Genomic DNA, 144179 nt, shown 5'->3' with positions numbered 1-144179 from the left:
GGGGTGCATTCTCCAGAGCCAGCTGGGGCTGACGGTGACCTTTTGAACTCTTAGACGTCCCAAAGCCAGTCTGCTTCTCCAAATCGGGAGAATCCTGCCAGAACGGATGCGTGGGACTTTCCAAAGTTGCGGACTCGACTTCCGAGCCCCCGTGGGGGCTGAGCCCTCCGGCCCGCTTGGTCGGGTGGTTCCCGTCCGTGGTTCCCACCGAGGCGCCCGAGGCTTCGATCCTCTCCGTGGGCCAGACAAAACTGTCTCTCGCACCAGAGGCCACGGAGCTCTGACTCCTGTCCACGTCGCTGGCCCGGGAGGGAGACGGATTGGCACAGTTGTCCCGTGGCGAAGCGGAGGAGGTGGCGATGCAGGAGAGGGCGGGAGGCTTCTTGCGGCCTGGGCGTCTGGGCGGGAGGACCATGGGGAAGGAGCTGATGGGGGTCTGCGGGGCGCTGTAGAAGCCGGGCCTGTCGCAGAAGGGAGTCGACGTGAAGGCGTCAAATTCCCGCAGGAGCGTGCAGTCTTCGCTGTCCCACTGCTCCCGGGAGCTGGAATCCGGCTCTAAGGAGTCTCCCTTGGGCCAACGGGCGCCGCCGGCGCTCCTTGGCTTGCCCGCGTCCCGGTAGGGGCAGTGGGGGATCGGGGAGATCTCGTTTCTTTTGCTCAGCAGCTTCGCCCGCGAAGAGGACCGAGAGAAACCGGGGGACCGTGCCCCTAAGAGGCGGCCGAAGTGGCTCGTGAAAGGGGTCGAGTGGTTGACTTTCTCGTTCTCTTTGATTTGCTCCAGGGGCTGGAACTCCATGTCTTCTTTCTGCATGCTGGGGAGGGGGGGAGCGAGAATTAGCAACGGCCAGTGGACTCGGTGGAAGTCTGTGCCCCGGTAGTGGACAGTCACCGTCTTGAAAAATCCAGGGCGGGGACCAAGTCCTTGGGACAAAGCTCTGGTGACAGAAGCGACTGGCCCGGGACTCGCTCAAAACAAGGACGGGGTGGGCTCTTGCCTCCTTCCAGAGCTGCCCAGGCTCTTTGACAGGGATTGGGACTGGAGTGGATTGCGACCCACTTTTTCCTCTGCAGGAAAAGACCCTAATGGGCAGGCACCCCAAGTCTGGGAGGAGGGCCAACTCCCCAGTCCCACGGGCTTCTTAGCTCCAGGATGTCACATAATAATAATAATAATAATAATGATAATGGTATTAAGCGCTTACTATGTGCAAAGCACCGTTCTAAGCGCTGGGGGATACAAGGTGATCGGGTTGTCCCACGTGGGGGCTCACGGTCTTCATCCCCATTTTCCAGATGAGGGAACTGAGGCCCGGAGAAGTGAAGTGACTTGCCCAAAGTCACAAAGCTGACAAGCGGCGGAGCCGGGATTTGACCCATAACCTCTGACTCCCAAGCCCGGGCTCTTTCCAATGACCCAGCTGCTTCACATCATCATCAATCGTATTTATTGAGCGCTTACTGTGTGCAGAGCACTGTGTCAACCCAGCTCTTAGGAAACCTGACCGTGGAAGTTCCCAGTGGCTGAGGGGTAATTAAAATAATAATAATAATGATGATGGCATTTATTAAGTGCTTACTATGTGCAAAGCACTGTTTTAAGCGTTGGGGAGGTTACAAGGTGATCAGGTTGTCCCATGGGGGGCTCACAGTCTTAATCCCCATTTTACAGATGAGGTAACTGAGGCACAGAGAAGTTAAGTGACTGGCCCAAAGTCACACAGCTGACAATTGGTGGAGAGGGGATTTGAACCCATGACCTCTGACTCCAAAGCCCGGGCTCTTTTCCACTGAGCCACACTGCTTCTAATCATCATAATAATTATTATGGTACTTGTTAAGCACTTACTATGTGCCAAGTACTGTTCTAAGCGCTGGGGTAGATACAAGTTAACCAGGTTGGACACAGTCCCTGTCCCACACGGGGCTCACGCTTTTCTCCCCCTTCTAGACTGTGAGCCCACTGTTGGGTAGGGACCGTCTCTATATGTTGCCAACTTGGACTTCCCAAGCGCTTAGTACAGTGCTGTGCACACAGTAAGCGCTCAATAAATACGATTGATTGATTATCCTCATTTTAAAGCTGACATAACTGTGGTCCAGAGAAGGTAAGTGACTTGCCCAAGATCACACAGCAGACAAGTGGGGGAAGCAGCGTGGCTCAGTGGAAAGAGCGAGGGCTTGGGAGTCAGAGGTCATGGGTTCGAATGCCGGCTCCACCACTTGTCAGCTGTGTGACCTTGGGCAAGCCGCTTCACTTCTCTGGGCCTCAGTTACCTCATCTGTAAAATGGGGATTAAGACCGTGAGCCCCAAGTGGGACAACCCGATCACCTTGTAACCCCCCCAGCGCTTAGAACAGTGGTTTGCACATAGTAAGCGCTTAACAAATACCACCATTATTATTATTAAGTGGCAGAACCGGAATTGGAACCCAGGTCCTCCTAGGCTCATGCTCTATTCATTCATTCATTCATTCAGTGGTATTTATTGAGCGCTTACTGTGTGCAGAGCACTGTACTAAGCGCTTGGGAAGTCCAAGTTGGCAACACATAGAGACGGTCCCTACCCAACAGCGGGCTCACAGTCTAGAAGGGGGAGGCAGAGAACAAAACCAAACATATTAACAAAATAAAATAGAATAGATATGTACAAGTAAAATAAGTAAATAGAGTAATAAATATGTACAAACATATATACATATATACATATATACAGGTTAATCAATCAAACATATTTATTGAGCGCTTACTGTGTGCAGAGCACTGGACTAAGCGCTTGGGAAGTACGAGTCGGCAGCATCTAGAGCCGGTCCCTACCCAACAGTGGGCTCACAGTCTAGAAGGGGGAGGCAGAGAACAAAACCAAACATATTAACAAAATAAAATAAATAGAATAGATATGTACAAGTAAAATAAGTAAATAAATAGAGTAATAAATATGTACAAACATATATACATATATACAGGTTAATCAATCAATCATATTTATTGAGCGCTTACTGTGTGCAGAGCACTGTACTAAGCGCTTGGGAAGGACAAGTTGGCAACGTAGAGGGACGGTCCCTACCCAACAGTGGGCTCACAGTCTAGAAGGGGGAGGCAGAGAACAAAACCAAACATATTAACAAAATAAAATAGAATAGATATGTACAAGTAAAAAAAGTAAATAAATAGAGTAATAAATATATACATATATACAGGTTAATCAATCAATCAATCATATTTATTGAGCGCTTACTATGTGCAGAGCACTGGACTAAGCGCTTGGGAAGGACAAGTTGGCAACGTAGAGGGACGGTCCCTACCCAACAGTGGGCTCACAGTCTAGAAGGGGGAGGCAGAGAACAAAACCAAACATATTAACAAAATAAAATAGAATAGATATGTACAAGTAAAATAAGTAAATAAATAGAGTAATAAATATATACATATATACAGGTTAATCAATCAATCAATCATATTTATTGAGCGCTTACTATGTGCAGAGCACTGGACTAAGCGCTTGGGAAGGACAAGTTGGCAACATCTAGAGACGGTCCCTACCCAACAGTGGGCTCACAGTCGAGAAGGGGGAGGCAGAGAACAAAACCAAGCATATTAGCAAAATAAAATAGAATAGATATGTACAAGTAAAATAAGTAGAGTAATAAATATATACATATATACAGGTTAATCAATCAATCATGTTTATTGAGCGCTTACTGTGTGCAGAGCACTGGACTAAGCGCTTGGGAAGGACAAGTTGGCAACGTAGAGGGACGGTCCCTACCCAACAGTGGGCTCACAGTCGAGAAGGGGGAGGCAGAGAACAAAACCAAACATATTAGCAAAATAAAATAAATAGAATAAATATGTACAAGTAAAATAGAGTAATAAATACGTACGTACATATATACAGGTTCCACTGAGCCACACCGCTTCTCATCATCCTCCTCATCATCAGTCGTATTTATTGAGCGCTTACTGTGTGCAGAGCACTGGACTAAGCGCTTGGGAAGGACAAATTGGCAACATCTAGAGACGGTCCCGGAGACCCTCCCCCGGCCTCTCTGGGGGCACTCAGCCTAGCCCACCTGATGTCGAACGTGGAGCCGAGGAAAGAGGCGCGCTTGGACTCGGCGGTGGCCGCGGTGTAGGGCGGCCGGGGGTCCGTCTGGTGCCAATAAATGTCCTTTTCCAGGGCAGGCAGGTCTTGGTGCATCTCGTCCACAGCCAGGAGGGACACCTGCCCGGGACAGAGAGGTCAGTGGGGCCCCAGATCAATCCATTTTTTGATTGGGATAACTGTTTGAGAGAGTCCAAACAGAGGGAACAGACTCCCTCCCTTATTTATTTATAAGGGATTAAAATAAGATTAAATAATTATCTTTATTTATTTATTTATGATGGCATTTATTAAGCGCTTACTCTGTGCAAAGCACTGTTTTAAGCACTGGGGAGGTTACAAGGTGATCAGGTTGTCCCACGGGGGGCTCCCAGTCTTCATCCTCATTTTCCAGGTGAGGTCACTGAGGCCCAGAGAAGTGAAGTGACTTGCCCAAAGTCACCCAGCTGACAGTGGGTGGAGCCGGGATTTGAACCCGTGACCTCTGACTCCAAAGCCCGGGCTCTTTCCACTGAGCCACGGGGGTAGAGACTGGGCCTGGCTGTCAGAGGTCCTGGGTTCTAATCCCGGCTCTGTCACCTGTCTGCTGTATTCATTCATTCGATCGCATTTGCTCTGCACACAGTAAGCGCTCAATAAATACGATTGATTGATTGATTTTATCTTACTTGTACATATCCTATTTATTTTATTTTGTTAGCGTGTTTGGTTCTGTTCTCTGTCTCTCCCCCTTCTAGACTGTGAGCCCACTGTTGGGTAGGGACTGTCTCTCTATGTTGCCAACTTGTACTTCCTAAGTGCTTAGTACAGTGCTCTGCATACAGTAAGCGCTTAATAAATACGATTGATTGATTGATTGAGCACTTACTGTGTGCACCGCACTGAACTAAGCGCTTGGGAAGTACAAGTTGGCAACTGGGTGAGTCACTTCACTTCGCTGGGCCTCTGATACCTCATCAACCTCCACTCAAATCCCCCTACCACCAGGCTGACCTTGGGGAACCTTCAAATAATAACAATAACAATAACTGTGGTATTTGTTAAGCACTTACTACGTGCCAGGCACTGTTCTAAGTGCTGAGGGGAAATACAAGCAAATCGGGTTGAACGCAGTGTCTGTCCCACACTGGGCCCATTTTCTAGACTGTGAGCCCGCTGTTGGGTAGGGACCGTCTCTATATGTTGCCAACTTGTACTTCCCAGGCGCTTAGTACAGTGCTCTGCACACAGTAAGCGCTCAATAAATACGATTGAATGAATTTTACAGATGAGGTAACAGGCACAGAGAAGTGAAGTGACTTGCCCGCCTGTCTACATGTTTTGTTTTCTCGTCCGTCTCCCCCTTCTAGACTGTGAGCCTGTTGTTGCGTAGGGGCCGTCTCTATATGTTGCCAACTTGGGCTTCCCAAACGTTTAGTACAGTGCTCTGCACACAGAAAGCGCTCAATAAATACGATTGAATGAATGAATGAATGGAAGGTCACACAGCAGACAAGTGGCGAAGCCGAGATTTGGACCCAAGACCTTCTGACTCCACTAGGCCATCCTCCCTTGTCCTTCCCTCCAGAGAATTATAATGATGGCATTTATTAAGCGCTTACTATGTGCAAACCACTGTTCTAAGCACTGGGGATGTTACAAGGTGATCAGGTTGTCCCGGGGGGGCTCGCAGTTTTAATCCCCATTTTACAGATGAGGTAACTGAGGCACAGAGAAGTTGTGACTTGCCCAGTCACACAGCTGACAAGTGGCAGAACTGGGATTTGAACCCATGACCTTTGACTCCAAAGCCCAGGCTCTTTCCACCGAGCCCCGCTGCTTCTCTAATCAAGGCCTGAGTGCTTAGTACAGTGTTCTGCACACAGTAGGTGCTAAATAATGATTGATTGATGGATTGATTGACAGCCCAAAGCGAATTGTCCAGATGTCAGATAAATGGAATGCCCAGTTTCAGGAACCGAGGCCTCTGGATAATCCAGGAAGAGATTTCAAAGTCCAAAAACAAATGGGGATTGAGAGAATAATAATAATAATAATGATAATGGCATTTATTAAGCGCTTACTATGTGCAAAGCACTGTTCGAAGTGCTGGGAAAAGCCAAACCGGATCTGTTTGATTATTTGAACTTCATCGTCCCCGTTAGTTTGGACATCCCCCCCACCAGCGCCGTGGCCGTTTCGCCCGCTCTGTGCCTCAGTTCCCTCATCTGTAAAATGGGGATTGAGCCTGTGAGCCCCACGTGGGACAACCTGATCACCTTGTATCCCCCTCCAGCGCTTAGAACAGTGCTTGGCACATAGTAAGCGCTTAACAAACGCCATTAAAAAAAAAAATCCCTGTGGGCATCTGGTTCCTCAGTAGGTTCAGCTCTTTGCTCTTGTGGAGGTTCCCCAGTTCCCGTTTTCGAAACCGCGTGCTTATCCCCACCCGACCCTCTTCCCGTAATTATCCTTCTTTTAATTCCCAAGAGCTGAACCACCTTGGCACAGCCAAAGACGGCAGGAAGTGGGAAAAGAGGGAGAGGATTAGCCCTTCTGTTAGGGAAGTTACAGGAGCTTGTGGGAGGGGAGGAAGGAGACACAGATACATTCAATAGTATTTTTTGTGCGCTTACTGTAGGCAGAGCACTGTACTAAGCGCTGAGTACAACACAACAATAAACAGACACATTCCCTGCCCACAACAAGCTTACAGTCTAGAGGGGGGAAGACAGACATCAATACAAATAATAATAATAACGATGGTATTAAGTAGGGACTGTATATGTTGCCAACTTGTACTTCCCAAGCGCTTAGTACAGTGCTCTGCACACAGTAAGCGCTCAATAAATACGATTGATTGATTGATTAAGCGCCTACAATGAGCCAAGCCCTGTTCTAAGCACTGGGATATTCATTCGTTCATTCAGTCGTCTTTATTGAGCGCTTACTGCGTGCAGAGCACTGGACTAAGCGCTTGGGAAGGACAAGTTGGCAACGTAGAGGGACGGTCCCTACCCAACAGTGGGCTCACAGTCTAGAAGGGGCAGACAGAGAACAAAACAAAACATATTAACAAAATAAAATAGAATAAATATGTACAAATTAAATAAATAGAGTAATAAATATGTTCTTTTGTTAATGATGTGCATCTAGCTTTAATTCTATTCGTTCTGACGACTTTGACTCCTGTCTCCATGTTTTGTTTTGTCGCCTGTCTCCCCCTTCTAGACTGTGAGCCCGTTGTTGGGTAGGGACCGTCTCTAGATGTTGCCGACTTGTACTTCCCCAGCACTTAGTCCAGTGCTCTGCACACAGTAAGCGCTCAATAAATACGATTGAATGAATGAATGCTTTGCACATAGTAAGCGCTTAATAAATGCCATTATTATTATTATTATAAGTGAGAAGGTTAGGATTAGAAGTGAGGTTAGTGTTAGAAACCAGCGGACCCGCCCTCCTCACCCCTCAACTACCTGCACACTACCACCCGTTTAGAGGAGTGTGAGGAAGAGGGTTTATGGCATGGACATCGGTAGGGCTGGGCATGGCCTTGCCTCCAGGAGTTTATTTTGGCCAAACCCATGTCTCCTCATTCCCTTCCTTCCTCCCTCCTTCTTCCTCCCTCCTAATTGACGTCATCCCCCGGGCCTGGAATGGCCTCCCTCTGCCCCTCCGCCAAGCTAGCTCTCTTCCTCCCTTCAAGGCCCTGCTGAGAGCTCACCTCCTCCAGGAGGCCTTCCCAGACTGAGCCCCTTCCCTCCTCTCCCCCTCGTCCCCCTCTCCATCCCCCCATCTTACCTCCTTCCCTTCCCCACAGCACCTGTATATATGTATATATGTTTGTACATATTTATTACTCTATTTATTTATTTATTTTACTTGTACATTTCTATCCTATTTATTTTATTTTGTTGGTATGTTTGGTTCTGTTCTCTGTCTCCCCCTTTTAGACTGTGAGCCCACTGTTGGGTAGGGACTGTCTCTATGTGTTGCCAATTTGTACTTCCCAAGCGCTTAGTACAGTGCTCTGCACATAGTAAGCGCTCAATAAATACGATTGATTGATTGATTGATTGATTGTAAATGCGCCCTGGATGTAAATCCCTTAGCAGCAGAGGGGGCCAGGCAGATGGGCCTCGTTTCATTCATTCAATCGTATTTATTGAGTGCTTACTATGTGCAGAGCACTGTACTAAGCACTTGGGAAGTACAAGTCGGCAACCTATAGAGACGGTCCCTACCCAACACAGGGCTCCCAGTCTAGAAGGGGGAGACAGACAACAAAACAAAACATGGAGACAGGTGTCAAAATCGTCAGAACAAATAGAATTATAGCTAGATGCATATCATTAACAAAATAAATGGGATGGTGAATGTGTACAGGTAAAATAAATAGAGTAAGAAATCTAAAGGAAAAAGGAAAAAAGGGGAAAAGTCCATCTCCCCTTTAAGACTGTAAGATTGTTGTGGGCAGGGAACATGTCTGTTTATTGTTCTGTTGTACTCTTCCAGGCACATAGTACAGGACTTTGCACATGGTGCTCAGTAAATATGATTCAGTGAATGAATTACAAGGTCAGGCAGAGTCCAACACTTCCTCTGCTAGGTTGTGCGTCCTCAAGTGCCTAATCAATCAATCAATCAATCAATCGTATTTATTGAGCGCTTACTGTGTGCAGAGCACTGTACTGTCATCAATCGTATTGAGCGCTTACTGTGTGCAGAGCACTGTACTAAGCGCTTGGGAAGTACAAGTTGGCAACATATAGAGACGGTCCCTACCCAACAATTGGGCTCACAGTCTAGAAGGGGGAGACAGAGAACAAAACCAAACATATTAGCAAAATAAAATAAATAGAATAGATATGTACAAGTAAAATAAATAAATAAATAGAGTAATAAATATGTACAAACATATATACATATATACAGGTGCTGTGGGAAAGGGAAGGAGGTAAGACGGGGGGATGGAGAGGGGGACGAGGGGGAGAGGAAGGAAGGGGCTCAGTGTGGGAAGGCCTCCTGGAGGAGGTGAGCTCTCAGCAGGGCCTTGAAGGGAGGAAGTAGAGCTAGCTTGGCGAATGGGCAGAGGGAGGGCATTCCGGGCCCGGGGGATGACGTGGACCGGGGGTCGATGGCGGGACAGGCGAGAACGAGGTACGGTGAGGAGATTAGCGGCGGAGGAGCGGAGGGTGCGGGCTGGGCTGGAGAAGGACAGAAGGGAGGGGAGGTAGGAGGGGGCGAGGGGATGGACAGCCTTGAAGCCGAGAGTGAGGAGTTTTTGCTTGATCTGTAGGTTGCCTGGTAGCCACTGGAGATTTTTGAGGAGGGGAGTAACATGCCCAGAGCGTTTCTGGACAAAGACAATCCGGGCAGCGGCGTGAAGTATGGATTGAAGTGGGGAGAGACACAAGGATGGGAGATCGGAGAGGAGGCTGATACAGTAGTCCAGACGGGATAGGATGAGAGCTTGAACGAGCAGGGTAGCGGTTTGGATGGAGAGGAAAGGGCAGATCTTGGCAATGTTGTGGAGCTGAGACCGGCAGGTTTTGGTGACGGCTTGGATGTGAGGGGTGAATGAGAGAGCGGAGTCGACAGCAGGCTCCATAAATTTGTTGTCTGTCTCCCCCTTCTAGACTGTGAGCCCGTTGTTGGGTAGGGACTGTTTCTATATATTGCCAACTTGTACCTCCCAAGCACTTAGTACAGTGTCCTACACACAGTAAGTGTTCAATAAGTACAATTAAATGAATGACTGACTGAATAAGTGCTGCAAATGTTCATCTAAACCAAGGCCTCCCCTTTGTCCTCCTCCACCAAACCTTTTCCCTCTCAGGGTCACACCTGGAAAGTTTCCAGTCCTCTACCAGTCTTGACTATGGGAGGGAGAGTCAGGCAGAGGCCTAGCCACTCCATTCCTAGCTTGGGCGGTGGCTAGCGAGTGGAAGGCAATCCGCTACAAGTCAAAACTCACCCACGCCGGGCAGCAGCGACACGGGAGGGAGTCGAGGGCGGAAACTCAAGTTTCCCGTGTGAAAGGAAGGAATGGCAAACCACTTCTGGATTTTTACCAAGGAAACTCTATGGATCCACTACCAGAACAATGCAGATGGAAGTGGGGCGTTCTGGGAGAGACGTGTCCATGGCGTCGCTATGGGTGGAAGACGACTCGACGGGATAAGACAAGAACGAACCCTTCCTGACGCAGGAAAAAGCAGCCAAACTGAACCCAGTTTCACTTCCCCAAGTATCTTGCCCCCAGCCAAACCAACAGCACAGATTTCAGGGAGCAGTCAGTCAGTCGCTCCCCTTCCTCCTTCCTCTCCCCCTCATCCCCCTCTCCATCTCCCCGGCCTTACCTCCTTCCCTTCCCCACAGCACCTGTATATATGTCTATATGTTGGTATGGATTTATTATTCTATTTATTTATTGATTTTACTTGTACACATTTATTCTATTTATTTTATTCTGTTAATATGTTTTGTTTTGTTGTCTGTCTCCCCCTTCTATTACTCTATTTATTTATTATTACTCTATTTATTTATTACTCTATTTATTACTCTATATATTTATTACTCTATTTATTACTCTATTTTACTTGTACATACCTATTCTATTTATTTTATTTTGTTAATATGTTTTGTTTTGTTCTCTGTCTCCCCCTTCTAGCCTGTGAGCCCACTGTTGGGTAGGGACCGTCTCTACATGTTGCCAACTTGTACTTCCCAAGCACTTAGTACAGTGCTCTGCACACAGTAAGCGCTCAATAAATACAATTGATTGATTGATTGATTGATTCTACACTGTGAGCCCACTGTTGGGTAGGGACCGTCTCTATATGTTGCCAACTTGGACTTCCCAAGCGCTTAGTCCAGTGCTCTGCACACAGTAAGCACTCAATAAATACAATTGAATGAATGAATGAATTTACTGAGCACTTACTCCATACTGAGCACTTGGGAGAGTGCAGTGCAACAATATAACAGATACATTCCCTATCTACAATGAGCTCACAGCCTAAAGAGGGGGAGACAGACATTAATTATAAATAAATAAATGACAGATGCGTACATAAGTGCTGTTGGGCTGGGAGGGGGCGTGAATAAAGGGAGCAAGTCAGGACAACTCTGAAGGAGCGTGGCTCAGTGGAAAGAGCACGGGCTTTGGAGTTAGAGGTCATGGGTTCAAATCCCTGCTCCGCTCTCAGCTGTGTGACTTTGGGCAAGTCACTTAGCTTCTCTGTGCCTCAGTTCCCTCATCTGTAAAATGGGGATGAAGACTGTGAGCCCTATGTGGGACAACCTGATCACCTTGTATCCTCCCCAGCGCTTAGAACAGTGCTTTGCGCATAGTAAGTGCTTAATAAATGTTATTATTATTATCATTATTATTAAGGAAGTTGAAGAAAAGGAAAAGAGGGAAGGCCTCTTGGAGGAGCAGCATGGTGGCTTGAGGCAATTTGGGGAGGGGAAGGAGAGGGGAAGGCCAATCTGGAAGGGAAGAGGTTTGCGTGACTGGTCCGTTGCTTCTCATTCTCAGAGAAGCAGCATGGCTAAGTGCAAAGAGCCCGGGCTTGGGAGTCAGAGGTCATGGGTTCAAATCCCGACCCATGTAAGTAACTTAGCTTCTCTGGGCCTCAGTTACCTCATCCGGAAAATGGGGATTAAGACTGTGAGCCCCACATGGGACCACCTGATCACCTTGTATCCTCCCCAGCGCTTAGAACAGTGCTTTGAACATAGTTAGTGCTTAACAAATGCCATTATTATTAGTACTATTATTATTATTGCCCCCACCTCCTGCCCCTGCTCCCCACAGCCCTGCCCTCACCCCAATACCTGCAGGTTCCTGTCAATGAGCCAGTTGGTCTCAAAGTCGTCGTCGTCCTCTCCGAAGGGGTTGATGAGCTGCTCTGCCACCTGGTAGGGGGGTGGGGGGTAGATGGGCCTTGGGCGCACTTCAACCTCCCCTTCCTTCTCCATCCTTGAGCCATCTGCCCACCCAGGCCATGCCAGCACAGAGTCTGAACATATGCCCTAGTGGCAGGGCATTCATTCATTCATTCATTCATTCATTCATTCATTCAATTCAATTGTATTTATTGAGCGCTTACTGTGTGCAGAGCACTGTATTAAGCACTTGGGAAGTCCAAGTCGGCAACATATAGAGACGGTCCCTACCCAACAATGGGCTCACAGTCTAGAAGGGGGGAGGCAGACAACAAAACAAAATGTATTAACAAAATAAATAGAATAGTAAATATGTACAAGTAAAATAGAGTAATAAATCTGTACAAACATATATACAGCTATATATGTATATATGTTTCTACGTATTTATTACTCTATTTTACTTGTACATATCTATTCTATTTATTTTATTTTGTTAATATGTTTGGTTTTGTTCTCTTCTCCCCCTTCTAGACTGTGAGCCCACTGTTGGGTAGGGACCGTCTCTAGATGGTGCCAACTTGGACTTTCTAAGCACTTAGTACAGTGCTCTGCACACAGTAAGTGCTCAATAAATACAATTGATTGATTGATTGATTGATACAGGTGCTGTGGGGAGGGGAAGGAGGTAAGGCGGGGGAGATGGAGAGGGAGAGGAGGGGGAAAGAAGCAGGGTGGGGCAAAGAAGCACCGTGATCTAGTGGAAAGGACGCCAGGCTGGGAGTGAGGAGAACTGGGTTCTCATCCCATCTCGCTCACTTGTCTGCTGGCTGAGTTTGGGCGAGTCTTCTAACTTTTCTGGGCCAGTTTCCTCATCTGTAAAATGGGGGTTCGGCACCTATTCTCTCTCCCCCTTAGACGGTGGGATAGAGACTGTCCAATCTGATAGTGATTCATCTACTCCAGCACTTAGCACAGTGTTTGGCACATAGTAAGTGCTTATCAAATATTGTTATTATTATTCATTAAAGACGACATTTGTTCATTCATTCATTCAATCGTATTTATTGAGCGCTTACTGTGTGCAGAGCACTGGACTAAGCGCTTGGGAAGCACAAGTTGGCAGCATATAGAAACGGTCCCTACCCAACAGTGGGCTCACAGTCTAGAAGAGGGAGACAGAGAACAAAACAAAACATATTACCAAAATAAAATAAATAGAATAAATATGTACAAATAAAATAGAGTAATAAATACATACAAACATATATACATGTATACAGGTGCTGTGGGGAGGGGAAGGAGGTAAGGCGGGGGGATAGAGGGGGGAGGAGGGGGAGAGGAAGGAGGGGGCTCAGTCTGGGAAGGCCTCTAATTGCTGCTCTTGTTAAGCGCTTACTATGTGCAAAGCACTGTTCTAAGCGCTGGTGAGGTTACAAGGTGATCAGGTTGTCCCACGGGAGGCTCACAGTCTTAATCCCCATTTCACGGATGAGGTAACTGAGGCCCAGAGAAGTGAAGTGACTTGCCCAAAGTCACACTGCTGACAGTTGGCGGAGCCGGGATTTGAACCCATGACCTCTGACTCCAAAGCCTGTGCTCTTTCCACTGAGCCATGCTGCTTCTCTTGCCTATGAACGCCTTACCATGGCAGAATTTCTCTCTCCTCCTTAGACTGTGGGATACAGACTGTGTCCAATCTGATATCAATTCATCAACTCCAGCACTTAGCACAGTGTTTGACACATAGTGCTTATCAAATATTGTTATTATTGTAATTACTACTCTTGTCTATGAATCAACGCCTTATCGTAGCAGAATTTCTCTCTCCTCCTTAGGCTGTGGGATAGAGACTGTGTCCAATCTGATATTAATTCATCAACTCCAGCACTTAGCACAGTGTTTGACACATAGTCAGTGCTTATCAAATATTGTTATTATTGTAAGTACTACTCTTGTCTATGAATCAACGCCTTGCCATGGCAGAATTTCTCTCTCCTCCTTAGACTGTGGGATAGACTGTGTCCAACCTGATATCAATTCATCAACTCCAGCACTTAGCACAGTGTTTGACACATAGTGCTTATCAAATATTGTTATTATTGTAATTACTACTCTTGCCTATGAATCAACGCCTTACCGTAGCAGAATTTCTCTCTCCTCCTTAGGCTGTGGGATAGAGACTGTGTCCAATCTGATATTAATTCATCAACTCCAGCACTTAGCACAGTGTTTGACACATAGTGCTTATCAAATATCGTTATTATTGTAATTACTACTCTTGTCTATGAATCAACGCCTTACCGTGGCAGAATTTCTCTCTCCTCCTTAGACTGTGAGCCCCGCCAGGGATATTAATAATAATAATGATGGCATTTATTAAGCACTTACTATGTGCAAAGCACTGTTCTAAGCGCTGGGGAGGTTACAAGGTGATCAGGTTGTCCCACGGGGGGCTCACAGTCTTCATCCCCATTTTCCAGATGAGCTAACTGAGGCACAGAGAAGTGACTTGCCCAAAGTCCCACAGCTGACAATTGGCGGAGCTGGGATTTGAACCCATGACCTCTGACTCCAAAGCCCAGGCTCTTTCCACTGAGCCACGCTGCTCCTCGAGACTGTGTCCAATAATAATAATAATAATAATTATGGCATTTATTAAGCACTTACTATGTGCAAAGCACTGATAGTAATTCATCTACTCCAGCACTTAGCGCGGTGTTTGGCACATAGCAAGTGTTTATCAAATATTGTTATTATTATTATTATTACTACCTGGGCTAAAGGAAATGGCAAGCTCAGACCCCCTCCCCACTTAACATCTATTTTATTTATTTATTTGATTTATTTATTCAGTGCTCTGCACACAGTAAGCGCTCAATAAATACGACTGATTGATTGATTGATTGATTAACATCTCACCTTCAACCAGCCTGCGTAGAAGAAGAACTGGAGGAGAGTGAAGACGGGCACAAAGAAGTCCAGCTCGTGACCAGGGTACGCCTTGGCCGGATCCAGAAACTGCCGCCCAATCAGGCAGGCCAGGAAGAAACTGTAGACGGCCACAGTGACCACCTAGTGGGTAGAGATGTGGGCTCTTATCCCACCCCTGCGGGCCGCAGGAGAAGGCCCTGTTTGAAGATGGTCTCTTACTTTCATTCATTCATTCATTCAATCGTATTTATTGAGCACTTACCGTGTGCAGAGCACTGTACTAAGCGCTTGGGAAGTACAAGTCAGTTCCTCTCCTCTAGACTGTAAGCTCACTGTGGGCAGGGAATACCTCTGTTTTATTATTTTGTACTCTCCCAAACGCTTAGTACAGTGCTCTGCACACGGTAAGCGCTCAATAAATACCACTGACCTACTGCCCTGCAGCATGGTGTAGTGGATGGAGGGTGGGCCTAAGAGTCAGGAGGTCAAGGGTTCTAATCCCTGCTCCGCCATTTGTCTGCTGTGTGACCTTGGGCAAGTCACTTAACTGTTCTGGGTCTCAGTTACCTCTTCTGTAAAAGGGGGGTTAAGACTGTGAGCCTCCCGTGGGGCAACCTGATCACCTTGTAATCTTCCCAAGCGCTTAGAACAGTGCTTTGCACATAGTAAGTGCTTAATAAATGCCATTATTATTATTATTATTTCTTTATTTCTGTTGGTGTTCTGTCTCCCCCTCACCGTGCGAGCTCACTGCGGGCAGGGAATTTGTCTGGTAATTGTTCTATTGTACTCTTCCAAATTATTATATCTGTCATTTATTTATTTCTATCGGTGTTCTGTTTCCCCCTCACTGTGCGAGCTCACTGTGGGAAGGGAAGTTGTCCGGTAATTGTTCAATTATACTTTCCCAAATGATTATATCTGTCATATTTATTTATTTCTATTGGAGTCCTGTCCCGCCTTCACTGTGCGAGCTCACTGTGGGCAGGGAAGTTGTCCAGTGATTGTTCAATTGTACTTTCCCAAATTATTATATCTGTCATTTATTTATTTCTATTGGAGTCCTGTCCCCCCTTCACTGTGCGAGCTCACTGTGGGCAGGGAATTTGTCTGCTAATTGTTCTATTGTACTCTCCCAAATTATTATATCTGATATTTATTTATTTCTATCGGTGTCCTGTCCCCACCTCACTGTGAGCTCACTGTGGGCAGGGAATGTGTCCGGTAATTGTTCCACTGAACTCTCCCAAATTATTATATCCGTCATTTATTTATTTCTATTGGTGTTCTGTCTCCCCTCATTGTGCGAGCTCACTGTGGGCAGGGAATTTGTCCATTAATTGTTCTACTGTACTCTCCCAAATTATTATATCTGTCATTTATTTATTTCTATCGGTGTTCTGTTTCCCCCTCACTGTGCGAGCTCACTGTGGGCTGGGAATTTGTCCGATAATTTTTCAATTGTACTTTCCCAAATTATGATATCTGTCATTTATTTATTTCTATTGGAGTCCTGTCCCCCTTTCACTGTGAGAGCTCACTGTGGGCGGGGAATGTGTCTGGTAATTGTTCTATTGTACTCTCCCAAATTATGATATCTGTCATTTATTTATTTCTGTTGGTGTTCTGTCTCCCCCTCGTGTGAGCTCACTGTGGGCAGGGAATTTGTCCGGTAATTGTTCTATTGTACTCTCCCAAATTATTATATCTGTCATTTATTTATTTCTATCGGTGTTCTGTTTCCCCCTCACTGTGCGAGCTCACTGTGGGCAGGGAAGTTGTCCGGTAATTGTTCAATTGTACTTTCCCAAATGATTATATCTGTCATTTATTTATTTCTATTGGAGTCCTGTCCCGCCTTCACTGTGCGAGCTCACTGTGGGCAGGGAATTTGTCCGATAATTGTTCAATTGTACTTTCCCAAATTATTATATCTGTCATTTATTTACTTCTATTGGAGTCCTGTCCCCCCTTCACTGTGCGAGCTCACTGTGGGCAGGGAATATGTCCGGTAATTGTTCTATTGTACTCTCCCAAATTATTATATCTGTCATTTATTTATTTCTACTGGTGTTCTGTCTCCCCTTCATTGTGCGAGCTCACTGTGGGCAGGGAATTTGTCTGGTAATTGTTCTTTTGTACTCTCCCAAATTATTATATCTGTCATTAATTTATTTCTATTGGTGTTCTGTCTCCCACTCAATGTGCGAGCTCACTGTGGGCAGGGAATTTGTCTGTTAATTGTTTTATTGTACTCTCCCAAATTATTATGTCTGTCATTTATTTATTTCTATGGGTGTCCTGTTCCCCCGTCACTATGCGAGCTCACTGTGGGCAGGGAATTTGTCCATTAATTGTTCTACTGTACTCTCCCAAATTATTATATCTGTCATTTATTTATTTCTATCGGTGTTCTGTTTCCCCCTCACTGTGCGAGCTCACTGTGGGCTGGGAATTTGTCCGATAATTTTTCAATTGTACTTTCCCAAATTATGATATCTGTCATTTATTTATTTCTATTGGAGTCCTGTCCCCCTTTCACTGTGAGAGCTCACTGTGGGCGGGGAATGTGTCTGGTAATTGTTCTATTGTACTCTCCCAAATTATGATATCTGTCATTTATTTATTTCTGTTGGTGTTCTGTCTCCCCCTCGTGTGAGCTCACTGTGGGCAGGGAATTTGTCCGGTAATTGTTCTATTGTACTCTCCCAAATTATTATATCTGTCATTTATTTATTTCTATCGGTGTTCTGTTTCCCCCTCACTGTGCGAGCTCACTGTGGGCAGGGAAGTTGTCCGGTAATTGTTCAATTGTACTTTCCCAAATGATTATATCTGTCATTTATTTATTTCTATTGGAATCCTGTCCCGCCTTCACTGTGCGAGCTCACTGTGGGCAGGGAATTTGTCCGATAATTGTTCAATTGTACTTTCCCAAATTATTATATCTGTCATTTATTTATTTCTATTGGAGTCCTGTCCCCCCTTCACTGTGCGAGCTCACTGTGGGCAGGGAATATGTCCGGTAATTGTTCTATTGTACTCTCCCAAATTATTATATCTGTCATTTATTTATTTCTACTGGTGTTCTGTCTCCCCTTCATTGTGCGAGCTCACTGTGGGCAGGGAATTTGTCTGGTAATTGTTCTTTTGTACTCTCCCAAATTATTATATCTGTCATTAATTTATTTCTATTGGTGTTCTGTCTCCCACTCAATGTGCGAGCTCACTGTGGGCTGGGAATTTGTCCGATAATTTTTCAATTGTACTTTCCCAAATTATGATATCTGTCATTTATTTATTTCTATTGGAGTCCTGTCCCCCCTTCACTGTGCGAGCTCACTGTGGGCAGGGAATGTGTCCGGTAATTGTTCTATTGTACTCTCCCAAATTATGATATCTGTCATTTATTTATTTCTGTTGGTGTTCTGTCTCCCCCTCGTGTGAGCTCACTGTGGGCAGGGAATTTGTCCGGTAATTGTTCTATTGTACTCTCCCAAATTATTATATCTGTCATTTATTTATTTCTATCGGTGTTCTGTTTCCCCCTCACTGTGCGAGCTCACTGTGGGCAGGGAATTTGTCCGGTAATTGTTCAATTGTACTTTCCCTAATTATTATATCTGTCATTTATTTATTTGTATTGGAGTCCTGTCCCCCCTTCACTGTGCGAGCTCACTGTGGGCAGGGAATTTGTCCGTTAATTGTTCTATTGTCTTCTCCCAAATAATTATATCTGTCATTTATTTATTTCTACTGGTGTCCTGTCGCCCCCTCACTGTGCGAGCTAACTGTGGGCAGGGAATTTGTCCATTAATTGTTTTATTGTACTCTCCCAAATTATTATATCTGTCATTTATTTATTTCTATTGGTGTTCGTCTCCCCCACACTGTGCAAGCTCACTGTGGGCAGGGAATTTGTCTGTTAATTGTTTTATTGTACTCTCCCAAATTATTATATCTGTCATTTATTTATTTCTATGGGTGTCCTGTTCCCCCGTCATTATGCAAGCTCACTGTGGGCAGGGAATTTGTCCGGCAGTTGTTCTATTGTACTCTCCCAAATTATTATATCTGTCATTTATTTATTTCTATTGGTGTCCTGTCCCCCCCTCACTGTATGAGCTCACTGTGGGCAGGGAATTTGTCTGCTAATTATTCCATTGTACTCTCCCAAATTATTATATCTGTCATTTCTTTCTTTCTATCGGTGTCCTGTCCCCCCCTCACTGTGCGAGCTCACTGTGGGCAGGGAAGTTGTCCGGTAACTGTTCTAGTGTACTCTCCCAAGCACTTAGTACAGTGCTTTGCACATAGTAAAGGCTCAATAAATCCAATCAAATGAAGGGATGAATGAAAGAATGAAGCAGGGTTCTCCCTGGCTTGCTGGTCTCACCTGTGTGTAGACCAGCGGTACACTGATCCAGTCGTAGCCATACAGCCGCCCATATTGGGAGCGTAAGTTGTTCAGCTCCTAGAGGAGAGCACAAAGCGGAAAAAACGGGAAACACACTTTCCATCCTCAGGCCTCCTGCACCCCACCCTCTCCTCTAGGGCCCCTGCTCCCCAGAATCCAGTGAGGTTTTCAGGAGAAAGGACACTTTGGGAATGCACTGCCTACTTGCTCACCTCCCTCATTCAAAGGCAAAGTCTACTTGTTTTATTCTGCTGTCTGTCCCCCCCTTCTAGACTGTGAGCCAGTTGTTGGGTAGGGACCGTCCCTATCGGTCGCCAGATTGTTCTTTCCAAGCGCTTAGTCCAGTGCTCTGCACACAGTAAGCGCTCAATAAATACAATTGAATGAATGGTCTTAATCGTATGAAGACGGACCCCAGTTTGGCAAATGGACTGGGACGTCCAATGCTGGCGTAGGGGATAGACCGCAGGTCCGGGAATTCATTCATTCATTCAATCAATCGTATTTATTGAGCGCTTACTGTGTGCAGAGCATTGGACTAGGCGCTTGGGAAGTACAAGTTGGCAATATATATATATATATATACATATATATATATACACATACATATATGGCAACACATATATTCCTACCCAACAGTGGGAATCAGAAGGTCCTGGGTTCTAATCCCAGCTCCACCACTTGTCTGCTGCGTGACCTTGGGCAAGTCACTTCACTTCTCTGGGCCTCAGTTGCTTCATCTGTAAGATGGGGATGGAGACTGTGAGCCCCAGGTGGGACAGTACAGTGCCAAGTGCTTAGTACAGTGCTCCGCGCACAGCAAGCGCTCAATAGACTGTGCTCAATAGACTGCGAGCCCACTGTGGGGTAGGGACTGTCTCTATATGTTGCCAATTTGTACTTCCCAAGCGCTTGGTCCAGTGCTCTGCACACAGTAAGCGCTCAATAAAAGAAGCAGTGTGGCTCAGTGGAGAAGAGCTCGGGCTTTGGAGTCGGAGGTCATGGGTTCAAACCTCGGCTCCGCCAATTGTCAGCTGGGTGACTTTGGGCAAGCCACTTCACTTCTCTGGGCCTCAGTTACCTCATCCGTAAAATGGGGATTGAGACTGTGAGCCCCATGTGGGACAACCTGATCACCTTGTAACCTCCCCAGCGCTTAGAACAGTGCTTTGCACATAGTAAGCGCTTAATAAATACCATAATAATAATAATTATTATTATTATTAATAAATACGATTGATGATGATGATGATGAATAAATATGATTGATTGATTGATTGATTGACAGGGACCGTGTCCACCCTGATTTGCTTATATCCACCCCCGCGCTTAGTACAGTGCCTGGCCCGTAGTAAGCGCTTAACAACTACCGTAATTATTATTATTAGTCATCATCATCAATCATCAATCGTATTCATTGAGCGCTTACTATGTGCAGAGCACTGGACTAAGCGCTTGGGAAGGACAAATTGGCAACATAGCCACCAAGAAGTGCTCGTTGTGTTGTCGACCAAAGGGATCCCTCCAGTCCGTCCCTCTGGGACTGTCCAGGCCCTCCGAAGCCCACCGCCTCCAGAACTCACGCTCAGGATGCCCTGGAGCATGACGCTGTCCCGGATCCGGCCCTCCCTTCGAGCCTTCGCTGCCAGATTGGCAAACCACACGCAGGGGACCCAGAACTTGTTGTGCGGGGAGTCGAGCCCCTCGAACCGCTTGTGCTCCTCTGGGGTCATGAGGCCTGAGGAGAGGAGAAGCAGAGGGAAGCAGCATGGCCTCGTGGCACCAATACAGGCTTGGGGGCCTAAATCCTGGTTCTCCACTTGTCAGCTGTGTGACCTTGGCCAAGTCACTTGGCTTCCCTGTGCCTCCGTTACCTCATTTATAAAATGGGGGTTAAGACTGTGAGCCCCGTGTGGGACAGGGACTGTGTCCAGGAGGCCTTCCCAGACTGAGCCCCTTCCTTCCTCTCCCCCTCGTCCCCTTCTCCATCCCCCCATCTTACCTCCTTCCCTTCCCCATAGCACCTGTATACATGTATATATGGTTGTACATATTTACTACTCTATTTATTTATTTATTTATTTTACTTGTACATTTCTATCCTATTTTATTTTGTTGGTATGTTTGGTTCTGTTCTCTGTCTCCCCCTTTTAGACTGTGAGCCCACTGTTGGGTAGGGACTGTCTCTATGTGTTGCCAATTTGTACTTCCCAAGCGCTTAGTACAGTGCTCTGCACATAGTAAGCGCTCAATAAATACGATTGATTGATTGATTGATTGATTATATATGGTATATATGCATATATGTTTGTACATATTTTTTTTTTACTCTATTTATTTTATTTGTACATATCTTCCCAGACTGAGCCCCTTCCTTCCTCTCCCCCTCGTCCCCCTCTCCATCCCCACCATCTTACCTCCTTCCCTTCCCCACAGCACCTGTATATATGTATATATGTTTGTACATATTTATTACTCTATTTATTTTACTTGTACATATCTATTCTATTTATTTTATTTTGTTAGTATATTTGGTTTTGTTCTCTGTCTCCCCCTTTTAGACTGTGAGCCCACTGTTGGGTAGGGACTGTCTCTATGTGTTGCCAATTTGTACTTCCCAAGCGCTTAGTACAGTGCTCTGCACATAGTAAGCGCTCAATAAATACGATTGATGATGATGATGATGATGATGATGAAGAGAGGACAAGGTTGGTTAAACTGAGAGCAGGAATCTCTGGATCAAAGTCCTTGCTGGAATCTCCCTCCCAAAGAGGAATTTCCCCTGAGGGGTCTTTGGCCTATTGCTAATATTAATACTACTAATTCAATTCATTCAACCGTATTTATTGAGCGCTTACTGTGTGCAGAGCACTGTACAAAGCGCTTGGGAAGTACAAGTTGGCAACATAAATACTAATAATAGTGTGGTATCTTTTAAGTACTTACTATGTGCTTACTAGATACTATGTGCTTACTATGTGCTTACTTAGAGAAGCAGCATGGCTCAGTGGAAAGAACACGGGCTTTGGAGTCAGAGGTCAGGGGTTCGAATCCCGGCTCCGCCACAAGTCTGCTGTGTGACCTTGGGCAAGTCACTTAACTTCTCTGAGCCTCAGTTACCTCCTCTGTAAAAATGGGAATTAAGACTGTGAGCCCCACGTGGGACAACTTGATCACATTGTATCCCCCCCAGTGCTTAGAACAGTGCTTTGCACATAGTAAGCGCTTAACAAATGCCATTATTATTACTATTATTACTATGAAGAAGCAGCGTGGCTCATTGGATAGAGCCCGGGCTTTGGAGTCAGAGTTCATGGGTTCAAATCCCGGCTCCACCAATTGTCAGCTGTGTGACTTTGGGCAAGCCACTTCACTTCTCTGGGCCTCAGTTCCCTCATCTGTAAAATGGGGATTAAGACTGTGAGCCCCCCGTGGGACAACCTGCTCACCTTGTAAACTCCCTGGTGCTTAGAACAGTGCTTTGCACATAGTAAGCGCTTAATAAATGCCATTATTATTATTATTGTTATTATTATTATTATTATTATTATGTGCCAGGCACTGTATTAAGTGCTGGGGTAGATATAAGCAAATCAAGTTGGACACAGTCCCTGTCCCATATGGGGCTCACAGTCTCAATCCCCATTTTAGAAATGAGGTAACTGAGGCCCAGAGAAGTGAAGTGACTTGCCCCAGATCACAAAGCAGTCACACAGCAGACGAGTGGTGGAGCCGGGACTAGAACCCATGACCTTCTGACTTATCGTTCTGGGTGCCCACCTAGCGTGGCTCAGTGGAAAGAGCCCGGGCTTTGGAGTCAGAGGTCATGGGTTCGAATCCCGGCTCCGCCACCTGTCTGCTGTGTGGCCTTGGGCAAGTCACTTAACTTCTCTGAGCCTCAGTTACCTCATCTGTAAAATGGGGATTAAGACTGTGAGCCCCACGTGGGACAACCTGATCACTTTGTATCCCCCCCAAGCACTTAGAACAGTGCTTTGCACATAATAAGCGCTTAATAAATGCCATCATTATTATTATTATTATGTGCCAGGCACTGTATTAAGCGCTGGGGTGGCTAAAAGCAAATCAAGTTGGACACAGTCCCTGTCCCATATGGGGCTCACAGTCTCAATCCCCATTTTAGAAATGAGGTAACTGAGGCCCAGAGAAGTGAAGTGACTTGCCCCAGATCACAAAGCAGTCACACAGCAGACGAGTGGTGGAGCCGGGACTAGAACCCATGACCTTCTGACTTCTCATTCTGGGTGCCCACCTAGCGTGGCTCAGTGGAAAGAGCCCGGGCTTTGGAGTCAGAGGTCATGGGTTCGAATCCCGGCTCCACCACATGTCTGCTGTGTGGCCTTGGGCAAGTCACTTAACTTCTCTGAGCTTCAGTTACCTCATCTGTAAAATGGGGATTAAGACTGTGAGCCCCACGTGGGACAACCTGATCACCTTGTATCCCCCCCCACCGCTTAAAACAGTGCTTTGCACATAGTAAGCGCTTAACAAATGCCAATATTATTATTATTATTATTATTATTATTATTATTATTATTATTATTACCCCCTGGAACCAAAACAGCAGTGGCACTTCACAGCACGAGGTGGTTCCGGGAGAAAGGACGTAGTTTGTTTGCCTTGGAAAACTGCCGGATCTCTTTGGTCAAGAGTTGTTTGCTGGAACTGTTTATGTTGGTGTTTTTTGCTGGGGGAGAAGGGCAATTTAAGTTTTCCGTCCCGGGTCTGGCAGCGGTTTCCCAGTCGCACCAGGTGGCCCCTTGTAGTCAGAAGCCAAGGCCCAACTGAAAGACATCCTCAACAACAGCGTGACTCAGTGGAAAGAGCCCGGGCTTTGGAGTCAGAGGTCATGGGTTCAAATCCTGGCTCCCCCACTTGTCAGCTGTGTGATTTGGGGCAAGTCACTTCGCTTCTCTGCGCCTCAGTTGCCTCATCTGTCAAACGGGGATGAAGACTGTGAGCCCCCCACTAGTGACAACTGGAAGTTTCAACACATTTGTAGTGGACGGAGAGAAGATTGAAATAGTTGACAATTTTTCTGTCCTGGGATCGGTAATCAATAATAAAGGAACTAACAGCCAAGTAATACGCCGAAGATTAATATTAGGAAGACTAGCTATGAAGAGCCTGGAAAAAGTCATGATACCTCCCCATCTGTGTCTTTAGGCTTTGACTCATCTTTTAAGGGCTTCCATTGTCTGTAAACTGTTGCCTAGAGTGTAGTGACAACCTGATCACCTTGTAACCTCCCCAGCGCTTAGAACAGTGCTTCGCACACAGTAAGCGCTTAATAAATGCTATCATTATTATCCTACTGAGAGCTCACTGCCTCCAGGAGGGCAGAGAACGCGTCTATTGGACTCCGTTGCATTGTACTCTCCCAAGCGTACAGTGCTCTGCACACAGTAAGCGCTCAATAAATACCATTGATTGATTCAGTACTATTAGAGAAGCAGCGCGGCTTAGTGGAAAGAGCCCGGGCTTTGGAGTCGGAGGTCATCGGTTTGAATCCCGGCTCCACCACTTGTCAGCTGTGTGACTTTGGGCAAGTCACTTGCCTTCTCTGTGCCTCAGTTACCTCATCTGTAAAATGGGGACTAAGACTGTGAGCCCCACGTGAGACAACCTGATAACCTTGTATCTATCCCAGCACTTAGAACAGTGCTTTGTACATAGTAAGTGCTTAACAAATACAGCAGCGTGGCTCAGTGGAAAGAGCCCGGGCTTTGGAGTCAGAGGTCATGGGTTCAAACCCCGGCTCCACCAATTGTCAGCTGTGTGACTCTGGGCAAGTCACTTAACTTCTCTGTGCCTCAGTTACCTCATCTGTAAAATGGGGATTAAGACTGCGAGCCCCCTGAAGGACAACCTGATCACCTGGTAAATAAATAAAAAAAAAAAAGATGGCATTTTTTAAGTGCTTACTATGTGCAAAGCACTGTACTAAGCGCTGGGGAGGTTACAAGGTGATCAGATTGTCCCATGGGGGGGCTCACAGTCTTAATCCCCATTTTACAGATGCGGTAACTGAGGCCCAGAGAAGTGAAGTGACTTGCCCAAAGTCACACAGCTGACAATTGGTGGAGCCGGGATTTGAACCCATGACCTCTGACCCCAGCGCGTAGAACAGTGCTTTGCACGTAGTAAGTGCTTAATAAATGCCATTATTATTATTATTATTAAATACCATTATTATCATTATTATTATTACTATCAGCCACATGATGGCGCCACAACACTCCCTACAGGAACTTTGAGGTTGATGATGCTTTTTGGGCAGATTTCTTGCTCTGATTTAATAATAATAATAATAACAATGGTATTTGTTAAGCGCTTACTATGTGCCGAGCACTGTTCTAAGCGCTGGGGGAAATACAGGGTGATCAGGTTGTCCCACATGGGGCTCCCAGTCTTCATCCCCATTTTCCAGATGAGGGAACTGAGGCCCAGAGAAGTGAAATGACTTGCCCAAAGCCACACAGCTGACAATTGGTGGAGCCGGGATTTGAACCCATGACCTCTGACCCCAGCGCGTAGAACAGTGCTTTGCACGTAGTAAGTGCTTAATAAATGCCATTATTATTATTATTAAATACCATTATTATCATTATTATTATTACTATCAGCCACATGATGGCGCCACAACACTCCCTACAGGAACTTTGAGGTTGATGATGCCTTTTGGGCAGATTTCTTGCTCTGATTTAATAATAATAACAATGGTACTTGTTAAGCGCTTACTATGTGCCGAGCACTGTTCTAAGCGCTGGGGGAAATACAAGGTGATCAGGTTGTCCCACATGGGGCTCCCAGTCTTCATCCCCATTTTACAGATGAGGGAACTGAGGCCCAGAGAAGTGAAATGACTTGCCCAAAGCCACACAGCTGACAATTGGTGGAGCCGGGATTTGAACCCATGACCTCTGACCCCAGCGCGTAGAACAGTGCTTTGCACGTAGTAAGTGCTTAATAAATGCCATTATTATTATTATTAAATACCATTATTATCATTATTATTATTACTATCAGCCACATGATGGCGCCACAACACTCCCTACAGGAACTTTGAGGTTGATGATGCCTTTTGGGCAGATTTCTTGCTCTGATTTAATAATAATAATAATAACAATGGTACTTGTTAAGTGCTTATTATGTGCCGAGCACTGTTCTAAGCGCTGGGGGAAATACAAGGTGATCAGGTTGTCCCACATGGGGCTCCCAGTCTTCATCCCTATTTTCCAGATGAGGGAACTGAGGCCCAGAGAAGTGAAGTGACTTGCCCAAAGTCACACAGCTGGTCAGTGGCGGAGCCGGGATTAGAACCCACAACCTCTGCCTCCCAAGCCCGGGCCCTTTCCACTAGGCCACGCTGCTTCTCTAATTCCTTCATGAAAGGAGGTCAGGGCCCATAGGAAAGTTCAAGCGCTTAGTCCAGTGCTCTGCACACAGTAAGTGCTCAATAAATACGATTGAATGAATGAATGAAAGGGCAGAGGGTTGGACCTCCCACCTCCTGTCACCCTCCCCAGACTCTGGCTTCACCCTCTCTGCTCTTCAGGCACCAGCATAGATATAATAATATTATTCTATTTATTTTATTTTGTTAATATGTTTTGTTTTGTCGTCTGTCTCCCTCTTCTAGACTGTGAGCCCGCTGTTGGGTCGGGACCGTCTCTAGATGTTGCCAACTTGTACTTCCCTAGCGCTTAGTACAGTGCTCTGCACACAGTAAGTGCTCAGTAAATACGATTGATTGAATGAATGAATGAATGAATGAATGAATGAATGAAGTAACAATAATAATTATTATTGTATGCTTAGAGAAGCAGCGTGGCTCAGTGGAAATAGCCCGGGCTTTGGAGTCAGAGGTCATGGGTTCAAATCTCAGCTCCGCCAATTGCCAGCTGTGTGACTTTGGGCAAGTCACTTAACTTCTCTGTGCCTCAGTTCCCTCATCTGGAAAATGGGGGTGAAGACTGTGAGCCCCCCGTGGGACAACCTGATCACCTTGTAACCTCCCCAGCGCTTAGAACAGTGCTATGCACATAGTAAGAGCTTAATAAATGCCATTGTTATTTTATTATTATTTATTATTTTTAATAATGATAATAACTGTGGATTCTGTTAAGCACTTGCTATGTGCCAGGCACTGCACTAAGCCCCAGCGTGGATATAAGCAAATTGGGTTGGACACAGTCTCAATCCCCATTTTACAGATGAGGCGCAGAGAAGTAAAGTGACTTGCCCAAGGTCACACAGCTGGCAAGTGGGGAAGCAGCGTGGCTCAGTGGAAAGAGCGCGGGCTTGGGAGTCAGAGGTCATGGGTTCGAATCCCGGCTCCACCACTTGTCAGCTGTGTGACCTTGGGCAAGCTACTTCACTTCTCTGTGCCTCAGTTACCTCAACTGTAAAATGGGGATGAAGACTGTGACCCCCAAGTGGGATAACCTGATCACCTTGTAACCTCCCCAGCGCTTAGAACAGTGCTTTGCACAAAGTAAGCGCTTAACAAATACCACCATTATAATTATTATTAAGTGGAAGAGCCAGGATTAGAACCCATAACTCCCAGGCCTGTGCTCTATTTACCTCGCCTTTAGGGCGGGGAGACTGGGGAAGCAGCATGGCCTAGTGGCTAGAGCACGGGCTTCGGAGTCAGCCTGGGCTCTAATCCCAGCTCTGCCACTTATCTGCTGTGCGACCTTGGGCAAGTCATTTCACTTCTCTGTGCCTCAGTTAACTCATCTGTAAAATGGGGATTAAGACTGTGAGCCCTGTGTGGGACAGGGACTGTAACTAACCCATTACCTTGTATCTACCCCAGCTCTTAGTACGGTGCCTGGCACCTAATAAGCAGCGTGGCTCAGTGGAAAAAAGCAAAGACTTTGGAGTTCAGATTCCGGCTCCGCCAGTTGTCAGCTGTGTGATTTTGGGCAAGTCACTTCAGTTCTCGGGGCCTCAGTTCCCTCATCTGAAAAATGGGGATTAAGACTGTGAGCCCCCTGTGGGACAACCTGATCACCTTGTTACCTCCCCAGCGCTTAGAAAAGTGCTTGGCACATATTAAGCGCTTAACAAATACCATTATTATTATTATTATTATTATTATTATCTGGAAAATGGGGATTAAGACTGTGAGCCCCCTGTGGGACAACCTGATCACCTTGTTACCTCCTCAGCGCTTAGAACAGTGCTTTGCACATAGTAAGCGTTTAACAAATACCGTCATTATTATTATTATTATTATTATCTGGAAAATGGAGATTAAGACTGTGAGCCCCCTGTGGGACAACCTGATCACCTTGTAACCTCCCCAGCGCTTAGAACAGTGCTTTGCACATAGTAAGCGCTTAACAAATACCATCATTATTATTATTATTATCTGGAAAATGGGGATTAAGACTGTGAGCCCCCTGTGGGACAACCTGATCACCTTGTAACCTCCCCAGCGCTTAGAACAGTGCTTTGCACATAGTAAGCGCTTAACAAATACCATCATTATTATTATTATTATCTGGAAAATGGGGATTAAGACTGTGAGCCCCCAGTGGGACAACCTGATCACCTTGTTACCTCCCCAGTGCTTAGAAAAGTGCTTTGCACATAGTAAGCGCTTAACAAATACCATTATTATTATTATTATTATTATTATTATTATCTGGAAAATGGGGATTAACACTGTGAGCCCCCGTGGGACAACCTGATCACCTTGTAACCTTCCCAATGCTTATAAGAGTGCTTTGCACATAGTAAGCGCTTAACAAATACCATCATTATTATTATTATTATTATTATCTGGAAAATGGGGATAAAGACTGTGAGCCCCCGTGGGACAACCTGATCACCTTGTTACCTCCCCAGCGCTTAGAACAGTGCTTTGCACATAGTAAGCACTTAACAGATACCATTATTATTATTATTATTATTATTATCTGGAAAATGGGGATTAAGACTGTGAGCCCCCTGTGGGACCACCTGATCACCTTGTAACCTCCCCAGCGCTTAGAACAGTGCTTTGCACATAGTAAGCGTTTAACAAATACCATCATTATTATTATTATTATTATCTGGAAAATGGGGATTAAGACTGTGAGCCCCTTGTGGGACAACCTGATCACCTTGTTACCTCCCCAGCACTTAGAACAGTGCTTTGCACATAGTAAGCGCTTAACAAATACCATCATCATTATTATTATTATTATTATTATTATTATTATTATTATTTGGAAAATGGGGATTAAGACTGCGAGCCCTCTGTGGGACAACCTGATCACTTTGTTACCTCCCCAGCACTTAGAACAGCGCTTTGCACATAGTAAGCGCTTAACAAATACCATCATTATTATTATTATTATTACCTGGAAAATGGGGATTAAGACTGTGAGCCCTCTGTGGGACAACCTGATCACCTTGTAACCTCCCCAACACTTTGGACATAGTAAGCGCTTAATAACTGCCATTATTATTATTATGATTACTTAACAAATACCAAAGTTATTATTATTGTTATTAACAACAACAACAATAATAATGATAATAAGGCTTAGTGGAGGAAGCAGGATTATGGGAGGGACAAGACTAGGAGAATCCCAAGCGACATCTATTTATTTTATTTTGTTAGTATGTTTGGTTTTGTTCTCTGTCTCCCCCTTTTAGACTGTGAGCCCAACGTTGGGTAGGGACTGTCTCTCTATGTTGCCAATTTGTCCTTCCCAAGCGCTTAGTACAGTGCTCTGCACATAGTAAGCGCTCAATAAATACGATTGATGAGGATGATGATGACATCTGTCAATCAAGCAGCTAGCTGGGGCACCAGGGGCAGGCTCGGAAGACCCAAATTATGGGAAGAAACACTGGAGCCAAGAAGGACTTCAGATTCAGGGGTTTCCCCCCTAGAATGGAAGCGCGCTGGGGGCAGGGAACATGTCCGTCGTATCGTCCTCTCCCGAGCGTAGGCCTCGGAGCAGGAGGATCAATCAATCGTATTTATTGAGCGCTTACTGTGTGCAGAGCACTGGACTAAGCGCTTGGGAAGTCCAAGTTGGCAACATCTAGAGACGGTCCCTACCCAACAGTGGGCTCATATACAGGTGCTGTGGGGAGGGGAAGGAGGTAGGGTGGGGGGATAGGGAGGAGGAGAGGAAAAAGGGGGCTCAGTGTGGGAATCAATCAATCAATCGATCGTATTTATTGAGTGCTTACTGTGTGCAGAGCACTGGACTAAGCGCTTGGGAAGTCCAAGTTGGCAACATCTAGAGACGGTCCCTACCCAACAGTGGGCTCCTATACAGGTGCTGTGGGGAGGGGAAGGAGGTAGGGTGGGGGGATAGGGAGGAGGAGAGGAAAAAGGGGGCTCAGTGTGGGAATCAATCAATCAATCAATCGTATTTATTGAGCGCTTACTGTGTGCAGAGCACTGGACTAAGCGCTTGGGAAGTACAAGTTGGCAACATATAGAGATGGTCCCTACCCAACAGCGGGCTCACAGTCTAAGAGGGGGAGACAGAGAACAAAACCAAACGTACTAACAAAATAAAATAAATAGAATAGATATGGACAAGTCAAATAAATAGAGTAATAAATCTGTACAAACATATATACAGGTGCTGTGGGGAAGGGAAGGAGGTAAGATGGGGGGGATGGAGAGGGGGACGAGGGGGAGAGGATGGGTCCCCTCCAGACGCGGCCCTCTCCCCCTGGGCTCACCCGCGCGGACCATGTGGCCGGTGGTTGGGAAGCGCTTGTAGACGGCGGTGCTGACGGAGCGCAGGATGAGCAGGCCGCCCAGGTTGGCATAGCGCATCAGGGTGCGGCGTAGCAACCGCCCGTATTCGTCCTCGCCCTCCACGCTGATGGACACCAGGTTCATCAGCCGGTCGGGCCACGGGATGCTCTGGTACTGGCCCCACCAGCGAGAGACCACCAGTGTCACGTAGAAACCTGGGGGGTGGGGGGGCAGAGGCTGTTAGCTTTTTTTTGTCTTTTTTGCGTTTGTTAAGTGCTTACTAGGTGCGAAGCACTGGGGGACATAATAATAATAATAATAATGATGACATTTATTAAGCGCTTACTATGTGCAAAGCACTGTTCTAAGCGCTGGGGAGGTTACAAGGTGATTAGGTTGTCCCATGGGGGGGCTCACAGTCTTCATCCCCATTTTACAGATGAGGTCGCTGAGGCACAGGGAAGCTAAGTGACTTGCCCAAAGTCACACAGCTGACAATTGGCGGAGCTGAGATTTGAACCCATAATAATAATAATAATAATAATAATAATAATAATAATAATAATGGCATTTATTAAGTGCTTACTATGTGCAAAGCACTGTTCTAAGTGCTGGGGAGGTTACAAGGTGATTAGGCTGTCCCATGGGGGGGCTCACAGTCTTCATCCCCATTTTACAGATGAGGTCGCCGAGGCACAGGGAAGCTAAGTGACTTGCCCAAAGTCACACAGCTGACAATTGGCGGAGCTGCTATTTGAACCCATAATAATAATAATAATAATGGCATTTATTAAACGCTTACTATGTGCAAAGCACTGTTCTAAGCGCTGGGGAGGTTACAAGGTGATCAGGTTGTCCCACTGGGGGCTCACAGTCTGAATCCCCATTTTACAGATGAGGTAACTGAGGCACAGGGAAGCTAAGTGACTTGCCCAAAGTCACACAGCTGACAATTGGCGGAGCTGAGATTTGAACCCGTGACCTCTGACTCCAAAGCCCAGGCTTTTCCCACTGAGCCACGCTGCTTCCCTATAAGGCGATATAAGGCGATCAGGTTGTCCCACAGGGGGCTCACAGTCTTCATCCCCATTCTGCAGATGAGGGAACTGAGGCTCAGAGAAGTGAAGGGATTTGCCCCAGGTCACACAGCTGACAAGTGGCGGAGTGGGGATTAGAACTCATGACCTCTGGCTCCCAAGCCCGGGCTCTTTCCACTGAGCCACGCTGCTTCTCTAGCTTGGCCAGCTCTGTGTGGCACTTACTCTATTTATTTATTACCCTATTTATTTATTTTACTTGTACATATCTGTTCTATTTATTTTATTTTGTTAGTATGTTTGGTTTTGTTCTCTATCTCCCCCTTATAGACTGTGAGCCCACTGTTGGGTAGGGACTGTCTCTATATGTTGCCAGCTTGTACTTCCCAAGCGCTTAGTACAGTGCTCTGCACACAGTAAGCGCTCAATAAATACGATTGATTGATTGATTGATTGACTGGGGTGGAGGGGCCCTGGGAGCCCAATTAATCATACTTATTGTGGGCAGGGACTATGTCTGTTCATTGTTGTACTCTCCCAAGCACTGAGTACGATGCTATAATAATAATAATAATTAAGGTATTTGCTAAGTGCTTGCTAAGTGCCAAGCACTCACAGTAAGCGTTTAATAATACAATTGAATGAATTAATTTACTATAACGATGGTATTTGTTAAGCGCTTACTATGTGCGAAGCACTGTTCTACACGCTGGGGGGATACAAGGTGATCAGGTTGTTCCACGTGGGGCTCACAGCTTAATCCCCATTTTACAGATAAGGGAACTGAGGCAACAGAGACGTTAAGTGGCTTGCTCAAGGTCACACAGCTGACAAGTGGCAGAGCCGGGATTAGAACCCATAATAATAATATAATAATAATAATGATGACATTTGTTAAGCGCTTACTATGTGCAAAGCACTGTTCTAAGCGCTGGGGAGGATACAAGGTGATCAGGTTGTCCCATGTGGGGCTCACAGTCTTCATCCCCATTTTACAGATGAGGTAACTGAGGCCCAGAGAAGTTAAGTGACGCCCAAAGTCACACAGCTGACAATTGGCGGAGCTGGGATTTGAACCCATGACCTTTGACTTCCAAGCCCGCGCTCTTTCCAATGAGCCCCACTGCTTCTCTATTGAGCACTCTTATTGAGTGCTTACTGTGTGCAGAGCCTAAGGGCTTGGGAGAGTAATAATTATAGTTATGGCACTTGTAAATGCGTACTATGTGCCAAAGACTGTTCTAAGCACTGGGGGAGATACAAGCTAATCGGGTTGGACACGGTCCCTGTCCCACATGGTGCTCACAGTCTTAATCCCCATTTTGCAGATGAGGTAACTGAGGTCCAGAGAAGTGAAGTGATTTGCCCGAGGTCACACAGCAGACACGTGGTGGAGCCGGGATTAGAACCCTAATGCTTCTGACTCCCAGCCCTGTGCCCTATCCAGAATATAAAATAACAGAGTTGGTGGATCCATTCCTTGCCCACAATGAGCTTACAGTCTAGCCCAAATTGTATAGGCTTCTCAACAGCCAAACCCTGCCCTCTCCCTGACTTTCCCATCACTGTAGATACCACTACCGTCCTTCTCGTCTCACAAGCCCACAACCTTGATGTCATCCTCGACTCTGCTCTCTCGTTCACCCCTCGCTTCCAATCCATCACCAAAACCTGCCAGTCTCACCTCTGCAACATCTCCAAGATCCGCCCTTTCCTCTCCATCCAAACCGCTACCCTGCTCGTTCAATCTCTCATCCTATCCCGACTGGATTACTGCATCAGCCTCCTCTCCGATCTCCCGTCCTCCTGTCTCTGCCCACTTCAGTCTATACTTCATGCTGCTGCCCGGATCATCTTTGTCCAGAAACGCTCTGGGCATGTTACTCCCCTCCTCAAAAATCTCCAGTGGCTACCAGTCAACCTACACATCAGGCAGAAACTCCTCACCCTGGGCTTCAAGGCTGTCCATCACCTCGCCCCCTCCTACCTCACCTCCTTTCTCTCCTTCTCCAGCCCAGCCCGCGCCCTCCGCTCCTCTGCCGCTAATCTCCTCACCGTGCCTCGTTCTCGCCCGTCAATCAATCAATCGGTCATATTTATTAAGCGCTTACTATGTGGAGAGCACTGTACTAAGCGCTTGGGAAATACAAATTGGCAACATATACAGACAGTCCCTACCCAACAGTGGGCTCGTCCCTCCGTCGACCCCCGGCCCACATCCTCCCCCTGGCCTGGAATGCCCTCCTTCCACACATCCTCCAAGCTAGCTCTCCTCCTCCCTTCAAAGCCCTACTGAGCGCTCACCTCCTCCTGGAGGCCTTCCCACACTGAGCCCCCTCCTTCCTCTCCCCCTCCCCACCCCCCCACCCTACCTCCTTCCCCTCCCCGCAGCCCCTGTATATATGTTTGTACAAATGTATTACTCTATCTATTTTACTTGTACATATTTACTATTCTATTTATTTTATTTTGTTAATGATGTACATCTAGCTTTACTTCTATTTAATCTGATGACTTGACACCTGTTCACATGTTTTGTCTTGTTGTCTGTCTCCCCCTTCTAGACTGGGAGCCCATTGTTGGGTAGGGACCGTCTCTCTATGTTCCCATCTTGTACTTCCTAAACGCTTAGTCCAGTGCTCTGCACACAGTAAGTGCTCAATAAATACGATTGAATGAATGAATGAACAGCTGGGCTCTTGATAAACCACCACGAGAGCAGATTGTACCCAAGTCCTGGGCTGCAGCCCCTATCTGTAATTTCTTTTACTGTCTGTTTTCCACTGTAGACTATAATCTCCTTGTGGGCAGGGATCATATCTACCAAGTTTATTGTATCGTCCCCTCCCAAGTGTTTAGGACAGTGCTCTGCACTGGCTGGCTAATGGCTCAAGGGTCAAGTGGCAGCCACAGAAGCAGCTTGGCCTAGAGGAAAAAACTCGGGTGCCCAAGAGTCAGCAGAAGCAGCGTGGCTCAGTGGAAAGAGCCCGGGCTTTGGAGTCAGAGGTCACGGGTTCAAATCCCGGCTCTGCCACTTATCAGCTGTGTGACTTTGGGCAAATCACTTCACTTCTCTGGGCCCCAGTTTCCGCATCTGTAAAATGGGGATGAAGACTGTGAGCCCCCCGTGGGACAGCCTTATCACCTTGTACCCTCCCCAGCGCTTAGAACAGTGCTTTGCACATAGTAAGCGCTTAATAAATGCCGTTACAACAAGAGTCAGGGGAACTGGGCTCTAATCCCAGCTCTGCCACTTACCTGTTGCATGACTTCGGGCAAGTCCCTTCGCTTTTCTGATCTCAGTTTCCTCTTCTGTAAAATGGGGACTCAAACCCGGTTTTCCCCTCCTCTGGACTGTGTGGTTCAGGGACTGTGTCCGAGCTTCTCAATCAACCAGTAGTATTTATTGAGTGCTTACTGTGTGCAGAGCATTGTCCTAAACACTTGGGAGGGGACGACACAATAAAGTTGGTAGATATGATCCCTGCCCACAAGGAGATTATAGTCTACAGTGGAAGACAGACAGTAAAATAAATTACAGATAGGGGCCGCGGCCCAGGACTTGGGTACAATCTCTCTCGTGGTGGTTTATCAAGTCACTTGTCCTCTCTGTGCCTCAGTTTCCAGTTCTTGATGAATGAGATCGAACCACAAATGTAGAATCCTGGGGTGGGTCACTTCACTCAGCTCCTTTCTCCATCACTGAACTACCCTAGCATTGTCCTTGTCCCATATTGGGATTGTGTCATATTGTTTCACCTTTCCTTTTGTCTCTGTTGCCAATCCCCTCTTCGGCCTTTATCCTTCTGTTATCATACCCTGGGAGGCCAGGGACTGTGTCATTCATTCAATTCATTCAATCGTATTTATTGAGCGCTTACTGTGTGCAGACTTATCTATTTTTTTTCCCAGTGCTTAGTACAGTACTTTTCACACAGTATGTGCTTAATAAATATCGTTACTACAATAACAACAACAACTGCTACACTAGATGGTAAGCTCGATAGGGGCAGGGAATCTGTCCGCTAAATCTCGCTTAGTACAATATTTGGCACAAAGTAAGTGCTCAGTAAAATTATTGATTGGCTGATTGATTGATTACTACCACTGCAGCTACCGCTGCTGAAGCAGCGTGGCTCAGTGGAAAGAGCCCGGGTTTGGAAAGAGCCCCCTTTTAGACTGCGAGCCCACTGTTGGGTAGGGACTGTCTCTATATGTTGCCAACTTGTACTTCCCAAGCGCTTAGTCCAGTGCTCTGCACACAGTAAGCGCTCAATAAATACGATTGATTGATTGATTGATTGATTGGGAGTCAGAGGTCGTGGGTTCTAGACTGTGAGCCCACGTTGGGTAGGAACCGTCTCTATATGTTGCCAACTTGTACTTCCCAAGCACTTAGTCCAGTGCTCTGCACACAGTAAGCGCTCAATCAATACGATTGAATGAAAAGTGGGTTCTAATCCCGACTCCGCCACGTGTCTGCTGTGTGACCTTGGGCAAGTCACTTCACTTCTCTGAGCCTCAGTTCCCTCATCTGTAAAGTGGGGATTAAGACTGTGAGCCCCACATGGGACAACCTGATCATCTTGTATCCCCCCCAGCGCTTAGAACAGTGCTTCACAAATAGTAAGCACTTAACAAATGCCATTATTATTATTATTATTATTATTACCACTCCTCCAGAGGAGACCCACAGCCTTTCTTAGTGCCATAATAATGCCATTATTATTATTATTATTATTATTATTATTATTATTATTATTATTATTACCACTCCTCCAGAGGAGACCCACAGCCTTTCTTAGTGCCATAATAATGCCATTATTATTATTATTATTACCACTCCTCCAGAGGAGACCCACAGCCTTTCTTAGTGCCATAATAATGCCATTATTATTATTATTATTATTATTATTATTATTATTACCACTCCTCCAGAGGAGACCCACAGCCTTTCTTAGTGCCATAATAATGCCATTATTATTATTATTATTGTTATTATTATTACTACTACTACCACTCCTCCAGAGGAGACCCACAGCCTTTCTTAGTGCCTAAACGCTTAGAGCAGTGCTTTGCACACAGTAAGTGCTCAATAAATATGATTGAATAAGTGAAGGCCCCTTAGAGGCTGGTCTCCTCTACACCTCTCCTGTCACAGTTTGAGCTCTCTCCATCTGACTCTAAGCCCGGAGGAAAAAGAAAACACATACACATACACAAAATGCACACACACACACTCCACCCTCACCCTCTAGCTGCCTTTTTGGATCCCAAATTCCTGTCCCAGACACTGCTGGAACAATTAGGGCCTGAGACTTCTGCTCAGCGTCTTGTGGAGACTGTGTCTGCTCTGATCATTTTTTATCTACCCCAGCGCTTAGTACACATTGGCACATAGTTTGCAGTCCCTCTAGACTATAAACTCATTGTGGGCAAGGAATATGTCTATTTATTATTATATTGTACTCTCCCAAGTCTTCCCTCACCCTAGGAAAATGTCCTCAGAGCCCAGGGCCCCACTCCTGGGGGACAGGGAACCATCTAAACCAGAAGTTGGGGGGGCAGCCACACTGTCCTAACCCTTGGATAGTGGGGGGCAGTTGGGCAGAAAGAACCCCCCCCAAAAAGAGCCCCTTACCCAGCACAAAGGAGACAGGGATGAGCTCGGCGTAGTTGTTGCAGTAGAGTGACAGCTTCTCGAACAGGAGCCTCTGACTGTCATTGAGGAACAGTCTGGAGTGACAAACAGACAATCAATCAATCATATTTATTGAGCGCTTACTGTGTGCAGAGCACTGGACTAAAGCGCTTGGGAAGGACAAGTTGGCAACATATAGAGGCAGTCCCTACCCAACAGTGGGCTCACAGTCTAAAAGGGGGAGACGGAGAACAAAACCAAACATACTAACAAAATAAAATAAATAGAATAGATATGTACAAGTAAAATAAATAAGTAAATAAATAGAGTAATAAATATGTACAAACATATATACATATATACAGGTGCTGTGGGGAAGGGAAGGAGGTAAGATGGGGGGACGGAGAGGGGGACGAGGGGGAGAGGAAGGAAGGGGCTCAGTCTGGGAAGGCCTCCTGGAGGAGGTGAGCTCTCAGGAGGGCCTTGAAGGGAGGAAGACAGCTAGCTTGGCAGAGGGGCAGAGGGAGGGCATTCCAGGCCCGGGGGATGACGTGGGCCGGGGGTCGATGGCAGGACAGGCGAGAACGAGGCCTAACGGTGAGGAGATTAGCGGCAGAGGAGAACCCCACCTTGGGAAACTTTCGCCCACGAGAGCAGGATGGGAGAATCAGCATGGAAAATAGCAGCATGGCATCCCACTCTCCTCCTCCTCATCCCCCCCGCACTACCTCCTTCCCCTCCCCACAGCACCTGTATATATGTTTGTACAGATTTATTCCTCTATTTATTTTACTTGTACATATTGACTATTCTGTTTATTTTGTTAATGATGTGCATCTAGCTTTATTTCTATTTATTCTGATGACTTGACACCAGTCCACATGTTTTGTTTTGTTGTCTGTCTCCCCCTGCTAGACTGTGAGCCCGTTGTTGGGTAGGGACCATCTCTATATGTCGCCAACTTGTACTTCCCAAGAGCTTAGTATAGTGCTCTGCACACAGTAAGTGCTAAATAAATACGATTGAATGAATGAATGAATGAAATAGAACGAGCACGGGCTTGGCACTCGGGAGATCTGGATTCTAATCCCAGCTCTGTCACTTGTCTGCTGTGTGACTCTGGGCGAGTCACTTAGCTTTTCTGTGCCTGTGAGCCTTTTTTTAAAGGTATTTGTCAAGCGCTTACTATGTGCCAGGCATTGTAGTAAGCACTGGGTAGATATAAGCTGATCAGGTTGGACGCAGTTCCTGTCCCACATGGGGCTCATTGTCTTAATCTCCATTTTACAGACGAGGTAACTGAGGCACAGAGAAGTGAAATGTCTTCCCCAAGGTCACCCAGCAGACAAGCGGCAGAGCTGGGATTAGAACCCAGGTCCTTCTGCTCAGCGTCTTGTGGAGACTGTGTCTGCTCTGATCATTTTTTATCTACCCCAGCGCTTAGTACACATTGGCACATAGTTTACAGTCCCTCTAGACTATAATCTCGTTGTGGGCAAGGAATATGTCTATTTATTATTATATTGTACTCTCCCAAGTGCTTAGTACAGTGCTCTGCACACAGTAAGTGCTCAATAAATATGATTGAGTGAATGAAGGAACAAAGCAAGTGCTTAACAAACACCACAGTTGTTATTACTATTAGAGAGGGACATGGAGGTCTAGAGTGAACACAGACTGCGTAAAACTCTGACTCTGGGAAACTTCTCAGTTGCACCCAGAGTCCTGGAATCGAGGAGAGGTCGGGAGTGGAAGATGCGAACTGTAGCCTTAAACATTAACCGTTAAATTCATTCATTCAGTCGTATTTATTGAGTGCTTACTGTGTGCAGAGCACTGGACTAAGCGCTTGGGAAGTCCAAGTTGGCAACATCTAGAGACGGTCCCTACCCAACGGCGGGCTCACAGTCTAGAAGGGGGAGACAGACAACAGAACAAAACATATTAACAAAATAAAATAAATAGAATAAATATGTACAAATAAAATAAATAGAGTAATAAATCATCATCATCATCATCATCAATCGTATTTATTGAGCGTTTACTATGTGCAGAGCACCGTACTAAGCACTTGGGAAGTACAAATTGGCAACATATAGAGACGGTCCCTACCCAACAGTGGGCTCACAGTCTAAAAGGGGGAGACAGAGAACAAAACCAAACATACTAACAAAATAAAATAGAATAGATATGTACAAGTAAAATAAATAAATAAATAAATAAATAAATAGAGTAATAAATACATACAAACATATATACAGGCATTGTGGGGAGGGGAAGGAGGTAAGGCGGGGGGATGGAGAGGGGGTGGAGGGGGAGAATATTTATTTTACTTGTACATATCTATTCTACTTATTTTATTTTGTTTAGTATGTTTGGTTTTATTCTCTGTCTCCCCCTTTTAGACTGTGAGCCCACTGTTGGGTAGGGACTGTCTCTATATGTTGCCAACTTGGACTTCCCCAGCGCTTAGTTCAGTGCTCTGCACACAGTAAGCGCTCAATAAATATGATTGATTGATTGATTGATTGATTGATTGAGAGAAAAGAGGGGGCTCACTCTCAGTAGGGCCTTGAAGCAAAACCATTTTAGAAAAAGAAACGCAGTTGTGTTTTCAATGATTGGGCCACAGGCTTAGATTTGTTCTCAGTAATGCATCGGTTAACTGTTCACATTTAAATCTCAACCATGAGTTTAGAAGCCGTTACATTTAAATCTCAGCCTTGAGTTTAGAAGCCGTTTTTCTCCTTCAGGACTTTGTGCAAACGAACTGATCTTCTTGTGTGCAAGACCCACACGTTAAAACCTGTCCACTTTATATTCACAAGACAGCTACCACTTAGGCAGTGCAAAATACATACTTTCATAGAAAAACTATAAGGTACCTCTCAGAGTATGGACGATATACACATATTACATGGTATACAGTATTTACAATATAAAATATAATACAATCAATCAATCAATCAATCAATCGTATTTATTGAGCGCTTACTATGTGCAGAGCACTGTACTAAGCGCTTGGGAAGTACAGGTTTCATAAGTAATGTTAACTTATTGCTTATTACTTATGAGAACATGCTGGCTTTAAAAAGGTAACAGCCAGGGCAAAGGTATAAGATTCCAAGGATTCAAGAGGCAGATGGGTGTAAAACCTTATTTACAGGAACGCAATTTGATCTGCAAAACTTTTTGATTCATGTAAAGTTACCCCTTCAGTGTGAGGCAATACGATGAACTGGTGGACACTTTCCTGCCCTGGAGGGATCCCACTCTAATAATAATAATAATGATGATGGCATTTGTTAAGCGCTTACTATGTGCCAAGCACTGTTCTAAGCGCTGGGGAGGGTACAAGGTGATCAGATTGTCCCACGTGAGGCTCACAGTCTTCATCCCCATTTTACAGTTGAGGGAACTGAGGCCCAGAGAAGTGAAGTGACTTGCCCAAAGTCACACAGCAGACAAGTGGCGGGGCTGGGATTTGAACCCATGACCTCTGACTCCCAAGCCTGTGCTGTTTTCATGGAGCCACGCTGTTTCTCTAACCTTACTCTAGACTGTAAGGTTCTTGTGAGCAGGGAATGTGTCCACCAGTTCTGAAATTGTAAGCTCATCTCTAGACTGTGAGCTCTTTGTGGGCGGAGAATGAATCTGTTTATTGCTGTACTGTACTCTCCCAAGCGCTCAGTACAGTGCTCTGCACACAGTAAGTACTCAACAAATATGATTTTGAATGACTGAATGAATCCAGGCCCTACTGAGAGCTCACCTCCTCCAGGAGGCCTTCCCAGACTGAGCCCCTTCCTTCCTCTCCCCCTCGTCCCCCTCTCCATCCCCCTCATCTTACCTCCTTCCCTTCCCCACGGCACCTGTATATATGTTTGTACATATTTATTACTCTATTTATTTTACTTGTACATATCTATTCTATTTATTTTATTTTGTTAGTATGTTTGGTTTCGTTCTCTGTCTCCCCCTTCTAGACCGTGAGCCCACTGTTGGGTAGGGACTGTCTCTATATGTTGCCAACTTGTACTTCCCAAGCGCTTAGTACAGTGCTCTGCACACAGTAAGCGCTCAATAAATACGATTGATTGATTGATTGATTGAGAGTACCCGCTGTAGCTGGGGAAAGGAAGAAGAGTGGGCACATCCCTAGAGAAGCAGCATGGCACAGTGGATAGAGCACAGGCCTGAGAATTGGAAGGTCATGGGTTCTAATCCTGCTCCGACACCTATCTGCTGTTGTGACCTTGGGCAAGTCACTTCACTTCTCTGTGCCCCAGTTACCTCATCTGTAAAATGGAGACTGAGACTGTGAGCCCCACATGGGAAAGAGACTGTGTCCAACCCGATTTGCTTGTATCCACCCCAACGCTTAGTACAGTGCCTGGAACATAGTAAGTGCTTAACAATACCATTATTATTATTATTCTTTAGAGCACGTGGCTCCTCTCTTCCCCACTCCAGGGGAACCCTCCCTCCCTCCCTGAGGGGATTCGTTCATTCATTCAATCGTATTTATTGAGCACTTACTGTGTGCAGGGCACTGTACTAAGCGCTTGGGAAGTAAAAGTTGGCAACATATAGAGACGATCCCTACCCAACAATGGGCTCACAGTCTAGAAGGGGGAGACAGGCAACAAAACTCCCAACCCCGCCAATTGTCAGCTGTGTGACTTTGGGCAAGTCACTTAACTTCTCTGGGCCTCAGTTCCCTCATCTGAAAAATGGGGATTAAGACTGTGAGCCCCCCGTGGGACAACCTGATCACCTTGTAACCTACCCAGCGCTTAGAACAGTGCTTTGCACATAGTAAGCGCTTAATAAATGCCATAAAAAAACCCCAAACATGTGGACAGGTGCCAAGTTGGAAGAAATAGAATTAAAGCTAGATGCACATCTTTTAGACGGTGAGCCCACTGTTGGGTAGGGACTGTCTCTATATGTTGCCAACTTGTACTACCCAAGCGCTTAGTACAGTGCTCTGCACACAGTAAGCGCTCAATAAATACGATTGATTGATTAACAAAATAAATAGGATTAATGATGGCATTTATTAAGCACTTACTACATGCAAAGCCCTGTTTTAAGCACTGGGGAGGTTACAAGGTGATCAGGTTGCCCCATGGGGGGCTCACAGTCAATCCCCATTTTCCAGACGAGGTAACTGAGGCCCAGAGAAGTGACTTGCCCAAAGTCACACAGCTGACAATTGGCGGAGCCGGGATTTGAACCCATGACCACTGACTCCAAAGCCCGGGCTCTTTCCACTGAGCCACGCGGGGAGCCCAGCTAACCTGTAGATGAGGCTGATGGAGAAGTAGCAGGTGAGGAAGATGAGGAATTCGCAGTAGAGGAGTTTGTAGATGCTCCCTCGCCATTGTAGAAGCAGCTGCGAGAAGGTGCCCAGGCGGGCATTGGCCACCCGGTTGGTGTAGGTCACCGTCATAGGGGAAGAGGCGTCCACTGGGGCACGGCAGGGCTTCCTGCTTGATGGACGCCCCCGCAGAATCGGGGATCCAGGGGTTCGGAGGCAGCCAAGGTCTGGGCAGGCAGAAAAGGATGGGGAGAGGCAGGAAAAGAGGTCACTGGGAAGTTCGGACATGCTAGTGGGTAGAACCCAGGCATGGGATTCGTAATAATAATAACACTGATGGCATCTGTTAAGCGCTTACTACGTGCAAAGCACTGCTCTAAGCGCTGGGGAGGGTACAAGGCGATCAGGTTGTCCCAGGTGGGGCTCAGTCTTAATCCCCATTTGACAGACTTTTAGACTGTGAGCCTACTGTCGAGTAGGGACTGTCTCTATATGTTGCCAATTTGTACTTCCCAAGCGCTTAGTACAGTGCTCTGCACACAGTAAGCGCTCAATAAATACGATTGATGATGAGGAGGACAGATGAGGCACAGAGAAGTGAAGTGGGGCTCACAGTTCTTCATCCCCATTTTACAGATGAGGTAACTGAGGCCCAGAGCAGTGACTTGCCTAAAGTCACACAGCTGACAATTGGCAGAGCCCTGGTTTGAACCCATGACCTCTGACTTCCAAGCCTGTGCTCTTTCCACTGAGCCATGCTGCTTCTCTTGAGCCACGCTGCCTGGGTTCTAATCCCGTCTCCGCCACTTGTCTGCTATGTGACCTTGGTAAGTCACTTCACTTCTCTGGGCCTCAGTTACCTCATCTGTAAAATGGGGGTTAAGATGCTGAGCCCTATGTGGGACGGGGACTGCGTTCAACCCGATTATCTTGTATCCACCCCGGTGCTTAGAACAGTGCCTTGTACATAGTAAGGGCTTAAGAAATACCACAGTTATTATTATAATTATTATTATTAATATAATTATAATGTAATATAACTATAATACAAATATAATAATATCAAATAATTATGATTGTTATTATTAATAATAATTATTATTAATAATAATTATTACTATTATTACTATTATCCTGCTCTTCTCCAACATGGCTAGACCCAGTCAATCAACCCATGCTGTTTATGGAGTGCTTACTGTGAGCAAAGCACTGAACTAAGCGCTTAGGAGAGTATGGGCAAGTCACTTCACTTCTCTGTGCCTCAGTTACCTCATCTGTAAAATGGGGATTAAGACTGTGAGCCCCCCGTGGGACAACCTGATCACCTTGTAACCTCACCGGAGCTTAGAACAGTGCTTTGCACATAGTAAGCACTTAACAAATATCATTATTATTATTATTAATAATAATTATTATTACTATTATTACTATTACCCTGCTCTTCTCCAACATGGCTAGACCCAGTCAATCAACCCATGCTGTTTATGGAGTGCTTACTGTGAGCAAAGCACTGAACTAAGCGCTTAGGAGAGTATGGGCAAGTCACTTCACTTCTCTGTGCCTCAGTTACCTCATCTGTAAAACGGGGATTAAGACTGTGAGCCCCCCCTGGGACAACTTGATCACCTTGTAACCTCCCCGGAGCTTAGAAAAGTGCTTTGCACATAGTAAGTGCTTAACAAATGTCATTATTATTATTATTATTATTATTATTATTATTATAACCTCCCCAGAGCTTAGAACAGTGCTTTGCACATATTATGCGCTTAGTAAATGCCATTATTATTATTATTATTCAGTGGTATTGGTGGACATGGTCCCTGTCAACCAGGAACCTACAATTCAGTGGAAGAGTTTATAATCTAGGGAATCAAGGCCCTGCAGTCAAAATCAAGGCAAAAATGGGGATTAAGACTGTGAGCCACATGTGGGACGTGGAATGTGTCCAACCTGATTGGCTTGTAATAATAATAATGATAGCATTTATTAAGCACTTACTATGTGCAAAGCACTGTTCTAAGCTCTGAGGAGGCTACAAGGTGATCAGGTTGTCCCACGTGGGGGCTCACGGTTTTAATCCCCATTTTACAGATGGGGTCACTGAGGCCCAGAGAAGTGAAGTGACTTGCCCAGAGTCACACAGCTGACAATTGGCAGAGTCGGGATTTGAACCCACGACCTCTGACTCCAAAGCCCGGGCTCTTTCCACTGAGCCACGCTGCTAATGCCAGCAGCGTCTCTACCTTGTATCTTGTATCTACCTCAGTGCTTAGAACAGTGCCTGGCACATAGTGAGCACTTCACAAATACCATAAATAGGGGTTTCGTCTGCCAGAAATGTTCAATAAACATTAATGGTAGTTTGGCCTTGAAAAGAGAAGGATGACAGAATTATTTTCAAGTCAATGAAGGTTTCTAATCATTCATTCAATCATATTTATTGAGCACTTACGGGGGTCAGAGCACTATACTAAGCACTTGGGAGAGTACAATAGAACAATAAGCAGACACTGACTCCTTGTTTTCCCTAATCAGCAAGGAGTGGGCAAGAGGTCCTACTGGCATCACATTGGTTTATTAAGGACACTCTGATCATCATCATCATCATCAATCGTATTTATTGAGCGCTTACTGTGTGCAAAGCACTGTACTAAGTGCTTGGGAAGCGCTCAGCCCCCAAAGTTTGGGGCTGTACAGAGGATCTGAGAGGAGAGAGGAGCTGGGGCAGGAGGGAAACCAAGTCAGAGTCTTCCCAGCCTGGCCTGGGGACCCCGAGCCCCCTCATCTCCATTTCTCTCTCTCTCCGTACCCCTTTGGGCTCCAGAACCCCCAAAAACCTTCCCTTGAGCCATTCCCCAAATTCCTCCTGAACACAGTGAGGGAGAGGGTCTGGATCAAATTCCTGACACTCAGTAAGTGCTTAAGAAATACTATCACTACTACTACTACTACTACTAATATGTATTTATTTATTTAATTTATTTGTACATATCTATTCTATTTATTTTATTTTGTTAGTATGTTTGGTTTTGTTCTCTGTCTCCCCCTTTTAGACTGTGAGCCCACTGTTGGGTAGGGACTGTCTCTATATGTTGCCAATTTGTACTTCCCAAGCGCTTAGTACAGTGCTCTGCACATAGTAAGCGCTCAATAAATACGATTGATGATGATGATGATGATAATAGTAATGGTATTTGTTCATTCATTCATTCAATCTCATTTATCGAGCACTTACAGTGTGCAGAGCGCTGTACTAAGCTCTTGGGAAGTACAAATCGGTAACATATAGAGACGGTCCCTACCCAATAACGTGCTCACAATCAATCAATCAATCAGTCGTATTTATTGAGCGCTTACTGTGTGCAGAGCACTGTACTAAGCGCTTGGGAAGTACGGGGAGACAGACAACAAAATAGAGCAAGTAGATAGGTGACAATAACATCAGAATAAATAGAATTATAGCTATATACACATCCTTATTTGTTAAGCGCTTGCTATGTGCGATGCACTGTTCTAAGCGCTGCGGGGGATACAAGGTGATCAGGTTGTCCCACGGGGGGGGCTCACGGTCTTAATCCCCACTTTCCAGAGGAGGGAACTGAGGCCCAGAGAAGTGAAGTGACTTGCCCAAAGTCACACAACTGACAAGTGGAGGAGTCGGGATTAGAACCCATGACCTCTGACTCCCAAACCCGGGCTCTTTCCACTGAGCCAAGCTGCCTCTTTGTCTTGGGATGAAGACAGTAAAAAGGCTTTGGAAGTGGGAAGGGTGGTGGTCTGTGTGGATGTACTAATAATCCTATTAATAATTGCGGTATCTGTTAAACGCTTCCCCACAGCACCTGTATATATGTTTGTACATATTTATTACTCTATTTATTTTACTTGTACATATCTATTCTATTTTGTTAGTATGTTTGGTTTTGTTCTCTGTCTCCCCCTTTTAGACTGTGAGCCCACTGTTGGGTAGGGACTGTCTCTCTATGTTGCCAACTTGTACTTCCCAAGCGCTTAGTACAGTGCTCTGCACACAGTAAGTGCTCAATAAATACGACTGATTGATTGATTGATTGACAGCAAGCCCCGTGTGGGACAGGGACTGTGTCCAATCGGATTATCTTGTATCTCCCCCCACGCTGTTTTGTCGTCTGTCTCCCACTTCTAGCCTTTGAGCCTATTGTTGGGTAGGGACCGCCTCTATGTGCCTCCTGTTTTACTTCCCAAGCTCTTAGTACAGTGCTCTGCACACAGTAAGCGCTCAATAAATACGATTGAGTGAATGAATTACTATTATTATCATCATCATCATCAATCGTATTTATTGAGCGCTTACTATGTGCAGAGCACCGTGCTAAGCGCTTGGGAAGTACAAATTGGCAATATAAAGAGACAGTCCCTACCCAACATTGGGCTCACAGTCTAAAAGGGGGAGACGGAGAACGAAACCAAACATACTAACAAAATAAAATAAATAAAATTGCAGCCGTCATTTCCTTGACCTGTGTTGCCCAACCTTATAATGATAATAATAATGGCATTTATTAAGAGCTTACTATGTGCAAAGCACTGTTCTAAGCGCTGGAGAGGTTGCAAGGTGATCAGGTTGTCCCACGGAGGGCTCACAGTCAATCCCCATTTTACAGATGAGGTAAGTGAGGCACAGAGAATCAATCAATATATCGTAAATAAATAAATGAATAGAGTCCCTGTCCTCAAGGACCAGCTAAATCCCCCGGTGGGGTGGGGACTCACCAGTGATGCTGCTGCGGTCTGGGACCCTCTGGCCACCTCCTTCTCCTGACTCTCATCCCAGGGAGCTGAGGCCTGGAAGATGGGGAAATCTGGCTCCCGGGGCTGACCAGGATCTCCGGTCACTTGACCCCCTAATCCTCTCCCACTCCAAAAGAGTCCATTGTCCCTAGCTTTCACCCTGTCTAATCTTCCAAGAAAGCCCCGTGTTCGGATGGGGGAGGGAATAGCGAAGCCAAATTCCTCCCAGTTTGGATTTGCTTTCAGCTCTGCCTCTCGCTCACTTTCTCATCACTGTTGAACACAACGTAATAATAATGGCATTTATTAAGCGCTTACTCTGTGCAAAGCACTGTTCTAAGCGCTGGGGAGGTTTACAAGGTGACCAGGTTGTCCCACGGGGGGCTCACGGTCTTCATCCCCATTTGACAGATGAGGGAACTGAGGCCCAGAGAAGTGAAGACTGTGAGCCCTTCTAGACTGTGGGCCCACTGTTGGGTAGGGACTGTCTCTATATGTTGCCAACTTGTACTTCCCAAGCGCTTGGTACAGTGCTCTGCACACAGTAAGCGCTCAATAAATACGATTGATTGATTGATTGATTGAAGTGACTTGCCCAAAGTCACACAGCTGGCTATTGGCAGACCCCATGCCCTCTGACCTCCGTTCCCACCCACTCTCTTGCAACCTCGGTGTCATCTTTGATTTCTCTCTTTCATTTGCCTCCACACTCCAACTGCTTCACGTTCTGCTGTTTCTCCTCTAGACTATTCCCCAGATGTACTTCCCAAGCGCTTAGTACAGTGCTCTGCACACAGTAAGTGCTCAATAAATACGATTGAATGAATGAATGAATGAATCAGCCCCTCCCTATCCACCCTTCCAGCCATCACCCCGGTATAAACCAGCTAGATTACTGGGATGGCCTCCTTACTGGCCTCTCTGCCTCTAGCCTCTCTTCCCTCTAGTCTCTCCTATAAAAATAATAATAATGGTATTTGTTAAGCTCTTACTATGTGCCAGGCACTGTACCTATAAGAGAAACACACACCCCCTCCTCCAAAGACACCCTCGCTTCTTCACCTCTCTCAGAGAACAGACCTTTCCTGTTTGCCTGTTTGTTATCAGGCCTGCTGTTATCTAGCTGACTTCTCATCTGGCTTTTCTGCCCCTTCTAGACTGTGAGCCCACTGTTGGGTAGGGACTGTCTCTATATGTTGCCAACTTGTACTTTCCAAGCGCTTAGTACAGTGCTCTGCACACAGTAAGCGCTCAATAAATACGATTGATTGATTCCCACACTGAGCCCCCTTTTTCCTCTCCTCCTCCCTATCCCCCCACCCTACCTCCTTCCCCTCCCCACAGCATCTGTATATGAGCCCACAGTTGGGTAGGGACCGTCTCTATATGTTGCCAACTTGTACTTCCCAAGCGCTTAGTACAGTGCTCTGCACACAGTAAGCGCTCAATAAATATGATTGATTGATTGATTGATTCCCCCACTGAGCCCCTTTTTTCCTCTCCTCCTCCCTATCCCCCCACCCTACCTCCTTCCCCTCCCCACAGCACCTGTATATGAGCCCACTGTTGGGTATGGACCGTCTCTAGATGTTGCCAACTTGGACTTCCCAAGCGCTTAGTACAGTGCTCTGCACACAGTAAGCGCTCAATAAACACAATTGAATGAATGAATGAATGCCCTCTCAACAAATCTCCTAATTATTCCTTTCTCTTGACTCTCCCCATTCCAGGAAATTGCAGCCGTCATTTCCCTGACCTGTATTGCCCAACCCTATAATAATAAGAATAATGGCATTTATTAAGAGCTTACTATGTGCAAAGCACTGTTCTAAGCGCTGGAGAGGTTACAAGGTGATCAGGGTGTCCCACGGGGGGGCTCACAGTCAATCCCCATTTGACAGATGAGGTAAGTGAGGCACAGAGAATCAATCAATCAATCAATCGTATTTATTGAGCGCTTACTGTATGCAGAGCACTGGACTAAGCGCTTGGGAAGTACAAGTTGGCAACATATAGAGACGGTCCCAACCCAACAGTGGGTTCACAGTCTAGAAGGGGGGCTCACAGTCTAGAAGAAAGTGACTTCCTTCACAGAGAAGGAAGTGACTTGCCCAAAGTCACACAGCTGACAATTGGCCCACTGTTGGGTAGGGACCGTCTCTAGATGTTGCCAACTTGTACTTCCCAAGCGCTTAGTACAGTGCTCTGCACACAGTAAGCGCTCAATAAATATGAATGAATGAACTGGCGGAGCTGGGATTTGAACCCACGACCTCTGACTCCAAAGCCCGTGCTCTTTCCACTGAGCCACACCGCTTCTCGTGTCTCAGCTTCACCAAATTACATCGCTCTTCCCGCCTACAGAGCCTTATTAATCACTCAATCATTTTTATTGAGCACCTATTCTGTGTAGAGCACTGTACTAAACACTTAGGAGAGTACAATATAGCAGAGTTCGTAGACATGTTCCAAGCCCACAGCAAGTTTATCATCTAGAGGACCTGACAGTCTAGATATGTTTATTAAAAACACATCTTCTGTTGGGTAGGGACTGTCTCTATGTGTTGCCGACTTGTACTACCCAAGCGCTTAGTACAGTGCTCTGCACACAGTAAGCGCTCAATCAATACGATTGATTGATTGATCTTCTCCAAGAGGACTTCCCTGACTAAGCCCTCAACCCTTCTCCCACTCACCTTTGCTTTAGGATTCCCTTTATTCACCCCTCCCTCAGCCCTACAGCACTCATAAACATATTTGTAATTTAATTAATTTATTTATATTAATGTCCGTCACCCCCTCTAGACTATAAGCTGCCGTGAGCCCGCTGTTAGGTAGGAATCATCTCTATATGTTGCCAGCTTGTACTTCCCAAGCGCTTAGTACGGTGCTCTGCCCACAGTAAGCGCTCAATAAATACGATTGAATGAATGAAAATGAATGGGAAGGGTACATGTGGAACAGCTCTGTCAAATATACTTTCCACAGGGTTTAGTACAGTCTCTGCACATAGTAAACACTGAAGAGAAGCAGCGTGGCTCGGTGGAAGGAGCCTGGGCTTAGGGAGTCAGAGGTCATGGGTTCTAATCCCGGCTCTGCCACGTGTCTGCTGTATGACCTTGGGCAAGTCACTTAACTTCTCTGAGCCTCAGTTCCCTCATCTGTAAAATGGGGACTAAGACTGTGAGCCCCACGTGGGACAACCTGATCACCTTGTATCCCCCCCCAGCGCTTAGAACAGTGCTTCGCACATAGTAAGCGCTTAACAAATGTCGTCATTATTATTATTATTATTCATTGAACAGGATTCAATCCCCGTTTTACAGGTGAAGAAACTGAGGCATAGAGAATTAAGTGACTTGCCTAAGGTCACCCAGCAGGCAAGTATGTGGAGCTGGGATTAGAACCCAGGTCCTCTGACTCCCAGTTTTGTGCCCTTTCCATTAGGCCTCTATGCATCTTTTGCTAGCATCTCTCTGAGGGCTTGGGAGTCAGAGGTCATGGGTTCGAATCCCGACTCCGCCACTTGTCAGCTGTGTGACCTTGGGCACACCACTTAACTTCTCTGTGCCTCAGTTATCTCATCTGTAAAATGGGGATTAAGACTGTGAGCTCCAAGTGGGACAACCTGATCACCTTGTAGCCCCCTCCCAGCGCTTAGAACAGTGCTTTGCACATAATAAGCGCTTAACAAATACCACCATTATTATTATTATTATTAAAGAGGTTTTGGACCGTTATCTATCAGCCTGTTCATTCATTCATTCATTCAATCGTATTTATTGAGCGCTTACTGTGTGCAGAGCATTGTGCAAAGCGCTTGGGAAGTACAAATCAGCAACATTTAGAGACGGTCCCTACCCAACAACGGGCTCACAGTCGAGAAGGGGGAGACAGACAACAAAACAAAACTTGTGGACAGGTGTCAAGTCGTCAGATCTGTTTAGGTCGATGTTTTCCTTTGTATTTTGCAGGCTCCTGGCAGGCAGGACTTGTGCCCTCTTAATTTACTCTCTGTGGGAATTAGCTCGGGGCCATATGTATTTGTGGGTTCTTTAAACCTGCACTAGTTGAGAAGCAGCGTGGCTCCGTGGAAACAGCACAGGCTTTGGAGTCAGAGGTCATGGGTTCGAATCTCGGCTCTGCCAACTGTCAGCTGTGTGATTTGGGGCAAGTCACTTGACTTCTCTGGGCCTCAGTTCCCTCATCTGTACGATGGGGATGAAGATTATGAGCCCCCTGTGGGACAACCTGATCACCTTGTAACTTCCCCAACGCTTAGAACAGTGCTTTGCACATAGTAAGCGCTATAAATGCCATTAATAATAATAATAATAATAATGATAGTAGTTAATGAGGGCGGCCTCTCCTTTGCCCGGAGGAACTGGTATTTCTTCTTCTTCTGCTCCTCTCTCTGAAGCCACGCGAGGGCGCTCCAACCTGAATTTTCGTTCGTTCATTCATTCATTCATTCATTCATTCATTCGTTCGTTCATTCATTCAATCATTCATTCATTCAATCATTCAATTGTATTTCAAGTGTGTGCAGAGCACTGGACTAAGCGCTTGGGAAGTACAAGTTGGCAACATATAGAGACGGTCCCTACCCAATAGTAATAATAATGGTATTTGTTAAACACTTACTATGTGCCAGGCACTGTTCTAAGCGCTGGGGGAGATACAAAATAATGAGGCTAAACACAGTCCCTGTCCCACATAGGGCTCACAGACTTAATCCCCATTTTACAGATGAGGGAACTGAGGCACACAAAAGTTAAGTGATTTGCCCAAGGTCACACAGCAGACAAGGGGTGGAATAATGATAATAATAATAATAATAATAATAATAATAATAATAATAATAATAGCTTTTGTTAAACACTTACTATGTGCAAAGCACTGTTCTAAGTGCTGGGGAGGTTACAAGGTGATCAGGTTGACCCACGGGGCTCACAGTCTTAATCCCCATTTTACAGATGAGAGAACTGAGGCACAGAGAAATTAAGTAACTTGCCCAAAGTCACACAGCTGACAATTGGTGGAGCCGGGGTTTGAACCCATGACCTCTGACTCCAAAGCCTGGGCTCTTTCCACTGAGCCACGCTGCTTCAGGATTAGAACCCAGGTCCTTCTAACTCCCAGGCCCGTGCTCTAGGATTCACTGACCATCTCTATATGTTGCCAACTTGGACTTCCTAAGCGCTTAGTACAATGCTCTGACACAGTAAGCGCTCAATAAATACGATTGAATGAATGAATGAGGCCCTAAAGACTAGGCCTAGGACTACCTGTATATATGTATATTTGTTTGTACATATTTATTACTCTATTTTACTTGTACATATTTATTCCATTTATTTTATTTTGTTAGTATGTTTTCTTTTGTTGTCTGTCTCCCCCTTCTAGACTGTGAACCCGCTGCTGGGTAGGGACCGTCTCTATATGTTACCAACTTGGACTTCCCAAGCGCTTAGTACAGTGCTCTGCACACAGTAAGCGCTCAATAAATATGATTGAATGAATGAATGAGGCCCTAAAGACTAGGCCTAGGGCTACCTGTATATATGTATATGTTTTGTTGTGTTGTCTGTCTCCCCCTTCTAGACTGTGAGCCCAATGTTGGGTAGGGACCGTCTCTATATGTTGCCAACTTGTACTTCCCAAGCGCTTAGTACAGTGCTCTGCACACAGTAAGCGCTCAATAAATACGATTGAATGAATGAATGGGCTCTCAGGGAGGCCGGACAGACCAGCTGAATCCACAGGCCTAGACGGGGCAGTGGTGTCTTAAGCAGTGATGGGTTTACTCGGGTTGTCGCTGTGCTCTTTCTCTACTTATTTTGCTCTGCCACATGTCCTCTGTGTGACCTTGAGCAAGTCACTTCACTTCACCGTGCCTCAGTGACCTCATCTGTAAAATGGGGATGAAGACTGTGAGCCCCATGTGGGACAGGGACTGTGTCCAACCTCATTACTTTATATCTACAGCAATGCTTAAAGCAGTGCTTGGCACATAGTAAGCCCTTAACCAATACCACAGTTATTATTATTATTCAGCTTCCAAGTGGGCGTTGATCTAAACTGGCTACTTAATGCCCTTTTTCTGTTTTATAATAATAATAAAAACTAAAGGTAATAAGTGTAATAACTGAGGAGCAGTCTGGCCTAGTGAAAAGAAGGGCCTGATATTTAGAGGACCGAGGTTCTAATCCTGGCTTTGTCATTTGCCTGCTCTGTGACCTTGGGCAAGTCACTTAACTTCTCTGGGTCTCAATTTCGTCTTCTGTAAAATGGAGACTCAATTCATTCATTCATTCATTCATTCATTCAATCATATTCATTCATTCAATCGTATCTATTGAGCGCTTACTGTGTGCAGAGCACTGTACTAAGCGCTTGGGAAGTGCAAGTTGACAACATTTATTGAACGTTTACTGTGTGCAGAGCACTGTACTAAGCGCTTGGGAAGTACAAGTTGGCAACATTTATTGAGTGCTTACTGTGTGCAGAGCACTGTACTAAGCGCTTGGGAAGTCCAAGTTGGCAACATATAGAGACGGTCCCTACCCAACAGCGGGGTCACAGTCTAGAAGGGGGAGACTGACAACAAAACGAAACATATTAACAAAATAAAATAAATAGAAGAGCAAATATGTACAAGTAAAATAAATAGAGTAATAAAATTCTTCTACTTAGACCATGAGCCCCATGTGGGACAGGGACTGTGTCCAACCTGATTAACTTGTATCTACCCCAGTTGTGTCAGAGCAGTTCTTGACACATAGTAAGTGCTTAAATAGCATAATAATCATGACATTTGTTAAGCAAGTACAAGGTATCACATGCCAGGATTGACAAAAAACAGATACAGTCCTTTCCCCACATGGGGCTCACAGTCTAAGCAAGGGGGAGAGCAGGCATTTAATCTCCATTTTGCCGATAAGGACCGAGGCCCAGAGAAGTTAAGTGACTTGCCCAAGTTCACACACAGCGGGCACATGACAGAGCGGGATTAGAACCTAGGTCCTTTGACTCTCAGGACTATGCTTTTCCTTTAGATTATGCTGCTTGTTGTGTAGGGCAGGGCTAGATTCAAGAGCCAAGCTAGAGCGAGGGGAAGGAACAGGACCATTAAAGGGAAGGTGACAGAGCGCAAGCCAATAAATCCCAAATCTGTGGGGACAGGGGAACCAGGAAGTCAGTGGCTTCAAAGCTCTTCATCCCCTCGCCCCCTCCTACCTCCCCTCCCTTCTGTCCTTCTCCAGCCCAGCCCGCACCCTCCGCTCCTCTGCCACCGCTAATCTCCTCACTGGGCCTTGTTCTCCCCTGTCCTCTGGCCCTCATCATTCCCCTGGCCTGGAATTCCCTCCCTCAGCACATCCGCCAAACTAGCTCTCTTCCTCCCTTCAAAGCCCTACTAAGAGCTCACCTCCTCCAGGAGGCCTTCCCAGACTGAGCCCCCCTTTTCCTCTCCTCCTCCTCCTCCCCTCCCCATCACCCCTACTCCCTCCCTCTGATCCCTCCCTGGCCGACCCCTGGCCCTCATCATTCCCCTGGCCTGGAATTCCCTCCCTCCGCACATCCGCCAAACTAGCTCTCTTCCTCCCTTCAAAGCCCTACTAAGAGCTCACCTCCTCCAGGAAGCCTTCCCAGACTGAGCCCCCCCTTTCCTCTCCTCCTCCTCCCCTCCCCATCACCCCTACTCCCTCCCTCTGCTCTACCCCCTTCCCCGCCCCGCAGCACTTGGGTATATTTGTACATATCTATCATTCTATTTATTTTATTAATGATGTGTATATATCTATAATTCTATTGATCTATTTTGATGCTATTGATGCCCGTCTACTTGTTTTGTTTTGTTGTCTATCTCCCCCTTCTAGACTGCGAGCCCGTTGCTGGGTAGGGACCGTCTCTATCCGTTGCCAAATTGTACTTTCGACGCGCTCAGTCCAGCGCTCTGCACATAGTAAGCGCTCAATAAATACGACTGAATGAACGAATGAATGATTTTCTCCTTCCAACAGTTTTAAGCTAAAAATGACGTCTCTCTAGAGGAACCCAGGAGAGGTGGTCCCTGAGAAGGGTAATGATAATAATAATAATGATAGCATTTATTAAGCGCTTACTATGTGCAAAGCACCGTTCTAAGCGCTGGGGAGGTTACATGGTGATCAGGTTGTCCCACGGGGGGTTCACAGTCTTAATCCCCATTTTGCAGATGAGGTAACTGAGGCCCAGAGAAGTTAAGTGACTTGCCCAAAGTCACACAGCTGGCTATCGGCAGAGCCGGGATTTGAACCCATGACCTCTGACTCCAAAGCCCGGGCTCTTTCCACTGAGCCACGCTGCTTCTCTTAGTTGGTAAATCCAGCTAAGATTTCCCAGAGTCCGACAGGGAGGTCATGCGACTCATCAAGGACTTATTCCACCTAGTTTGACCATTAAACAAAACGCGTGACAGTTCAGATGGCCCAGGACATCGGCCCTTTCATCACCCTTGGCGTCTGTATTGGACTGGACTTTGGTTGGGCTAGTTATAAGATTAATTTTCTGAAAATGTTGTAAAATCTTCGAGGGGAGGGACTTTGTTTTTTTACCTCTATTGTAGCTCCCAAATGGCTGATTCGGTGTTTTGCAAAAGCGCTCAATAAAGACGGATGACGGTGATCACTGAACTTCTCAGGGCCTCAGTTACCTCATCCGTGAAATGGGGATTAAGACTGTGAGCCCCCCGTGGGACAACCTCATCACCTTGTAACCTCTCCAGGGCTTAGAACAGTGCTTTGCACATAGTAAGCGCTTTTAGACTGTGAGCCCACTGTTGGGTAGGGACTGTCTCTATATGTTGCCAATTTGTACTTCCCAAGCTTAGTACAGTGCTCTGCACATAGTAAGCGCTCAATAAATGCGATTGATGATGATGATGATAGTAAGCGCTTAACAAGAGTAGTAATTAGAGGCCTTCCCAGATTGAGCCCCCTCTTTCCTCTCCCCCTCCTCCCCCTCTCCATGCCCCCGCCTTACCTCCTTCCCCTCCCCACAGCACCTGTATATATGTATATATGTTTGTATGTATTTATTACTCTATTTATTTTATTTGTACATATTTATTCTATTTATTTTATTTTGTTAATATGTTTTGTTTTGTTTTCTGTCTCCCCCTTCTACACTGTGAGCCCACTGTTGGATAGGGACCGTTTCTATATGCTGCCAACTTGTACTTCCCAAGCGCTTAGTCCAGTGCTCTGCACACAGTAAGCGCTCAATAAATACAATTGAATGAATGAATGAATGATCCTTTCTTTTTCTTGATGGTATTTATTAAGCACTTACTATGTGCCAGGCACTGCACTAAGCGCTGGGGTAGATACAAGCTAATCAGGTTGGACACAGTCCGTGTCGCACAAAGGGCTCACAGTCTTAATCCCCATTCTGCAGATGAGGTAAATGAGGCACAGAGAAGTGAAGTAACTTGCTGAAGGTCACACAGCAGATAAGCGGTATAACCAGGATTAGAACACAGGCCCGTCGTCTATCCAGTAGGCCACATACTCGAAGCCATGTGGACTTCGACAAAAGCTCTTGACCATTATTTTTGCTAGAAATGCAGCAATGTGGCGAGACGTGTGGGCGATAATCTCCCCGTTTTAGAGATGGAAACAGGCCCAGGGCGGGAAAGTGGTTTGGCTTCAAGTCATAAACAACCTTGGACAGTAAGGCGGGGATTTGCCAACTCCGATATATTGTACTTTCCCAAGTACAGTGCTCTGTTCCCAGCAAGTTCCCAGTAAATCCCACTGAGAGACTGGTTTAGATTATCATCATCATCACAATCAACAACGAAAAACTTTCCATAAATAAATTCTGAACACTGTACCAAACAAGTTAAACAGAGTTAGACCATGAGCCCCATATGGGACCTGATAATCTTTTATCTACCCCAGAGCTTAGCACAGTGCTTGGCACATAACAAATACCCCAATTATTATCATTATTATTATTTTATAGACCCCACGCTCTAGGGGACTTACAGGATGCAATAGACATCATTGGGACAGAGGAACAAGCCTCTTTAAAAACCCTTAAAGGTGGAAACGTTTTTCTCAAGACTCATGCTATGAACACGAGTCTTCTCAATTCTTTCATACATATTTATTACTCTATTTATTTATTTTACCTGTACATATCTATTCTATTTATTTTATTTTGTTAGTATGTTTGGTTTTGTTCTCTGTCTCCCCCTCTTAGACTGTGAGCCCACTGTTGGGTAGGGACTGTCCCTATATGTTGTCAACTTGTACTTCCCAAGCGCTTAGTACAGTGCTCTGCACACAGTAAGTGCTCAGTAAATACGATTGATTGATTGATTGATTTTGCACAATTTGAGTTTCTTTTGTAAGCCATTTTAGAAGGTTTCCCTGAAATGGAGGTAATCCCCAAGCAAAGATATATGAACATCAGGGTCCTGCCAAGGGAAAGTAATTTTCAAATCAACAGGCTCCAAATGTCTGCTTTTTCAAGGCAGAACTACAAGAAAACAGGCCGATATCCATTCGGGAGCGATCGAGCCAATCCTAAATTGGGCGTTAGGGCAAACAGAGGGGCAGAGACCCCAGACCGAAAAAAAATCAGCGTTGTCTAGTTGATAGACCACAGGCCTGAGAGTCAGAGGACCTGGGTTCTAATCCCACTCCCTGCCTTGTCTACTGTGTGACCTGGGGCAAGTCACCTAACTTCTCTGTGCCTCAGTTACCTCATCGGTAAAACGGGGATGAAGACTGTGAGCCCCATGTGGATCACGGACTGTGTCCAACCTGATTAGCTTGTATCTACCCCAGCGCATAGTACAGTGCCTGGCACATAGTAAGCCCTTAATACCATTAAAAAAAAAACCCAAAATACTTAACGAAGCATCCAGGAGCCCCACATCCCCAGAGGAGGACTGGAAAGATACGTTTTTTAATTGGAGGGGTTGAGGAGACCTATCAGAGTCAATCAGTCGCATTCATTGAGCACATACTGAACGCAGAGCACTGTACTAAGCATTTGGGAAAGCACGATATAATAGAGTTGATAGACATGATCCCTGCCTTCAAGGATCTTACAATTTAGAGAGTGAGGTAGACAATAAATTACAGATGGGGGAAGGGGAGGGTTTACTGAAGCTCTAGATTAGGGAGAGAAAATATTGCATTATTAAACTGGTTTTTATTTTATGCTTTTTTTGTCTCATACCAGGGACCGATTTTTCATTTTCCCACCCTCAAACACTATCGTTACTGTTGTCCCTTAATTTTTCTAAGGTTTTCTAAGGTTAATTTTTCTAAGGTTCACCTTGTAACCTCCCCAGCGCTTAGAACAGTGCTTTGCACATAGTAAGTGCCTAATAAATGCCATTATTATTATTATTATTATTCTAAACTATAGTATTGCTTTTCTTTTTCTTCCTACATTCCATTAGTATTTTTTAAAATGTTCTGTTGCACAGATATGAATGTGCTCATTTCTGGGCCACTCTGTTCATAGAAGGAGCACAGCAGCGTGGCTCAGTGGAAAGAGCACGGGCTTTGGAGTCAGAGGTCAGGGGTTTGAATCCCGGCTCCACCAAATGTCTGCTGTGTGACCTTGGGCAAGTCACTGAACTTCTCTGAGCCTCAGTTACCTCATCTGTAAAATGAGGATTGACTGTGAGCCGCACGTGGGACAAGTTAATCACCTTGTATCCTCCCCAGCTCTTAGAAGAGTGCTTTGCACATAGTAAGCGCTTAACAAATGCCATTATTATTATTATTATTATTATTAATGCAATGTTTATAGTCTGGTGTCTTGTGCTCACATATTTTGCAGAGCATAAATTATAATTGAAAAAAATGTACAATTACCTGCTTTAAAAGAGTTTAAAGTCTTTTAGCTTTTGGGGACTCCGAGGAGGGTTTTTCTAAAAAAATGGCCTGGTTGCTCCCCCTGCCTACCCCAAATTTGCTACTAAAAATCAGGGCCAGTGAAGTCCTTTGGAAAATTTGTCACTGCTAGATCTGATGCTGTATGGTACTGTTGAGTCCCTGCAAGTGAAATTCACCTTTCTCGTTTGTCCTACTTAATTTGGGGGTGAACAGTTTTTTTCAGTGAAATACCTTACACCTTGACTGAGAGGCAACGTGACCTAATGGAAAGAGCTGGAAAGTACAAGCTGGCAACATCTAGAGACGGTCCCTACCCAACAACGGGCTCACAATCTAGGAGGGGAAGACAGACAACAAAACAAAACATGTGGACTGGTGTCAAGTCTTCAGAACAAATAGAAATAAAGGAGCTGGGTTCTAATCCCATCTCTGCCACTTGACTGCTGAGTGACTTGGATAAGTCATTTAACTCCTCGATGCCTCACTTTCCTCATCTTTAAAAGAGGGTTTCTATCCCTTTTCCCTCTCCTCCTTTCCATCCCCCCCGCCCTACCTCCTTCCCTTCCCCACAGCACCTGTATAGATGTTTGTACAGATTTATCACTCTATTTATTTTACTTGTACATATTTGCTACTCTTTTTATTTTGTTAATGATGTGCGTTTAGCTTTAATTCTATTTGTTCTGACGACTTGACACCTGTCTCCATGTTTTGTTTTGTTGTCTGTCTCCCCCTTCTAGACTGTGAGCCCTGTGTCATTAATAATAATAATAATAATAATGATAATGATGGCATTTATTAAGAATGGCACTTACTCTGTGCAAAGCACTGTTCTAAGCGCTGGGGAGGTTACAAGGTGATCAGGTTGTCCCACGGGGGGCTCACAGTCCTAATCCCCATTTTTACAGATGAGGTAACTGAGGCTCAGAGAAGTTAAGTGACTTACCCAAAGTCACACAGCTGACAATTGGCAGAGCTGGCATTTGAACCCATGACCTCTGTCTCCAAAGCCCAGGCTCTTTCCACTGAGCCACACTGCTTCTCTGTATTCTTTCTTACTATGTGCTGTGCACCCAGTAAGTGCTTAATAAGGAGCAGAAGGACCTGGGTTCTAATCCTGCCTCTGCCACTTGTCTGCTGTGTGAACTTGGGCAAGTCACTTCACTTCTCTGCGCCTCAGTTCCCTCATCTATAAAATGGGGATTAAGCCTGGGAGCCCTATTTGGGACAGGGACTATGTCCAACCTGATTATCTTGTATCTACCCCAGTGCTTAGAACACTGCCTGACACAGAGTAAGTGCTTAACAAATACTGTTTATTATTACTATTATTATTATTATTATTATTATTATTATTGTTATTATTATTATTATATCCACTCCCTGAAAGTAACTGTGCTTCTGTCATCCTTACCAAAGCCATGCTATGCTGCCTCTTTAAGAGGCCTAATTCTAAAAAGCATCCACCCCCATCAAATGGCAAGGCCTCTCTTTAGTGGCAGGGCTTCGTTCATTCATTCAATCATATTTATTGAGCGCTTACTTTGTGCTCTGCACACAGTAAGCGCTCAATAAATACGATTGATGATGATGATGATGATGGGCTCACAGTCTAGGAGGGGGAGACAGACAACAAAACAAAATGTGTGGACACGTGTCAAGTCGTCAGAACAAATAGAATTAAAGCTAGATGCACAGCATTAACAAAATAAATAGAATAGTAAATATGTACAAATAGAAAGCAGCATGGCCTAGTGGAAAGAGCACGGGCCTGGGAATCAGAGGCCCTAAATTCAAATCCCGGCTCCACCGCCTGCCTGCTGTGTGAACTTGGATAAGTCACTTCACTTGCGTGGCTCAGTGGAAAGAGCCCGGGCTTGGGAGTCAGAAGTCACGCGTTCTAATCCTGGCTCCGCCACATGTCTGCTGTGTGACTTTGGACAAGTCACTTAACTTCTCCGAGCCTCAGTTACCTCATCTGTAAAATGGGGATGAAGACTGGGAGCCCCAAGTGGGACAACCTGATCACCTTGTATCCCCCCAGCGCTTAGAACAGTGCTTTGCACATAGTAAGTGCTTAACAAATGTTATTATTATTATTCTGTAGTCCTCAGTTACCTCCTCTGTAAAATACAGATGAAGACTGTGGGCCCCATGTGGGACAGGGACTGAGTCCAACCTGATTAGCATGTATCTACCTCAGCACTTAGTAAGTACTTAATGAATACCATTAAAAGAAACAAAAACTTATCTGTGCCTCAGTTGCCTCATCTGTTAAATGAGGATTCAATATCTGTTCCTCATCCATGAATAGGGACCATCTCTCTACGTTGCCAACTTGTACTTCCCAAGCGCTTAGTACAGTGCTCTGCACACTGTAAGCACTCAAAAAATACCATTGAATGAATAGGGACCATCTCTATATGTTGCCAGCTTGTACTTCCCAAGCGCTTAGTACAGTGCTCTGCACACTGTAAGCGCTCAATAAATACGATTGAGTAAATAGGGACCATCTCTATATGTTGCCAGCTTGTACTTCCCAAGCGCTTAGTACAGTGCTCTGCACACTGTAAGCGCTCAATAAATACGATTGAGTGAATAGGGACCATCTCTATATGTTGCCAACTTGTACTTCCCAACCGCTTAGTACAGTGCTCTGCATACAGTAAGCGCTCAATAAATATGATTGAGTGAATAGGGACCGTCTCTATATGTTGCCAACTTGTACTTCCCGAGCGCTTAGTACAGTGTTCTGCATACAGTAAGCGCTCAATAAATACGATTGAGTGAATAGGGACCGTCTCTATATGTTGCCAACTTGTACTTCCCAACAGCTTAGTACAGTGCTCTGCATACATTAAGGGCTCAATAAATACGATTGAGTGAATAGGGACCGTCTCTATATGTCGCCAACTTGTACTTCCCGAGCGCTTAGCACAGTACTCTGCATACAGTAAGCGCTCAATAAATACGATCGAGTGAATAGGGACCGTCTCTCTATGTTGCCAACTTGTACTTTCCAAGCTGCTTAGAGAAGCAGCGTGGCTCAATGGGAAAGAGCACGGGCTTTGGAGTCAGAGGTCACGGGTTCAAATCCCGGCTCTGCCAATTGTCAGCTGTGTGACTTTGGGCAAGTCGCTTAACTTCTCTGTGCCTCAGTTACCTCATCTGTAAAATGGGGATGAAGACTGTGAGCCCCACGTGGGACCACCTGATTACCTTGTAACCTCCCCAGGGCTTAGAACAGTGCTTTGCACATAGTAAGCACTTAATAAATGCTATCATTATTAGTCCAGTGCTCTGCACACAGTAAGTGCTCAATAAATACGATTGAATGAATGAATCCTACTTAGATGGTGAGCCCTGTGTGGAACAGGGATTGTGTCTGACCTAATGGTGTTCCACATAGCATGCCCTTAACAAATACCACAACTCTTCTTCTCCTTCGTCTTTTCTCCTCCTTCTCCTTCGTCTTCTCCATCTTCTCCTCCTTCTCCTCCTTCTTCTCCTCCTCCTCTTCCTCCTTCTTCTTCCACTGCTTCTTGCCCAGTGCTCAGCTGAGCTCTCTGAGGCCAGGCAAGCCCTCCAGGGGCAGACGGACAATCTTCTGAAGCAATTTCCATTTCCCTCTTCCTCAGCCGTGGTGCTGGTTTTTCCTTCTCCTCTTTTGAAATGTGACCTCCTAGATCCAGGAACCCCGGGAGAGTTCCCACTGCAAAACATTCCATCCAGTTGTGCAAACATTCCTCACAGCTGGCCGCGGGAGTGGGCGGACGGAGCTGGAATTTCCGAGCCATTTGGCTCCGGTTTGGTTTGCAGGGAAATGCAATCTCTCTTGGATGGGCTGGGGGATGGGAGTGGGGGTTCTCAGCGTCCTCTGCCCCCTTTCATTCATTCAATCGTATTTATTGAGTGCTTACTGTGTGCAGAGCACTGGACTAAGCGCTTGGGAAGTCCAAGTTGGCAACATCATCATCATCATCAATCGTATTTATTGAGCGCTTACTGTATGCAGAGCACTGGACTAAGCGCTTGGGAAGTCCAAGTTGGCAACATATAGAGACGGTCCCTACCCAACAGTGGGCTCACAGTCTAGAAGGGGGAGACAGACAAGACAAAACATATTAACAAAATAAAATAAATAGAATAAATATGTACAAATAAAATAAATAGAGTAATAAATACGTACAAACATATATACATATATACAGGTGCTGTGGGGAGGGGAAGGAGGTGAGTCAGAGGGATGGGGAGAGGAAGGAGGGGGCTCAGCCTGGGAAGGCCTCCTGGAGGAGGTGAGCTCTCAGTAGGGCTTTGAAGGGAGTGAAGGAAAGCCCATCACCTCCCTCCTCTGATCTTGGGCATGAGAATAATAATGATGTATCCGTTAAGTGCTTACTATGTGCCAGGCACTGTACTAAGAGCTGGGGTGGGTACAAGCAAATCAGGTTGGACACAGTCCCCATCCCACACTGGGCTCACAGTCTCAATCCCCATTTTACAGATGAGGTAACTGAGGCAAAGAGAAGTGAAATGACTTTCCGAAGGTCACACTGCAGACAAGTGGAGGATCCATGGCCTAGTGCAGAGATTACGGGTTTGGGTGTCAGAGGGCCCGGGTTCTCATCCTGGCCCTCCCACTTGCCTGCTGTATGACCTTGGGAAAGTCATTTAACTTACCTTGGGCTAGTTCGTTCATTCATTCAATCGTATTTATTGAGCGCTTACTGTGTGCAGAGCACTGGACTAAGTGCTTGGAAAGTACAGTTCGGCAACATATAGAGACGGTCCCTACCCAGCAACGGGCTCACAGTCTAGAAGGGGGAGACAGACAACAAAACAAAACAAGTAGACAGGTGTCAATACCATCGGAATAAATGGAATTATAGCTATATATACATTCATTCATTCATTCAATCGTATTTATTGAGCGCTTACTGTGTGCAGAGCACTGTACTAAGCGCTTGGGAAGTTGGCAACCTATAGAGATGGTCCCTACCCAACAGTGGGCTCACAGTCTAGAAGAACTTCTCTGTGACTCAGTTACCTCATCTGTAAAATGGGGATTAAAAGTGTGAGCCCCTTGTGGGACAACCTGATTACCCTCTCTCTATCTACCCCAGTGCTTAGAATCATTAATAAAATAAATAGAGTAATAAATATGTATAAATATACACAAGTGCCATGGGGAGGGGAAGGAGGTAGGGCGGGGGGGCGGTGATGGGAAGGGAAGGAGGAGGAGAGGAAAAGGGGGGCTCAGTGTGGGAAGGCCTCCTGGAGGAGGTGAGCTCTCAGTTGGGCTTTGAAGGGAGGAAGAGAGCTAGTTTGGTGGATGTGCGGAGGGAGGGAATTCCAGGTCAGGGGGATGATGTGGGCCGGGGGTCGACGGCCTGTCCCGCCATCGACCCCCGGCCCACGCCATCCCCCTCGTCCCCCTCTCCATCCCCCCCATCTTACCTCCTTCCCTTCCCCACAGCACCTGTATATATGTATATATGTTTGTACAGATTTATTACTCTATTTATTTATTTATTTATTTTACTTGTACATATCTATTCTATTTATTTTACTTTGTTAGTATGTTTGGTTTTGTTCTCTGTCTCCCCCTTTTAGACTGTGAGCCCACTGTTGGGTAGGGACTGTCTCTATATGTTGCAAACTTGTACTTCCGAAGCGCTTAGTACAGTGCTCTGCACACAGTAAGCGCTCAATAAATATGATTGATGATGATGATGATGACAGGCGAGAACGAGGCCCAGTGAGGAGGTTAGCGGCGGCAGAGGATCGGAGGGTGCGGAGGGGAGGTAGGAGGGGGCGAGGGGATGGAGAGCTTTGAAGCAGAGAGTAAGGAGATATTCAGGTAGATGTTCCTGATGACCCTTCCCCTACCCCCTTTCTATCACTCTTCAACTCCACTGACCACCTGCTCCACCCCAGCTCGCCCACTCGCCATCTTGGACGGACACTCAATCTCATCATCTCTAGCCAGTGCATAATTAGAGAAGGAGCGTGGCTCAATGGAAAGAGCCCTGGCTTTGGAATCAGAGGTCGTGGGTTCAAATCCCGGCTCTGCCAATTGCCAGCTGTGTGACTTTGGGCAAGCCACTTCACTTCTCTGTGCTTCATTTACCTCATCTGTAAAATGGAGATTAATCAATCAATCAATCAATCATATTTATTGAGCGCTTACTGTGTGCAGAGCACTGTACTAAGCGCTTGGGAAGTACAAGTCGGCAACACATAGAGACAGTCCCTACCCAACAGCGGGCTCACAGTCTAGAAGGGGCTCGCAGTCTAGATTAAGACTGTGAGCCCTCCGTGGAACAACCTGATCACCTTGTAACCTCCCCAGCGCTTAGAACAGTGTTTTGCACATAGTAAGCGCTTAATAAATGCTATTATTATTATTATAACCTCTACCCTTACACTCTGAAATCCCTCTGTCTAACCACAACCATCTCACCTTCCTCTTTTCCCACACACCTGCTCCCCGCAAATCTCTGCTGCTCCCCCACAGAGACTTCCGATCTTTTGAACCCATCCAGTTTTTTCAAGTCATCACGCTCCATTTATCCTCTCTTCCCTTGATGACCAAACTGACACTCTCAATACCACCTCTCTACTGAACTCAACTTCTCCACTCCCCTAACCCTTCATTGATCTCTCACCACTAACCCACAGTCCTGGGTCACCTCTACGGTCTGCCTCCTTTACTCTTGTGAATGAACCGCGGAGTGCTCGCTGTCGGAAATCTAGATAACAGGCCTATCTCGTCCACTTCAAGTTTATCCTTGCGTGCTTTAACTCTGCCCCTTCCTCTGCCGGGCAAAATTATTTCCCCATCCTTATTGACGCCCATGCCCATTGCTCTCACCAGTTGGTCCAGACATTTAACTCTCTCCTCAACCCCTCAACCCCACCGTCTCTCCCGCTTCCCCCATCCCTTCCCGCTAAAGACCAGGACACCTACTTTACTGAGAAAGTCGAAACTCTCAGGCATGATCTCCCTAAAATTCCCCTTGCCCTTCTTCAGTCCCTCCCTCCTCCTGTCCCTTCTTCAACTCTCCCCTCTTTCCCAGCAGTATCTCAAGAAGAGATCTCCTGCCTTCTCTTGAAATCCACCCTCTTCCAACCCCATCCCTTCGTACCTTATCAAAACACTTGCCCCTTTCCATCTCTCCTCCTCAACCGCCACCTTCAACTGTTCTCTCTCCAATGACTTCCACCCCACTGCTATCAAAGATTCCCGAGTCTCCCCATCCTAAAAAAAACCCTCTCTTGACCCCACAGTTCCCTCCAGTTACCACCCCATCTCCTCCTACCATTCCTCTCCAAACTCCTTGAGCCAGTTGTCTATCCCCACTGTCTCAAGTGCCTCTCCTCCAATTCTCTCCTCCACCCCTCCAATCTGGCTTTCTTCCCCTTTGTTCTACAGAAACCACCCTCTCAAAGGTGACTAAGGATCTATTTCTTGCCAAATCCAGTGGCCCCTACTCCATCCTAATCCTCCTCAACCTCTCAGCGGCCTGTGACACTATCCACCATCCCCTTCTGGAAACATTATCGAACCTCTGCTTCATTGACACTATCCTCCCCTGGTTCTCCTATCTCTCTGTCGGCTCATTCTCAGTCTGTTTCATGGCCTGCTCCTCTGCCTCCCACCCCATAACTGTCGGGGTCCCTCAAGGTTCAGTTCTGGGTCCCCTTCTATTCTCCATCTATACCCACTCATCTGAAAAACTCATTTAATAATAATAATAATAATGATGGCATTTATTAAGTGCTTACTAAGTGAAGAGCACTGTTCTAAGCACTAGTGAGGTTAAAAGGTGATCAAGTTGTCCCACGGGGGGGCTCACAGTCTTAATCCCCATTTTACAGATGAGGTAACTGAGGCACAGAAAAGTCAAGTGATTTGCCCAAAGTCACACAGTTGACAATTGGTGGAGCCGGAATTTGAACCCATGACCTCTGACTCCAGAGCTCGTGCTCTTACCACTGAACCACGCTGCCTCTCACGTGGCTTCAACTATTACCCTCTACGTATGATTCCCACGAGGCAACATGGCCTACTGATAGAGCACAGGCCTGAGAGCCAGAAAACTTGGGTTCTAACTTGGGCAAGTCACTTAACTTCTCTGTGCCTCAGTTCCCTCATCTGTAAAATAGGGATTAAGACTGTGAGCCCCATGTGGGACAACCTGATCACCTTGTATCCCCCCAGCACTTAGAACAGTGCTTTGCACATAGTAAGCACTTAAGAAATACCAGTATTATTATTATTATTATTATTAATCCCAGATCTGCCACTTGCTTGCTGTGTGACCTTGGGCAAGTCTCTGTGCCTCACTTTCTTCAACTGCAAAATGGGGATTCAATGCCTGTTCTCCCTCCTATTTAGACTGGGAGCCCCATGTGGGACAGGAACTGTATCCGACCTGATTAAATTGTATCTACCCCAGCGCTTAGAACAGAGCTTGAGGCTTAGTAAATGCTTAACAAATACCACAAAAAAAAGGAGCTTACAGTCTAGAGGGTGAGCTTACTGTCTAGAGAGTTAAACATTCACTCCTGTTAAGTAGTTCTCCAAATGGGCAGTAGACGTTTACCAGGAAGGAAAGAGGGTGACATGAAGCGTATGTGTAGGGGGGTCATTTAGCAATGAGATTTACCAGAAACAAGTGCGGAAAGGAACCACGCTAGCGGTGGAGAATTCAATGCATTCATCTCAACTCCACCGCGAAAAAGCCCGGGCTTTGGAGTCAGAGGTCGCGGGTTCAAATCGCGGCTCCGCCGACTGTCAGCTGTGTGACTTTGGGCAAGTCACTTCACTTCTCTGGGCCTCAGTTACCCCATCTGTAAAACGGGGATTAAAATTGTGACAACGTGATGACCTTGTAACCTTCCCAGCACTTAGAACAGTGCTTTGCACATAGTAAGCGCTTAACAAATACCATCATCATCATCACTGAGTAAGAAACCCCCCCACTTCCCACCCCCCATCCCCATCACCAGGAGCCAGCACCTGGTTTGCATTAACAGAGGAAATAAATACAGTCTTTTAGTACAATTCACCTTTCTGGAAGGCTGCCCCTTGAGAAAAGACCTCACTGAGGGGGGGTTCTGCTGTAATTACATCAGCATTTGTGATTATCTCTGTCAAGCCTTTGAATCCACTTTTGTTAATTGTACTATAGTGCTTTTATCTTCTGTGTCTTCTTGAGTTTGGCTGGTTCACCCCATTAAAATGTCAACTCCTCTAGCGCTAGGACAGGGCTTAATTTTCTTGTCATTCCCTTCGATACTTAATCGGGTGTTCTCTCCATCGTGACCATCAAAGGGTCATCAGGAGGAGAGCTGAAAGTTCTCTGCCTTGGGGTGTGGATTTAAAGGAAGTGCTCTGGCATAAGGAAACTTGGGTCAGATTCTGAGCAGCTGCAGTGGAGGACAGAGAGGCAAATCCAGCCTCCCACTTGGGAGCAGTGCTTTTTACATTTTTTTAAAAAAAATTTGTTTTGTTTTGGCATGCGTTAACTGCTTACTATGTCAGATTCTGAGCAGCTGCAGTGGAGGACAGAGAGGCAAATCCAGCCTCCCATTTGGAAGCAGTGCTTTTTACATTAAAAAAAAAAATTGTTTTGTTTTGGCATGTGTTAACTGCTTACTATGTACTAGGCACTGTACTAGAGAAGTAGCATGGCTCAGTGGAAAGAGCCCGGGCTTTGGAGTCAGAGGTCCTGGGTTCAAATCCCGGCTCTGCCGCTTGTCAGCTGTGTGACTTGAGGCAAATCACTTCACTTCTCTGTGCCTCGGTTACCTCATCTGTAAAATGGGGATGAAGACTGTGAGCCCCATGTGGGACAACCTGATAATAATAATAATAATGGCATTTATTAAGCGCTTACTATGTGCAAAGCACTGTTCTAAGCCCTGGGGAGTTTACCAGGTGATCAGGTTGTCCCACGGTGGGCTCACAGTCTTCACCCCCATTTTACAGATGAGGGAACTGCAGCCCAGAGAAGTCAAGTGACTTGCCCAAAGTCACACAGCTGACATGCGGCGGAGCCGGGATTTGAACCCATGACCTCCGACTCCAAAGCCCGGGCTCTTTTCCACTGAGCCATGCTGCTTCGTGTCCCCTTGTAACCTTCCCAGCGCTTAGAACGGTGCTAGTAAGTGCTTAATAGATGCCGTTATTATTGCTATTTATTATTACTAAGCACAGGGGTAGGTACAAGCAATCAGATTGGACAAAGTCCATGTCCCCCATCAGGCTCACAGTCTTAGTACAGATGAGGTAACAGGCCCAGAAAAGTGAAGTAACTTATCCAAGGCCACACAGAAGACTCGTGGAAGAACTGGGATTAGAGCCCAGTCTCGTGCTCCGTTTGCTAGGCCTCGCTGTTTCTCATAAATCGTGATGGCAACAATTCCAGGGTTGCAAAGCCAGGCCCCAGCCTCCTTCCAGCTTGCTGTGAGCAGGGAATGTGTCTGTTTATATTGATGCTGTACTCTCCCAAGTGCTTAGTACAGTAAGAACTCAAGACCGCCGTGAACTTTCAGAAAGCCGAGCCTCACGGCATTCCTGCCCCATAGTCCTCCTCTCCTGGATCTGCTCCCTGGGAGTTAATTATTATGGGGATCATGAGGTAAAGGGCTGAGCAAGGAAGATACCTCACCTCCTTCGGCTGTTTAGACTGTGAGCCCACTGTTGGGTAGGGACTGTCTCTATATGTTGCCAATTTGTACTTCCCAAGCGCTTAGTCCGGTGCTCTGCACATAGTAAGCGCTCAATAAATACGATTGATGATGACAGGGACTGTGTCCAATCCAATTTGCTTGTATCCATGCCATTGGTTAGTACAGTGCCTGGCACACAGTAAGCACTTAACAAATACCATCACTATTATTATTATTATTATTATTATTATTATTATTATTATTATCAGCCAAAAGAGTGGAACTCAGTGCTATAAGCTTGGACCATGAGGGCAGGACTGGATCTAGGTTATCCTGAGACCCCTGTTTCCCCCTGTTGGCATCAGAGAGCCCCCTCGAAGGGGATCAGCTACACCACCACTAAGAGGAGAGGGGACACCGACCACGGTAGTAATAATAATATTTGTTGAGCATTTCCTATGCCTGCTCTAAGATCTGGATTAGATACAAGTTAATCAGGTTGGAAAAAGCCCCTGTTCCACATGGGACACCGACCACAGTAGTAATAATAATATTTGTTGAACTTTTACTATGGCTGATCTATGATCTGGATTAGATACAAGTTAATCAGGTTGGAAACAGCCCCTGGTCCACATGGGACACCGACCACAGTAGTAATAATAATATTTGTTGAGCATTTACTATGCCTGTTCTACGATCTGGATTAGATACAAGTTAATCAGGTTGCAAACAGCCCCTGTTCCACATGGGACACCGACCACAGTATTAATAATAATATTTGTTGAGCATTTACTATACCTGCTCTAAGATCTGGATCAGATACAAGTTAATCAGGTTGGAAAGAGCCCCTGTTCCACATGGGACACCAACCACAGTAGTAATAATAATATTTGTTGAGCATTTACTATGCCTGCTCTAAAATCTGGATTAGATACAAGTTAATCAGGTTGGAAGCAGCCCCTGTTCTACTTGGGACACCAACCACAGTAGTAATAATAACATTTGTTGAGCGTTTACTATACCTGCTCTAAGATCTGGATCAGATACAAGTTAATCAGGTTGGAAAGAGCCCCTGTTCCACATGGGACACCAACTACAGTAGTAATAATAATATTTGTTGAGCATTTACTATGCCTGCTCTAAGATCTGGATTAGATACAAGTTAATCAGGTTGGAAAAAGCCCCTGTTCCACATGGGACACCGACCACGGTATTAATAATAATATTTGTTGAGCATTTACTATGCCTGCTCTAAGATCTGGAGTAGATACAAGTTAATCAGGTTGGAAAGAGCCCCTGTTCCACATGGGACACCGACCACAGTAGTAATAATAATATTTGTTGAGCGTTTACTATGCCTGCTCTACGATCTGGATTAGATACAAGTTAATCAGGTTGGAAAAAGCCCCTGTTCCACATGGGACACCGACCACAGTAGTAATAATAATATTTGTTGAACTTTTACTATGACTGATCTATGATCTGGATTAGATACAAGTTAATCAGGTTGGAAACAGCCCCTGGTCCACATGGGACACCGACCACAGTAGTAATAATAATATTTGTTGAGCATTTACTATGCCTGTTCTACGATCTGGATTAGATACAAGTTAATCAGGTTGCAAACAGCCCCTGTTCCACATGGGACACCGACCACAGTATTAATAATAATATTTGTTGAGCATTTACTATACCTGCTCTAAGATCTGGATCAGATACAAGTTAATCAGGTTGGAAAGAGCCCCTGTTCCACATGGGACACCAACCACAGTAGTAATAATAATATTTGTTGAGCATTTACTATGCCTGCTCTAAGATCTGGATTAGATACAAGTTAATCAGGTTGGAAGCAGCCCCTGTTCTACTTGGGACACCAACCACAGTAGTAATAATAACATTTGTTGAGCATTTACTATACCTGCTCTAAGATCTGGATCAGATACAAGTTAATCAGGTTGGAAAGAGCCCCTGTTCCACATGGGACACCAACTACAGTAGTAATAATAATATTTGTTGAGCATTTACTATGCCTGCTCTAAGATCTGGATTAGATACAAGTTAATCAGGTTGGAAACAGCCCCTGTTCCACATGGGACACCGACCACAGTATTAATAATAGTATTTGTTGAGCATTTACTATGCGTGCTCTAAGATCTGGATTAGATGCAAGTTAATCAGGCTGGAAAGAGCCCCTGTTCCACATGGGACACCGACCACAGTAGTAATAATAATATTTGTTGAGCATTTACTATGCCTGCTCTACGATCTGGATTAGATACAAGTTAATCAGGTTGTAAACAGCCCCGTTCCACTTGGGACACCGACCACAGTAGTAATAATAATATTTGTTGAGCATTTACTATGCCTGCTCTACGATCTGGATTAGATACAAGTTAATCAGGTTGGAAACAGCCCCGTTCCACTTGGGACACCGACCACAGTAGTAATAATAATATTTGTTGAACATTTACTATGCCTGCTCTAAGATCTGGATTAGATGCAAGTTAATCAGGTTGGAAACAGCCCCTGTTCCACTTGGGACACCGACCACAGTAGTAATAATAATATTTGTTGAGCATTTACTATGCCTGCTCTAAGATCTGGATTAGATGCAAGTTAATCAGGTTGCAAAGAGCCCCTGTTCCACATGGGACACCGACCACAGCAGTAATAATAATATTTGTTGAGCATTTGCTATGCCTGCTCTAAGATCTGGATTAGATACAAGTTAATCAGGTTGGAAAGAGCCCCTGTTCCACATGGGACACCGACCACAGCAGTAATAATAATATTTGTTGAGCATTTGCTATGCCTGCTCTAAGATCTGGATTAGATACAAGTTAATCAGGTTGGAAAGAGCCCCTGTTCCACATGGGACACGACCACAGTAGTAATAATAATATTTGTTGAGCATTTACTATGCCTGCTCTAAGATCTGGATTAGATGCAAGTTAATCAGGTTGGGAACGGCCCCTGTCCCACATGGGACTCATAGTCTAAGTAGGTGGGATATCAAGTATTGAATTCCCCATTTTACAGATGAGGAAACTGAAGCCCCAAAAAGTTAAGTGACTTGCCCAGGGTCATGCAGTAGTTAAGTGGCAGGGCTGGTTTTAGAACCCAGGACCCTCAGGCCCAGGATCTATCCACTAGGCCATGCTACTTCTAGTCCCAGGAGCTTGACCATGGTGGGCAGTAATAATAATAATAATAGAGAAGCAGTGTGGCTAAGTGGAAAGAGCCCGGGCTTGGGGGTCAGAGGTCATGGGTTCTCATTCATTCATTCATTCACTCATTCAATCGTATTTATTGAGCGCTTACTGTGTGCAGAGCACTGGACTACACGCTAGGGAAGTACAAGTTGGCAACATAAAGAGACGGTCCCTGCCCAACAGTGGGCTCACAGTCTAGAAGGGGGAGACAGACAACAAAACAAAGCATATTAACAAAATAAAATAAATAGAATAAATATGTACAAATGAAATAAATAAATAAATAGAGTAATAAATCTGTACAAACATATATACATATATATGGGTGCCGTGGGGAAGGGAAGGAGGTAAGGCGGGGGGGATGGAGAGGGGGAGGAGGGGGAAAGGAAAGAGGGGGCTCAGGCTGGGAAGGCCTACAATCCCAGCTCCGTCTGCTGTGTGACCTTGGGCAAGTCACTTAACTTCTCTGAGCCTCAGTTACCTCAACTGGAAAATGGAGATTACGACCATGAGCCCCACGGGGGACACCCTGATCACCTTGTATCCCTCTCCAGCACTTAGAACAGTGCTTGGCACATAGTAAGTGCTTAACATTATATAATAATAGTATTCGTTCATTCATTCATTCAATCGTATTTATTGAGAGCTTACTGTGAGCAGAGCACTGTACTAAGCGCTTGAGAAGTCAAGTTGCTAACTCTGTTGTACTGTACTCTTCCATGTACTTAGTACAGTCTCTGCACATAGTAAATGCTCACTAAATGCCACTAATTGATTGTTGCTACACATTGGTGTGGATAGAATATAATTGTTGGGACGCTGTTCCTTTCCTACAATGGGGCACACAGTCTACAGGGGAGGGAGAATGGGTGTCTTATCCCCATTTAAATATGATTGATTGATTTGACAGATAAGGTCTCCCCCTTCTAGACTGTGAGCCCGTCGTTGGGTAGGGACCGTCTCTATATGTTGCCGACTTGTACTGCCCAAACGCTTTGTACAGTGCTCTGCACACAGTAAGCGCTCAATAAATACGATCGAATGAATGAATAAGGAAATTGGGGCTGAGCCCCCTTGAATAATGCTGCTATTGGGTCCCACTCCGTCCCTCTTCCCGTTGCGGTCACCTCATCCTGGCCCCGGTGGGAAGGGGCTGGCCGGGGTTTGGGTGGGAGGGGACACTTCAGTACATATCAATCAATCAATCAATCAATCAATCAATCGTATTTATTGAGCGCTTACTATGTGCAGAGCACTGGACTAAGCGCTTGGGAAGTACAAATTGGCAACATCTAGAGACAGCCCCTACCCAGCAGTGGGCTCACAGTCTAAAAGGGGGAGACAGAGAACAGAACCAAACATACCAACAAAATAAAATAAATAGGATAGAAATGTACAAGTAAAATAAATAAATAAATAAATAAATAGAGTAATAAATATGTATGTGCAGAGCACTGTACTAAGCGCTTGGGAAGTACAAATTGGCAACACATAGAGACAGTCCCTACCCAGCAGTGGGCTCACAGTCTAAAAGGGGGAGACAGAGAACAGAACCAAACATACCAACAAAATAAAATAAATAGGATAGAAATGTACAAGTAAAATAAATAAATAGAGTAATAAATATGTTCAACCATATATACATATATACAGGTGCTGTGGGGAAGGGAAGGAGGTAAGACGGGGGGATGGAGAGGGGGACGAGGGGGAGAGGAAGGAAGGGGCTCAGTCTGGGAAGGCCTCCTGGAGGAGGTGAGCTCTCAGCAGGGCCTTGAAGGGAGGAAGAGAGCTAGCTTGGCGGAGGGGCAGAGGGAGGCCATTCCAGGCCCGGGGGAACAACAATCAATTTATTTGTAATAGCGTCTGTCTCCGCCTCTAGACTGTAAGGTTGTGGGCCGGGAACCAATTCTGCTGTATTGTACTCTCCTAAGTGCTTAGTACAGTGTTCTGCACTCGGTGAGTGCTCTGGGAGTCAGAAGGACCTGGGTTTTAATTCCAGCTCCGCCCCTTGTCTGTTGCGTGACCTTGGGCAAGTCACTTCACTCATCTGTGACTCAGTAGACTGTGAGCCCACTGTTGGGTAGGGACCGTCTCTATATGTTGCCAACTTGGACTTCCCAAGCGCTTAGTCCAGTGCTCTGCACACAGTAAGCGCTCAATAAATACGATCGATTGACTGATTGATTGAGAAGCAGAGAAGCAGCGTGGCTCAGTGGAAAGAGTGCGGGCTTGGGAGTCAGAGGTCATGGGTTCGAATCCCGGCTCCACCACAACTTCTAGACTGTGAGCTCACTGTTGGGTAGGGACCGTCTCTATAGGTTGCCAACTTGTACTTCCCAAGCACTTAGTACAGTGCACTGCACACAGTAAGCGCTCAATAAATACGATTGAATCAATGAATGAATGAATGAATGTCTGCTGTGTGACCTTGGGCAAGTCACTTAACTTCTCTGAGCCTCAGTTACCTCATCTGGAAAATGGGGATTAAGACTGTGAGCCCCACGTGGGACAACCTGATCACCATGTAACCTCCCCAGCACTTAGAACAGTGCTTTGCACATAGTAAGCGCTTAACAAATATTATTATTATTATTATTATTATTATTATTATTATTATTATTATTATTATTAGCAGAGGACCAGGACCTCTGACTCCAAATCCCGCCTCTGCCAATTGTCAGCTGGGTGACTTTGGGCAAGTCACTTCACTTCTCTGGGCCTCAGTTCCCTCATCTGGAAAACGGGGATGAAGACTGGGATCCCCACGTTGGGCAACCTGAGCACCTTGTAACCTCCCCAGCGCTTCATTCATTCATTCATTCATTCAATCGCATTTATTGAGCGCTTACTGTGTGCAGAGCACTGGACTAAGTGCTTGGGAAGTCCAAGTTGGCAACATATAGAGACGGTCCCAACCCAACAGTGGGCTTCCAGACTGAGCCCCCTCCTTCCTCTCCCTCTCCTTCCCCTCCCCACAGCACCTGTATATATGCTTGTACGGATTTATTACTCTATTTATTTATTTATTTTATTTGTACATATTTATTCTGATTATTTTATTTTGTTAATATGTCCTGTTCTCTGTCTCCCCCTTCTAGACTGTGAGCCCACTGTTGGGTAGGGACCGTCTCTAGATGTTGCCAACTTGGACTTCCCAAGCGCTTAGTCCAGTGCTCTGCACACAGTAAGCGCTCAATAATTACGATTGAATGAATGAATATTGCCAACTTGTCCTTCCCAAGCGCTTAGTCCAGTGCTCTGCACACAGTAAGCGCTCAATAAATACGATTGAATGAATGAATGAATGTTGCCAACTTGGACTTCCCAAGCGCTTAGTCCAGTGCTCTGCACACAGTAAGCGCTCAATAAATACGATCGAATGAATGAATGAATGTTGCCAACTTGGACTTCCCAAGCGCTTAGTCCAGTGCTCTGCACACAGTAAGCGCTCAATAAATACGATCGAATGAATGAATGAATGGGCTCACAGTCTAGAAGGCTTAGAACAGTGCTTTGCACATAGTAAGCGCTTAACAAATAGCAACATTATTATTATGGGGGCGAGGCCAATGTCGCTCGGTGGGCGTGTCCACGGCCGCACGGGGGCGTGGCTTTGGGCGGGAAGGGGGCGTGGCCAGCGTTCATTCATTAAATCGTATTTGTTGAGCGCTTACTGTGTGCAGAGCACTGTACTAAGCGCTTGGGAAGGTCAAGGTGAGTAGTGGGCGTGGCCACGGCCAAGTGGGAGCGTGGCCAATGAGAGACGAGGGGCGTGGCCACGGAATTGTGGGGGCGTGGCCAGTGTCGGGGAAGTGGGCGTGGCCACGGGCGGGAGGGGGATGTGGCCAATGGTGCGCGGTGGGCGTGGCCATGGATTTGTGGGGGCGTGGTCAAAATCGGAAAGGGGCGCGGCCCTCGTGGGGCGTGGCCAATGGTGGATGGGGAGTGGCCATTGTGGTGTGCGAAAGTGGGCGTGGCCCTCTTAGACGGGATGTGGCCAATGGCAGACAAGGGGCGTGGCCAATAGCGGGCAGTAGGCGTGGCCATGGTCGGACAGCGACGTGACCAATGCCGAACGGTGGGCGTGGCCGATGGCGAGCGGTGGGAGTGGCCATGGTCTTGTGGGGGCGTGGCCAAAGGTGGGTATTTCGCGTGGCCATGGTCGGACAGGGACGTGGCCAATGCCGAATGATGGGCGTGGCCACTGTCTGATGGGGGTGTGCCCAACAGGGGGCAACGGGCGTGGCCATGGTCTTGTGGGGGCGTGGTCAAAGACGGGTGATAGGCGTGGCAAAGGGCGTGGCCATAGTCGAAAGGGGCGAGGCCAATGGCGGGGAAATAGGCGTGGCCATGGTCCGGTGGGGGCGTGGTCATGGACTGTAGGGGGCGTGGTCAATGGGGGTAGTGGGCGCGGCCATGGTCTTGTGGGCGTGGCCAATGGCGGCGGTGGGCGTGGCCACAGTCGGGCAGGTCCGTCGCCAATGGCGGATAGCGGGCGTGATCTTGTGAAGGCGTGGCCAATGGCGGACAGGGGGCGTGGCTGTTGTCTTGGTGGGGGCGTGGCCAATGGCCGGAGGGGGGGCGTGGCCGTAGCAGGGCAGGGCCGTGGTCAATGGCGGATAGCGGGCATGGCCATGGTCGGGAGGGGGAGTGGCCACGGACCGAAGGGGGCGTGGTCAATGGTAGAGGGTGGGCGTGGTCATCGTCGGGCAGGGGCGTGGCCAATGTCGATTGGTGGGTGTGGCCATGGCCGGTCGGGGGGTGACCAATGGTGGCAAGTGGGCGTGGCCACAGTCGGTCGGGCGTGGCTATAGTCGGTCGGGCGTGGCTAATGGCGACAGGTGGGCGTGGCTATGGTCAGGCGAGGACGTGGCCAATAAGGGTGAAGTGGGCGTGGCAGTAGTCGGGTAGGGCGCGGCCAATGTCAGTCGGTGGGCGTGACCGTGGTCTGTTGGGGCGTGGCCAATGTCGATGAGTGGGCGTGACCGTGGTCGCCGAGGGGCGTGGCCAAAGGTGGATAATGGGCGTGGCCAGGGTCGCGCAGGGGTATGGTCAATGTCGATGGGTGGCCGTGGTCTTTGTCGGTCGGGGCGGGGCCAATAGCGGGAGAGTGGGCGTGGCCGTGGTCGCGCAGGGGCGTGACCATTGTCAATCGGGAGAGTGGCCACGGTCGGTCGGGGCGTGGCCAACGGTGACAAATGGGCGTGGCCATGGCTGCGCATGGGCGTGGTCAATGCCGATTGGCGGGCGTGGTCAACGGCGGTAAGTGGGCGTGGCCATGGGCGCGCAGGGGCGTGTCCAATGTCCAACGGTGGGCGTGGCCAGTGGCGGGGGAGTGGGCGTGGTCATGGTTTTTCGGGAGCGTGGCCAATTGCAGGAGAGTGGGCGTGGCCACGGTCGCTCAGGGGCGTGATCAATGTCGGGAGGGGCGGGGGGGAGTGGGCGTGGCCACGGTCCCTCAGGGATGTAGCCAATAGCGGGAGAGTGGGCGTGGCCACGGTCTCGCAGGGGCGTGGCCAATGGCGGGAGTGTGGGCGTGGCCATGGTCGCGCATGGACGTAGTCAATGTCGGGCGGGGCGTGGCCAGTGGCGGGAGTGTGGGCGTGGCCATGGTCATGGTCGCGCACGGGCGTGGTCAATTTCGGGCGGGGCCAATAGCGGGAGAGTGGGCGTGGCCAACGTCGGTCGGTGGGCGTGGCCAGCGGCGGCAGGCGGCCAATGGCGAGCGGTGGGCGTGTCCGGGCACGTGCCGGGCGCGCGCGCGCCCGCCCTCCGCGGCCCACGTGCCCCCCCCCCCCCCCCCCCCGGAGCGCGGCGCGCGGCGGGCGCGCGTGCAGCGGCCGTTGCCGCAGAGCCGCGGTGCAGGAGCTCCGTTGCATGGGCGCCTGGGCTGCAGCCGCTGCTTTGGTGCAGGAGCCCCGGACCGGACAGGACGGACACCATGTGGAGAGGGTAGGGCCGACAGCATTCTATTTATTTTGTTAGTATGTTTGGTTCTGTTCTCTGTCTCCCCCTTTTAGACTGTGAGCCCACTGTTGGGTAGGGACTGTCTCTAGATGTTGCCAATTTGTACTTCCCAAGCGCTTAGTACAGTGCTCTGCACATAGTAAGCGCTCAATAAATGCAATTGATGATGATACCTATTCATATCTATTCTATTTATTTTATTTTGTTGGTATGTTTGGTTTAGTTCCCTGTCACCCCTTTTAGACTGTGAGCCCACTGGTGGGTAGGGACTGTATATGTTGCCAACTTGTCCTTCCCAAGCGCTTAGTCCAGTGCTCTGCACACAGTAAGCGCTCAATAAATACGATTGATGATGATGATGATATCTATTGTTCATATCTATTCTGTTTATTTTATTTTATTTTGTTGGTATGTTTGGTTCTGTTCTCCCCCTGTGAGCCCGCTGTTGGGTAGGGGCCGTCTCTAGATGTTGCCAACTTGGACTTCCCAAGCGCTTAGTCCAGTGCTCTGCACACAGTAAGCGCTCAATAAATACGGTTGATGATGATGATATCTATTGTTCATATCTATTCTATTTATTTTATTTTGTTTGTATGTTTGGTTCTGTTGTCTGTCTCCCTCTTCTAGACTGCGAGCCCGCTGTTGGGTAGGGACTGTCTCTAGATGTTGCCAACTTGTACTTCCCAAGCGCTTAGTACAGTGCTCTGCACGTAGTAAGCGCTCAGTAAATACGATTGATGATGATGATATCTATTGTTCATATCTATTCTATTTATTTTATTTTGTTAGTATGTTTGGTTCTGTTCTCTGTCTCCCCCTTTTAGACCGTGAGCCCGCTGTTGGGTAGGGACTGTCTCTAGACGTTGCCAACTTGTACTTCCCAAGCGCTTAGTACAGTGCTCTGCACGTAGTAAGCGCTCAGTAAATACGATTGATGATGATGATATCTATTGTTCATATCTATTCTATTTATTTTATTTTGTTGGTATGTTTGATTCTGTTCTCTGTCTTCCCCTGTGAGCCCACTGTTGGGTAGGGACTGTCTCTAGATGTTGCCAATTTGTACTTCCCAAGCGCTTAGTACAGTGCTCTGCACATAGTAAGCGCTCAATAAATGCGACTGATGATGATGATATCTATTGTTCATATCTATTCTATTTTATTTTGTTGGTATGTTTGGTTCTGTTCTCTGTCTCCCCCTTTTAGACTGTGAGCCCACTGTTGAGTAGGGACCGTCTCTAGATGTTGCCAACTTGGACTTCCCAAGCGCTTAGTCCAGTGCTCTGCACACAGTAAGCGCTCAGTAAATACGGTTGATTGACTGATTGATCACCACCAGACAAGCGGCAGCAGCAGCAGCAGCATCATCAGTCGTATTTATTGAGCGCTTACTGTGTGCAGAGCACTGGACTAAGCGCTTGGGAAGTCCAAATTGGCAACCTATAGAGACAGGCCCTACCCAGCAGCACCACCATGATGCCGTTCGTTAAGCGCTTATTATGTGCCGAGCACTGTTCTAAGCGGCGTCACGAGAGAAGCCGCGCGGCACATAGTAGGCGCTTAACAAATGCCAACATGATTATTATTCATTCATTCATTCAATCGTCTCTGTTGAGCACTTACTGTGTGCAGAGCACTGGACTAAGCGCTTGGAAAGTACAATTTGGCAACAGATAAAGAGCTCCCCCTCCCTTCCACGTTACCCCAACCCGCCCTCTTTGCTCTTCCCCCCCCACTCCCTGCAGCACTTCTAATAATAATAATAATAATGATGATGGTATTTGTTAAGGGCTTACTATGTGCCAAGCACTGTTCTAAGCGCTGGGGGGGAATGCAAGGTAGTCAGGTTGTCCCACATGGGGCTCACAGCCTTCATCCCCATTTTACTGATGAGGGAACTGAGGCCCAGAGAAGTGAAGTGACTTGCCCAAAGTCACATAGCTGACAGGTGGCAGAGGCGGGATTAGAACCCATGACCTCTGACTCCCAAGTCCCTGCTCTTTCCACTATGTATATATATATATATGTGTGTATATGTATATATATATGCACATGCGTGTGTATATATATACATATATATATATATGTATATATATACACACACACACACATATATATATACACACACATATATATACACACACACATATATATATATATATATATATATAATTCCATTTATTGATATCGATGCCTGTTTACTTGTACTGATGCCCGTCTCCCCCCACCCAGACGTGAGCCCGTTACAGGCAGGGATCGTCTCTCTTTATTGCTGTATTGGACTTCGCAAGCGCTCAGTACAGTGCTTTGCACACAGTAAGCGCTCAAGAAAGACGATTGAATGAATGCGGGGGCCGGCCAACCTGCCTCTTTCCTGGGATCTGCCAAAATTCCTGCCTCCCCCTCAATCAATCCATCAATCAATCGTATTTATTGAGTGCTTACTGTGTGCAGAGCACTGTACTAAGTGCTTGGGAAGTCCAAGTTGGCAACATCTAGAGACAGTCCCTACCCAACAGCGGGCTCACAGTCTCCCACCCCGCCGCTCAGTGGGACCTGGACTCTTGCAGAAACTTCCATTTTTCATCTCCTTCCCTCTTCCCACTCCCATCCCGATCCCAAAGATGCTTGGAATGAGGTGAGCGGAGGGTGGCAGAGGACCAAAATGCGGATGGAGGGCCGGAGGAATTATTTCCCGGTTGGTGAATCCCCCCTCCCCATCCCAGCCTGGAATCCCACCCGGAGATGGGAACAGAGAGGCACAGGGCTTCCCAGCTTGGGTCGTGGAGAAGCTAAGTGGATAATAATAATGTTGGTAATAATAATAATAATAATAATAATGTTGGTATTTGTTAAGTGCTTACTATGTGCCGAGCACTGTTCTAAGCGCTGGGGGAGATACAAGGCAATCAGGTTATCCCCTGTGGGGCTCACAGCCGTCATCCCCATTTTACAGATGAGGTCTCTGAGGCACGGAGAATAATAATAATAATAATGGTGGCATTTATTAAGCGCTTACTATGTGCAAAGCACCGTTTTAAGCAGTGTGGCTCAATGGAAAGAGCACGGGCTTGGGAATCAGAGGTCATGGGTTCAAATTCCGGCTCCACCACTTATCAGCTGTGTGACCCCTTTTAGACTGTGAGCCCACTGTTGGGTAGGGACTGTCTCTAGATGTTGCCAATTTGTACTTCCCAAGCGCTTAGAACAGTGCTCTGCACATAGTAAGTGCTCAATAAATACAATTGATTGATTGATTGACCCTGGGCAAGTCACTTCACTTCTCTGTGCCTCAGTGACCTCATCTGGAAAATGGGGGTGAAGACTGTGAGCCCCCCGTGGGACCACCTGATCACCTTGTATCCCCCTCCAGCACTTTGAACAGTGCTTTGCACATAGTAAGCACTTAACAAATGCCGTCATTATTATTATTATTAAGCGCTGGGGAGGTTACAAGGTGATCAGGTTGTCCCATGGGGGACTCACAGTCTTAATCCCCATTTGACAGATGAGGTCACTGAGGCCCAGAGAAGTGAAGTGACTTGCCCAAAGCCACCCAGCTGCCAAGTGGCGGAGCTGGGATTTGAACTCATGACCTATTTATTCATTTATTTTACTTGTATATATCTATTGTATTTATTTTATTTTGTTAATACGTTTGGTTTTGTTCTCTGTCTCCCCCTTCTAGACTGTGAGCCCACTGTTGGGTAGGGACCGTCTCTGTGTGTCGCCAACTTGTACTTCCCAAGCGCTTAGTACAGTGCTCTGCACACAGTAAGCGCTCAATAAATACGATTGATTGATTGATTGACCTCCGACTCCATAGCCCGTGCTCTTTCCACTGAGCCGTGCTGCTTCTCTGAGCTGCTTCTCTGACTCTGAGAAGTGAAGTGACTGGCCCAAAGTCACACAGCTGATAAGCGGCAGGGTCGGGATTAGAACCCACGACCTCTGACTCCCAAACCCGGGCTTTTCCCACCAAGCCACACTGCTCGGAAAGAACTCGGGCCCGGGAGTCAGAAGGTCATGGGTTCTAATTCCGCCCCCGCCACTTGTCTGCTGTGTGACCTTAATCAAGTCACTTCACTTCCCTGGGCCTCAGTGACCTCATCTGTAAAATGGGGAATTGAGGCTGTGAGCCCCACGTGGGACAGGGACTGTGTCCAACCCAATTTGCTTGTGTACTTCCCAAGCGCTCAGTACAGTGCTCTGCACACAGTAAGCGCTCAATAAATACGATTGATTGATTGATTGTAATAATAATGATGGTATTTGTTAAGCGGCTCAATAAATACGATTGATTGATTGTAATAATAACGATGGTATTTGTTAAGCGCTTCCTATGTGCCAAACACCGTATCCACCTCAGCACTCAGTACAGTGCCTGGCACATAGGAAGCGCTTAACAAATACCATCATCATCATTATTATTATTATTAGGACCAGCTGCAGCTTGAAGGCCCAGAATGGTTGGGGATTGCGTGATGCGGGGTTGTCTTCTATCCCGGCTCCACCGATTGGCAGCTGTGTGACTTTGGGCAAGTCACTGCTCTGTGCCTCAGTTCCCTCATCTGTAAAATGGGGGGTGAAGACTGTGAGCCCCCCTGTGGGACAACCTGATCCCCTTGTAACCTCCCCAGCACTTAGGACAGTGCTTTGCACATAGTAAGCGCTTAACAAATGCCATTATTATTATTATTGTAACCTCCCCAGCGCTTAGAACAGTGCTTCGCACATAGTAAGCGCTTAATTAATGCCATTATTATTATTATTATTATTATTATCTGGATCGGGTGTCGGACGCGGGCAGTGGGACTGAGTTAGAAGAAGACAAAAATCTCTGCCCATGCTCCCCCGTCAGAGCTTAAACCTGGGAGGAGAACGCTCTTTGTCGTCTCCCTCCCTCCCTCCCCAGAGACCTGCTTCTTAAAAATGATATTTGTTAAGCGCTTACCACGTGTCCGGTCCCTGTCCCGCATGGGGCTCACAGTCTTAATCCCCATTTTACAGGTGAGGTAACTGAGGCTCAGAGAAGTTAAGTGATTTACCCAAGGTCACACAGCAGACTTGTGGTGGAGCCGGGATTCGAATCCATGACCTCTGACTCCAAAGCCCGGGCTCTTTCCACGGAGCCACGCTGCTTCTCGTAATAATGGCGGTGATTAAGTGCTTACTATGTGAAAAGCACTGTTCTAAGCGCTGGGGAGGTTACAAGGCGATCAGGTTGTCCCACAGGGGGCTCACAGTCTTCATCCCCATTTTACAGATGAGGGAACTGAGGCACAGAGCAGTTAAGTGACCTGCCCACAGTCACACAGCTGACAAGTGGCAGAGCCAGTATTTGAACCCATGACCTCTGGCTCCCAAGCCCGGGCTCTTTCCATTGAGCCACGCTGCTTCTACCGCAGCATTTAGTACAGTGCCTGACACATAGTAAGCGCTTAACAAATATCAGAGTTATTATTAATAATTCTGGTATTTTTTAAATGCTTACTATGTGCTGAAGCACTGCTAAGTGCTGGGGTAGCTACAAGGTAATCAGGTTGTCCCACATGAGGCTCACAGTCTAACCCCCATTTTACAGATGAGGTAACTGAGGCGCAGAGAAGTTAAGTGGCTTGCCCAAGGACACACAGCGGATAAGTAGCGGAGCCGGGATTCGAACCCACGTCCTCTGACTCCCAAGCCCGTGCTCTTTCCACCGAGGCACGCTGGTAATTGCTACGAATGACCCAGAACGCTAGGCCAAATGCAGGGTCTGCCCGGAGCAGAGGTATCATATGCAGTGGCTCACAGTCTAGAATCAATCAATCAATCGTATTTATTGAGCGCTTACTGTGTGCAGAGCACTGGACTAAGCGCTTGGGAAGTACAAGTTGGCAACATACAGAGACAGTCCCTACCCAACAGTGGGCTCACAGTCTAGAAGAAGCAACGTGGCTCAGTGGAAAGAGCACAGGCTATGGAGTCAGAGGTCATGGGTTCGAATCCTGGCTCCGCCACATGTCTGCTGTGTGACCTTGGGCAAGTCACTTCTCTGAGCCTCAGTTACCCCATATATAAAATGGGGATGAAGACTGTGAGTCCCACGTGGGACAACCTGATCACCTTTTATCCCCCCAGAGCTTAGAACGTGCTTTGCACATAGTAAGCGCTTAAGAAATGCCATTATTCTTCTTCTTCTTATTATTATTATTATTATTATTATCTCCATGAAAATGGAACAGCCCTATTGGATAGAAGAGGTGGTTTCTCTCAGGCCCCGGGTGGCTACTTAGGTCTGTCAACCGATCTTAAATGCTTTATGCCCTGAGAAGCAGCTTGGCTCTGTGGAAAAAGCCCGGGCTTGGGAATCAGATGACTTGGGTTCTAATCCCGGCTCCTCCACATATCATCATCATCATCATCAATCGTATTTATTGAGCACTTACTGTGTGCAGAGCACTGTACTAAGCGCTTGGGAAGTCCAAGTTGGCAACATATAGAGACAGTCCCTACCCAACAGTGGGCTCACAGTCTAAAAGGGGGACACATATCTGCTGTGTGCCCTTGGACAAGTCACTTAATAATAATAATAATAATAATTATGATGGCATTTATTAAGCGCTTACTATGTGCAAAGCACTGTTCTAAGCACTGGGGAGGCTACAAGGTGATCAGGTTGTCCCACGGGGGGCTCACAGTCTTCACCCTCATTTTACGGATGAGGGAACTGAGGCACAGAGAAGTGAAGTGACTTGCCCAGAGTCACACAGCTGACAAGTGGCGGAGCCGGGATTTGAATCCATGACCTCTGACTCCAAAGCCCAGGCTCTTTCCACTGAGCCGGCTTCAGTTCCGTCATCTGCATAATGGGGATTTAATACCTGTTGTCCTTCCTACTTAGACTGTGAGTCCCATGTGGGACAGTGATGATCTTGTATTTACCTCAGAGATTAATAATAATAATAATAATGGCATTTATTAAGCGCTTACTATGTGCAAAGCACTGTTCTAAGCGCTGGGGAGGTTACAAGGTGATCAGGTTGTCCCACGAGGGGCTCCCAGTCTTCATCCCCATTTTACAGATGAGGGAACTGTGGCCCAGAGAAGTTAAGTGACTTGCCCAAAGTCACACAGTTGACAGTTGGCAGAGCAGGGATTTGAACCCGTGACCTCCGACTCCAAAGCCCGTGCTCTTTCCCCTGAGCCACGCTGCTTCTTTAGATTAGTACAGTGCTCGACACATAGTAAGCACTTAACAAATACTACAGTTATTAGTATCAGAACTGACAGTAGCCTCTCAGTTAAAATGGGGGGCACAGTCGTTAGGGAGCATAATAATTAGGTGACTTCATTACTCAAGAGGCAAGGAAAGAATCCATCCTTCCATTACTGTGCTAAGCACTTGGGAGAGCACAGTTGAGTTAGAGTATAAGCTCATCTCTGGGCTATAAACTCATTAGGGGAAGGGAACACGTCCACAAACTCCGTTGTATTGTACTTTCTCAAGTCCTTAGTACAGTAAGTGCTCAGTAAATACCGTCGATGGATTGATAGAAGACATGACCCCTGCCCTCAAGGGTCTTATGTAGCTGGGGAGGCAGACTCTAAAAGGAAGGCAAGGGAAAGTCATTCATTCAATTGTATTTATTGAGTGCTTAATGTGTGCAGAGCACTGTACTAAGCGCTTGGGAAGTACAGGTTGGTAACATATACAGACAGTCCCTACCCAATAGCAGGCTCACAGTCTAGAAGGGGGAGACGGACAACAAAGCAACACATATTAACAAAATAAAATAAATAGAATAGTAAATACGTACAAGTAAAATAAATAGAGTAATAAATCTGTACAAACATATATACAGGTGCTGTGGGGAGGGGAAGGAGATAGGAGGGGGAGGAGGGGGAGAGGAAGGAGGGGGCTCATTCTGGGAAGGCCTTCTGGAGGAGGTGAGCTCTCAGTAGGGCTTTGAAGGGAGGAAGAGAGCCAGCTTGGCATTGGATGGGCGGAGGGAGGGCATTCCAGGCCCGGGAGAGGACGTGGGCCGGGGGTCGATGGCGGGACAGGCGAGAACGAGGTACGGTGAGGAGGTTAGCGGCGGCAGAAGAGCGGAGGGTGCGGGCTGGGTTGGATAAGGACAGAAGGGAGGTGAGGTAGGAGGGGGTGAGGTGATGGACAGCCTGGAAGCCTAAAGTGAGGAGTTTTTGCCTGATGCTTAGGTTGATTTGTAGCCACTGGAGATTTTTGAGGAGGGGAGTGACATGCCCAGAGCGTTTCTGCACAAAGATGATCCGGGCAGCAGCGTGAAGTATGGATTGAAGTGGGGAGAGACACGAGGATGGGAGATCAGAGAGGAGGCTGATGCAGTAATCCAGTCAGGATAGGATGAGAAATTGAACCAGCAGGGTAGCAGTTTGGACGGAGAGGAAAGGGCGGATCTTGGCGATTTTGCGGAGGTGAGACCAGCAGGTTTTGGTGACGGATTGGATGTGAGGGGTGAACGAGAGAGCAGAGTCGAGGATGACACCGAGGTTGCGGGCTTATGAGACGGGAAGGACGGTAGTGCCGTCAACAGTGATGGGAAAGTCAGGGAGAGGGCAGGGTTTGGGAGGGAAGATAAGGAGTTCAGTCTTGGACATGTTGAGTTTTTAGGTGGCGGGCAGACATCCGGATGGAGATGTCTTGAAGGCAGGAGGAGACGCGAGCCTGAAGGGAGGGAAAGAGAGCAGGGACAGAGACATAGATTTGGGTGTCATCAGCGTAGAGATGATAGTTGAAGCCGTGGGAGCGAATGAGTTCACCGAGGGAGTGAGTGTAGATAGAGAACAGAAGGGGACCAAGAACTGACCTTTGAGGAACCCCCACAGTAAGGGGATGGGAGGAGGAGCCCACAAAAGAGTCTGAGAATGAATGGCCAGAGAGATAAGAGGAGAACCAGGAGAGGATGGAGTCTGTGAAGCCAAGGTTGGATAGCGTGTTGAGGAGAAGGGGGTGGTCCACAGTGTCGAAGGCAGCTGAGAGGTCGACGAGGATTAGGATAGAGTAGGAGCCGTTGGATTTGGCAAGCAGAAGGTCATTGGTGATAAATACCCGTTCTCCCTCCTACTTTGACTGTGAACTCCCAAGTACCTGTCCCCTGATATACTTGTATCTCCCCCTTCTCTTAGAAAAATGCTCTGCACAGAGGAAGCACTTAACAAATGCCATAATTATTATTATTATCAAGATGTGTATATAAGTGCTCTCGGGAGATGCTGAAGTGGAGTTTGAGGGGGTATATGAAGTGAGATTAGACTCAAGTAGGGAAGGCCCCCAAGGGGGAGATGATATTTCTCAAGGATTGGGACAGTCAGTCAATCTGTCATATTTATCGAGTGCTTACTGTGTGCAGAGCACTCAGGAGAGTGCAGTATAACAATAAACAGACCCATTCCCTGCCCACAGTGGGGAGAGCAATGGTCTGCCAGATGTGGAGTGGTAGGGGAGTATCAGACTGGAAAAGAGAGCGTGAGCGTCATTGGTGTTAGGGGAGTTGAGAATGAGGCGTAATGAGTCGCCCTGAGGGAAAAGTAGAGTGCAAGCTGAGGTCTAGTGGGAGAGGAGGGGGTAAGTAGTAGGGAGAGAGCTGAATGCCTTCAAACCACTGATCAGGAGTTTCTGGATGATGCAGAGATGGATGGGCAACCGTTGGAAGTGGCGGGGAGGCACACGGGCAAAGCGGTGTTTTTAGAAAAATGATCCAAGAAGATCATTTTAAGAAAAATGATCAGAGAAGCAGCGTGGCTCAGGGAAAAGAGCACGGGCTTTGGAGGTCATGGGTTCAAATCCCGCTCTGCCAATAATAATAATAACAATGGCATTTATTAAGCGCTTACTATGTGCAAAGCACTGTTCTAAGCGCTGAGGAGGTAACAAGGTGATCAGGTTGTCCCTTGGGGGGCTCACAGTCTTAATTTCCATTTTTACAGATGAGGTCTTTGAGGCACAGAGAAGTTAAGTGACTTGCCCAACGTCACACAGCTGACGGTGGAGCCGGGGTTTGAACCCATGACATCTGACTCCAAAGCCCAGGCTCTTTCCACTGAGCCACGCTGCTTCTCAGCTCTGTGACTTTGGGCAAGTCACTTTGCTTCTCTGTGCCTCAGTGACCTCATCTGTAAAATGAGGATTAGGACTGTGAACCCCCCATGGGATCACCTTGTAACCTCCCCAGCGCTTAGAACAGTGCTTTGCACATAGTAAGTGCTTAATAAATGCTATTATTATTATTATTATTATTATCCGAGCAGCCCATGAAGTATAGACTGGGGAGTAGAAGAGGCTGGAAGCCGGGAAGTCAGCGAGGAGGCTGATCCAGGATAAGACAAGTGGCTGGGCCAGGTTAGTGGCCGCTTGGATGGAGAGGTGGAGGCGGATTATAGAATCTCAAACTAGTAATAATAATAATGATAATAATAATAATAATAATGATGGCATTTGTTAAGCGCTTACTATGTGCCAAGCACTGTTTTAAGCGTTGGGGGGGATAAAAGGTGGTTAGGTTGTCCCACATGGGACTCACAGGCTTAATCCCCATTTTACAGATGAGGTCACTGAGGCACAGACTTGCCCCGAGTCACACAGCTGACAAGTGGCGAACCCAGGATTAGAACCCATGACCTCTGACTCCCAAGCCCGGGCTCTTTCTGCTGAGCCAGGCTGCTTCTCTTCTCTAGTAGACAACAGCATGTCCTAGTAGGAGGAATGGTGGCACTATTATTATATCATTATTGTTGTAATTATTTGAGGTAACAAGCACAGAGAAGTTAAGCGATTTGTCCAGGGTCACACAGCAAGGACGTGGCAGAGCTGAGAGCAGAACCCAGGTCTTCCGATTCCCAGGCCCTTTGGTCTTTGTCCTGAACCAGGCTGGAAAACAAATGAAAATAAACAGAGGGCTCCTCTAGTCCCATGCTGGGGCAGGAGGGATGGTCTCGTGGTTGAACCTGCCTTGGGCTCTTCTCTCCCAACCATCAGGAGGCCTTCCCAGACTGAGCCCCTTCCTTCCTCTCCCCCTCGTCCCCCTCTCCATCCCCCCCATCTTACCTCCTTCCCTTCCCCACAGCACCTGTATGTATGTATATATGTTTGTACATATTTTTTTACTCCATTTATTTATTTATTTATTCTATTTGTACAAATCTATTCTATTTATTTTATTTTGTTAGTATGTTTGGTTTTGTTCTCCGTCTCCCCCTTTTAGACTGTGAGCCCACTGTTGGGTAGGGACTGTCTCTATATGTTGCCAATTTGTACTTCCCAAGCGCTTAGTCCAGTGCTCTGCACATAGTAAGCGCTCAATAAATACGATTGATGATGATGATGATGATCAGGATGTAATTTCTCAAAAACCACTGCCTTCTCTCTTTCAGTGATCCATGTCAATCCAGTGGTTTTCCCCGGCCCCACTCATCCCTTCCTCTTCCTCCACATCCCCCCAGACACACACACACTCTTTTTAGGGACCACACCGTATTTCCCCATTTTCCAGCACACACAATTTGCCAAATGACCTACCCTACTGCTAGAGCCCCAAGTGAGGTAGGATCTGTGTCTGATCAGTCATTCATTCAATCATTTTTACTGAGCACTCACTGTGTGCAAAGCACCGTACTAAGGGCTTGGGAGACACATTCCCTGCCCGCAACGAGCTCCCAGTCTAGAGATAAGCTCACAATCTAAATCGTGATCGGATTGTATTTGAACCTGCCCCAGTGCTTAGTATAGTGCTTCACACAGTGCTTAACAAATACTATTACTAAGAGATACGTAGTGGTGGGTCTGTTCATCTGTCCTTGTTAGAGCCTTGTTATTTCCCTAGTGCCCATTTAGATGATTAATAATATTAATTGTGGTATTTCTTAATAACAATAATGGCATTTATTAAGCGCTTACTATGTGCAAAGCACTGTTCTAAGCACTGGGGAGGTTACAAGGTGATCAGGTTGTCCCACACGGGGCTCACAGTCTTCATCCCCATTTTACAGATGAGGTCACTGAGGCACAGAGAAGTGAAGCGACTTGCCCAAAGTCACACAGCTGACAATTGGCAGAGGCAGAATTAGAACCCATGACCTCTGACTCAAAAGCGTGGTCTCTTTCCACTGAGCCACGCTGCTTCTCTTGCACTTCTTTCTTATTTCTTAAGCACTTACTTGCCAAGCACTGTACTAGGCGGCGGGATAGATACAAGTCAATCGAGTTGGATGCGATCCCTGTCACAGATGGGAATCACAGTCTATGTAGGATGGAGAACGGATGTCGGATTCCCATTTTACAGATACGGAAGCTGAGGCACGGGGAAGTTAAGTGACTTGACAACTTGGTGAACCAACCTGATGTCGTTAAGTAGGATCCAGTGCCTTCCCAGGTTTGGCTGGTCAGCCCAAGCATCTGCCATCCTAATGTCAGGATGTCAGAAGCCGTCGGGAGAGCAAAAGAGCCCTTTAGTGGGAATTTTACCTAATGAGGAATGGTGTTGGCCACCAGTTGTCAGGAATCTGTGTTAGAAATCAGCCCCCGTCCTCCGTTTCTGCCCCGTCAACCCTTGGCCGGTCAGCACACCGTGGCGGGGATTGTCTGTCCCCTTGGCTGCTTCCCAGGGCACTGCAAATGCCTTGGGAGAGCCAAGATCGGAGTGGGAGGGAGGCCCCGTTGGGCGGCAGTTGGCCGGGAAGCTGCTGAGCCGGGATCCCGGAGCTGTGGCCCACACTAGGCTGTTGTCCTCAGATTGAACCAGTCCCGCTTCGTCGATCTGGATCGAGCCTGGTTTCCGAGGAGTAGGAAGCTCCAACTTGCCTGCCCCATCCCTGCATCCACCCCTCCTTTCCTCGAATCCAAAAGCTACAGCGGAATCGACCCGCGTGGGCCGTCCTGAAAGCCCCTCCACCCTCTCCTCCTCCACCCCGTCTCTTTACCTCTTCTTCCTTCTCTTCGCCCTGCTGCTCCCCAGGCATCCCGGGAAATCCACCAGAGACAGGATGGGATCAGAGCTCTGGAGACGCCCAAGGGCCAGGCCACTTTCAGGCCGGCATCCGCCGACCGGGGCGTGGGTCGGGAGTGGCAGGATCATCATCATCATCAATCGTATTTATTGAGCGCTTACTATGTGCAGAGCACTGTGCTAAGCGCTTGGGAAGTACAAATTGGCAACATATAGAGACAGTCCCTACCCAACAGTGGGCTCACAGTTTAAAAGATCCACTCATGCCCAGCCCTGCGGCCCAGGGAGGAGAAGAAAAGTGTCAGCGGTGACTATTTCCTCCTCCTGATGGTGGGGGGCAAGTGGTGGAGCCACTTTCTGGCTCCATGAGGCGGGCTAGCCCTAACTCCCTGTGGACCCACAAAGCTATGGGGGTGAAGCCATGAGCCAACCCCATGGGCGCAGTCAATCAAGGTATTTATTGAGTGATCACTGTGTGCAGAGCACTGTACTAAGCGCTTGGATGTACTTCCTCGTGGAGGCAGGATCGACACCAGGGCGAGTGGAGAGTTTGCAGCCTGAGGTCTCCTGGGAGAAGAGGAGGGAAGGAAAAGTCAGCCTAAGCCCATACTTGGTTGGGAGAGGAGAAGCCATCCTGCCATCCGGGTTGGGGGGACTGATAGTGGGAGGGCAGGGATTTGGGGGAGCCGTCTGTTAAAGTAAGGAGAGAGTGGGAGGGGGCCAAATAGATGGAAGCCCTCAGGATGGGGGCAAGGAAGAGCGAGACTCTTCCCTCCTTCCATCCCAGGACTCAGGCACATCCTGCCTCTTTCCCAGAGGGATGGAGCCAGGTTTGGGCGCTCCATTAGCTCAAAGCTGCCCCCAACAAAAGGGAATTCTGAGTTCAGCCATAAAGCCATTAGAAAGGATTGATGCCCAGGATGAGATTAGCAGGAGTAAATCTGGGAGATTTAGTTCAGCCGGAAGGCGGGGAAGACAGAGTGGAAAAGTTGGGCCCAGAGGATTTCGGGTGGTCTACGGGACCCTGCTAGCACCCAACTCCATCCCTCAGCTAAGGGAGCATCCAGACTGAGCCACTTCTAGCAGGTGGGCCCCTCCCCTCCCCTCCTCTCATGGGGGTCTCTTTGGGAGAGCCATCAGGAAGCAGAAGGGGACTTTAGACTGTGAGCCCACTGTTGGGTAGGGACTGTCTCTATGTGTTGCCAACTTGTACTTCCCAAGCGCTTAGTACAGTGCTCTGCACACAGTAAGTGCTCAATAAATACGATTGATGATAAGGATGTTGGGAGGAAGGCAGAGGGAGAGATGCTAATATCCCAGGATAGCGGGTTTCTCCTGTGGCATTCCAGACTTTTAAGATAATAATAATAATAACATTAATAGTACTAGTTGTTACGTACTACATGTCAAGCACTGTTCTAAATCCTGGGGCAGATCCAAGTTAATCAGGAGGCACACAGTCCCTTTCCCAAATGGGGCTCACAGCCCAAGTAGGAGGGAGAACTAGTATTGAATCCTCATTTTACAGATGAGGAAACTGAGGCCTAGAGAAGTCATAACTTGCCCAAAGTCCCCCAGCAGACACGTGGCAAAGCTGGGATTAGAGCCCAGTCCCGGACTCTTTCTACTAGGCCATGCTGCCCTGTTTTTTCCCCCCATATTTATAACAATAATAATAATAGTGGCATTTTATTAAGCTCTTACCATGTGCAAAGCACTGTTCTAAGTGCTGGGGCCCAAGAGTTTTGACCACATTGAGTGGGGCCAAGTTTGGGGGGCAACAAGGCCCACTCACATTCCCCAAGAATCTAGCTTTATGTGCATCTAGCTTTATTTCTATTTATTCTGATGCCCTGACACCTGTCCACATTTTGTTGTCTGTCTCCCCACTTCTAGACTGTGAGCCCGCTGTTGCGTAGGGACCGTCTCTATATGCTGCCGACTTGTACTTCCCAAGCGCTTAGTACAGTGCTCTGCACACAGTAAGCGCTCGATAAATCCGATTGAATGAACGAATGGTGGTGGTCTTGTGGCAGCTCCACAGACCGAGGAAGAGAAGTGCAAAGTCTTTCCGTCGTCGGTTCCGCTCAACAGGCCGACCTCTACGGGAGTCCGTGGGCGTGAGCCAGACACTCCGAATTTCTCCTGAGCTTTTGCATTTTGGCTTTTTCTTCCTTCGGGGGGAAGCAAGGGAGGTCTCGAGGTCTGTGGCAAACAGAGCTAGGGGTGGGTGGGGCGGGAAAGGAGTTGCAGGGTCTGCAGTTTTCCAACGGGCCCGGCTCATTTCCTGAGGAAACGGACCAAGCAAGGCCCTTCCTGTATGAACTGGAGGCCGGGCCCGATGCCGGCCTGCCGCGTCCCGCTCCCTGGATGAGGGGAAACCCCAAAGGATGAGGAGGGAAGGGGTTCGGGAGAGGCGAATGGATGGTTACCGGCGCAAGCGATGACCGTTTGGTCGGGCGTCGCATCCCCTCCCGGCGGGTGGGAATGGCGTCTCTGCCCATTCCCAAGGGCCCATCTTCTGTTGCCTTCCAGGAGCCCCATCTTCGGGACCACATGGAGATGTCCCGACTGGCAGGAGCCATGAAGGGAAGGCCCAGACCTGAGCCAGAGGGAGAGTGGGGTCTTTCATGCTCGGAGAGGGGTGGCCGGGACTTGCAGATTGGCTCATCGTTTAACATTTTTCCTCTGTGAACTCTGGCTGACTCCAGCCCAGCCGCCGCCGCTTGGGTTTTGGTTGCTTCCCCGTGGTTCCAGCTTTTTATCCCGGTGTTTATTTTCCTAGCTGAAGGTGGGGGGCCGGAGAGGGGAGGTGCGGGCCGAGGGAGGGAAAGCAGGTCAGCCTCAGAGAGGGTTTAGAGTCATCAGTTTCTCCTTCTTCCCTTGTACTGCAGCCAGCCTTAGCCGTTGTCTGCCTCTTCCCTCATAGGGGATTTGTGAAAGCCGCATGTGGGCCCCCCCCCCCCACAACCACACAGACACACACACACACACACCCATCTCCGCCCCCCTCCCTCTGGACACATTAACCAAGCTTGCTTTAAAGCAGCTGTTATGTTTCTCCAGAAATCCCGTGCTGACTCGGTGGATTCTCCGCTCCCTGACTTTTCCTGCTCCATTGCAAATTGTGTGTTGCTTCTCCGTCCCCAGGGCCCGTCTGAGGCAGCTCGTTCATTGCGATTGGATTCCAGCGGGGATCTAATCTTCAAACTCTTCTGATCTCTCCCGGGTGCTTAATAATTAATAATAATGGTAATAATAATAATGGTACTTGTTAAGCGCTTAGTACGTGCCCAGCACTGTTCTGTGTACTGGGGTAGACAGGAGTTAATCAGGTTGGACACAGTCCCTGTCCCTCGTGGGGCTCACAGTCCTAAACCCAGTTTACAGATGAGGTCTCTGAGGCGCAGAGAAGTGAAGTGACTTGCCCAAGGTCACACAGCAGACATGTGGTGGAGCTGGGATTAGAACCCAGGTCCTTCTCACTCCCAGGCCTATGCTAAGCCACTAAGCCATGCTGCTTCTCTAATAATAATAATAATGGCATTTGTTAAGCGCTTACTATGTGCAAAGCACTGTTCTAAGCGCTGGGGAGGATGTCCCACATGGGGCTCACAGTCTTAATCGCCATTTGACAGATGAGGGAACTGAGGCACAGAGAAGTGAAGCGACTTGCCCAAAGTCACATAGCTGACAATTGGCAGAGCAGGGATTCGAACCCTTGATCTCTAACTCCCAAGCCCGGGCCCCTTCCACTGAGCCACGCTGCTTCTTTAGTTTACTGATTGATTAATTGAAGGGTGATCTGCTTGTGCATGGTGCTCTGGGACTCTGTCTTTCCTGTTAATTAATAATAATAATAATAATAATAATAATGGCATTTATTAAGCGCTTACTATGTGCAAAGCACTGTTCTAAGCACCGGGGAGGTTACACGGTGATGAGTTTGTCCCAGGTGGGGCTCAGAGTCTGAATCCCCGTTTTACAGATGAGGTAACTGAGGCACAGAGAAGTTAAGTGACTTGCCCAAAGTCACACAGCTGACAATTGATGGAGCCGGTATTTGAACCCAAGACCTCTGACTTCAAAGCCCGTGCTCTTTCCATTGATTGCTTGAGTGAAGGCATCCGTCACCCCTTAAAGTTCCAGCTCCTCTCCTCTTCCGCCCCAGAATCGACTCCCTGTCCAAACTAAGTACCTTCCCTTCCTCCAGGTCAAGTCTGTGAGTTTTGTTTTGTTTTCCTAATGCTATCGAAGCACTTACTAGGTGCCAAGCTCTAGACTAAGTGCTGAGGTCGCTACAGGCTAATCAGATTGGACACAGTCCATGCAAGCGGGGCTCAGTGGAAAGAGCCCGGGCTTTGGAGTCAGAGGTCACGGGTTCAAATCCCGGCTCCGCCAACTGTCAGCTGTGTGACTTCGGGCAAGCCGCTTCACTTGTCTGGACCTCAGTTACCTCATCTGGAAAATGGGGATTAAAACTGTGAACCCCCATGGGACAACCTGATCACCTTGTAACCTCCCCCAGCGCTTAGAACAGTGCTTTGCATGTAGTTAGCGCTTAACAAATACCATCATTATTATTATTATTATTCATCGGGACCGTCTCTCTATGTTGCCGACTTGTACTTCCCAAGCGCTTAGTACTGTACTCTGCACACGGTAAGCGCTCAATAAATACGATTGAATGAATAGTACAGTGCTCTGCACACAGTAAGTGCTCAATAAATACGATTGAATTTATATATATACAGCACCTATATATATGTATATATGTTTGTATGTATTTATTACTCTGTTTTATTTGTACATATTTATTCTATTTATTTTATTTTGTTAATATGTTTTGTTTTGTTGTCTGTCTCCCCGTTCTAGACTGTGAGTCCACTGTTGGGTAGGGACCGTCTCTATATGTTGCCAACCTGTACTTCCCAAGCGCTTAGTAAAGTGCTGTGCACACAGTAAGCGCTCAATAAATACGATTGATTGATTGATTCATTCATTCATTCAGTCGTATTTATCGAATGCTTACTGTGTGCAAAGCTTTGCACGTAGTAAGCGCTTAACAAATACCATTATTATTATTATTATTATTCAGTCAGTCAGTCGTATTTATCGAATGCTTACTGTGTGCAAAGCACTTCACTAAGCACTTGGGAGAGTATAATGTAACAATTAAGTAGACACATTCCCTGCCCATAACAAGCTTACATCTAGAGAGAGCTTGCAGTCTTAATCACCATTTTATTCATTCAATTCAGTTGTATTTGTTGAGCGCTTACTGTGCGCAGAGCACTGTACTAAGCACTTGGGAAGTACAAGCCGGCAACATATAGAGACCGTCTCTACCTGACGACGGGCTCACAGTCTAGAAGGGGAAGCCAGACAACAAAACAAAACATGTGGACAGGTATCAAGTCGTCAGAATAAATAGAAATAAAGCTAGGTGCACATCGTTAATCAATCAGTCATATTTATTGAGCGCTTACTGTGTGCAGAGCACTGTACTAAGTGCTTGGGAAGTACAAGTTGGCAACATATACAGTCCCTACCCAACAGTGGACTCACAGTCTAAAAGGGGGAGACAGAGAACAAAACCAAACGTACTAACAAAATAAAATAAATAGAATAGATATGTACAAGTAAAATGAATAAATAAATAGAGTAATAAATATGTACAAACATATATACATATATACAGGTGCTGTGGGGAAGGGAAGGAGGTAAGATGAGGGGATGGAGAGGGATGAGGGTTAACAAAAGTTTAACAAAAGAATAGAATAATAAATATGTACAAGTAAAATAAGTAGAGTAATAAATCTGTACAAACATATATACAGGTGCTGTGGGGATATTTGTTAAGCGCTTGCCACGTGTCAGGCACCGTACTCCGCCCTGGGGTAGCTACAACTTAACCAGGTTGGACACGGTCCCTGTCCCCGCATGGGGCTCACAGTCTTAATCCCCATTTTACAGACGAGGTAACCGAGGCCCAGAGAAGTGAAGGTGCCCAGCAGACAAGCGGTGGAGCCTTCTGACTTCCATTCTAGACTGTGAGCCCGCTGTTGGGTAGGGACCGTCTCTAGATGTTGCCAACTTGGACGTCCCAAGCGCTTAGTCCAGTGCTCTGCACATAGTAAGCGCTCAATAAATACGATTGATGATGATATCTATTCATATCTATTCTATTTATTTTATTTTGTTAGTATGTTTGGTTCCGTTCTCTGTCTCCCCCTTTTAGACTGTGAGCCCGCTGTTGGGTAGGGACTGTCTCTAGATGTTGCCAGTTTGTACTTCCCAAGCGCTTCGTCCAGTGCTCTGCACACAGTAAGCGCTCAGTAAATACGATTGATGATGATGATATCTATTGTTCATATCTATTCTATTTATTTTATTTTGTTGGTATGTTTGGTTCTGTTCTCTGTCTCCCCCTGTGAGCCCGCTGTTGGGTAGGGACCGTCTCTAGATGTTGCCAATTTGTACTTCCCAAGCGCTTAGTCCGGTGCTCTGCACATAGTAAGCGCTCAATAAATACGATTGATGATGATGATATCTATTCATATCTATTCTATTTATTTTATTTTGTTAGTATGTTTGGTTCCGTTCTCTGTCTCCCCCTTTTAGACTGTGAGCCAGCTGTTGGGTAGGGACTGTCTCTAGATGTTGCCAATTTGCACTTCCCAAGCGCTTCGTCCAGTGCTCTGCACACAGTAAGCGCTCAGTAAATACGATTGATGATGATGATATCTATTGTTCATATCTACTCTTATTTTGTTGGTATGTTTGGTTCTGTTCTCTGTCTCCCCCTGTGAGCCCGCTGTTGGGTAGGGACTGTCTCAAGATGTTGCCAATTTGTACTTCCCAAGTGCTTCGTCCGGTGCTCTGCACATAGTAAGCGCTCAATAAATACGATTGATGATGATGATGATGACCTGCGCGACCGATCCGGCAGCATCACCCGACCGCTAGCCCCAAAGTACGGGAGGCTAAGCCTGCCATGAGCCCGATTCTCCCCCGTTGCCCCCCGCCACAATCCTGCCCGCTGCGGACGGGCCCCGAGGCCCCTGCCTTAGGTCCTGTCTGGTTTGCCGAGGGGGAAGGAGGGAGAGTATTTTACAGAGGAATCACTGAGGCACAGAGAAGTGAAGTGACTTGCCCAAGGTCACCGAGCAGACAGGTGGCGGAGCCGGGATTCGAATCTGGATCCTTTGACTCCCGGATCGTGCTCTGTCCGTTAGAAGATGCTGCTCTGCCGTGAAAGCCCCTCAGAGGCTGGGGAAGGTCAAGCGCTTAGTACAGTGCTCTGCACACAGTAAGCGCTCAATAAATACGATTGAATGAATGAAGGAATCCGATGGGCCCCCAGAGGAAAAGCCCCCAAGGCCTCCTGAAAAAGCTGAATGGCCTAGCAATCGTTCATTCATTCATTCAGTATTTATTGAGCGCGTGCTGTGTGCAGAGCACTGGACTAAGCGCTTGGGAAGTACAAGTCGGCAACATAGAGAGACAGTCCCTACCCAACGGCAGGCTCACCGTCTAGAAGGGGGAGACAGAGAACAAAACAAATAATAATAATAATGATGGCATTTATTAAGCGCTTACTCTGTGCAAAGCACTGTTCTAAGCGCTGGGGAGTTTACAGGGTGATCAGGTTGTCCCACATGGGGCTCACAGTCTTAATCCCTATTTTACAGATGAGGTCACTGAGGCCCAGAGAAGTGAAGTGACTTGCCCAAAGTCACACAGCCGACAAGCGGGGGAGCCGGGATTTGAACCCATGACCTCCGGCTCCAAAGCCCGGGCTCCATGTGGACGGGTGTCAATGCCATCAGAATAAATAGAATTGTAGCTAAATACACATCATTAACAAAATAGAGTAGTAAATATATACAAGGAAAAGAAATAGAGTAATAAATCTGTACAAATATAGATACAAGTGCTGGGGGGAGGGGAAGGAGGTAGGGTGGGAGGGATGGGGAGGAGGAGAGGAAAAAGGGGGATCAGTCTGGGAAGGCCTCCTGGAGGAGGTGAGCTCTCAGTAATAATAATAATAATGATAATAATAATAATAATGGCATTTATTAAGCACTTACTGTGTGCAAAGCACTGTTCTAAGCGCTGTGGGGATACAAGGTGATCAGGTTGTCCCATGGGGGGCTCACAGTCTTAATCCCCATTTTACAGGTGAGGTAACCGAGGCTCAGGGAAGTTAAGTGACTTGCCCAAGGTCACACAGCAGACATGTGGCGGAGTCGGGATTCGAACCCCTGACCTCTGACTCCAAAGCCCGGGCTCTTTCCACTGAGCCACGCAGTAGGGCTTTGAAGGGAGGAAGAGAGCCAGCTTGGCGGATGTGCGGAGGGAGGGCATCCCGGGGGTCGACGGCGGGACAGGCCGCCAACTTGTACTTCCCAAGCGCTCAGTGCAGTGCTCTGCACACAGTAAGCGCTCAATAAATACGATTGAGAACGAGGTACAGTGAGGAGGTTAGTGGCGGCAGAAAGCGGAGGGTGCGGGCTGGGCTGGAGGACAGAAGGGAGGTGAAGTCCCTTCAATCAATCAGTCAGTCATATTTATTGAGCACTTATTGGGTGCAAAGCACTGTACTAAGTGCTTGGGAGAGTCCAGTATAGTGGCATAACAGAGGTGGTAGACACGTTTTCCGCCCACAGTGAGCTTCCAGTCTAGAGGGATCTTGCAGTCTAGTGGAAAGAGCCATGGGCTTGGGAGTCAGAGGAACTGGGTTCTAATCGCCGCTCTTCATCCGCTCTGCAACCGTGGGCAAGTCACTTAACTTCTCTGGGCCTCAGTTTTCTATCTGTAAAACTGGATTTCATTCCCCCTTCTCCCTCCTCCTTAGACTCTGAGCTCCATGAGAGACAGGGTTTGTGGCCCAGTTAACTTGTATCTACCCCAATGTTTGGCACGCAGTAAGCGCTTAACAAATACCACAGTTGTTGTTGTTATTTTTATCATCATTAAGGTTGCCCTAGGTGTACTTCGGGTCTTAGAGGGCAGGTGGAGGTCAGACGGGCTGGGCAAGGGGCCAGCGGAGGGAAGCAGCGTGGCTCAGTGGAAAGAGCATGGGCTTTGGAGTCAGAGGTCATGGGTTCAAATCCCGGCTCCGCCAACTGTCACCTGGGTGACTTTGGGCAAGTCACTTCCTACTAAGAGCTCACCTCCTCCAGGAGGCCTTCCCAGACTGAGCCCCTTCCTTCCGCTCCCCCTCGTCCCCCTCTCCATCGCCTCATCTTACCTCCTTCCCTTCCCCACACCACCTGTATATATGTTTGTACATATTTATTACTCTATTTATTTATGTATTTTACTTGTACATATCTATTCTATTTATTTTATTTTGTTAGTATGTTTGGTTTTGTTCTCTGTCTCCCCCTTCTAGACTGTGAGCCCACTGTTGGGTAGGGACTGTCTCTCTATGTTGCCAACTTGTACTTCCCAAGCGCGTAGTCCAGTGCTCTGCACACAGTGAGCTCTCAATAAATACGATTGATTGATTGATTCTCTGTGTGCCTCAGTGACTTCATCTGTAAAATGGGGATGAAGACTGTGAGCCCCCCCGTGGGACAACCTGATCACCTTGCAACCTCCCCAGCGCTTAGAACAGTGCTTTGCACATAGTAAGCGCTTAACAAATGCCATCATTAGTATTATTATTCTGCTGCCGTTCCTGCAGATGGATCGATTCACTTTGAGGCGCCGAGCAGGCGGCTGGATTTCAGCGTTCAGCGGCGCTCCATCCCCAGAGCTAAAAAATAAAACCAGTCCAGGAAGGAAATGCCAAGTGGTTTCTGGCCTCCCGAGCTCCCTGCTGTGCTCTGTGCATATATATACATATATGTACATATGTTTGTACATATTTGTTACTCTATTTTACTTGTACATATCTATTCTATTTATTTTATTTTGTTAGTATGTTTGGTTCTGTTCTCTGTCTCCCCCTTTTAGACTGTGAGCCCACTGTTGGGTAGGGACTGTCTCTAGATGTTGCCAATTTGTACTTCCCAAGCGCTTAGTACAGTGCTCTGCACATAGTAAGCGCTCAATAAATACGATTGATGATGATGATGCTCTTGGGCCCAGAGCGGAGGCAAAGGGTCTGTGAGGAAGTCGGCATGATGGCCCAGTGCCCTCGGCGACCATTTAATAATAATAATGGCATTTATTAAGCGCTTACTATGTGCAAAGCACTGTTCTAAGCGCCGGGGAGGTTACAAGGTGATCAGGTTGTCCCACGGGGGGCTCACAGTCTTAAGCCCCATTTTACAGATGAGGTAACTGAGGCACAGAGAAGTGAAGTGACTTGCCCAAAGTCACACAGCTGACAATTGGCGGAGCCGGGATTTGAACCCATGACCTCTGACTCCAAAGCCCGGGCTCTTTTCCACTGAGCCACGCTGCTCGAATCCCAACTCCATCAACTGTCAGCTGTGTGACTTTGGGCAGGTCACTTCGCTTCTCTGGGCCTCAGTGACCTCATCTGGAAAAATGGGGATTAAGACTGAGCCCCCCGTGGGACAACCTGATCACCTTGTAACCTCCCCAGAGCTTAGAACAGTGCTTTGCACATAGTAAGCGCTTAATAAATGCCACCATTATTATTATTATTATTATTATTGTTTAACTGGCCTAACCTCCTTATCAGGTGGCCGGTCCCTGCTCCCCAGCGAGGGGAAAGAAAGGCCAGTCGGCCTCTCAGACCATCATCATCAATCGTATTTATTGAGCGCTTACTATGTGCAGAGCACTGTACTAAGCGCTTGGAAAGTACAAATTGGGAACATATAGAGAAAGCCAGCCCTATCCCAGTTCCAGAACTCTGGGAATCCTTCCCCTCTGCCATGCTGCTCCTGAAAATTGCCTCCCTTCCAACAAGGAAGGAAACTGGAGCCACCAGCGTGGCTCAGTGGAAAGAGCACAGGCTTGGGAGTCAGAGGTCATGGGTTCGAATCCCGACTCTGCCACATGTCTGCTGTGTGACCTTGGGCAAGTCACTTCACTTCTCTGAACCTCAGTTCCCTCATCTGTAAAATGGGGATTAAGACTGTGAGCCCCCCCGTGGGACAACTTGATCACCTTGTATCCCCACCGGTGCTTAGAGCAGTGCTCTGCACATAGTAAGCGCTTAACAAATGCCATTATTATTATTATTATAGAGAGACGGTCCCTACCCAACAGCAGGCTCACAGTCTAGAAGGGGGAGACAGACAACAAAACAAAGCATGTGGACCGGTGTCAAGTCGTCAGAACAAATAGAAATAAAGCTAAATGCACATCACTAACAAAATAAATAGAATAGTAAATATGTACGAGTAAAATAAATAATAATAATAATAATTGGCATTTGTTAAGTGCTTACTATGTGCAAAGCACTGTTATAAGCGCTGGGGAGGATACAGGGTGATCAGGTTGTCCCACGTGGGGCTCACAGTCTTAATCCCCATTTTACAGATGAGGTAACTGAGGCCCAGAGAAGTTAAGTGACTTGCCCAAGATCACACAGCAGACATGTGGCGGAGTCGGAGTTTGAACCCATGACCTCTGACTCCAAAGTCCATGCTCTTTCCACTGAGCCACGCTGCTTCTCTAGTGATAAATAGTGATAAATCTGTACAAACATATATACAGGGGCTGTGGGGAGGGGAAGGAGGTAGGGCGGGGAGGATGGGGAGGAGGAGGGGAAAAAGGGGGCTCAGTCTGGGAAGGCCTCTTGGAGGAGGTGAGCTCACAGTGGGGCTTTGAAGCTTGACGGATGTGCGGAGGGAGGGCATTCCGGGCCAGGGGAAGGACGTGGGCCGGGGGTCGATGGTGGGACAGGCGAGAATGAGGCCCATCATCATCGTCTGTTCATATCTATTCTATTCATTTTATTTTGTTAGTATGTTTGGTTCTGTTCTGTCTCCCCCTTTTAGACTGTGAGCCCACTGTTGGGTAGCGACTGTCTCTATATGTTGCCAATCTGTACTTCCCAAGCGCTTAGTACAGTGCTCTGCACACAGTAAGCGCTCAATAAATACGATTGATGACAGTGCTCTGCACACAGTAAGCGCTCAATAAATACGATTGATGATGATCATCAATCGTATTTATTGAGCGCTTACTGTGTGCAGAGCACTGTACTAAGCGCTTGGGAAGGACAAGTTGGTAACAAGTTGGCCCAGCGAGGAGGTGAGCGGCGGCAGAGGAGCGGAGGGTGCGGGCTGGGCTGGAAAAGGAGAGAAGGGAGGGGAGGTAGGAGGGGGCGAGGGGATGGACAGCCTGGAAGCCCAGGGTGAGGAGTTTCTGCCTGATGCGCAGATTGATTGGTAGCCACTGGAGATTTTTGAGGATTATGGCGCAGCAGTGGATCCCGTGGTGTTTTGCCGCTCCCCCCTAATTGCTTGCCCAGGTCAGGCGGGTGGGACCCCAAACCGGGGCTGAAGTCGAAGGGGCACAGTTGCCAACTGTCGGTGGCTTCCAAACCCGGGCCCGGGGAGGAAGCCACCACCTCAGGCCGCCCCCTCCGCCTCCCGTCTCCCCCACCCCGAGGAGAGAAACTGGGACAATTGAAACTCCCATTAAACAACTGGGAGAAACTGAGGCGTGGAGCAGGACCTGTTCCTGCAGGCTGGGCTAATAATAATTACTATAATTATGTTATCATATATAATTAATAATTTCATACTATATATTAATTATAATAATAATAATTAGAGAAGTGGCAGGAGCCCGGGCTTGGGAGTCAGAGGTCGTGGGTTCTAATTCTGGCTCCACCAGATGTCTGCTGTGTGACCTTGGGCCGGTCACTTCACTTCTCTGTACCTCAGTTCCCTCATCTGTAAAATGGGGATGAAAACTGTGAGCCCCACATCATCATCATCATCATCATCGATCGCATTTATTGAGCGCTTACTGTGTGCAGAGCACTGTACTAAGCGCTTGGGAAGGACAAGTTGGCAACATACAGAGACAGTCCCTACCCAACAGTGGGCTCACAGTCTAAAAGGGGGAGACAGGGTTGTCTCACATGAGACAACCTGATTACCTTGTAGCTACACGGGTGTTTAGAACGGTGCTTGGCACGTAGTAAGCACTTAACAAATGCCATCATCATTATTATTATTAATAATCATAATAATCATAATAATCATAATTGTGGTATTAAGTGCTTAGTACAGTGCCTGTACTAAGCACAGGGATGGTTACAAGCAAATTGGATTGGATACAGTCCCTGTCCCACGTAATTACTGATGGCATTTGTTAAGTGCTTACTATGTGCAAAGCACTGTTCTAGCAATGGGAGAGATACAATAATAATAATAATAATGGCATTTATTAAGCGCTTACTGTGTGCAAAGCACTGTTGTAAGCACTGGGGGAGATACAATAATAATAATAATGATGGCATTTATTAAGCGCTTACTATGTGCAAAGCACTGTTCTAAGCGCTGGGGAGAGTACAAGGTGATCAGGTTATCCCACGTGGGGCTCACAGTCTTAATCCCCATTTTGCAGATGAGGTCACTGAGGCCCAGAGAAGTGAAGTGACTTGCCCAAAGTCACACAGCCGACAAGTAGCGGAGCCGGGATTTGAACCCATCACCTCCGACTCCAAAGCCCGGGCCCTTCCCATTGAGCCACGCTGCTTCTCGAGGGGATCAGGTTGTCCCATGTGGGGTTCACAGGCTTAATCCCTATTTTACAGATGACGGAACTGAGGCCCAGAGAAGTGAAGTGACTTGCCCCGGGTCACACAGCAAACAAGTAGCAGAGCTGGGATTAGAACCCAGGTCCTTCTGACTCTGAGGCCTGTGCTCTCTCCACTAGGCCATTCTGAGCCGCGGTGCAGGAGCTCCGTTGCATGAGCGCCTTTGCTGCAGCCGCTGCAGCACGCCGCTCCCGTGCAGGGGCCCCGGGACGGTCGGAGAGCCAGCATGTGGAGAGGGTAGGGCCGCGAGCAGATCTATTTATTTTATTTTGTTAGTATGTTTGGTTTAGTTCTCTGTCTCCCCCTTTTAGACTGTAAACCCACTGTTGGGTAGGGACTGTCTCAAGATGTTGCCAATTTGTACTTCCCAAGTACAGTGCTCTGCACACAGTAAGCGCTCAATAAATACGATTGATGATGATGATATCTATTGTTCATATCTATTCTATTTATTTTATTTTGTTAGTATGTTTGGTTCTGTTGTCTGTCTCCCCCTTTTAGACTGTGAGCCCGCTGTTGGGTAGGGACTGTCTCTAGATGTTGCCAATTTGTACTTCCCAAGCACTTAGTACAGTGCTCTGCACACAGTTAGTGCTCAATAAATACCATTGATGATGATGATATCTATTGTTCATATCTATTCTATTTATTTTATTTTGTTAGTATGTTTGGTTCTGTTGTCTGTCTCCCCCTTCTAGACTGTGAGCCCGCTGTTGGGTAGGGACCGTCTCTAGATGTTGCCAGTTTGTACTTCCCAAGCGCTTAGTACAGTGCTCTGCACACAGTAAGCTCTCAATAAATACCATTGATGATGATGATGATGATGATGATATCTATTGTTCATATCTATTCTATTTATTTTATTTTGTTAGTATGTTTGGTTCTGTTGTCTGTCTCCCCCTTTTAGACTGTGAGCCCGCTGTTGGGTAGGGACTGTCTCTAGATGTTGCCAATTTGTACTTCCCAAGCACTTAGTACAGTGCTCTGCACACAGTTAGTGCTCAATAAATACCATTGATGATGATGATATCTATTGTTCATATCTATTCTATTTATTTTATTTTGTTAGTATGTTTGGTTCTGTTGTCTGTCTCCCCCTTCTAGACTGTGAGCCCGCTGTTGGGTAGGGACCGTCTCTAGATGTTGCCAGTTTGTACTTCCCAAGCGCTTAGTACAGTGCTCTGCACACAGTAAGCTCTCAATAAATACCATTGATGATGATGATGATGATGATGATATCTATTGTTCATATCTATTCTATTTATTTTATTTTGTTAGTATGTTTGGTTCTGTTGTCTGTCTCCCCCTTCTAGACTGTGAGCCCGCTGTTGGGTAGGGACTGTCTCTATATGTTGCCGATTTGTACTTCCCAAGCGCTTAGTCCAGTGCTCTGCACATAGTAAGCGCTCAATAAATACGATTGATGATGATGATGATGATGCAGTCCGGCTCCCTCCCTGAGTCTCTCGTGGCCGATTTGTCTCCCCTCTGGGGCCCGAGCAGCAGGCGCCCGCGTCCCCCCCGCTTGCGAGCCTGGTCCTCCCCACCCCACAGAGCTCAGATTCTTGCGTCGTTCTCAGTCGAGGCTTTTTTACTCCCTGGTCTGAGCTCACGTCCTGCTGTGTTCGCTTAGTACAGTGCTCTGCACACAGTAAGCGCTCAATAAATACGATTGATTGATTGTTGGCGAAGCAGGCCACCATCTGGGGCCCAGCTCTGTCGGGGCAGGGTGGAGGGGGCTTTCAGAGCAGGAAGGACGGGGGTGCCGGGGGAATGCCCTCCCTCTGCCCATCCGCCAAGCTCGCTCTCGTCCTCCCTTCAAGGCCCTGCTGAGAGCTCACCTCCTCCAGGAGGCCTTCCCACACTGAGCCCCTTCCTTCCTCTCCCCCTCGTTCCCCTCTCCATACTCCCCATCTTACCTCCTTCCCTTCCCCACAGCACCTGTATACATGTGTATATGTCTGTACATATTTATTACTCTATTATTCATTTATTTATTTGTTTGTTTATTTATTTATTTATTTGTTTATTTATTTATTTATTTATTTTACTTGTCCATATCTATTCTATTTATTTTACTTAGTATGTTTTGTTCTGTTCTCTGTCTCCCCCTTTTAGACTGTGAGCCCACTGTTGGGTAGGGACTGTCTCTATATGTTGCCAATTTGTACTTCCCAAGCGCTTAGTCCAGTGCTCTGCACACAGTAAGTGTTCAATAAATACGATTGATTGATTGATTGATTGATTGATCTCTCGCTTGATCTGTTCTCTTTTGGCCCACGGCGTCCTCCTGCCTTTCCCTCACCACACTCAAAGCCCTCCGGATGCCAACGCGGTGCTGAGGGAAGCAGCTGGCAAGGGCGGCCTCTGTTCTGGGCTGGGGGTGTAATGTAATAATAATAATAATGGCATTTGTTAAGCACTTACTATGTGCCAAGCACTGTTCTAAGCGCTGGGAGGGGAATACAGAGTAATCAGGTTGCGCTACATGGAGCTCACGGTCTTAATCCCCATTTAGCAGATGAGGTAAGTGAGGCTCAGAGAAGTGAAGTGACTTGCCCAAGGTCACACAGCAGACAAGTGGCAGAGCCGGGATTAGAACCCATGACCTCTGACTTCCAAGCCCGGGGTCTTGCCCTGAGCCACGGGAGGGAGGAGGAAATAGGAGAGCTCACCTCCTCCAGGAGGCCTTCCCAGACTGAGCCCCCTTTTTCCTCTCCTCCTCCCCATCCCCCGGCCCTACCTCCTTCCCCTCCCCACAGCACTTATCTATATTTGTGCAGATTTATTACTGTATTTATTTTATTTGTACATATTTACTACTCTATTTTGTTAATGATGTGCATTTCAGTTTAATTCTATTTGTTCTGACGACTTGACACCCATCCACGTGTTTTGTTTCGTTGTCCGCCTCCCCCTTCTAGACTGTGAGCCCGTCGTTGGGTAGGGACCGGCTCTAGACGTTGGACCTCCCAAGCGCTCAGTCCAGTGCTCTGCACACAGCAAGCGCTCAGTAAATACGATTGAATGAATGAATGGATGACTCCATGGATAGTACTTACCGAGTGCTCGCTCTGTGCCGAGCACCGTACTAGACGTTTGAGTTGGGCCAAGAGCACCCCAAGCTCCGGACTCCCATCTTGGGCCCCGTGCCCGTTGGGTTTGTCCCGTGTCTGAATGTGAACCAACTTGGGTACCAACCCCGGGCAGCTCAGTGGTCCGACCGGCTCAGGATTCATCATCATCAGTCGTATTTATTGAGCGCTTACTATGTGCAGAGCACTGTACTAAGCACTTGGGGGAGACTAGGTACTGGAGGGGCTGTGGGATGGCTGCCTTCCTGGGCATCCCTCCTTGTGGTTAGGGGTGAATCTTCTAAATACCCCTACATTTCCCTTCTAATATATATATTTTTAATGTGGTATCTGTTAAGTGCTTACTATGTATCAAACACCGTTTGAAGTTCTGGGATAGATAGAAGCTAGTCAGGTTGGGCACACATGTGGCTCACAATCTCAGTCAATCAGTCAATCAATCAATTGTATTTATTGAGCGCTTACTGTGTGCAGAGCACTGTACTAAGCACTTGGGAAGTACAAGTTGGCAACATATAGAGACAGTCCCTACCCAACAGAGGGCTCACAGTCTAAAACGGGGAGACAGGTTAATCAATCCTCATTTAACAATCATAATAATAATAATTTTGGTATTCATTAAGCGCTTACTATGTGCCAAGCACTGTTCTAAGCGCTGGGGGAGATACAAGGTAATCAGGGCCCAGATTGAGGCCCCTCCTTCCTCTCTCCCTCCTCCCCCTGCCGCCCACCTTACCTCCTTCCCCTCCCCACAGCACCTGTATATATGTTTGTACGTATCTATTACTCTATTTGTACATATTTATTCTATTTATTTTATTTTGTTAATATGTTTTGTTCTCTGTCTCCCCCTTCTAGACTGTGAACCCACTGTTGGGTAGGGACCGTCTCTAGATGTTGCCAACTTGTACTTCCCAAGCGCTTAGTCCAGTGCTCTGCACACAGTAAGCGCTCAATAAATACGATTGAAGGAATGAATGAAAGGTTGTCCCACCCGGGGCTCACAGTCTTAATCCCCATTTTCCAGATGAGGTAACTGAGGCACAGAGAAGTTAAGTGACTTGCCCAAAGTCACACAGCTGATAAGTGGCAGAGCCACTAGATCAATCAATCAATCAATCGTATTTATTGAGCGCTTTCTGTGTTAGATTAGAACCCATGACCTCTGACTCCCAATCCCGCACTCTTTCCACTGAGCCACGCTGCTTCTCTGATAAGATAACTGAGTCACAGATGAGTGAAGTGACTTGCCCAAGGTCACACAACAGACAAGTGGCGTGGAGCTGGAATTAAAACCCAAGTCCTTCCGACTCCCAATCAATCAATCAATAATATTTATTGAGCGCTTACTGTGTGCAGAGCACTGTACTAAGTGCTTGGGAAGTACAAGTTGGCAACATATAGAGACAGTCCCTGCCCAACAGTGGGCTCACAGTCTAGAAGAGGGAGACAGAGAACAAAACCAAACATATTAATAAAATAAATAGAATAGATATCATCATCATCATCATCATCAATCGTATTTATTGAGTGCTTACTGTGTGCAGAGCACTGTACTAAGCGCTTGGGAAGTACAAATTGGCAACATATAGAGACAGTCCCTGCCCAACAGTGGGCTCACAGTCTAAAAGGGGTAGATATGTACAAGTAAATTAAATAAAGAGTAATAAATATGTACAAACATATATACTCGTGGCCACTCTGCTTCTCCTCTAATCATTCATTCAGGCATGCAATTGTACTTATTGAGCACATACTATGTGTAGAGCACTGTAGTAAGTGTGTGGGAGAGTACAATATAATAAACAGACATGTTCCCTGCCCACAAGCTTACAGTCTAGAAGGGGAAACAGACGTGAAAATAAATAAATAGATTACAGATATGAACGAAAGTGCTATGGGGCTGGGAGGGGGGATTTCCAATAATAATCCCTCCGGGGCAATATTGAGTGGAAGTATTCATTCATTCATTCATTCAATCGTATTTATTGAGCGTTTACTGTGTGCAGAGCACTGTACTAAGCGCTTGGGAAGTACAAGTTGGCAACATATAGAGACGGTCCCTACCCAACAGTGGGCTCACAGTCTAGAAGGGGGAGACAGAGAACAAAGCAAAACATATTAATGAAATAAAATAAATAGAATAAACATGTACAAATAAAATAAATAAATAGAGTAATAAATGCTCACAAACATATATACAGGTGCTATGGGGAGGGGAAGGAGGTGGAAAGATCGCAAATATGAGTTTTAGTCCCAGCTCTGCAATTGGCCTGCTGTGGGACCTTAGATAGATCGTTTAATGCCTCTCTCTGGATTTAAATTCCCTCATGAGGATAATACCTACCTGTCCCTACCCCTTAGGGATGTTGTGAGGATAAAATGAAATCATTGCAGTGAAAGCACTTTGTTCCAATAATAGTGCTGTGTAAATTAATAGCACTAATTATGATGATGGTGGAATTTATTAAGTACTTACGACGACGTGCCAAGCACTTCATTAAGCAGTGCAGTGACCCTGTCCCATGTGGGCCTCACAGTCTAAGGAAGGAGAGCAGGTATTTTAGCCTCACTTTTACAGGTGGGAATACTGAGGCCCAGAGAATTTAAGTGACTTGCCCAAGGGCTTATAAGGTGGCAAGTGGCAGAACTGGGATTTAGAACCAGGTCTCCTGTCTCCCAGACCCACGGTCTTCCCACCAAGTCACATTACTTCTCAAATTAAGGATGAATAATACGGACCTATCACCTTCTCGAGCCTTCTGCCAGTGCTTTGCACATAGTAGGCGCTTAATAAATGTCATTATTATTATTATCGCTAACGTTTCTGTCTACATCCATGAGTTTCTCAGATAACCCACAGTGAACCCCCTGGGGTTCATCAGTTTGCCCAAGCCTTAGATGTATTTTTCACCTGGACAGCTTCGGCATTCTGACCTGTCCCACGTTCACCTCCCTAGCTTCCGTGGGGGTAGACAGAGTAAATAATAACAACAGTAACGGGTATTTGTTAAGCTCTTACTATGTGCTGAACACTGGTACAAGAGGGGTCGATAGGTCTAAATGACTCTATTTTACTTGTACATATTTATTCTGCTTATTTTATTTTGTTAATATGTTTTGTTCTCTGTCTCCCCCTTCTAGACTGTGAGCCCGCTGTTGGGTAGGGACCGTCTCTAGATGTTGCCAACCTGGACTTCCCAAGCGCTTAGTCCAGTGCTCTGCACACAGTAAGCGCTCAGTCAATACGATTGAATGGATGAATGAATGAAAGGTCGTCAGGTTGGGCACAGGTTGGAATTAATTGATGCTGTTATTGATTCTGTTATCAACTGATTTATTGATTCTGTGCCCTCCCCCCTTCCTGATTTTGGTGTCTTTGGGTGGGATCCCCTCCCGACAGGGTCCTGGCCCTCTCAGCCTCTCCTGGCACCGAAGCCGCCCCCCGGCCCGCCGTGGATACCAGTGTGTGCCCCCACAGCCCCCGCCAGGCAGAGGAAGACGGCCGGCCGTTATGCCCAGCGCAGCCCCGGCCGGCGGGCACCTGGCCGGGCTCCGCTGCGGGCGAAGCGAGGAAGGACCCACCGGCGGAGGCCGGGCGAGAGGGGGGCTGCCCCGCCGACCCCCTGGGCGTCTCCCGCCTGCGCAGCTCCTCCGTGGAGATCCGCGAGAAGGGCTCTGAGTTCTTGAAAGAAGAGTTACACAGGGCTCAGAAGGTATGAGGGGAGCCCGGCCTTTCAGGGGCTCTGGAGCTGGGCTGGCAAATGGTGGGGACGGGGAAAGATTGATTGATCGTGTCTCTCTCCACTTCAATCCATACTTCATGCTGCTGCCCGGATTATCTTTGTCCAGAAACGCTCTGGGCATATCACTCCCCTCCTCAAAAATCTCCAGTGGCTGCCAATCAATCTGCGCATCAGGCAGAAACTCCTCACCCTGGGCTTCAAGGCTGTCCATCCCCTCGCCCCCTCCTACCTCACCTCCCTTCTCTCCTTCTCCAGCCCAGCCCGCACCCTCCGCTCCTCCACCGCTGATCTCCTCACCGTACCTCGCTCTTGCCTGTCCCGCCATCGACCCCCAGCCCACATCATCCCCCGGGCCTGGAATGCCCTCCCTCTGCCCATCCGCCAAGCTAGCTCTCTTCCTCCCTTCAAGGCCCTGCTGAGAGCTCACCTCCTCCAGGAGGCCTTCCCAGACTGAGCCCCTTCCTTCCTCTCCCCCTCGTCCCCCTCTCCATCCCCCCATCTTACCTCCTTCCCTTCCCCACAGCACCTGTATATATGTATATATGTTTGTACATATTTTTTTTACTCAATTTATTTTACTTGTACATATCTATTCTATTTATTTTATTTTGTTAGTATGTTTGGTTATGTTCTCTGTCTCCCCCTTTTAGACTGTGAGCCCACTGTTGGGTAGGGACTGTCTCTATGTGTTGCCAATTTGTACTTCCCAAGCGCTTAGTCCAGTGCTCTGCACATAGTAAGCACTCAATAAATACGATTGATGATGATGATGATGATGATTCATGGATGGATGGAGGGGAAGCCTGGCCATCTGGAGCGGGAGGCTTCTGTAGTCTGGAGTCAGAAGGGTGGTTCTTGGGTGGGCTCCGGGGGTGGGCTGGCGAGCGGTCGAGGGAGCAGGCGGGGATTGATTTGACTAAAGGCTGACCACCCGGACCGGGAAGCTCCCGTAGTCTAGGGGCAGAAGGGTGGGATTTGGGAAAGACTGATGTTCTGAATCAATCAGTGGTACTGACTGAGCCCTTACTGTGTGCAGAGCACTGTGTTAAGCGCTTGGGAAGTCCAAGTTGGCAACATCTAGAGACGGTCCCTACCCAACAGTGGGCTCACAGTCTAGAAGGGGGAGACAGAGAACAAAACAAAGCATATTAACAAAATAAAATAAGTAGAATAAATATGTACAAGTAAAATAAATGAATAAATATTTACAGCCCTCACTGTATGCAGAGCACTGTATTAAGCGCTTGGCAAAGTAAAATAGAGTTGGTCGATGCGATCCCCGCCCTTAAGGAGCTTACACTCTACAAGGCGAAGACCTACGGAGAGCTCACCTCCTCCAAGAGGCCTTCCCAGGCTGAGCCCCCTTTTTCCTCTCCTCCTCCCCATCCCCCCAGCCCTGCCTCCTTCCCCTCCCCACAGCACCTGTACATACATTTGTACAGATTTATTACTCTGTTTCTTTTACTGGTACATATTTACTATTCTATTTATTTTGTTAATGATGTGCATTTAGAGAAACAGCGTGGCTCAGTGGAAAGAGCATGGGCTCGGGAGCCAGAGGTCGTGGGTTCTAATCCCGGCTCCGCCAACTGTCAGCTGTGTGACCTTTGGGCAAGTCACTTCACTTCTCTGGGCCTCCGTTCCCTCATCTGTAAAATGGGGATTAAGACTGTGAGCCCCATGTGGGACAACCTGATCACCGTGTATCCTTCCCAGCGCTTAGAACAGTGCTTTGCACATAGTAAGCGCTTAACAAATGCCGTCATTTATTTTATTTATTTATTTTATTTAGCTTTAATTCTATTTGTTCTGACAACTTGACACCTGTCCACATGTTTTGTTTTGTTGTCTGTCTCCCCCTTCTAGACTGTGAGCCCGTTGTTGGGTGGGGGCCGTCTCTATATGTTGCCGACTTGTACTTCCCAAGTACTGTGTGCTCTGCACACAGTAAGCGCTCAATAAATATGATTGAATGAATGACAAAACCATATCATAGAGGTGGGAGACTCTCGGTCCCTGCCCTCAGAGAAGCTTGCTTTCTAGCCACCGTTGCTCAAACCCTTCGTCGCCACAGGAGCTGAAGCTGAAGGATGAAGAGTGTGAGCGATTGTCAAAGGTCCGAGAGCAGCTGGAGCAGGAGCTGGAAGAACTGACAGCCAGTCTTTTTGAGGTACCTCAAGCCACCCTCACACCCAACTCCGTCCTACCAAAAGAAGCAGTGTCGTCTGATGGATAGAGCAATGGGCCTGGGAGTAAAAAAAAATAATAATAATAATAATGGCATTTATTAAGCACTTACTATGTGCAAAGCACTGTTCTAAACACTGGGGAGGTTACAAGGTGATCCGGTTGTCCCACGGGGGGCTCACAGTCTTCATCCCCATTTTACAGATGGGGAAAGTGAGGCCCAGAGAATTGAAGTGACTTGCTCAAAGTCACACAGTTGACAATTGGCGGAGCCGGGATTTGAACCGGACTCCTTCCGCTGAGCCACGCTGCTTCCCGGAAACACCCGGGTTCTAATCCCGGCTCTACCGCTTGCCTGCTGTGTGACCGCGGGCAAGTCACTTAACTTTGCTGTACCTCAGTTACCTCATCTGCAAAATGGGGCTCAAGACGGTGAGCCTAGTGTGGGACACGGACCGTGTCCAACTTGATGATCTCGTATCTACCCCTGTGCTTAGTACAGCGCCTGGCACGTAGTAAGTGCTTAACAAACACCATAAAAAAGTGGCAAAACTAGTGCATCCCTCTGTTCCACAGTGGGACCCAGGGTCAGAGAGGTGGATCCCACTAGGCACCTCGGCTTGTGTTTTCAGTAACAGTGCCCAGCGCTTAGGACGATGCTTTGCACATAGCGCTTAATAAATGCCATTATGATTATTATTATTATTGGCCACAGCTCAGCACTTTAGTGACTGCCCGAGGCTCCTCCCTTTCGTCCATCTGTCCATCCGCCCTTCCCTTCCGTCCATCCTTCTGCCCTTTCCTTCCTTTTCCTCCCCTTCCCTCTCTTGCTCCCCCAAGCAGTTGTCACTCCGCTCCCCTGCCATTCCAGAGCTAGGGCCTGGGAAACCGTGCCGAAGCTCGAGAGCCTTGGAGATGTGTATCAATCAATCAATCAATCAATCAATCGTATTTATTGAGCGCTTACTATGTGCAGAGCACTGTACTAAGCGCTTGGGAAGTACAAATTGGCATCACATAGAGACAGTCCCTACCCGATAGTGGGCTCACAGTCTAAAAGGGGGAGACAGAGAACAGAACCAAACATACCAACAAAATAAAATAAGTAGGATAGAAATGTACAAGTAAAATAAATAAATAAATAAATAAACAGAGTAATAAATATGTACAACCATATATACATATATACAGGTGCTGTGGGGAGGGGAAGGCGGTAAGGCGGGGGGATGGAGAGGGGGACGAGGGGGAGAGGAAAGAAGGGGCTCAATCTGGGAAGGCCTCCTGGAGGAGGTGAGCTCTCAGGAGGGCCTTGAAGGGAGGAAGAGAGCTAGCTTGGCGGATGGGCAGAGGGAGGGCATTCCAGGCCCGGGGGATGACGTGGGCCGGGGGTCGATGGCGGGACAGGCGAGAGCGAGGTACAGTGAGGAGATTAGTGGTGGAGGAGCGGAGGGTGCGGGCTGGGCAGTAGAAGGAGAGAAGGGAGGTGAGGTAGGAGGGGGGCGAGGTGATGGAGAGCCTTGAAGCCCAGGGTGAGGAGTTTCTGCCTGATGCGCAGATTGATCGGTAGCCATTGGAGGTTTTTGAGGAGGGGAGTGATATGTCCAGAGCGTTTCTGGACAAAGATAATCCGGGCAGCAGCATGAAGTATGGATTGAAGTGGAGAGAGACACGAGGATGGGAGATCAGAGAGAAGGCTAGTGCAGTAGTCCAGACGGGATAGGATGAGAGCTTGAATTAGCAGGGTAGCGGTTTGGATGGAGAGGAAAGGGCGGATCTTGGCAATGTTGCGGAGCTGAGACCGGCAGGTTTTGGTGACGGCTTGGATGTGAGGGGTGAATGAGAGAGCGGAGACGAGGATGACACCAAGGTTGCGGGCTTGTGAGACGGGAAGGATGGTAGTGCCGTCAACAGAGATGGGAAAGTCAGGGAGAGGACAAGGTTTGGGAGGGAAGACAAGGAGCTCAGTCTTCGACATGTTGAGCTTTAGGTGGCGGGCGGACATCCAGATGGAGATGTCCTGAAGGCAGGAGGAGATGCGAGCCTGGAGGGAGGGGGAGAGAGCAGGGGCAGAGATGTAGATCTGGGTGTCATCAGCGTAGAGGTGATAGTTGAAGCCGTGGGAGCGAATGAGGTCACCAAGGGAGTGAGTGTAGATTGAGAACAGAAGGGGACCAAGCACTGAACCTTGGGGAACTCCCACAGTAAGAGGATGGGAGGGGGAGGAGGAGCCTGCAAAAGAGACTGAGAAAGAACGACCGGAGAGATAAGAGGAGAACCAGGAGAGGACGGAGTCTGTGAAGCCAAGGTCAGATAACGTGTTGAGGAGAAGGGGGTGGTCCACAGTGTCAAAGGCAGCTGAGAGACCCTGCTCGCCTCAGTGTCCGGCAGGGTCTCCCCCCTCGGCCAAGAAATCCGGCACGTGTGTCCTCATGGGGCAGCCCTCCGTGGAACCAGTGGCGTGGACAGAGTAGCTGGAGCTCGGAGGAAGGAACCACTTCCTCCTCGAGCGTGGCTCAGCCGGGCCCACCGCCCCCGTGGTAGGGCGGCCTGGAAGGGAGGGAGGGCTGCCCTCGAGTCTGGAAAGCCGGCGACCGGCTTTGACGACCAGCGGGACCCTGGCCCTGGTCTTCTCCCCTTCCCCCGGCAGGAAGCCCACAAAATGGTGCGAGAGGCCAACACCAAACAGGCCGCGTCTGAGAAGCAGCTGATGGAAGCTCGCGGGAAGGTGAGACCAGAAGCCTCTTGCTTTCCTCTGCCTTCCCAGAGCCTGTCCCTGTCCCACGTCATCATCATCAATCGTATTTATTGAGCGCTTACTATGTGCAGAGCACTGTACTGAGCGCTTGGGAAGTCCAAATTGGCAACACGTGGGGCTAAGATCAAATCTATTATGAGAGCAAGACTGACGTGGGGAAGCGGGACAGGGTTTGGGGGGCCAGAGAGGCAGAAAGGTTTGGCTCTGTCTAGGTGAGGGGACACAGATGCATGGCCTAGAGGAGAGAGCCCAAACCTGGGCGTCAGAAGGACCTGGGTTCTAATCCCAACCCTACCTCTTGTGTACTTTGTGACCTAGGGCAAGTCACTTTACTTCTTTCCTCACCAGTCCAGTGAGGATTAAGGCTGTGGGATATGGACTGTGTCCAACCTGATTACCTCTACCTCCGCACTTAGGACACCACTTAGAGCCTGGCACGTGGTGCTTAAAAAAAAGCCATTAAAAAAAAAAAAGATAGCGTCAGCTCCAGAGAGCCTGCCGGTCTGCGGCCATCCGAGACGTGGGGACTGCCAAACCAAGGGGAGGCTGCCTCGGCCGCTCTCGGGGAGGGGTGCGTGGGCACAGGTGGTGGGTAGCCACGGGCTGGGGCTCTGCGATGCCGGGGTCCCAGCCTCTGGTTTTGGTGGGGGTGGCAGGGAGCCTGACCGCCCTCCCCTCCGACCAGATCGACATGCTCCAGGCCGAGGTGACGGCCCTGAAGACCCTGGTCATCACGTCTACCCCGTCCTCTCCCAACCGGGAGCTGCACCCCCAACTCCTGAGCCCCACCAAAGCGGCCTTCCGGAAGGGGCACTCCCGCAACAAGAGCACGAGCAGCGCCGCCCTCTGCCCCGCCGCCTGCCCCACCGGCGGCCACAGCCTCCCCTTCGACCCCGCCAGCCCCGAGTGCACAGAGGTGGGGTGGCGAGGCCGGCGTTTGGGGCGGACTGTACAGGGAAGCCTTTTCCCGGGGCCCGTTGGGGGCTCGATCTCCTCAGCGGTCACCGCCCAGTCGGACGGATCCTCCCGTCAGAGCCATCCACTGGGGAGTGGGCGGGATCTGAGGGGCCCTTCGGGGTCCCACAGATGTCACTAACCTGAGGTTGCAGCGTGGAATAGCTGTGTGAATCCCCCACCCCCCAACAATGACAGTCCCTCACCAATGGGTGGGATGGGAGGGATCTTCCAACCATCTAACCCTGGGCCCAAACGACAACCGCTCTGACTTTCTCTGTGTGTTTCTGGCAGTTCCTTCTCTCTGGAGATCCTCCAGGACCTCCTTTTCCCCAACCACAGGGGAGGGACTTCCTGATCCTCTTCGAGCTCTCTACAAGGTCCTCGGAGCCCAGCTTTTCGCCAAAACCGGCGAGATAAGGACAAAGCAGTCGGGCCGCTGTTCTCTGCTTCTCACTCCCTCGCTAACGTTTTTCGTCATTCTCTGTGTGTCTCTTCTATCTCCCGGTCCTGCCCGTCCCTCTCCTTCCCCGTCTGTCGTCTGGCCCGCGGCTTCCGCCCAGCCCGGGGTGCCCACCCTCCTCTCCTTGCTTCTCTGCATCGTCCCAGGCAAGGCCATCCACATCACTTATGAGCCAGCTTGGCCATTGCTTCCCAGGGAGCCCTCCTCCTCATGTTCCTTTTCCCGTTCCTCTTCCTCCTCTTCCCGGCAGGTAACAACTTGAAAAGAACAGGGCACTGTAACTAGGGCGGGTGGCTATTCTCCCCCGATCCTTAGCCTCTTCCGGACATTCATTTTTCTTTGATTCCAATTTCCGTCTCACCCGCACCACTTCCCTGGCCTCTCCGTGTCCAGAGCGCCTGCCTTGCGGGCTGTGGATCGACATTCTCCACCCCGCAAAAAACAAGTTACCTGGAAGTCAGACTCCAGTCCTATTCCCAGCGCAGCCACTGGTAGCGTGGTTGGGAGGGTCATTTGACCTCTAAGGGCCTCAGTTTACTCACAAGAAAAATTAGCCACTTTATCCTTGATCTCCCCCCCTTGATCCCACCCTCCAACTGAAGGCGTTAAGTTACGGGATGAGGTCACTCCTCTAATGTCTAGGCCGAAGGAATGGGGCAGGGTTTGGATGACCTTTAAAATCGGAGAGAGGTTGGTCAGCCAAACTCCCAAACTCGGCATCCGTCCCCCCGCCGGGTGGTTTCTAGCCTCTCCTCCCTCAAGTGGAATCGGCGAGCTGGTCAGAGGGTGGGTGTTGTTGAGAACAGCGAGAGGGGCGGAGAGATGGGCGTCCGTTCTGCCAAGCCTGCCCCGACCCTCGCCGGGCTACTCCTGTGGCTCATTTGTGCTCGCCTGGGTTGCCCCAAGGGCCTGACATGGGCCCTCTTGGGGGCTGGATCTTCCCTCCCCCACCCCCCGCCACCCCACCACCCTCCCACCCATGTAGATGGACTCGAACCTATTCGCCGAATTCCAGGCCTGGAAGGAGAGCCCCACCCTAGATAAAGCCTGCCCCTTCCTGGAGAGGATTTATCGCGAGGATGTGGGCCCCTGCCTGGATTTCAGCAAGCGCGAGGTGAGGCTGAGGGAGGGTGGGAGCTGGGGCCCAGAGCGGTGGGAAGGGGGATGGAGGGGAAGAAGACATGGGGTTGGGCGACGCTCCCAGAGAGGCCCTGATTCCCGCTGCCGGTCTGTGCTGCAGCTTTCGGAGCTGGTCCGGGCGGCCGTGGAAGAGAACACGCTCACCGTCGAGCCGGTGGCTTCCCAGACGCTTCCTGTGGTCAAGGTGGCAGCTCTCGAATGCGGCGGGCCCAAGTAAGGCGCATCCCTGGTGCCCCTGGCCCGGCGGCAGCCTTGCCCGGTGACGCTGCCCTTCCCGGCACGCTGTATTCCCTGCCGTCCCTGCTTCCGGCTCCCATTCCGTCAGGACCCGCTGTTTGGCTGAGACTTGCCTTCTCCTCCCGGCCGCCCCTGGCAGCTCCCTGTTCCCCTAATGTGTGGCTTGAGTAGAGGAAATCCCGCTGATCTCCGAAACGGGGCGGTCCGGTCCTGAGCCCTTTCTGAATAGAATGGGATCGTCCCGAGAAGCCGAATTCTGGGCCCCCGGGGGGGACTGGGGAGCCCCCTTTCTACTGGCTGGAAAACGAGGGTCCACCGAGCCCCCCAACTTGGGGTTTGAAGTCTCCCGAGGGTTGACTCAGAGCTTTCCTTCAGCTCCAGGCACAGGTGGTGATGGCAGGCAGGGAGACTGTTTTCTGGAGAAGCGGGATCTCTGGAAAAACGTGTCTTGACCGTGTTTGCCCTCACACTCGGTCCGGTAGTGCCTCCTGTCCCGCTGTCCGGGTGGCCCCGAGGAACCTGCTGAGCCCTGCAATGAGGGCCCTGAGAAGCCCTGACCCATGAGGGTGGGTTGTACCATCTTTGGGTGCCCCAGTGGGAATAAGCGGAATCCGATATTCCCAGCTAACCCCGGGATTCCAGGGGTGAGGTAGCCCGAGGTGAGAGAGAGATGAACAATTATGGTATTTGTTGTATGTGTGAAGCACACTATATGTTCTAACCACCGGGATAGAGTTCCTCTGTCCTTCCTGGGGCTCCCAGTCCCATTAGTAGGAGGTAGAACAGATATGGAATCCCCATTTGACAGACGACGAAACTGAGTCTCAGAGGAGTTAAGCGATTTGCCCAAAGTCGTGGACCCGGGATTGGAACCCAAGTCCTCGGGCTCCCAAGCCTGTGCCTTTTCCACTAAACCAGGCTGAGCCTGGCTCCCCTCTCCCCGCGGGAGGCAGAGATGAGGCCACAGAAGGAAAAGATCCCCAGTGGTGGCTCCTCGGGGGAAAGACCAGGGTTGTCCCGGAGGGCTCGGAGCTGTGAACCACGGGCTGTCTCGGAAATCGCCCAGCCTGATTCCTTCTCCCGTCTCTGTCTTTCTCTCCCTCACAGTGGGCTGCGGGCACAGGTGGTGACGTAAGTGACTTGAGCCGATGGCCCTCTGAGCCCGACCCACTAACCCCAGCCGCAGGAGCTTGGCTAATCTGGGTGGCTTCACTCCGGCCCCTGCGTCCCAGGAGCCACATCTGCTGGCCCTTCCGGGCCCGGAGAACAGAGGAGGCTCCTTTTGAACTAGGGAGAAAGGATCACAATTTGGGACTGGGAGGGGAAACCCCCTCCCGGTCCCACCCCGCACCTGGCCAAAGCTTTCTGGATCATGTCCGGCAGGACCGGTGCCGTGACTTAGGTCGGAAGAATCGCGGGCAGGCGGCCTGACTGGGAAAATAGGCCCTCACCTGGGAACTCCATCTGGAGAAGCTGGAGAAGGGGATCTTCCGGGGGGCTTCTGATCTGATTCCCTCCAAGTCCTCTCTCCCTGAAGGTTGTCCCGCCAGCTGGAAAGCAGGGGGCTCAACTGGGGCGGGGGCTCTTGGCAGGGGGAGGGAGAGAAGAAGGAGGCACAGGGGGTCCAAGAGGGCTGCTCTGGGCTTCAAGGTTTTCCCGTGATCCTCCGCTCACAGGCCTCCCTCATGCATTCAATCAATCAATCCTATTTATTGAGCGCTTACTGTGTGCAGAACACTGTGCTGGGCGCCTGGGAAGCGCAAGTTGGCAACATAAAGAGACGGTCCCTACCCAACTGAAGGCTCCTTTAGGGCCTCAGCTCCCAAGGACCTGGGTTCTAATCCTGCCTCACTCTCCCCCCCCCCCTTGTCTGCTGGGTGAGCTTTATCATGAAATAAGTGAGATGTATTATATTTGTCCGTATTTAGTCTATTTTATTTTGTTAATGTGTTCTATTAATTAATTAATTAATTAATTGTGTTAATATTTATTTATTCATTTTATTCGTACATATCTATTCTATTTATTTTATTTTGTTAGTCTGTTTGGTTTTGTTCTCTGTCTCCCCCCTTCTAGACTGTGAGCCCACTGTTGGGTAGGGGCTGTCCCTAGATGTTGCCAGTTTGTACTTCCCAAGCGCTTAGTCCAGTGCTCTGCACACAGTAAGCGCTCAATAAATGCGATTGATGATGAAGGGCCGGAGTTGTCATTGCTTAGTTTAGTGTGTGTGGGCGTGTGCCTGAGGGGCAGCATGGCAGCGGAGGGGGGGAGGCCTCAGACTCAGGGCTCTGTCTCCTCGCTCCCGGCGGCCAAGGACTGGGAACTCATTCCATTTGCTTGAAGCAGTGCCTCGCCAAGCCCTGACTCATCAGTTCCAACAGTTCGTCTTTCCTTTCCCCGCTCTCTCCCTCCCACCATTCTCCTCCACCGTCCCCTCTCCCTCGGCCTTGGGGCTCAGAGAGAGAGTTTCCTTCCCTGTCCCCCACAGGAAATGTGCCCTGAGTGGCCTGCCTCGGGCCTGCAGGCACCGGATCAAGCTGGGAGACTCTGGCAACTACTACTACATTTCGCCGTCCTGCCGGGCCAGGGTGAGACCATCCCGTCCCCTGGGTTCCCACGCCACCCTCTGGGGCCCCTCCTTTCATTCATTCATTCATTCATTCATTCATTCGTATTTATTGAGCGCTTACTGTGTGCAGAGCACTGGACTAAGCGGCGCTTGGGAAGTACAAGTCGGCGACATCTAGAGCCGGTCCCTACCCAACAGTGGGCTCACAGTCTAGAAGGGGGAGACGGACAACAGAACATGTGGACAGGTGTCAAGTCGTCAGAATAAATGAAGCTGAAGCAGCGTGGCTCAATGGAAAAGAGCCCGGGCTTTGGAGTCAGAGGTCATGGGTTCAGATCCCGGCTCCGCCAATTGCCAGCTGTGTGACTTTGGGCAAGTCACTTAACTTCTCTGGGCCTCAGTTCCCTCATCTGTAAAATGGGGATGAAGACTGTGAGCCCCACGTGGGACAACCTGATCACCTTGTAACCTCCCCAGCGCTTAGAACAGTGCTTTGCACATAGTAAGCGCTTAATAAATGCCATTATTATTATTATAATAAATAGAATTAAAGCTAAATGCACATCATTAACCAAATAAATAGAATAGTAAATATGTACAAGTTAAATAGAGTGATAAATCTGTACAAACATATTACTCTATTTTACTTGTACTTATCTATTCTATTTTATTTTGTTAGTATGTTTGGTTTTGTTCTCTGTCTCCCCCTTTTAGACTGTGAGCCCGCTGCTGGGTAGGGACTGCCTCTATATGTTACCAACTTGTACTTCCCAAGCGCTTAGTCCAGTGCTCTGCACACAGTAAGCGCTCAATAAATACGATTGATGATGATGATGATATGAGTATCCTCATACACCTGGAGTGCATCCCTTCCCACCGTCCCGCGGGGCGGAGGAGGAGGGTGATGCTGAGTCAACTCTGCAGGACCCCTGGAATAATAATCATTTTGCTGTTAAGCGCTTACTATGTGAGAAGCACTGTTCTAAACACTGGGGAGGATACAGGGTGATCAGGTTGTCCCTCATGGGGCTCACAATCTTAATCCCCATTTTATAGATGAGGCAACTGAGGCACAGAGAAGTGAAATGACTTGCCCATGGGCAGGCAAACCTCTTTGTGGGCTTCTGCTGCCCATCGGTTAAAACAACCCTGGTTATGAGGAGCGGCGGGGGTCTCTCTGACCTTTGCCCTCTCCCGCGGGAGAGGCCGGCCGACAAGAGACGAGGTGATAGACCAGGGGTGCTGCTGATGAGGGGAGTTTAGGGAGAAAGAGAAACAGTCAGTCAATCAGTCGTATTTAGTGAGCACTTACTGTGTGCACAGCATGGAACTAAGCACGTGGGAGGATACCGTGGCTCAGTGGAAAGAGCCCGGGCTTTGGAGTCATCATCATCATCATCATCAATCGTATTTATTGAGCACTTACTATGTGCAGAGCACTGTACTAAGCGCTTGGGAAGTACAAATTGGCAACATATAGAAACAGTCCCTACCCAACAGTGGGCTCACAGTCTGAAAGGGGGAGACAGAGAACAAAACCAAACATACTAACAAAATAAAATAAATAGAATGGATATGTACAAGTAAGTACATATCTCAGAGGTCATGGGTTCAACCCCTGGCTCCGCCAATTGTCAGCTGGGTGACTTGCCCATATATGTATATATGTTTGTACATATTTATTACTCTATTTTACTTGTACATATCTATTCTATTTTATTTTGTTAGTATGTTTGGTTTTGTTCTCCATCTCCCCCTTTTAGACTGTGAGCCCAATGTTGGGTAGGGACTGTCTCTATATGTTGCCAATTTGTACTTCCCAAGCGCATAGTACAGTGCTCTGCACATAGTAAGCGCTCAGTAAATATGATTGATTGATTGATTGCCCAAGGTCACCCAGCAGACATGTGGCAGTAGAGACTGAAGGAGGGTTGAAGTCCAGGGCCAGAGTCCCCACGTCTTCCAAGGGGAGAGGCGGCCCCCATCTGTGTTTCGGCCGGCTCAGGGTCCATCTTCCTCTTGTCCATCCCCGCAGATCACCGCCGTCTGCAACTTCTTCACCTACGCGCGCTACATCCAGCAGGGCCTGGTGCGGCAGGACGGTAAGAGCCCCAAAGCCAGGTCGGGATGCCTCCTGGCCCAGGATCTCCAGGGCTGGGGAAACTGAGGCATGAAAGGGGCGACAGGCTTCATTAATAATAATAATGGCATTTGTGAAGCGCTTACTAGTGCTGAGGAGTATACAAGGTGATCAGGTTGTCCCACCTGGGGCTCACAGTCTTAATCCCCATTTTACAGATAATAATAATAGTAATGATGGCATTTATTAAGCGCTTACTATGTGCGAAGCACTGTTGAGGTAACAGGCACAGAGAATAATAATAGTAACGTTGGTATTTGTTAAATACGATTGATTGATTGATTAAGCGCTTACTTCTAGACTGTGAGCCCACTGTTGGGTAGGGACCATCTCTGTATAATAATGATGGCATTTGTGAAGCGCTTGCTATGTGCAAAGCACTGTTCTAAGCGCTGGGGAGGTTACAAGGTGATTAGGTTTTCCCATGGGGGGCTCACAGTCTTAATCCCCATTTTACAGATAATAATAATAGTAATGACGGCATTTATTAAGCGCCTACTATGTGCGAAGCACTGTTGAGATAACTGAGGCACAGAGAATAATAATAGTAATGTTGGTATTTGTTAAGCGCTTACTTCTAGACCGTGAGCCCACTGTTGGGTAGGGACCATCTCTATATAATAATGATGGCATTTGTGAAGTGCTTCCTATGTGCAAAGCACTGTTCTAAGCGCTGAGGAGTATACAAGGTGATTAAGTTGCCCCATGGGGGGCTCACAGTCTTAATCCCCATTTTGCAGATAATAATAATAGTAATGACGGCATTTATTAAGCGCCTACTATGTGCGAAGCACTGTTGAGATATAACTGAGGCACAGAGAATAATAATAGTAATGTTGGTATTTGTTAAGCGCTTACTTCTAGACCGTGAGCCCACTGTTGGGTAGGGACCATCTCTATATAATAATGATGGCATTTGTGAAGTGCTTCCTATGTGCAAAGCACTGTTCTAAGCGCTGAGGAGTATACAAGGTGATTAAGTTGTCCCATGGGGGGCTCACAGTCTTAATCCCCATTTTACAGATAATAATAATAGTAATGACGGCATTTATTAAGCGCCTACTATGTGCGAAGCACTGTTGAGATAACTGAGGCACAGAGAATAATAATAGTAATGTTGGTATTTGTTAAGCGCTTACTTCTAGACCGTGAGCCCGCTGTTGGGTAGGGACCGTCTCTATATTATAATGATGGCATTTGTTAAGCGCTTTTTAGACTGTGAGCCCACTGTTGGGTAGGTACTGTCTCTATATGTTGCCAACTTGTACTTCCCAAGCGCTTAGTACAGTGCTCTGCACACAGTAAGCGCTCAATAAATATGATTGATTGATTGATTGATTATGATGTGCAAAGCACTGTTCTAAGCACTGAGGAGTATACAAGGTGATTAGGTTGTCCCGTGGCGGGCTCACAGTCTTAAGCCCCATTTTACAGATAATAATAATAGTAATGATGGCATTTATTAAGCGCTTACTATGTGAGAAGCACTGTTGAGGTAACTGAGGCACAGAATAATAATAGTAATGTTGGTATTTGTTAAGCGCTTACTTCTAGACCGTGAGCCCGCTGCTGGGTAGGGACTGTCTCTATATAATGATAATGGCATTTGTTAAGCGCTTATGATGTGCAAAGCACTGTTCTAAGCGCTGGGGAGGTTACAAGGTGATCAGGTTGTCCCACCTTGGGCTCATAGTCTTAAGCCCCATTTTACAGGTAATAAAAATAGTAATGACAGCATTTATTAAGCGCTTACTATGTGCGAAGCACTGTTGAGGTAACTGAGGCACAGAGAATAATAATAGTAATGTTGGTATTTGTTAAGCGCTTACTTCTGGACCGTGAGCCCGCTGTTGGGTAGGGACCGTCTCTATATAATAATGATCACATTTGTTAAGCGCTTACAATGTGCAAAGCACTGTTTTAAGCGCTGAGGAGTATACAAGGTGATTAGGCTGTCCCGTGGCAGGCTCACAGTCTTCAGCCCCATTTTACAGATAATAATAATAGTAATGACGGCATTTATTAAGCGCTTACTATGTGCGAAGCACTGTTGAGGTAACTGAGGCACAGAGAATAATAGTAGTAAGGTTGGTATTTGTTAAGCGCTTACTTCTGGACCGTGAGCCCGCTGTTGGGTAGGGACCATCTCTATATAATAATGATGGCATTTGTGAAGCGCTTACTATGTGGAAAGCACTGTTCTAAGCGCTGAGGAGTATACAAGGTGATTAAGTTGTCCCATGGGGGGCTCACAGTCTTAATCCCCATTTTACAGATAATAATAATAGTAATGACGGCATTTATTAAGCGCCTACTATGTGCGAAGCACTGTTGAGATAACTGAGGCACAGAGAATAATAATAGTAATGTTGGTATTTGTTAAACGCTTACTTCTAGACCGTGAGCCCGCTGTTGGGTAGGGACCGTCTCTATATTATAATGATGGCATTTGTTAAGCGCTTTTTAGACTGTGAGCCCACTGTTGGGTAGGTACTGTCTCTATATGTTGCCAACTTGTACTTCCCAAGCGCTTAGTACAGTGCTCTGCACACAGTAAGCGCTCAATAAATATGATTGATTGATTGATTGATTATGATGTGCAAAGCACTGTTCTAAGCACTGAGGAGTATACAAGGTGATTAGGTTGTCCCGTGGCGGGCTCACAGTCTTAAGCCCCATTTTACAGATAATAATAATAGTAATGACGGCATTTATTAAGCGCTTACTATGTGAGAAGCACTGTTGAGGTAACTGAGGCACAGAATAATAATAGTAATGTTGGTATTTGTTAAGCGCTTACTTCTAGACCGTGAGCCCGCTGCTGGGTAGGGACTGTCTCTATATAATAATAATGGCATTTGTTAAGCGCTTATGATGTGCAAAGCACTGTTCTAAGCGCTGGGGAGGTTACAAGGTGATCAGGTTGTCCCACCTTGGGCTCATAGTCTTAAGCCCCATTTTACAGGTAATAAAAATAGTAATGACAGCATTTATTAAGCGCTTACTATGTGCGAAGCACTGTTGAGGTAACTGAGGCACAGAGAATAATAGTAATGTTGGTATTTGTTAAGCGCTTACTTCTGGACCGTGAGCCCGCTGTTGGGTAGGGACCGTCTCTATATAATAATGATCACATTTGTTAAGCGCTTACAATGTGCAAAGCACTGTTTTAAGCGCTGAGGAGTATACAAGGTGATTAGGCTGTCCCGTGGCAGGCTCACAGTCTTAAGCCCCATTTTACAGATAATAATAATAGTAATGACGGCATTTATTAAGCGCTTACTATGTGCGAAGCACTGTTGAGGTAACTGAGGCACAGAGAATAATAGTAGTAAGGTTGGTATTTGTTAAGCGCTTACTTCTGGACCGTGAGCCCGCTGTTGGGTAGGGACCATCTCTATATAATAATGATGGCATTTGTGAAGCGCTTACTATGTGGAAAGCACTGTTCTAAGCGCTGAGGAGTATACAAGGTGATTAGGTTGTCCCGTGGGGGGCTTACAGTCTTAAGCCCCATTTTACAGATGATGATAATAATAGTAATGATGGCATTTATTAAGCGCTTACTATGTGCGAAGCACTGTTGAGGTAACTGAGGCACAGAGAATAATAATAGTAATGTTGGTATTTGTTAAGCACTTACTTCTAGACTGTGAGCCCGCTGTTGGGTAGGGACCGTCTCTATATAATAATGATGGCATCTGTTAAGCGCTTTTTAGACTGTGAGCCCACAGTTGGATAGGGACTGTCTCTATATGTTGCCAACTTGTACTTCCTAAGCGCTTAGTACAGTGCTCTGCACACAGTAAGCGCTCAATAAATATGATTGATTGATTATGATGTGCAAAGCACTGTTCTAAGCGCTGAGGAGTATACAAGATGATTAGGTTGTCCCATGGGGGGCTCAGTCTTAAGCCCCATTTTACAGATAATAATAGTAGTAATGATGGCATTTATTAAGCGCTTACTATGTGCAAAGCACTGTTGAGGTAACTGAGGTACAGAGACTAATAATAGTAATGTTGGTATTTGTTAAGCACTTCTAGACTGTGAGCCCGCTGTTGGGTAGGGACCGTATCTAGATGATGCCAACTTGGACTTCACAAGCGCTTAGTACAGTGCTCTGCACGCAGTAAGTGCTCAATAAATATGATTGAATGAATGAAGCACTGTTCTAAGCACTGGGGGAGATACAAGGCAATTAGGTTGTCCCACGTGGGACTCACAGTCTTAATCCCCATTTTGCAGATCAAGTAACTGAGGCACAGAGAATAATAATAATAATGTTGGAATTTGTTAAGCGCTTACTATGTGCCAAGCACTCTTCTAAGCGCTGGGGGAGATACAAGGCAATTAGGTTGTCCCACATGGGGCTCACAGTCTTAATCCCCATTTTACAGGTGACATAACTGAGGCACAGAGAATAATAATAATAATAATAATAATGTTGGTATTTGTTAAGCACTTACTATGTGCCAAGCACTCTTCTAAGCGCTGGGGGAGATACAAGGCAAGTTGTCCCACATGGGGCTCACAGTCTTAATCCCCATTTTACAGATGAAGTAACTGAGGCACAGAGAATAACAATAATAATAATGTTGGTCTTTGTTAAGCGCTTACTATGTGCCAAGCACTCTTCTAAGCGCTGGGGGAGATACAAGACAGTTAGGTTGTCCCACATGGGGCTCACAGTCTTAATCCCCATTTTACAGATGAAGTAACTGAGGCACAGAGAATAACAATAATAATAATAACAATAATGTTGGTATTTGTTAAGTGCTTAGTATGTGCTAAGCACTATTCTAAGCACTGGGGGAGATACAAGAGAAGAAGCAGCGTGGCTCAGTGAAAGGAGCCTGGGCTTGGGAGTCTGAGGTCATGGATTCGAATCCCAGCTCCTCCACTTTGTCAGCTGTGTGACTTTGGGCAAGTCACTTCACTTCTCTATGCCTCAGTTACCTCATCTGTAAAATGGGGATTAAGACTGTGAGCCCCACATGGGACAACCTGATCACCTTGTATCGTCCTCAGCGCTTAGAACTGTGCTTTGCACATAGTAAGCGCTTAACAAATGCCATAATTATTATTATTATTACAAGGCAATTAGGTTGTCCCACATGGGGCTCACAGTCCTCATCCCCATTTTACAGATGAGGTAACTGAGGCACAGAGAAGTGAAGTGACTTGCCCAGAGTCACACAGCTGACAGGTGGCAGAGCCGGGATTGGAACCCACGACCTCTGACTCCCAAGCCCGGGCTCTTCCCACCAAGCCAAATGACTTGCCCAAAGTCACACAGCTGACAGTTGGCGGAGCCGGGATTTAATAATAATAATAATAATGATAATGGTATTTGTTAAGCGCTTACTTTGTGCAAAGCACTGTTCTAAGCGCTGGGGGAGATACAAGGTGATCAGGTTGTCCCACATGGGGCTCACGGTCCTGGTCCCCATTTTACAAATGAGGTAACAGAGGCACAGAGAATCAATCATCAATCAATCAATCATATTTATTGAGCGCTTACTGTGTGCAGAGCACCGTACTAAGCGCTTGGGAAGTACAAGTTGGCAACATATAGAGACAGTCCCTACCCAACAACGGGCTCACAGTCTAAAAAAGTTAAGTGACTTGCCCAAAGTCACACAGCGGACAGGTGGCAGAGCTGGGATTCGAACCCATGACCTCTGACTCCAAAGCACATGTTCTTTCCATGAAGCCACAGTGATTTGAACCCACTCCCAAGCCCGTGCTCACTCCGCCACGTCTCCCGGTCTCGTCTGAGGATGGGCTGAGAGGAGCCTAGGCCGGAACCCCAGAGGGGTCCTAAATAATAAAATAATAATAATAATAATAATAATAATAGTAATAATGATATTTATTAAACGCTTACTATGTGCAAAGCACTGTTCTAAGCGCTGGGGAGGTTACAAGGTGATCAGGTTGTCCCACACGGGGCTCACAGTCTTCATCCCCATTTTACAAATGAGGGAACTGAGGCCCAGAGAAGTGACTTCCCAAGCGCTTAGTACACTGCTCTGCACACAGTAAGCGCTCAATAAACACGATTGATTGATTGATAGAAGGGGGTGACAGAGAACAAAACAAAACATATTTTAACAAAGCACGTTATTCAGCGCTTAGAACAGTGCTTTGCACATAGTAAGCACTTATTAAATAAATAATAAATTTATTATTGTTAGATTTATTAATAAATGGCTTAATAAATGCCATCATTGTTATTATTATTAGAACAATGCTTGGCTATATTTATTAACAAAATAAAATAAATAGAATAGATATGTACAAGGAAAATAAATAGAGTAATAAATACGCACAAATATATTAGAACAGTGCTTGGCACATAGTGCTTCCAGACTGTGAGCCCGCTGTTGGGTAGGGACTGTCTCTATGTGTTGCCGACTTGTACTTCCCAAGCGCTTAGTACAGTGCTGTGCACACAGTAAGCGCGCAATAAATACGATTGATTGATTGACTTGCCCAAAGCTGACAAGTGGAGGAGCCGGGATTTGAACCCGTGACCTCTGACTCCAAAGCCCGGGCTCTTTCCACTGAGCCACGTTGGTCCTCGTGGCCCGGGTCAGGGAAGGCGAAGAGGGTGGGATGGGGGGCTGCTTTTAGACTGTGAGCCCACTGTTGGGTAGGGACTATCTCTATATGTTGCCAACTTGGACTTCCCAAGCGCTTAGTACAGTGCTCTGCACACAGTAAGCGCTCAATAAATACGATTGATTGATTGATTGCTGCATCCCGGTGTCCCCCGTGGAGTGTAAGACCAGCGACCCCGAACCCGGAAATGACAGGGACATTCCAGGGCCTTGTCCCCACCGTGGTAGGGAGCTTGCTGGAATAATAATATAATTGGGGTATTTGTTAAGCGCTTACTATGTGCCAGGCACTGGCTAAATGGAAAGAGCAGGGGCCTGAGAGTCGGAGGTCGTGGGTTCTAATCCCGGCTCCGCCACTCATCATCATCATCATCATCAATCGTATTTATTGAGCGCTTACTATGTGCAGAGCACTGTACTAAGCGCTTGGGAAGTACAAATTGGCAACATATAGAGACAGTCCCTCCCCAACAGTGGGCTCACAGTCTAAAAGGGGGTGAGGGGGGGGGAGTCTAAAAGGGGGATCATCATCACAGTTACTCATCAGCTGTGTAACTCTGGGCAAGCCACTTCCCTTCTCTGGGCCTCAGTTACCTCACCTGGAAAATGGGGGTGAAGACTGTGAGCCCCACGTGGGACAACCTGATTACCTTGTATTCCCCCCAGCGCTTGCAGCGTGGCTCAATGGAAAGAGCCCGGGCTTTGGCGTCAGAGGTCATGGGTTCAAATTCCGGCTCCGTCAATTGTCCACTGGGTAACTTTGGGCAAGTCACTTCACTTCTCTGGGCCTCAGTTACCTCATCGGTAAAATGGGGATTAAGACTGTGAGCCCCATGTGGGACAACCTGATCACCTTGCAACCTCCCCAGTGCTTAGAACAGTGCTTTGCACATAGTAAGCGCTTAATAAATGTCATTATTATTCAGCGCTTAGAACAGTGCTTTGCACATAGTAAGCACTTAATAAATAAATAATAAATTTATTATTATTAAATTTATTAATAAATGGCTTAATAAATGCCATCATTATTATTATTATTAGAACAATGCTTGGCACATAGTAAGCGCTTAACAAATGCCATCATTATTATTATTATTATTATTATTATTATTATTGTTACAAGTTAATAGGGTTGGACACAGTCCCCGTCCCACCTGGGGTTTACGGTCTCAATCCCCATTTTACAGATGAGGTCACTGAGGCACAGAGAAGTGAAGTGACTTGGCCATGGTCACACAGCAGACAAGCGGCGGAGTTGGGATTAGAACCCATGTCCTTCTGACGCCCAGGCCTGTGCTCTGTCCACTTCACCATGCTGCTTCTCATTTAGAAAAGCAGCATTAATTCACTCGTTCACTGTACTAAGTGCTTGGGAGAGTGTAATACAACAAGAAACAGGCACATTTCCTGCCCACAGTGAGCTTACAGTCTAGAGAGGGGGAGCAGGAGAAGCAGCGTGGCTTCGTGGAAAGAGCCCGGGTTTGGGTGTCAGGGGTCGCAGGTTCTAATCCCGGCCCCGTCACTTACCAGCATCAGCTTAACTTCTCTGGGCCTCAGTTACCTCGTCTGTAAAATGGAGATTAAGGCTGTGGGCCAACCTGATTACTTTGCGTCTGCCCCAGCGCTTAGAACGGTGTTTGGCACATAGCGCTTTCAAGCACCGTTATTCATTCATTCAGTCGTGTTTCTTGAGTGCTTACTGTGTGCAGGGCACTGTACTAAGCGCTTGGGAGGTACGTCAGCAACATATAGAGACGGTCCGTACCCATTATTCATCAGTCTCTTCGTTTCTCAATCCTCCGGCAGGCTTCACGGAGCGGGTGAGGGCCTCGCGTTGGCATCGCGGAGAAGCCCCGGCTGGTTCACTTTACTACCAAGTGCCTGCCAGAAGCAGCATGGCCTAATAGATAGAGGACGGGCATGGGAGTCAGAAGGTCATGGGTTCCAATCCCGGCTCCGTCACTTATGTGCCGCGTGACCTTGGGCCAGTCGCTTCATTTCTCTGTGCCTCAGTTTCCTCAACTGATCAATAATCAATCAATCATATTTATTGAGCGCTTACTATGTGCAGAGCACTGTACTAAGCACTTGGGAAGTACAAATTGGCCACATATAGAGGCAGTCCCTACCCAACAGTGGGCTCACAGTGTAAAAGGGGGAGACAGAGAACAAAACCAAACATACTAACAAAATAAATAGAATAGATATGTACAAGTAAAATAAATAAATAGAGTAATAAATATGTACAAACATATATACGTATATACAGGTGCTGTGGGGAAGGGAAGGAGGTAAGATGGGGGGGATGGAGAGGGGGGCGAGGGGGAGAGGAAGGAAGGGGCTCAGTCTGGGAAGGCCTCCTGGAGGAGGTGAGCTCTCAGCAGGGCCTTGAAGGGAGGAAGAGAGCTATCTTGGCGGATGGGCAGCGGGAGGGCATTCCAGGCTGATAAAATGATAAACTGATAAAATGGGGATTAAGATTGTGAACCCCGCGAGGGACAGGGACTGTGTCCACCCTGATTTGCTTGTATCCCCCCCCCGCCGAGTGCTTAGAACAGTCTTTGGCACATAGTAAGAGCTTAATCAATCAATCAATCAATCAATCAATCGTATTTATTTATTTATTTATTTATTTTATTTATTTATTTATTGGCTTAACACATACCACAGTTGTTATTACTGTTACTTCACATGGTTCAGTTCCAAATCAATCAATCAATCGTATTTATTGAGCGCTTACTGTGTGCAGAGCACTGGACTAAGCGCTTGGGAAGTGCAAGTTGGCAAACGGCAGTTACAGGACTGCCTGTCCTCCCCTCAATCCCCTCATCACTGGAGAGAGCTGCACATCCCTAGGAGGAAGCTTAGGCGATTTTTTTGTTTGTTTCCATTTTTGTTGTATGTAAATGTTATCTGTCAAGCACTGTTCTAAGCACTGGGGAAGAAACAAGACAAGCAGGCCAGCCCCAATCCCCTGTCCCGCTTTTGGCCCAAAATCTAAGTAGGAGAGAGAACGGGTTTTGGCCAGGGCACAGGGTTGGGGGGGCAAATGATCCCCTCCAGCAGCAGGGAGGAGTCGGGGGGGTTCTCCCCTGAATCCTAATCCTAATCCCCTTTGGCTCCCAGTCTGTGGCCTTTGCTCAGTGACCATCCCAGGGTTGAGCCGGGCCAGCCCGTCCAGAGCGTGACCCCCGCCCCACGACCTCTCCCTGTCGTTCCCTTCGCAGCGGAGCTGATGTTCTGGCAGATCATGCGGCTACGGAAGGAAATGTCCCTCGCGAAGCTCGGCTTCTACCCCAGCGAGGCCTAGAGTGGCGTGACGGAGCCCGGGCTGGTGGCGGAGATGCCCGGGAGAGAACGGGGGCTGCTCCAAGTGCCAAGCGTGCCAACCAAGCCAAGCCTCGAGGGGCATCCCCCCGCACGGACCCTGGAGTTCTCCGTCAGGGCCGAGAGGGCTGCACAGTGACCCAGAGGAAGATTTTCTCTCTCTTTCTGTCTCTCTCTGCTCTGCATCACAACCTGGAGAACTTTTGGAAGGACTAGCTCTGCCTCCTGTGCACGGCCTCTCTCCAGGGTCCGAGGGGGGCCAAAGCTGCCAGCTCTGGGCAGCCCCGTCCGGAGAGATGCGACGCTGCCCACGGAACCTCCTGCTATGCTTCCAGACTCAGATGTCGCCTGGTGCCCTCCACCCCAGCTACAGCCCCCGCTGGCCCGCACCCGCCCACCTTCTCCGGCCCCCAGAACAGGAAAGGCCGGACGGCCGTGTGGGCAGAGCCCATCCGAACGGTGCCGCCCTTTCCCGAGCAGCTCCATCCCCTGACAGCAAGAATGACATCAGGAATGCCCTTAGTAGCCGCTGGAGCCCGTGGAGCCAGGGGAGGAGATGACCTGGGCTCGAACCCCGGTCCAGCAGCCATCTTGCTCGTGTCTTCCCCCAAAGATGGAATCACCGCCCGCCCCAATCACCCTCCTCCAGGAGGTAGCATCTGCCCACACTGGGTGGGTGAATCACAGCTCAGGCTCTGGCCGGGGCCTCCCCAGGCCTGGGGTGTCAAGGCCTGGGGGCTGTGATGGGGGCCGAACCTCCTCCAGGACACAAGCAAATGAAGGTAGTTACCACTCCCACAACCCGAGGGGAGTCGGGAGAGGCCTTGGGCTTTGGGAAAGGCTCTCTGTTCTCTTCCTCTCCCTCCCCCTGCTTCACCATGACGGTGCCACTTGCTGCTATCTTACTGGATTCAGGGCTCTCCTCTCTGAGCAGGGCAGGGACTCAACCTGTCCTCCCTGCCCTCGAAGCCTCAGTTTCCCCACAATTGGCTTTTCTCTGCCTGGGCTCTTGAGGCCCAGCCGGGTTGTGCGGGTGTCCCCGAGCGGCCCTGCGGCCGGACAAAGCCCCTCTGTCTCCCTGCAGGCCTTGGAGTTGGCCGAAGCAAGGACTACCTCCGCACTTAGCCCTTTGGGCAGCTGCTCTGTGAGTGGGACTTTGGAGCGAGACCTTCCCGGCCACTGGGAAGCTGAGGGAGCATCAAATGGGGCCTGGGTCAAGTTCATTTTGGTCCGGGGCGGGCGAGTGGACGGTGGCCCCCATCACTGTCCCGCCCGGAGCCCCAGGCTGATGAGGCCCTCCCTGAGCCCGGGGTGTATTTGATGGGATACCCCGGTTCTGGCATGGCATCGCAGGGGTGGGAGGAGCCTGGCCCGCTTCCCGCACCCAGCCTGCGGCCCCTGGCTCCCACTTCCTGCCCTTCCCCTTCCCCCTTTCTCCTCCCGAGGTTGAGGGGGGCCCGGGCACAGAGGGCGGGGCTTCCCCAGGAGTGCTCCAGCCACGAGAGGGAGGATGGCTGGGGAGTCCAGGAATGTGGTCCAGTGACTTGGAGGCCATCCCGGGAAAACGGAGGGCCTCTTCCACAAAAGGAAACACGCTCGCCTCTTCTGGGGGGAACCAAATAAGGAAGCGGGGCAGCGGAGGGCAGGGGGCGGGAAAGCAGAGCAGCCCCAGCTCCGTCACCCTGATGACCGAGGGCGGGGGGCTCCGGCTCCTGCTACGTCCCCGTCCCGTGCCTCGTCCTGGGGTTTCAGCCCTGGGATTTGTTACAGTCAGAAGGACGGGGCAGGGGCCCCTTCCTCTCCCTAAGATACTTAGAAGGAAGCAGTCCTGGGGCTTCTGAGCTAAAGTTGGACTGGAGGTCCCAAGAGCTCCCCAGAGCCTCCGGCGGAGGCTCAACCGATTTGGGGTGGCCGGGGACAGCTACACATCGCTGCATTACCCGCTAGTATTTTCTTCTTTTAATAAAATGTAACACGAGCTCTATTTAATAAATGAAGACTATTGTTAAGCTCTAGTCTTCCCTCCTTCCTCCCCACCCCCTTATGAATTATCTTATTTTCGAACCTCGCCACCTGCAGAAAGAGATCACACAATCCCCTTTCTTCCTCCTCCCGCTGGGGCTAAGCCTGTGGAATTTTTTGATTGCCATCATCACCTTCAATTACCGCCCCGGGACAGGCCACAGTGGGGCCCTTTCCCAGGCCTTCGTTATCCCATCCCTGCCTGGCTGGGGCAGAGGGGAGCCCACGGGGGCATTTAACTTGGATAAGACGAAGACCGACTGTCGAGGAGGAAGCTGGAAGTCGAAACGAGGCATCCGGGAGCTTGGGTATGAATCGGCAGGGTCAGCAGAAGGCCGGATTGAGGGGCAGCCCTGTCTGTAGAGGAACCAAGCCAGGTGAGCCGTACACGTCCCATTAATCAGTCAATCAATCAATCATATTTGTTGAGCGCTTACTGTGTGCAGAGCACTGTACTAACCGCTTGAGAAGTCCAAGTTGGCAACATATAGAGACAGTCCCTACCCAACAGTGGGCTCACAGTCTAAAAGGGGGAGACAGAGAACAAAACCAAACATACTAACAAAATAAATAGAATACATATGTACAAGTAAAATAAATAAATAGAATAATACTAGGGGCCGTGAGCCAGCGTTCACTTCCACAGTTTGCCGTGCAGGATACTTCCCGGCCAGGCTGGAAGTTCCACGTGGGCAGGGAAAGAGTCTGCCAACTCTGTTGTGTTGTGCTCTCCCAAGGGCTTAGTCCTGGGCTCTGCACACAGTAGGAGAAGCAGCAAGACATAGCGGATAGAGCGCGGGATTGGGAGCCAGAAGGTCATGGGTTCTGATCTTGCCTCCACCACTTGTCTGTTGTGTGACCCTGAGGAAATCACTTCAATTCTCTGTGCCTCGGTTCCCTCATCTCTAAAATGGGGATTGAGACTGTGAGCCCCACATAGGGACAGGGATTGCTCCCAGTTCATTTTGTTTGTTTCCACCCCGGCACTTTAGTACAGTGCCTGGCACATAGTAAGGGCTTGACAACTACCATCATTATTAAGTGCTCAATAAATACTGTTGATTGATTGAGGGAGCCTGGGAAGTTGTATTAGAGCAAAAATAACGCCCCAAATTAAGTCCTGAGTTGCTCGAAGTCTGGCACAGGATCTCTCCCCTTGGCTAATGCTCTGTTACCTAGAAGTCCCTGCGAATGCACTGAGTTTTCCCAAACATGGACCATCCACGTCGCTTTGAATCCAACAGCGCTTTGCTCCTGTAACTACAAGGTTTAGATTGTTCCCAGGAAGATTGTAAGCTCCTCAAGGTCAGGGATTATACTTACTCTTGATTCCAACCAAGGATGTAGTGGAGTGTTCTACACAGAATCAGTGCTCAGTAAATACTGTTGAAGATCATTCATTCATTCAATTGTATTTATTGAGTGCTTACTGTGTGCAGAGCACTGTACTAAGCGCTTGGGAAGTCCAAGTTGGCAACATATAGAGACGGTCCCCACCCAGCAGCGGGCTCACAGTCTAGAAGGGGGAGACAGAGAATAAAACAAAGCATATTAACAAAATAAAATAAGTAGAATAAATATGTACAAGTAAAATAAATAGATCGAATAATAGTAATAATAATAATAATAGTACTGTTGCTTGCAATGGTACCACGACCTCAATCAATCAATCAATTGTATTTATTGAGCACTTACTGTGTGCAGAGCACTGTATTAAGCGCTTGGGAAGTACAAATTGGCAACAAATAGAGATGGTCCCTACCCAACAGTGGGCGCACAGTCTAATATACTTACTAAGTGCCAAGCACTGTTCTAAGCACTGGGGCAGATAGAAGATCATCAGGTTGGGCATAGTCCCACATGGGACTCACACTCTTAATCCCCATTTTTACAGATGAGGTCATTGAAGCTCAGAGAAGTGAAGTGACTTTCCCAAGGTCACACAGTAGACGGGACGGAGTTGGGATTAGAACCCAGGTCCTTCTGATTCCCAGGTGCTTCTGACTCCCATGATGATGATGATGGTATTTGTTAAGCGCTTACTATGTGCGAAGCACTGTTCTAAGCGCTGGGCCCATGCTCTATCTACTAATCCAGGCTGCTTAGAATCACTCAATCAGTTGTATTTATTGAAAGCTTAATAAATGTGCAGTATATTGTTTTAACAGCAAGAAAAGTCTTGCTTGTGTAGTATTTGGCTAGAGTGACAGCACGGTGGGCTACTCTCTGCCCTATAATATAATAATAATGGCATTTATTAAGTGCTTTCTATGTGCAAAACACTGTTCTAAGCGCTGGGGGGGATACAAGGTGATCAGGTTGTCCCGCGTGGGGCTCAGTCTTCATCCCCATTTTACAGATGACGGAATGAGGCACAGAGAAGTTAAGTGACTCGCCCAAAGTCACACAGCTGACAAGTGGCAGAGCCAGGATTTGAACCCATGACCTCTGACTCCAAAGCCCGGGCTCTTTTCCACCGAGCCACACTGCTTCTCATGACTTGGATCCAGCTACTCAATTTGGGCCTCCTGGAGGGAGGTTAGGCTCCATTTGTCCTGAGGTCAGGAAAATACTGAAAATACTTTCCAAGAAATGGCTCCTTAATTATTTCATTCAGATGAGCTTAGCACAGTACTCTGCGCAGAGTCGGGCATAATGGGAAGCAGCATGGGCCTGGGAGTAATAAGGACCTTGGTTCCAATCCCGGCTCCCCAACTTGTCTGCTGCGTGACCTTGGGTAAGTCACGTCACTTCTCTGGGCCTCGGTAACCTCATCTGTGAAATGGGGGTCCAAACTGAGCCCTATGTGGGGCAGGCAGCGTGTCCAATCTGATTAGCATATATCTACCACAGCACTTTGACAGTGCCTGGGACATAGTAAATGCTTAATGAACGCCATAAAAAAATGGGCATTTTACAGGGCAGTGCTTTTTGCCTCTTGTATCATCAGAGGGGGTGAATTGACAAGTAAATTGACAAGAATTTATGACAAGAATTGTCATTGACATTGTCAAATGACATTGAATTGTTATATATTGACAAGAATATATGTTGCCAACTTGTACTTCCCAAGCGCTTAGTACAGTGCTCTGCACACAGTAAGCGCTCAATAAATACGATTGATGATGATGAAGAATTGACGTGTCAATTGAATGCTGTTTCCAGTGCCAGTGTAGGAAAGCTGGCCAGTGAAAAAACTGGGTAGAAAGAGCATCAATTCTTTTGCAATGCGGTGCTGGGGAAGTCCTTTGCGAATACCACGGACGGCTCGAAAAACAAACGGATGGATTTTGGAGCAAATTTAGCCGAAGTGGCCTTTGGGACGTCAAACGACTCGATTTAGATTGGCATATTTTGGACACATAATATGAACTGGTTCTCTGGAGGAGACACTAATGCTAGGATAAGTGCAGGGAAGACGTGGAAGAGGCAGACCTGCAGCTCGATGGATCGAGCCCCTCACCGTGATAAGGGAAAGAACCGTTAGGTTACGGATTATGGCAGAAGACGGGACGTTCTGGAGAAAATAGATCAGAATCGGAAAAGACTAGGCGGCACTTGACAGTGATGGTTGGCAGCAGAGGGCATGCTGGGAGCGGCCTCAGGACTGGGGCCCTGCTCCAGGATCGTTAGCCAAGCCCCCGGTGGGCCTACCGTTTGGTGGTGGCCGTGGCCGTGGGGACCCCTTTCCTTTCCTCCATTGACCTCTGCCGCCAGCCCCTGCAGACCAACCAGCCTGGTGTTTGGTGGGCAAGGACTGAACAGTTCTTTTGTGAACTTGTGGACGGGAAACGTGTCTATCAACTATCTTGTATCGTCCTCTCCCAAGCGCTTAGTATAGTGCTCTGGACGCAATAAGTGCTCAGAAAATGCCAATGATTGAGGCTTTTGAGGCCTCCTCCTCCTCCTTCCTCTCCTCCTCCTTTTCCCCCTCCTCTTCTCCCTCCTCCCCCTCTCCCCTCCTCCTCCTTTTCCTCCTCCTCCCTTTCCCTCCTCCTCCTCCCTTCTCTCCTCCTCCTTTCCCCCCTCCTCCCTCCTCCCCTCCTCCTCCTTTTCCTCCTCCTCCTTCCTCCTCTCCTCCTCCTCCCTTTCCCTCCTCCTCCTCCCTTCTCCTCCTTTCCCCCCTCCTCCCTCCTCCCCTCCTCCTCCTTTTCCTCCTCCTCCTTCCTCCTCTCCTCCTCCTCCCTTTCCCTCCTCCTCCTCCCTTTCCCTCCTTCTCCTCCTTTTCCTTCTCCTCCCTTCTCTCTTCCTCCTTTTCCCCCTCCTCTTTTCCCTCCTCCCCTCCTCCTCCTTTTCCTCCTCCTCTTTTCCCTCCTCCCCTCCTCCTCCTTTTCCTCCTCCTCCCTTTCCCTCCTCCTCCTTTTCCTTCCTCCTCCTCCCTCCTCTCCTCCTCCTTTTCCCCCTCCTCTTCTCCCTCCTCCCCTCCTCCTTTTCCTCCTCCTCCTTTTCCCCTCCTCTTCTCCCTCCTCCCCTCCTCCTCCTTTTCCCCTCCTCTTCTCCCTCCTCCCCATCTCCTTTTCCTCCTCCTCCTTCCTCCTCTCCTCCTCCTCCTTTCCCCCCTCCTCTTTTCCTCCTCCTTCCCCTCCTCCTCTTCTTTCCCTCCTCCTCTTCTCCCTCCTCTCCTCCTCCTCCTCTTCTCTCCCCTCCTATTCCCTCCCATCCTCCTCCCTCCTCTTCTTCTTCCTCCTTCTCTCCCTCCTCCTCCCCTCCCTTCTCACTGCAAACCCCAGGTGGGACAACCTGATCACCTGGTATCCTCCCCAGCACTTAGAACAGTGCTGCGCTTAGAACAGTGCTTTGCAAATAGTAAGTGCTTAACAAATGCCATCATTATTATTTTCGTGATCACGGGATCCAGCATAAAGTACCTGGGATGGTCTCAGCCCTTTCTGGGAAGACGGGAGCCGGTAACAAAATGCCAGGAAGGGAGGGATAATTATCCTGTATTTGTGTGGCATGACAGCTATAGCCTCCCCTCAGGGCGGGGGAAGGAGCGAAGCTAGGTTTCAGCCAACGCATCTTCTCGAAACTAAAATCTGGCCTGCAAATACCTAAGCTCTGCAAACAATGATGGCTGTGTGTATAGACTGTGGAAGGAACTGATCATCAGTTCTTCTGTGACACGTGTTCCCCTTCACGCTTCGGATAGGGTTGGGTTTTTTTATTTTTAATGGCATTTAAGTGCTTACCATATGCCAGGTACTGTACTAAGCACTTGCGTAGATACGAGATAGGTTGGACACAGTCCTTGTCCCACATGGGGCTCATGGTGTGGCTCAGTGGAAAGAGCCCGGGCTTTGGAGTCAGAGGTCATGGGTTCAAATCCCGGCTCCGCCAATTGCCAGCTGGGTGACTTTGGGCAAGTCACTTCACTTCTCTGGGCCTCAGTTACCTCATCTGGAAAATGGGGATTAAGACTGTGAGCCCCCCATGGGACAACCTGATCGCCTTGTAACCTCCCCAGCACTTAGAACAGTGTTTTGCACATAGTAAGTGCTTAATAAATGCTATCATTATTATTATTATTATAAATCTCCATTTTACAAATGAGGTAACCGAGGCACAGATAAGTTAAGTACAGCATTGAGTGCAGTGCTTGGCACATAGTAAGTGCTTAACAAATGTCATTGTTATTATTATTAAGTGACTTGCCCAAGGTCACACAGCAGAATCGTGGTGGAGCCGGGATTAGACCCCAATCAATCAATCAATCAATCGTATTTACTGAGCTCTTACTGTGTGCAGAGCACTGTACTAAGCACTTGGGAAGTACAAGTTGGCAACATATAGAGACGGTCCCTACCCAACAGTGGGCTCACAGTCTAGAAGGGACTCTAGATGCCAATTTGTACTTCCCAAGCGCTTAGTACAGTGCTCTGCACATAGTAAGCGCTCAATAAATACGATTGATTGATTGATTGATTGACTCCCAGCGCTTAGAACAGTGCTTTGCACATAGTAAGCGCTTAATAAATACCATCATTATTATTATTATTTATTCTGTCTCCCAGGCCTGTGCTTTATCCATTAAGCCACGATGCACCGGGACTTCAGCATCATCGTCAAGTACCCGGACATCTCTGGGGCCTCCTTGGCCAAGGGAAGGGGAGCCAAAGTCCGGCCTAGAGAGCCAAGGTCCTTGGAAGGGTCAAACCTTGCAATGCCGAGGGGGCCGGGACCCCGTAGCCGGGGGCCGGGGGGGATTACTATTAATAATAATAATAATAGTGTGATTCATTGATAATGCAGGATTTTGTAGCCCTCCCGAGATCCCTTCCCTCACTCTCTATCATCACCCATCTAGCGGGTCTCAGTCACTGACAAAATAAGCCGCAGTCTTTGAGACGGTGCTTCTTCATTCATTCTAATCATATTTATTGAGCGCTCGTCACTTGAAGCTGTTCTACTTTCCTTGCTCAGATCACAGATGAAATCATTGGCGTCAGAGATGGTGTTGGGGCGAATCCAGCTCCCTCAGCCATGCTGAAGCTTGGTGCCCACAGTCTTCCAGAACTTGAATTCCATCAGAAGTCTGAAATCAGATTCTTTTTCTTGCTCTGTCTGGGTTCGATTTCTACCTCTGGTTGTACTTGGATTTGCTCCCTTTTTTCACCCCACCCACAGCCCCACAGCATGAACGGCC

The 144179-nt window shown here is 47.7% G+C and overlaps 2 protein-coding genes and 1 non-coding gene across 9 annotated transcripts in view; 2 read left to right on the top strand and 1 right to left on the bottom strand.

The window, feature by feature from the left end:
* The window catches only part of BEST1 (bestrophin 1), a 43585-nt gene extending 380 nt beyond the window's left edge, over positions 1-43205 (bottom strand). The window contains exons 1-10 of the mRNA XM_038765341.1: positions 43054-43205; positions 37751-37845; positions 31054-31287; positions 20910-21064; positions 19306-19383; positions 14898-15050; positions 11925-12005; positions 4072-4223; positions 603-812; positions 1-521 (exon numbers count right to left, since the gene is read on the bottom strand). The exon at positions 1-521 is cut by the window's left edge and continues 380 nt beyond it. Of these exons, the coding sequence (XP_038621269.1) occupies positions 1-521; positions 603-812; positions 4072-4223; positions 11925-12005; positions 14898-15050; positions 19306-19383; positions 20910-21064; positions 31054-31287; positions 37751-37845; positions 43054-43205 (1831 nt within the window). The remainder of the gene's footprint in view (positions 522-602; positions 813-4071; positions 4224-11924; positions 12006-14897; positions 15051-19305; positions 19384-20909; positions 21065-31053; positions 31288-37750; positions 37846-43053) is intronic.
* LOC119944354 lies at positions 9912-10049 on the top strand. The gene has a single exon (XR_005455842.1). It is a non-coding gene; the product is annotated as a small nucleolar RNA SNORA7 (small nucleolar RNA).
* Positions 43206-79481: 36276 nt separating the features above from the next.
* Positions 79482-137523, top strand: RAB3IL1 (RAB3A interacting protein like 1). 7 transcript variants are annotated; one of them, XM_038764523.1, is made up of 13 exons: positions 79482-79590; positions 106395-106512; positions 112774-113086; positions 115191-115286; positions 117951-118028; positions 118744-118974; positions 119576-119725; positions 120461-120589; positions 120716-120828; positions 121960-121983; positions 123341-123440; positions 125457-125523; positions 135415-137523. In XM_038764523.1, the coding sequence occupies exons 2-13, from the start codon at positions 106502-106504 to the stop codon at positions 135495-135497; spliced, it is 1395 nt and encodes a 464-aa protein (XP_038620451.1). In that variant the 5' UTR covers positions 79482-79590; positions 106395-106501; the 3' UTR covers positions 135498-137523. The 7 variants fall into 7 exon arrangements, with proteins under 7 accessions (XP_038620451.1, XP_038620453.1, XP_038620450.1 ...); XM_038764525.1 differs by lacking the exon at positions 106395-106512 and having other exon boundaries at positions 120491-120589; XM_038764522.1 differs by lacking the exon at positions 106395-106512.
* Positions 137524-144179: the final 6656 nt, after the last annotated feature.

Source organism: Tachyglossus aculeatus, chromosome 22 (assembly GCF_015852505.1).
Source record: "Tachyglossus aculeatus isolate mTacAcu1 chromosome 22, mTacAcu1.pri, whole genome shotgun sequence".
Taxonomy (NCBI): Eukaryota; Metazoa; Chordata; class Mammalia; order Monotremata; family Tachyglossidae; genus Tachyglossus; species Tachyglossus aculeatus.
Note: the sequence above shows the minus strand (reverse complement) of the source record. Positions and strands in the feature narration are given on the sequence as shown.

What these genes read in the sequence shown, in the direction of transcription:
- RAB3IL1 (XM_038764522.1), top strand. An exon ending in AGTTACACAGGGCTCAGAAG is followed by an intron (nt 113,087 to 115,190) that starts GTATGAGGGGAG and finishes TCGTCGCCACAG; the next exon opens with GAGCTGAAGCTGAAGGATGA. An exon ending in CTCGAATGCGGCGGGCCCAA is followed by an intron (nt 120,829 to 121,959) that starts GTAAGGCGCATC and finishes TCTCCCTCACAG; the next exon opens with TGGGCTGCGGGCACAGGTGG.